Consider the following 121,896-nt stretch of genomic DNA (forward strand, 5'->3'; position numbering starts at 1 on the left):
AGCCTGCATGGGCTGCCTGATCTCAAATAATATCTTCCAAAAGAGAAAAAAGGAAGGTGCGAAGGAAAATGCCTACATTTTCATGCCAATTGCACATTCCACTGCCTTTTTAGTTTCTGTGTCCTGAAAACACTGATTAAACACAACTTCCTACTTATTCGTAAAGTGGTTATTTCATATGGAATATCACTGGCTCAGAAATACACATCCTGTCAAACATAAAGCAACACAGACTGATTTATTCAGCAATACAGGGGCAGTTTCTAGCCTAGGATGAACTGAAAAGCTACATGTAGATTTATTAACCCCAGGAACTAAATATCTTCCTGATATTAATCTTTTTTGTCTATTTTCATCTAAAAGCAAGGACACTGGATGTACGCACACGCATGCAACAGCAATCTATAGGAGTACATCTGCATTGATGAATCAGCTCCTTTAATAAGTACATTCAGCACCACTATGCACAGGGAGGTTTCAGGTAGGTAAAAGCTCCTAAAGAAAATTGCAGTTGCTATCCTCAAATCTTGGCATTTATCACTTGTGAAAAATGTTAGGCTGCTAGTATGAGGCAGTAGTACAGTGCTTCATCTACCCACTGAGGATAAGACTGAAAACAAAGAAGCAGTGTTTGCCTAAATGGACAAAGGAGATAGTCTTGTGTTAGCTCCACTCATAGACTGAGCCAGGTAGACCTGCATCAGCTTTGGTATAGAGACACTGCCGGTTAGTGCCATACCTGAGTTAATAAGCATAGCTGTAAGGCTGTACATTTTACCTCAGACCCTTTGCCAAGACATAAGATAGTGTGTACTCGTAGATACAGACACTCAAATTACATTCCAATTTCTGCCTTGGCTTGATGTTTTCAGATAAGTTCCTTTGGTCAAAATTTTCCAAACAGCCTTCAAGTATGGATGCCTTCACAACTGCAGGAAATCAGGCTTATTCTTAGGAAGCAAATAGCTTACATTTGGCTAATACATCTAAGGCGGTTTTGTGGGAACACAAGACTTGCACTAGCTGTTTTTAAAAATGTTACTATCAAAATCTTCATGCCTCTAATTTCCACCCCTACAACTGAATAATATAACTCTCTACAAATATTTGAAGAATATACATGAATACTTCTGTAATAAATGCTGTAACACTGATAATAATTTCTAAACAGAAGATAAGCTTTCCTGGCTTGCTTTGTGCAGGTATATCAGATACTAGGTCTTCACTTACCTTGGCAAAGTTGGCTAAAACCACGTTCAGATACAAAGAGCTTTACCCTATAAACAGTCTTGTATGCAAAACAGCTAAGGTGAAATTCATCAAGTGACGACAAGGTCCTGTACTTGGGAACAAATAAACAAATACAATGTGAAAATTACAGGCCAGACAACAAAAAACATTGACAGGACTTGAGGCCCATATTAAATCACAGGCAGAATACAGATCAATGATATGACAGTGTTGCAAAACTAAAATTAAAGTAAAAAAAAAAAAAAGTAGACCACAATCATGCCAGCATATGTCACCAGGAATAGTCTGTATAAAAGACAGTAATTCTTTTCCTTCACTAAGCCTTATTAAGGCTTTAGCTGGAACATTGCATTGTGTAAGAGTTTTGCTTACCATGCTTTTCAAAAAGCTAAAGAAAAGCTGAGTAAAATCCAAAGTGGAGAAGAAGAGGTTCAGAAAACATAATCTATGAAGAGAGATTGAAGAAATTGGATTTGTTTAGTCTAGAAGATTGAGAGGACAAGATAGCAGGCTTTCATGCATGGAAGATTGCTTGTAAGGGGGTAGTAACAAATCTCTATGTCCACTGAAGGAAGGACAAGAAAAAATCAGAGCAATCTGCAGTAAACTGTATTCTGAAAGCACCTCCACAAGTAGAGAGGTGTAAGCAAACTGCATGGGGAAGCTCTGGAATTTTAGTGAACAAAAGATTTACAGAAACAGTTTGAGCAATTACCGCTTTGGCATGGTCTGCAGTACTTGAGCCTGGTTTATTGTAGAAGACTGGATCTGGCAGTCATCTGAGATCTCAATCCCATATTTTTATTCTTTTCCCTCAGATTGCTGCTATCATTCTAGAATAATGTCTACAATACAGAATTTTTACCAGAAAAAGTAGTAGTTTGGGTTCCTCTGTACTTGTATGCCATGTTGCATATCTTCTCATCTCAGCTAGCCCTCTGCACTCTGAGATGCCATTTGACAGCCCTAGTTCCTTCTTGTACTGACAACCTCACCTATCTACCTCTATGTTCTCAGTTCCCTGATGACTTCATCTGCATATAGTCTGGGTATAAAGAAGCAAACATTGGAGCTGGTTAAGACTGACTGCAAATAAAAAGCATGGATGGAGCAACTGACCAGCCATCTGGCAGCTGACTGGTTCATAGAACTAGCTGACTAACACCTTTATCTGTATAATTTGGGTTGTCTTTCTTTACCTAGCTGCCAATTTTCATACGACTTGTTAGAACTTCCTTCAGATTTCAGCTCCCCTGTCAAATCTGTGTTTCACTGTGTTTGGAAACAGATTTAAAGTTATCAAGTGGGGAGGGAGAGAGAAGTCTGTAACAAAGATACAGCCAAACAGGCATAGAGTGTGATGACATATGCCTCATTTCTTTAAAAAATTAGGTCAAAAGAATCTACCCCCACTAACTCCATTTTGTTCAAAACAAAGACAAAGTAATTTAGATGTCTATGTTCTCAAGCCCTAGCAATTATTTCCACTGCTTTGTTCATTAGACTGAGGTGCTTGCTAACAAAGGGAGGCTACAAAATATGCCAGGCTGTGAATTTAAGGCCCACAAGTCCAACAACTATTTCCTAGAGAACTTTCCTAATATCAAGTGAAAGCATCTCTAGGCAGAGCTGTTGTAGACCAGTTCTCATGCTTTTGTTCTTTTTTGTAGACTTCAGCCTCCAAGGGGTCGTAAGTTTTCCCCACTAAAGATCAAGAGATTTGGGTTCTCTAATGTTACTGGGAGTGGACAGATTGTTCTATTTCAGATATTCTAAGGAAGTTTTTTTTCAGTGAATGTAGAGGTGGCCAGGTAGTGGAAAAGATTAGCTTTATTTTTTTCAGGGCAGAGAGGGAGGTGTGTGCCACACATCACACTATCTCCTGGATGACTCCCTTCAGACCAGCTTACCCTACCCCACGTGCTATGCAACTAGGCAACACTACGGTATCAAACAAACTGCAAAGACAACTTTCTCAAAATGTCCTCCCACTCCCAATAGTAATTAATGTGACACAATTTGGGAGATGACTGTAATTGCTACAGGTACTCTACTATATGAGATTTGAATTTAGAAGGCATGAGTCACAGCAGGCAGCACACCTGTCATGGTTTAACCCAGCAGGCAGCTAAACACCACATACACCCTGCCCCGCGTGGGATGGGGGAGAGAATTGGAAGGAAAAAAAAAAAAGTAAAATTCATAGGTTGAGATAAAGACAGTTTAATAGGCCAAAAAAAGGGAAAGGAAAAAAAAATTATTATGATAAAAGGATTAAACCATACAAGTGATGCACAATGCAATTGCTCACCACCCACCAACTGATGTCCAGCCAGTTCCTGATCACCAGCCCCGGCCAGTTTTCCCCTAGATTACACACTGAGCATGATATCGTATGGTATGGAATATCCCTTCGGCCAGTTTGGGTCAGCTGTCCTGACTCTGCTCTGTCCCGGCTTCTTGTGCCTCCCAGCCTACTCGCTGGCAGGGAGGTATGAGAAGCTGAAAAGTCCTTGCCTTAGTGTATGCACTGTTTAGCAACAACTAAAACATCAGTGTGTTATCAACATTACTCTCATCCTAAATCCAAAACACAGCACTGTACCAGCTACTAGGAAGACAATTAACTCTATCCCAATCAGACACTGGGATAACTTCTAATCAAGCAATGGAAGAACCTGATCCTGAAAAATTGTATTAATGCCAGTAGTCCTTATTCGTGTAAGCAAGTTAACTGGGTTAACGATGTATCTACAAATCGTAGGAATGAAAAAGGCTTTGCAGGATTCAACATTGCTGTTATGATCTCTGGGATAAAGAAAAGGCTAGACGCAATATGAAATTGCAAGAAATGTGCTTATTCCATGCACTATTCACCTTATGTATATATGTTATGCAGCTTTCAGTACCATGAAGTACCAGACTGCATGGGAGTTTTGACTGGGGCGTGTCAAGGATTCTTACTCATAAACTTCATAGATCATTTTATTTGCTCAAAATAATCTCTTGGCAAGACATCTCACTTCCCTGCCTCCAAGGCATTGTTTGTAATAAAAGCCTGCAAATAACTATATCAGACAATTTTGTTATTCAGTCTCCTTCCTCAAATTGAAACGGAATCTCTTCCAGTTTGTGTTCTTCCTAAAGCACCTACTGTTACTCTGTATGTGCACATTGTGCAACAGCTGCCGCATCAAACTGCTGCAGATACTTTTGCAGATTAAGGGAATGACTAAATGCCAGTACTTTTTAATTTACAGCTCAACAGTGAAGTTCAGCATCTGCCTTATCCTGTTAATCTAGACCAAGTTCACAACACTGATAAACTGTAATGTAGGATGCTCTATCAGTTTTCATGAAAGTAGAAAAAAGCAGACAGCTACATACATTGTGATAACATGGAGAGGACTTTGGAAATTACAAAACAGGAGTTTGGGTTTTTTTGTATGTCAGTACCTTCTAGACCCTACATTTTCAGCAACTGGCCTTTAAGAAACTTCCAGGCACATCACTTCCTAGCACAAAGTTAACCTTCCTTCTCAGGAGCACATTATTGTTTATTCATCACTTAAACTATTTTAAAAGCATATCTTTCAAGTTGTGTAATGACAGCACAGTCCTTTTTTAATATACATGTTATTTACTTTCTCTACCACATGACAGCTAGCAACATCCAGCTATGTACTGCACAGATCTTTCAATGCCTTTTTCCCTGATGTTTAAAAGATATTATGCAATATTAAGTAATGGCATTATTAAGAGTGAGCTATTGTACCCATGAATAATTGATTGCTTCTGCCTAATTAAAAGAAGAAAAGAGCAGAGTAAAGTTTTGTATGTGATACAGCATTTTCTTCAAATGTGGTTTCATGTTGTGGTAAAACGTGTATGTTCTGTCTTGTGTATAACCAAGTCTTGCCTGACCGTGTGATAGGAAGTTAATGCTGGAGACAAGAGATGCTCTGTTTGATAGGTGAACAAAAATTTGGTCTCTTTTAATTCATGTATGATCATCTTGAGAGGAATATAAACTGCAGCTGCCTGTTTACAACACAAAAACACACTGGGACACAGACTGCTAATGGATGCAAACGAGCAGCTTTCATTCACTTCATGGCATCAAACGTCCCAGTATATAAATATACAAACATATGTACTTATGGTCACCTTTGCTGAGTAAAACATTTGAAAATGCATGTCCACAAGTATGCCCTGAATTCTAATGAAACCCGAGGAAACTCTACCATGCACTTGAATTTGAATACATGTTCTAATGATTCATTGACTAGAAATACTTTACTGAGGCAGACTAGGTGCCTATATCTAAAGTTACCTTTGATCCACTGCTGACAAAGGAAGTACATGAAAAAGCCTTTTGATAGGAAACACTAGGTTTTTTCCTCTTTATTCCTTCAAAGACAAAGGAAACCTACTTGAAATCTGAAGTACAGTAAACGTTTTTAGTTTCAGGATTGGGGTGGGGGGTTGGGGGTGTATTTTTTGCTTCATACTGCAAATTCTAACTATTTCTTAAAAAGAAAAGCTTTTTCCTCCTAGGGAAAAAAGGCTTACAAATTATTGAATGGTTTAAGTTTTTCTCCATTATTACAGTAGTACAAAACTGTATGCAACTCCTGTAAGAAAAAACTGTCACTACAGTTAATTCCTTTAAAGCATATTCTTCTCATCAAACTGGAGTACCTTTTGCGAACCCCAAAATCTGACTAATAGCAAACAAATGTCCTGCACACTCATCATATTTCAGAAGAAATTCAGTTACAAATATCTCTGCTTTTTAAGGGGTTACATCTCAGCTCAATAAGCCAGCTATCCATTAACCAGACATTGCCATTTCCCACACATTTTTTTATATGGGAACAGGCCTGCATTCAATGCAAGAACTTTGAAGACAAAAAATATCTGATCTGATTTGTGTACGCAGGCATCTTACAGCTACGGTTTGCATAGGGAATGTGCCTGCAAAGAAAGAACACCGATAGGCAGAGTATCCTTGCCAAACATGTGCACCAACATATTTTTAACTGTAATTTATGTAGAGTGACTCTTTCACAGACATGACATAGATTTGCTGAACAACAATATCCTGAATTCCACCCCAGAGGGGAAGGATTATGCCCTGCATTCAAATCTGCACTCCTCCAATAGGTATCTATCTCCTCTGGGAGCTAACCACTGGCTTCCTTACCGACAATACAATAAACACCAGCAGAGGATACACTACAGAGTAAAGTCATGAATGGTAAGAACTTTCTCATCTGACTTTTGCCACTAAAACTAAACCAGTTAGCTGTTTCTTTGGGAAACACAGAGCACCTCTAAGAGGGGATCATATCATCCTAAAATAAATGAATCTGAAGACTATTTAACAGAGGAAGGACCTAAGCAGCAAACCTGGACTAAAAGTCTACCTTTCAGATGGTAGGCAAAATGAATTCCACCAAAACCAAGCCAAAAGAATTTTGTGCATCAGTAAAACTTTTTAGATCTTTGCTAAATTGAATAATGTTAATAATAATAATAATAATAATAGAAATAATACAACAAGGTAACTCTATCTTCAATGCTGTGTGCCATGAAGTTGATATTTTATATATTTATACGTTCATATCTGTATACTTTATACCTTTATAAAAAGGTATATCATATATTTTTAAAGCTTTCCTTCCATGTGACTAAAACATATCGGAGAAAATGGTGTGAATTGTTTTAATACTATGCATTTCAGTAGCATCATTCCAATGTACATTGTCTGTCCTATTACCCCTAAATTACAGTTTCAGTATAGGTTATTAAGATTTCTTTCTCTATTTATGGAACCTTAAATGAAAAGAAATTTCTCTTTCTGTGTGCTAGGGAATAACATTCTAAAGAGATTCCAGGCAGAAGGTCTAGTTATCTAAAGAAAAGTGCAGTTCTATTATAGCAACTCTGTATTTCTTTGTGGTTTGCCCTAGAATCAAACCATACTTGAAACCACGCTGATTGACTTTTTTTTTATCATTTACATATTGATATCATGTCAGATCTGCGATTCTTTTGTATATTGTACCATTATGCTTAGGGACATGAAACCCTCTGTGATATGATATGATGATATGATAGCGCATTAACTTCGATTTTCAGCTTTCTGTTGAGGAGGATACTGACTGTAAGAAGGGAGTACAATAATCTCATCTAGCATAAAATGTGAGATACTACAGAGCTCAGACAGTTGAAGAACCAGCTTTACATTTCCTCAGTTTTTATATCCACATCTGCACTTCAGAAGCTATACTCATCAATATTTCGGTCCCACTCCTCCCACTGAAAACTCATCTGTTTGTTGAAGTCAATAAAGAGTTTATAAAAATCTCTGAATTTTTTCACTGAAGGCTTTATGCAGCAAGCAAAATTATTCTGTGTACACTAACTGCCAGAGTCCAAATTAATTCTGCATATATCACCAATTAAATGAATGGTGCTGCAAGAGAAATTAATTATTCCAGTCCTGAGGCACCCATGAACATACTACGTCTGAGCCAATGACTACAATGTAGTCAGACCACATTTACACTCACAAAAGTGAAACCATTATTAATGTTCTCCCAATTACTTACTGCATATCCATTGCTTTTTTGCAACTACTTTTTTTTTTTTACAGTCCCAAATGAAGCAATACTAAGAAGCTTTGGACTTGTAAATACATTCTGCAATGAATATTCAATGAAAATATAAAAGGATTCTGAACTAAAGCAAAAGCAAGAAAAAGGATGTGACTCCAGGATTCATGGCAAGAGAATGAACAATGGATTAATCAAATAAAACATCCATGCACTCCCAGGACCTGGCTACCAGTTTTAACAGAGCTCATATTCTTGAACACGTCCAAATGACAACAGGTAAATTCCACTGAAAGTGTTTTAACAAGTCAGTTATCTCTTGCCTACTAGAGCAGAGGTAAATGTCAAATTCTGGCTCAGCTGGAAAGATGTAAGTTGGTAATAGCTCTACAGAAGTCAACAAAGCCAGGTTTAAACACTAGTAAGAATTTGAACCTAGAAGTGTAGAATGTGCTGAAATTACGGGTCAGATTTTGACCTCAATCATTGTGGTGTATTTCTGGTGTAATGAGATAGTTCAAAGTCAAATTCATGTTTTAAAGGCATTATTTAAAATTTAAAGATTTGTCCAAATTTAAAATCTCATAATACCTATAAAGCAGGAATATTCTGAAAAAAGATTACAGATTCATCCACACATCTTTGAATGAAACAAGAGATAAATTTTGGACATTATTTCTCATTTTAAAGTGGATAGTTCCTGTTTGCCAGCCCCAAACTCCTCACTTAACATAATCTAACCCCGGCTTGACTTACTTCCACATGAAGAAAAGGTTGATCGTAACACCCTAGGCTCCAAGACACAAGCTCACATGAGCAGCATCCCCTTCGGCTTCCATGAGACAATCCATCAGAAAAACTCACTGGTATGTAAAGGGCTTACTGGGCTGACTGCTAAGAATTAACACTACCTATCAATTAAACTTGTCCAGGTAGGAGCAGTGTCTCTTTCTTGCTCTCTCTCTTGCTGATTTTTTTTTTCCCTGGTGGGGCTCTCCTCATCACCATCATGTCGCTTCTCTCTGTTTTTTATGACACTTAAGGTTTTTCTTCTGTGAATCATGATACAATAAGGTGGCCAACTTCAGATGGTATAGTCGTATCTCAAGTTAAAAGGACGGATGACCATTTTGGCTTTAACCTAATATACACAGTTCTGCAGCTATCTCATTCTTTGGGTCAATAATTTCCCAAGGCATTTCCTGAGATAACGTGTGGAGCAGGAATGCCTCCTCATACACTAGCCAGTCCCACTGCCTGATGCATTTTGCATAGCTCTGTTGAGCGTCCAACTCAGCCACTGCTCAGGGCTGCCAAGCTCACTCCAGTTTTCCCTCACCACACACGCAATCGCCTGATGAGATCCTTCTCCTTCGCTGACACTCGGCTTTCCACAGGAGCACATGCCAAGCATACAAAGACCGGGGAATGCGGAGGAATTAACCATTTTTGGAATGCGATTACTTCAAAGCCGTTTCACACACTGAAGTTACTTTTGGTTATAGGAGAGTAGGACATGACGTAGGGAGCCTGCCTTTTTAACCCTTAAGAGCTTTCCTCTTACCTGAAATCCAGTTTATGGGGGAAATTCTTGGCTGAGGTAATGTTAGTCATTTTGTTCGCTAAAGAAACCCGCTACGGGAGACTCTCAGCTGCGGCAGCACAGCATTAGTCATTTCATTCCTGAAGTGAAGTCGTTAACCGAGGGTCATCCCCAGGCACTCCGCTCCAGTGACAAGGAGGAGTGGGAAGGGGAAGGCGCCGGGCTCCCCCGTTCCTCCGGCCAGCCATCCCCCCCGCCAGCGTTGCCCCCTTCCCCCACAGACGCGGCCCTCCCCGGGTGGGCAGGAGCAGCTGGGGAGAATCGGCCTTGCTCCCCCTCGTGCGCACCCGCCGCCCCGGGCGCTATGTACTGCGACCGGTGGGAGAGGTTTCTCATTAAGTGAATTAATGGCGCTCATTAAGTGACTCAGGACAGCCGGCATCGGCGGCGTTCAGGCACACCTCGCCCCCAGGTCCCGGCCGGGCCGCCGGTAGCCACCTGCGGCCGGGCGCGCCCCCTCAAGCGCTGCCCGGGAGCACGGCTGGCTGGCGGGCACAGCCGGCCCGGGGCACCCCTGCCCCTCGCCGCGGGGCTGAGGCCGGTGCGAGCGGCCGGGAGCCGAGGGGCCCGAGGGCAGGGCAGGGCTGGGACACCGGGCGGGTAGCGGGGCGGGCGCGGAGCGGTGGGGAACGGGTGCCAGCGGCGGTGTGCCGCAGGTCAGGGACGAGGGCGCCGACGGCCTCGCCGCGGCTCCCCGCTGCAGGCGGAGAAGGCGACGGGGGAGCCGGCGGCGTCGCGCCCGGCTCGGGCCCCGCAGCACCGGCCCCGTACAAGCTCGCGGGGCGCCCCCAAGTGGCGCGGCCGGGCGCGGAGCCGCCCAACGGGAGCGCCCGGCGGGGCGGGGCAGGGCGGCGGCGGCAGCCTCGTCCCCGCCCCCGGCCCCTGTGGAAAGTTGTCCCGGCCCCGCCGCCGCCCGGCGCCCGCCTCCCGCTTCCTGCCCCGCCGCCGCTGATTGGCCCGCCGCGCGCCCAGGAATGCGAGCCACCCTTTAAAGGCGCGCGCGGCGCCCAGCGCCCGCAGTGCCTCGGCAGCGCCGCTCACCGGGACCCGCCGCGCCGCCCGCCCTCACCGGCACGGCCGCGGGCTGCCTCGGGACGTTAGTCGCTGGTACGCAGAGGTGCGGGAGGCCGGTGCTGCCCGCCCGGACCGCTCTCCCCGGAGGTAAGTGCTGAAGCGGCCCCCGGAGGCGGGCAGGCTGCGCGGCGAGGAGAGGGCAGGTGCCCCCCGCCGCCCGTCCTCGGAGGCGCAGGGTGCGACGGCAGCGCGGTGACCTTCTTCCTTGTGCCTGTCCCCAGGCTGGCTCAGAGACAGACCTTTGCCATGGGGGCAACGACTGGCTTCCTCCTGCTCCTGCTGCTGCTCGGCGCCTCGGAGGCCAGGCGTGCCGCAGGTAAGGCCGGCTCGGGGCTGGTGCGCGGAGCCGTCGGGGACGGGGGGACGAGAGGGGGTCGCATTCTTGGTGTCTGTGTAAGCAGCTGAAGCTGTGCTCGGTGCTGAAGAGCTCCAGAGCTTTCAATGAACCAGAACTTTTTAACCTGTGCGTTAGCTGGCTGGGACAGGAAACTTTGGCGCAGAATTTGTGTAACCTTCAGGCAGAAGTGCAGAGCTGCCGCGACTGGAGCACGTAGCTCGTCCGTCTCCACGCTGAGTAGGGGCAAGGGGGGACGTGGGGTACGGACCAGCCGACGAAGACCACCGTCATGGTGTGATAGGGAAGCTGCTGCTGTGCTTGCTGTCACCCAGCTGGATGAAGAAAACTCGCTTTGCTGTATTCTAGCATGGGCATGTTGGTGTCTGGGCTTCTGCTGGCTGTTTCTGCTCAGCTACGGTCTAATGAGGTGCCGGAGCGGCCGCTACCTTTGTCAGTGGGTACCTGGCACTCCGGTGCTGACTGGCTCCTGTACGAGAATGTGCGTGTGCTGCTGCACAGCAGCTCCTGGTGGGGCTGCCGTACCACCAGAACTTCTGTCTGTGCTCTGGTGTGAGGTGTGTACCTCGTGTGATGTGCACCAAGAGCCAATATGTAATGGGAGGTACGCACCTACTCGGCATCTTGTCCCTTGCTCATGATGCCTGTTCTGATCTCTCTGCAGAGTCCAGGAGTGATGATAATAGTGTCTTTGATCTCTTTGAACTCATCGGCTTCATTCGGAAGGGAGCTGGGCGTCGGGCACCCGGGGTGTACCTGGTGAAGGGACCAGAATCCTCCAGCCCTGCTTACCGCATTGAAGATGCCAGTCGCATTCCTGCTGTCCCTGACTCCAAGTTCCAAGACTTATTAGATGCCATCCATGCTGAGAAGGGCTTCATCCTCCTGGCTACTCTCCGGCAAGCCAAGAAAAGTAGAGGCACGCTGCTGTCTGTGGAACAGAAAGATGGCTCTGGTCATGTCTTCAGCCTAGTATCAAATGGCAAGGCAGGCACCCTGGACCTGAGCCTTTCTGGTGATGGCAAGCAGCAGTTAGTGTCAGTAGAGGATGCCTTGCTAGCTACAGGACACTGGAAGAATATCACCCTGTTTGTGCAGGAAGACCGAGCTCAGCTCTACGTGGGATGTGAGAAAATGGAGAATGCTGAACTGGATATCCCCATCCAGAACATCTTCACTAGGGACCTGGCCAGCAGTGCCAGGCTCCGCATTGCCAAAGGGGGAGTCAATGACAACTTTCAGGTAAGACTTCCACTTGTGTTTTTTGCTTAGTATTTTCAGTCATCTGCCTTGAAGGTGTGTTAGCTACTCAACCAGCCTAAATAGCTGCAAAGCCACGGGTAACAAATAGGGATAAAGGGTTCTACCACTGACTAGTTTGTGTACACGTAATACGGGCCACTTCTAAATGTACTAAACATTAATAAAGGAGTTTGAAGGACGAAGCATTAGATTTGCAAGGATAGAACTTCCTGCAGCAATAAGAGGGTACTGAAGCTTCCAAGCAGGTAGCCGTAGCTTCATTGCTCAGCTATGTGAGATTAAGATAAATTCATGGGGCTTCTCCTTCTTGCCTGGGGAGTTGCCAGTCCTTGTTGTCAAGGCTGAGAATGTTAGGAAGCGGGGCTTGTTATCATTAAGAAGAAGAAAGCAACGTGTTTCACTTTGCCCATCTGTCTGTCATGAAATTACTCCTAATGATCTCGCATGACCTCAAGTGCCTACAAGCTCTCTTCAGGCAAGTTGTACTTCTTTCCCTTGCAGACACTGCAAGTAGCTGTAATTCTTCCTCTGTCCACAGGGACTGCTGCAGAATGTGCGGTTTGTGTTCGGAACAACTCTGGAAACTATCCTGAGAAACAAAGGCTGCTCCAGCTGTAAGTTTGCAATCTTCTGAATCCAATGGCCTCTGAAAAATAAGATTCCTCGTTACGTTAGAAAGACAAGTTGAAACAGAACTTGGAAGTATGCTGACATGCAAAGCCACGTTGCATAAGAAATAAGATTATATTTCTGCAGGCATCCTAATCTAATGAATCTGGTGGCAGCTGTTTTAGCAGGTGTTACCCTGGAATGATAAATGCACACGGTAAAAAATAAACTTAATTTATGTGTGTTTGTCTCTTAGCCACTAGTGCAATCATTACTTTGGACAACCCCATCAACGGTTCCAGCCCAGCTATCCGCACTAATTACATTGGCCACAAAACAAAGGACATCCAAGCAGTCTGTGGCTTTTCCTGTGATGAACTAACAAATATGTTTGTGGAACTGCAAGGGCTCCGGTCCATGGTAACAACGCTTCAAGACAGAGTTCGAAAAGTGGTGAGTTGGTTAAATTCATGGTACCTTTCATTAACTGGTACTTAGTGAATGAATTATAACCTGTCCTTTGAGAGCCTGAATAAAGGTAATAAAATCAAAATAATAAAATAATCAAAGTAATAACTTCATGACTTTTGTGAAATTGTGACATTGTGAAAAAGGGTGTTTTCTGTATTAACTTCTAGTATTTTTCTGCTTCTGTCACTTGCCTGCCCCTTCCAAGACTGAAGAAAATGAAATCATTGCCAAAGTGGTCCAGATCACTCCTGGAGTGTGCATTCATAATGGAATCTTGCACAAAAATAAAGAAGAGTGGACTATTGACAGCTGCACGGAATGTACCTGTCAGGTAAGATTCCTCATATTCATAAATCCTGTGTATATAAATTCATGAGTTGAAATTAACAGACACTTCTAAATCATGTTCTCTGTGTAGGATTCACTTTTTCTAACAGAACTAGGCATACTACAGTAGCCAGATAAACTGAGTAGTTATTTCATCCTACTAGATCTCTGATATAAATGCAACTTTCACAGTGTTACAACAGCCGTATCTCAGAAAATTATACAAAACATCACTCTGATACAGCTGTTAACACACTTTTAGTTCCTTAATTTGGGGAATACCTGTATTCTTTACATAAGTTCTCGAGTAAACTAAACATTGGTATCTACAGAAAAAATTTATAGTGTTGTCAACTCTGCTCCCTGGAATACTTTAGATCCACCTTCTGTCCTCAGTGAACCTCCTGCTGGCTTAGTAGGAAAAGACATTCTAGTGCTCGGTAAAGGCTCTTAACGTATTTGTGGGGCTTTTCTTTAACAAATGCTTCTAGCTGGGTCCTGTTAGTTGCTGCAGATTATATAGAACAGCAATCCCTTCCAGACTTTAGTTTAGCTGTTCAAATCTCAGGATCACCTAGCAAGATATTTGTGCTTTGTGTTCCACTCCTGTGGAATGTTGTAGAAGTACACCAAAACAGTAAGTTTCAAAGTTTCTTTAAATTTTTTTACTTGCTCCCTTTAAAATATACCTTCAGCAAAACCATCTTGAAGTACCAGTCTACCAAAGAGTGGGTTAATTAGCCTGCCACTGTTTAGAAACCAAAGGCTGAGTACTTGTACATGTGCAATGCAAGGCATCTCACAAAGTTCTGCATCTGGCTCTATAGGTCTCTACTTCTTCTGTCTTGTAGTCAGCAAATTATACTGTGACTTCCACAGTTACCTCTTTCCTACTAACCCTCTTACTCTGTTAGCTGTAATTGCCTTAATATAGTAATTTGCCTGGTGAGATTAAAATAGTAATCGTAAGAGCATTCTTCTGACTGAGCTGCTGTCTTCAAGAAGCAAAAAACTACAGGCTGCCCTTTAGCTCTCATTGAGATCGGAGGTGGGTGTTCTTACCCTGCCTGCTTGGCTTGAAGATCAAAGACCTCTAAGTATAAGTCACAGATTTCATTGCTCTTGAGCAGAGTCCACTAAACTCACTTTATCTTTACCATATAATCAGCTTAAATCCATATTAACTGAAAAGAAAGCTGGTTTTTCATTCTTGTTTCATTCCCTTGAAGTCTGACCTTATACTTTGAGTGATAGTCTGTTACTCTAGCCAGCATCTGGTAGCTACTCTGGATCAGCTTCTGTAAAACCAAAATACTTCTGCTCTTGACTGAAAATTAAGGGGTGAGAATGGGAATGAGATGAAGTTTGACTAAAAATACCTGGGACTACCCTTGGGATGTATATGGCTCTAAATACAGGCGTCTGCTTTAGATGTGCTGCAGAAAAGATCTCTTTATCACTTGACCAGACTCCAGACATGGTTTACATTCCATTTGCTTATTGTAGTTCTCACAATTCTCTATAGAACTCTGCCACTATATGCCGGAAAGTGTCCTGTCCTCTCATGCCTTGTTCCAATGCCACTGTGCCTGATGGAGAGTGCTGCCCCCGATGCTGGCGTAAGTACCTAATACCTTCACACTTCTATAGCAGTTGGCTTCATCTAGTGAGATGTGTGCTGCCCTAAAGTGTGCCACAACTGGATATAGCCTTGCACCGCTGGAGTAAGATTAGCCTGATGCTTCCCTGAGGTTAATCATCTAGGCGATGCACATGAGCATTGAAACATTTGAGTTCATGGCCTTTATCTCGTACAAAAAAGGAAGATGTGTCTGGCTTTTGAGGATAGTTGTCTTTGCGTGTGTGTGTATGGAAAGAGGTGTGGGAGGAAAGACTATGGAAGAACACATTCCTGGAGTCTTATTCAGAGCTGTATCCCCTCTGCAGCTAGCGATTATGCAGATGATGGATGGTCTCCTTGGTCTGAATGGACTTCATGTTCTGTGACCTGTGGAAATGGGATTCAGCAGAGAGGACGATCCTGTGACAGCCTCAATAACCGCTGTGAAGGGTCTTCTGTACAGACTCGGACTTGCCACCTTCAGGAATGTGATAAGAGATGTAAGTACTTAATCTAATCACACCAAGACAGGCTGCTTCTATTGGCTTAACGTTAACAGCAGAGATAGCAATGTAGCTCCGTCACTGGGACGGAGCATTGCCTTCTAGTTCTAAGGGCTTATATTAATTGGGTAAAGGGGAACAGATAGTTAATGCGGTAAATAAGCATGTTTGGGTACTGCTCCCAGGACAGATTGAGGCCAGTTAAGGTATGCGGTGTCTTTAGTGACAAAACAACCATCTGTGATGGTGCTGAGGCCATCCAATATATATGGAGTCTTTGGTACAGTTCTAGTACTGGCTATGTCCTAGGTGCTGCACAGCTGAAGTGTGTTCTTCAGAAACTCATTAATAACAGACATCTCTCCCCTTTAGTTAAACAGGATGGTGGCTGGAGTCACTGGTCACCATGGTCGTCATGTTCTGTCACTTGTGGCACGGGCATCATCACTAGAATTCGTCTCTGCAACTCTCCAGTACCACAGCTGAATGGCAAACCTTGTGAGGGTGAGGCAAGAGAAAACAAATCCTGCCAGAAAGATCCTTGCCCAAGTAAGTATGTCCAGGTGGTAACTACTGTTCAGTAGCTTAAACTGTGAACTTTGTGAGTAGTTGCTATATAATCTAGTTCTAGTAGTAACCTCTCTTTAAACTTAGAGGTGGGCTAGGTAAAACATCACAGGTTAGCTTCAGATGAAACTAAACTGTTTTCTATGGCTCTTCCATGGAGTCCATTAATTCTGTCACTTATGGCTGAACAATGCCTAAAGTGTTATCACTATGAAAGTAATCGTCTATGTTGGGTAGAAACTAGCTGTACCACTGAACTTAAAACTACACATCTTCTAACTTCTGATTTCCTTTAGTTAATGGCAACTGGGGACCGTGGTCTCCATGGGATGCTTGCACAGTGACATGTGGAGGAGGACTTCAAAAACGTAGCCGTCTCTGCAATAATCCTGAGCCTCAGTATGGTGGCAAGACTTGTGTAGGTGAAGCCAGAGGGACTCAGGTCTGCAACAAACAGGACTGTCCAATTGGTGAGTATCCATTTTTTGCATGAACTTCTAAAGGTTGTGGACAATCTTGAAGACACTAGTTAAATTTGACATAACCCTGTGAAACACGAGTACTAGAATTTTAAACCAGCACATTGGCCAAATACAGTAGTGTAGTAGCATGGTGAGCATCCCTCGTCTTAACACTTTCTTGTTTGTTTCTCAGATGGGTGTCTGTCTAATCCCTGCTTTGCGGGCACAACATGTACCAGCTCCCCTGATGGTTCCTGGAAGTGTGGCGCTTGTCCTGCTGGCTACCATGGTGATGGTGTCCACTGCCAAGATATTGATGAGGTAAGAGAACTAGTTTCGCTCTTAAAAGCGAGTGAAAGGAAATGGGAAGGGAGAATAAAACGAGTTTTTTTTATAATGCTAACTGTTGTTCTCCTATATCTCAAACTTGTATTTCAGTGTAAAGAGGTTCCTGATGCCTGCTTTGTCTTCAATGGAGTCCATAGGTGTGAGAATACTGAACCTGGGTACAACTGTCTGCCTTGTCCACCACGTTTCACTGGGACTCAGCCATTTGGTCGCAGTGTTGAGGATGCTATGGCTAACAAACAGGTATCATCAACTTGAGAACTGTTCTGGGTTATGGAATCTCACAAAGTTTCTAAACAACAGAAAGCACCTATGCATTTCAGGGAAGAAAGACTTGGGACAGTTATTAAAACACCATCTTCTCTGGTTAAGAACAGGAGGAGTATTAAGCAGTTTTTATTGGAGTTCAAAAAGAGTTTTAAGAATTGTTGCCTTTCCCAGCCATGGAAGGTTCAGGTGTTATATGTTAATTTTAGGACAGGAACTTAATCAGTATTCACTTACGATACAACAATATGTGCCTTAGATATTTCAGTACTTGGTTCCATTTGAAAATGAATAAGGTTTGAACAAGAAAAATAATTGGTAATAAGACTGCTGCTGGAGTTGGAGAGTGGAAGTAATGTATAGGGCTTTTTTTTCCTGAATGAGGGATCTCTGATCAAAACAAGCATGTATTCCCCATGTTTTACTTGAGTCTGTGGAAAAATGAGGGATAAAAAGATGTTTCTATAGGATTTAACTTCTGTGTGGTCTTCTAGGTCTGCAAACCACGTAATCCATGCACAGATGGAACACATGACTGCAACAAGAATGCCAAATGTAATTACCTTGGCCACTTCAGTGACCCCATGTATCGCTGTGAATGTAAACCAGGCTATGCTGGCAATGGCATAATCTGTGGAGAAGACACTGACTTGGATGGATGGCCAAATGAGAACCTTGTTTGTGTTGCTAATGCTACTTACCACTGTAAAAAAGTAAGCTTATCTTGTTTTCCTATCTACTGTTAAAACAGCCTACGTGAGAAATAAACAAAGTATCTTTAGGTTTGAGGTATAAAGTAAGTCTCTTCAGTTAGAGCTATTAAACTCTGCAAATAAAACCGGTAAAATACCCCTTTGTGTCAGGGTACTATTGTCGAGGTATTGCTAGGTAGCTCGTGCTCTTTCTTTAGATACCCCTACAATAGGGGTCGGGGCAGAAAGCCTCACAATTTATATATGCTCATTACAAATCTTCTCAGAAGACTCTAGTTTAGACTATACCCATATTAGCTTTCCCCTGACAGATGTAAATCTCCAGGGGAAGAAAAGAGGGTAAGTCTCGAAAGCAGCCTAGTCTTTGTTTTAAAAATGACTTCAACTATGGCTTTCTAAGAATTATCCTCACAGCAATGACTAGCTAAAATTGATAGTTACAGTAAGATGACATTTACCTGATCAAGGCATTATGATTTTTGCCTTTAGTTTACTCCTAATTTTACCTGCTAAAATCCCTATTGTAATCGTACCAGGAATAAACACATCTGTGTATTTTCTCCTTTCTAGGATAACTGTCCTAATCTGCCCAACTCTGGGCAGGAAGACTATGATAAGGATGGGATTGGTGATGCCTGTGACAATGATGATGACGATGATGGCATTCCTGATGATCGGGTAAGACCACACAAACAGCTTTCGAGAACGTAGCTCTCCCACTCCCCTTTCTAAGGCTAGGGTCTAGCCTCTGACCTTAATCTTGAGAGGGCCATAGGATAGCTGTTAGTGCCAGCAGTCTCCTAGAAACCATAAATATGCATAACTGTGTGCAGACAAACTTTCTGCAGCTGGTTGAGCTTTGGGAGTGAAGCTTCATCTTTATTCAGCCATTCCTGCACTTGTGCAAGCCACAGGGTGTCTTGAGATGGAAGCATTTCAACTTTAACTGTTTCCCTGCCTTTCATTTCTCCTTTCGTGTAGCAGCACAAGCATAGACAGAGTCCATTAAGCTGTAATTTGACTCTCTTTAAAGCCTGACTTCTTGATTTTGCAGGACAACTGTCCATTCATCTACAACCCACAACAGTATGATTATGACAGGGATGATGTTGGTGACCGCTGTGATAACTGCCCTTACAATCACAACCCTGATCAAACTGACACTGATAACAATGGAGAAGGAGATGCTTGTGCAGTGGATATTGATGGAGATGGTAGGTGACCTCTAATCACTCATTTTAAATGGTTTTCCAACCACAAATTGATCAAATGTACCCAATATACCATTGATTTCCTACCAGAATTTCATCCCTGAACACATAAAAGTTGTCCTCTGGTGGTCTCGGTACATAAACTACTTGAAGTAATAGTTTGAGCTAACGGAAATTTGCTTTGAATTCAACTGTGCCAAAATGTGTGTATTTCTAGCTCTACTCTCACAGGCAGTAGGGACAGAAGTGTGGCATAGCTACTAATGAGTCAAGTTTCAAAGCTTTCAAATGCTGCTCAAAATGCTTTCAAAAACGTATCGGGAAGTATGTGGTAGCTTTATACAGTCCTCTTGCAGCATTTAGATGCCTGACTTTTATTAATCAACTCTCTTTAATTTTGCAGGGGTCCTTAATGAAAGGGACAACTGCCAATATGTCTACAATGTAGACCAGAGGGATACAGACTTAGATGGCATTGGAGATCAGTGTGATAACTGTCCACTGGAACACAACCCTGACCAGGTGGGGGATTTGGTTTTTATAATACTAGTCTTCTATCTATATAAAACATAGTATGTTGTGTATTGTAGAAGATGTTTGAATAACAAGTTACAGCTTAAACTTGACTTGGAAGATCAATAAGAATGATTTGTGACAAACGGTGCCTTTACCAAATAACATGCCCTCAGAGTTCAAAGAGCTGATAGATATTTTATGAAAAGTAACTCTAATGAAGATCTGTGAGACTACTGTGTGTACTTGTCTCCTAAACATTTTTTGGGTTGGTTGGTTGTCAAGATCCTCATAGTGAGGATATGAGATTCCTGGGACCATTGTCTGAAACCTAGGTAGGTACGAACCTACCCTCCTCAGAGCCTATAGTGCTGTGTTTGCTTAAATTAAAGAATGACTTTGTCTTTGTCCGTAAGTTCAAAACAGCTGCATTTCAAAAGATGACTCTTCTAGTAGTTAGCTGAAGGCAGTGCAGGTTGCTTTCCTCTAAGGAAAAGATACATTCTGACACTTTTTATGACTACCCTTTTAATAAAAGTTTAGGGGGGTCCATGCTCTCGCACAACTTGCTAGTTAAAAAACAACAACAAAAAGAAACCGCATTTGAAGGCAGAAGTAGATAAAGCCTGTGCCATCCTGTCAAGTACAAGGCTGTAAGTTTAATAATTCATGGTTATAACTGGAATGTTTGAAGGGTTAGAAAAGCTGTTGCAGATCAGTGGAACCTAGTGTATTATGGTCATGTAGCCTAAAATCAGTGTTACTTAAAGGATTTAAACAAATAGTACAAGATTTCTTGGTCTTCATAATTTGCTTTGCTTCCCCACTTCAGTGGAAACTGCCTGAAGATCCTTTCAGGCAACGTTTCTCCTAACGCTTTGAAATCTTAGTATAGGACTCTAATGTTGGTTTTGAACACTTTGCTTCTAGAGCTTGATTGGAAGAGATACTAGATTTCAAATGGCAGAATTGGTAGCTATTGAAACTGTGTGGTATGCCTTCCGTTTGCACCAACACCAGGGTCATCCACCACTGCGCTGACAAGACTGCTAGACTAAACCTTGAGGCAGCCTCAGGGAAGACTGGATTGTTTTAATTATTTCATAAGCTGACTAAGCAAATGACTGGCTAAAATATGTAATCAGCAAGGACAGCAGTTCATGCAGTCTTTGACCACTAAGGGAATAATTGTCTTGTGTGATCAGTCACAGGCATGAAGAGCATTGTAGGCTTTTTTGATGAAGAAAATTATATGGTGTGGAAGCTGTAAAAACCGAGACTTGGTAGTCTATATTTTAATGTTATAGTTTCTACTGGCTAGATATGCAGTAGTCCTTGCCTTATCTGGCCCTTGGAACCAGGGAGCTGCTAGAGGAGGTGGAAGGTAGAGTACCCTGTGTCTAGTATGGTAGACTAGTGACAGAAGAATCATGTGGCAGAAGGGAGGAGAAGCTACTGACCACACTGCTTTCGTGTATTCACACTAAAACCAGGGCAATGCTAAAGCAGCCCAAAAGCAATTGGCACAGGCAGCTTTAAGTAAGCATGTGTTAATCCTAATACCTCACTACATCCACCTCTGCTCTTGCTAAAGCAAGCAGAAAGCCCAATTAATTCTAGCAATTAAGAATGTCTTCAAAAGCCACTTAAAAAGCTAAAATAGGATTTTTTTTTTTCCACCTTCCTTAGGAAGACACTGATTCTGACCGCATAGGTGATCAGTGTGACAACAACCAGGACATAGATGAAGATGGCCATCAAAATAATCTTGATAACTGCCCCTATGTGCCCAATGCCAACCAAGCTGACCATGACAAGGATGGAAAAGGTGACGCCTGTGACCATGATGATGACAACGATGGTATCCCTGATGACAAAGATAACTGCAGATTGGTTGCCAACCCAGATCAAGCTGATTCTGATGGTAAGATGGCCAGTATCATAGTGACATTTTAAGAGCAACTTCTAATAGTTTGATACTGTCTTCCACACTGTTTAGGATTGGACAAAACTTTGAAGTAACAAAGATAGAATGTCTGTACTGTTGTTATAGTGCACCTCAAGAGTAGCAAGCAGTGGAAAACGACCGTGTATCCAACTTAGGAATAAGTTGCTATCAGGCTGGAGTGAAAGGGCATTTATACAGTAGCAGCTGTGGCTTCTGTAGTGGGTCTGCTAGCAGTACCTGAGCAGTTAGAGATCTGCAATTAAGATTTAAACTCAAAGTTGTAAGACTCAGAAGCAAACAACAATGATGATGTAATGGTGAAATTACGTGTGTCCTTCAGGTGATGGACGTGGAGATGCTTGCAAAGATGACTTTGACCAGGACAGCGTGCCAGACATTGATGATATCTGCCCTGAAAATGTGGACATTAGTGAGACTGATTTCCGAAGATTTCAGATGATTCCCTTGGATCCCAAAGGAACATCCCAAAACGATCCAAACTGGGTTGTTCGTCACCAGGGTAAAGAACTGGTTCAGACAGTCAACTGTGACCCTGGCCTTGCAGTCGGTAAGGTGAAAATCACACTGTTTGGGGGGTTTTCGGTTGGGGGCAGGGGGACAAAGAGAACATGGGAAACCATTAAGAAGCTGTTTAAGAACTGTAAAAGAGCAGCGCCTAAAACTTTCTCCTCTAATGCCCCTGTAGGTTTTGATGAATTCAATGCTGTGGACTTCAGTGGCACCTTCTTCATCAATACAGAAAGGGATGACGACTATGCTGGCTTTGTATTTGGCTACCAATCTAGCAGTCGTTTCTACGTTGTCATGTGGAAGCAGATCACCCAATCTTACTGGGACTCCACACCAACCAAAGCTCAAGGTTACTCGGGTCTCTCCATCAAAGTTGTGAATTCCACCACCGGTCCAGGAGAACACCTTCGTAATGCTCTGTGGCACACAGGAAACACACCTGGCCAGGTAAGAGTGGCGCTTTGATAACCTGCTCTTCTGCGTTGTGAGGCAGGCTGTTCTTTCAGCAAGTTAGATGCTTACAAGGGGGTCTGTACATACTGATCAGAATGGTGTAGTCTTGACAAAGTTTTATACAATATTTTGCATGACTGCGAATAATTACAAAGTTATTGTTCTAACAGGACTGCATGCTTCAGACAGGCTTTCCAGCAGCAGCGAGTCAATTCTTTCTGGAATTGTGGAGTAGTGTCCTACTTACTTATTTAAAAGTAAATTTAAATGCAGTTGATTTCAAGACCCTATTACAGAGCCTAATGAGTTATTTAAGCCTTTACTAATCATGATGATGACCACCAAGACACTTCCATGTCAAAATAATGGCTATGTTGTCTCAGGCCTTCAGTTGATGGGGGGAAAAAAAAATATTCTTTCACAGGTGAGAACCTTGTGGCATGACCCTCGTCACATAGGCTGGAAAGACTTCACTGCATACAGATGGCGTCTTAGCCATAGACCAAAGACTGGTTACATCAGGTGAGCATCATCCTCTTATCTTCAGTAATTATAACAAGAAAAGTAGGTGTCTGTAAAGATGAACCGAAGACAAAGCTTGCTGAAGATGGCTGACCTGTTGTTTCTTTGTAGGGTTGTAATGTATGAAGGGAAGAAAATCATGGCAGACTCGGGACCAATCTATGATAAAACCTATGCTGGCGGTCGGCTAGGATTATTTGTCTTCTCCCAAGAAATGGTGTTTTTCTCAGATCTTAAATATGAATGCAGAGGTAAGGAAAGTCTCGGTTTAAGAGATGCTACCTAAGTTAGTTGGTTTAAGAAAGCTGTTCTCAAGAAAAATAGTACAGATCAAGAAACATGAGCTAAGAGGGAAAGTGAGTCATGAAAGACCATGGGTAAATCTCAAGTTCTGAAGGCAGAAACAGGACATCTTGATACAATCTTCACAGTTAAAATCTTAAATATATGAAATCTAAGCATATTTCTATCCTGTTACTTCAAAGTATCAGAAATACCTGTTAAGGTCCAGATACGAAATGATCTTGATTCTCCTCTAAAATGCCGACTAGAATAAATCAATAGAGCTGACTGTCCAGTGTGAAAATATAAAAAACTGACTTCAGCAAGCAAGAGGGTAGTGTCTGACATGCAAAAAACCCTGATTTGCTCAAAAGCAAAGTCATAAATATCTCTAGGGATTACTGTCTTTAAGATAATCGTGCATAACACACAAATACTTCAATATCTTATTTTTTTTCTTTTCACAGATCCATAATCACAAGATTATTGGATCCAGAGACTATTTAAAAATGCTGGTATTGCACCTTCTGAAACGTTTAGCCTTACAAATCCTGGGACCATTGTATTATTCCTTCCTTTCTTCTTTCTGCATAAAAGTGGACTCGAAACACATGACCTGCCTCAAGAGAATGCTTTTGAGAGAATGAAAGTGAGAACGTGCTTGGTATCTGACCTCTGCTGAAGTGGAAGGAAACAAATGTGTCTTGCAAATGAGAATTGTCTTCACTGAACAAGCACACTTCTTTCAGTAGGAAAGACACTTGTTTGCTGTTTATCACAGTGCAGTGTCACTGCCTCTCTAACTGGAGGTCCCATGGAGTAGCATTTTGTAAAAAGAACATCTTTGGATGTGCTGTGGACTACTTAAACTGAAGACCTTTCATTGTGTGGGGAAAAGGGGTTTTGGGTGGGAGGGTGAACTCTTTAAGTCTTGTCTTTATGGGGAGAGGAATTTATTAATGAGGGCTGTGCTACCTTGGTTTACATCAGTTGGAGAAATTATTGTTTTATATGACTTATCTTTCACGTGAAAACGCAGCCTTTTATTCTATTTGTGGTGAGCTAGATCAGTTGCTCTATTACACAGGACAAAACAGATATCCTAAAACTGACTTCCGTGGTGGGAGGGAGAAAGAGGATAAAAACTGGCACACTGGATCACATCAGCTTTGCGAAAACCATGAGTTACAATTAGATACTGTTTTTTCCTGATTAGATGCAGATCTTTCTTACCTTTTAAATGTTTTCTTTCAGACATGATGCCAGAAAGCACTGCCATCTCAGCTAGCACTATGCTGTCCTTCAGGAAACCAGCATGTGCATCACTTTTTATGGTTAAAAAGGCACAAAAATAATAGTAATGAAAAACATTCCTTTTCTACATGCCACAGATGCTTTAAACCCCTTCCTTCTTTGGAGGGGATGGAAAGGGGCCTGTAGATAAAATACTGAAATTGTAAAATATTTATTTTTTGCCTATCCTTGATGTTATAATGACTGAGGGATTATTGATTAAAACAATAAGAAATGCGTCAAGACTATCCACCTAATCATTGTTACAAGTCTTAATGACTGTAAGATTGTAAATATAGATTATTTATTAAGTCTGTTCTATATAGAAACTAGAGGGGGTTTAGTTGAGAAAAAAATCTTGTCTGGAGCAGATAGTGGTGATGTGTTGGTTACAAAGAGCAATTTTCCCATAAAGGCTTTGAGGTGCAGGGAGAAGCGGCGGGGTGGGGAATGGGATGTTTGTTTTTCTCAGTCTGAGCTCGGTGTTGGCTTTTCCTTTCTTTGTGCAAGGCAGTTGGTAGCCTGGCAGGCAGCTGTCCTGCAGTGCTAAAATTGCATCCCTTTAGACCATAGAAGTTCCCATCTCATCCATAGTGCTAGAGATGAGGGAATGCCATTTACCATCTTGGCGGTTATTTAGTGCTGTGAAATGTCTGCAGTGCTTGACCGCTGGTCAGTGGGCCTGACACAAAACCAGGAGATTGCAGAGAGGCACAATGACCACAATCTGTAACCATTCAAACCAGCTATTTGTGCCACTGCACACTAATTATTGTTAACTAGTGATGCGCAGCTACAGAAGAAGGAATTCTTCATGGACTAGAGAGAATTTCAGGAGCTCCTTGCAAAAAGAGAGAGAGGGCTTGCTGTACAAGAAAAGACTGTTTTCCCCAACAGAAGGGGCAGCATCCTTATACCTATAATATTTCCTTGTCCTTTCAAAAAAGGAAAAGAAATGAACACAGTGAAAGTTTTACGTACAAATATTACCTCATTGTTGTGTGACTGAGAAAAACCTTTGGATTAAGCAGAGTTCAAATGTCTAACACTTTAAAGCTACTGTAGTACTAAAAAGTTAATGCTGTACATAGTCAAAACTTCTTTGCAGATGTATTCCCAGTAAGGAAATGGCATTGGAAAAAAGAAAAAATGTCAAATACAATTTCTAATGTTGTGTTATATGTTTTCTTGTCATCTTGTATACCATTGCTTGTATTTTTATAAATTATTTTTCTCATTGCCATTGTAATAGTTAATCACATAATGGTGTAGATATGCTATTTAAATAATTTATCATGAAATGCTACCTGTAGAGTTAGTATTTCTATTTTTATAAAATGTTTGCACACTGAACTGAAGATTTTTTTTTGCTTCCCTCCTCCTGATGTTTTTGCTAGCATCATTTTCTAAGAACATGCTTTTTTGTAAACATTTTTAACCATTTTTCCATTTTAAAGTTGTGTAAGTTGTACAATAAAGCTCCTTTTACATACAAAGAACAATAAACCAACAAGAACACTTATATTTACACATTTGTGCTCTAGTTTTATTCATGTGGTGTAACACTTTGGTATTGCTGATATAATCTTCATTTCAAATTTGCTTTGAAGCAAAACATGTCTGTACTCTTTACATTAAAACTAAGCTAAGGAGCTGTACCTCAGCTTTCACCCTGGCTGCTAACAGGCTGCAGCTGGATGGCACGGACAGCTGGTAAATTCAATACTGGAGGCCCAGCCATGCTGCCCTTAATACAGCCACGGGCAAAATACTCTTGAGGGATTTCAGTTATTCCCCAGCCAGGCTCAGCCCCTATTTCTTTCTTTCACCTGAGTGGAGGCAGGGTGATGGCTATCTGCAGGGGTACATGAGTATCTGTTCGCATCTCCTCTAGGCTGAGGCTGCTCCTGTGCTCAAAAAGCTGATGATGTGGCACTATACCAACTGCTGAAACATGCTGCTAAAAATAAAAGCAGTTAAGACTAGTTATTCAGTCTCTACTTACAGAAGCAGTTTGTCCCATGAGCCCTTTAGCAAAGCTAGGTGCAGTACTAGGAGTGCTAGATGTCCATAAGTAGCACATTTAGGGGAATCTGCAGATATTCAAAATTAATTTTTACATCTCCTTTACCTAAGGATGAAAAAGTCTTGTTATATGAAGGAGGGGGGTCTATTTTTTCTGTCCCTGAACTTTTAAGGCCAGTCCTGTCCATTTTATTTTATTCCACTGAGAACAAGGAGAAAAAAAGAAAAAGAACTCCTGACCTGTCATTTCCAAAACATGAGCAGCTGCTGAATTTCTGCCCTTGTCTGCTTCACTTCTCTGCAGACAGACATTCTCCTGTGGGAATGCACCGCCGGCATGACCCTGCGAGCTCTCCCGGGTCCCGCCTTGCTGCTGCGGCCTCGGACTCTCCGCCTGCCTCCCAGGGGCACCACGAAGAATGAGAACCACAAAAAAACCCAAAGTTGCCACCTGGAGAAAGCTCTTGGGACTTGTAGGTAAAATGAGATACTCAGGATTTAGAAAGCCAATCAATTACATGGACAGACGTATCTATCTCTGGAGATACATATCGGTCTGATCAGCAATTTCGAAAAGAGAACTGCTGCTGGTGGGAGCAGGCAGCCTTGGCAGCCCATCCCAAAGGCCCCGTCTGAGCCCAGGCCAGACTCTCAGGCTAATTTACATTTATGTAGCTTATATCAGTGCAGAACCTGAATTGCGAATGATAGATACATAACTTAGAATTATAAAGGCAAGACGTATGCCTTGTGTTAACTCATAGGTTAAGTCCACCCGCCTGTTGCTTGGGGAGCGTGCGTACAGTGGGACACAGCTATAGTTGAGGTAAGTTAGGCCTGTGCTTGCCCAAAGACATCCCTGTCAAAGAAAAACTAAACAGGGAAAGCATGGAAGGTGGCCACGTTTCACAGGGCAAAACCTCCACAGGTGAAGCCTGGCGGGAGTATGCTGTTCCCAGCCCCCTGGGGACTCACCGGCAGGACACGTAAGCATACCAGCTGATGCATGCCACTTCCAGTGTTAGCGGGTACTTGGCCAACCTTTTTCCATAAATAACCTTTGAGTTTCATGCTATTGCAGAGAGTATAATGCTTTCTTACCATAGCACGCTCTTCTCGGAGCCCATGCAAATGCAGTAGCTTAAGTTTTCAAGTGGTCACCTGCATCAAACCTACGTTCAGGAGGTGCAGTAGTTTAACCTGCAGATATTAATAACTTACGGGGATAAAGACTGAGATAACCATAGCAAGATCTGCATCTTAATGACAACAGTGCACTTTTTACTGATACTGCCATGAATTTGTAGTAAATAAAAAAAGTCCATAGCGTGGTAATTGGCTGATTTTCAACATAAATTCATTTTGGAAAGGATTTCTGAAATCATAGAAGAAAGCATCTTAATATATTCACAGGGGGAGTTCTAGCTCTTATTTCTTTTCCAAGACAGAAAGAACAGGTGCACAAGTTGTGTGAATATTTAAGTGGATTTATAACCAGAAGAAGAGAATTCATTAGAGAAAAGTGTTTGGCAAGCAAAAGTCTTAAATCTTCCACAGGAAATCCATAACATTAGTCAAGTTATCCCAGAGAAACTTGGATTTTCAAATTTAGACGAATCCCAGGAAGCCCAGCTATCATTTGTCTTTAATTTCAACTGCTTTCAGATTCAGGGACTGCTAGCCTAGGCAACACATACAAGAGCTAAACCGAGAGCTGCTTAGATACTGCGCCAGTCTCCCTTGATGACTCCACTCAGAAAGTGCTTACAGACAGACCATTACATTATTATTGTAAAATTAGGGTAGAATGCCTCTGGCAATACCCTTCCCACCAAAACTATGCATACCAAATACACAAAGCAAACAACAGGAAAATAATAGCATAGAACAGTACTTCCACAAGAAGACAGCAAATTTTTAAGTGGGAAAAGAAGTTCTAAATACAGAATACCTGCCTATAAATCTCAATTATTCATGCACTTCAGCACTCTATAAAATTAATACACACTTGTGAATATTCCAGTTTGCTGGGGTTTTTTAAAGCTTAATAGATAAGGTACTGCAGATTCAATTCCAAGCAGTGAACTATTTCACATAGACTTAAATGACAGGGAGCCTTTTATTCTAACTACTGCACCTGGATTCCAGCCAATCCCTCAATGAAACGTGTAATTGGATAACTGTAGGTTATAGCATTAGTAGTATTCAAGCATCTCTATTCTATTTAAAAAGGAAACCATTTTCCTGACCTTTAAATCTTGCTACAAATAAGAGAGCAATTATTTCTCAATAAATACATCTGCTGAAACTTTTTTAAAAAAGAAAAAAAATGAGTTGTTATTTTTCCTAGATTACAAAACCCTTCATAATTTAGAAACTTCCCAAGCATCTGCCAAACCACCTTGTCCTTCTGCGTCTAGCCTTCAAACTGTGAGACTCCCAGAGGTAAGGGTCTTTTTTTTTTTTTTGTAACTGGGGGAGGTAGTAATCTTGGAAGTGTAAACATCGTAGCAGATTTTGCACCTAAAAAGCCAGAAAGAGAGATGTAATTTAAAGCTGTGGTTAGAAAGTCCTTCTAAGAAGTGTAACAAAGAGAAGAGGTGCATTGTCATAATTTGCTGAAATTTTGTCTAGAAAATGGGGGGGGGGGGTTTAATAAAATGTCAAAATTCTTATCATTATTGAAATTACAGAAATTGAGCTGCAAACCACAGCCTCTCACCAGCCCTCCCTGATTTGGAGGTAAAATCCCACCCTTTCTAGCACATGAATTACTGGCATACTTTTTTGCACTTCTAGACCAGCCCTCACTACTCTGATGACATGTTTAAGCAGCCCTTTCCTCTCTGATCTATGCAGCAGATAATTTTTCCACAGCCTGTTTTCACTCTGTGCGCAGCATGTCCACTGGCGCTGCAGGAGTTCTGCTCGGGAAGTGAGAGGGAAAGCATGCACTACAGATGCACAAAGTAGAGATCGCCTGGCTGGGAAAAAAGCATTTGGCTGAGAATTTTTATGGGACATTTTCCTCTTTTTTTTTTTTTTTTATGATGAAGCTGGAAGTTTTTTCACGCCTTGATAGAATTACTTTAATTTAAACTGGAAATCAGGACGTACAAGAACAACTTCACTCTTTTTATCACTGCTGTCTATAGTCAACAAACTTTTTTTTAATCAGGATATTTAGTCTGTCACTTCTCTTTGAAATGGAAAAGACCCTCAACAGCTCTAAATCTGCATAATAACTGTAAAACTGGACTGAACTTCTAGTACCATTGCAGTAAATCAAAACTATAGCTCTTTAAATCATCCTACTCAAACATACGTATATATAGTACATATTGTATATAATATATATTAATACATATAATTTATATACATTTATATTTATACACATATGATTCATTAAAATGGTTGACTCAGCCTTATTTTCTTCTTTCAGATGAAAACATGGTTTGTAATTTAAAATACAAACATGCAGGATCAAAATATACACACTGAACTAAATCAGTACTAACAGCTGAGCACTGACCGCTATGAACACCAGCACTGTATGTATATCTCTGAGGAGTCTCAGTGACAATGACAGACTAGTTTGGTCACATATTGCTCAGCAAACAGATGCAAGCACACCTCAATCTTCACTTCATAGGTATGTTACTTTCACCAATCTGAAGTTTTTGGAACAAAATTATCTACCTTGTACTGTAAAATCATAGTGGGAAATACCGAGCACAAAACTACCGTGCATACACAACCTTTCTTATTCCTCAATTTAAAACGTCCCAAAGCCCAAAAGTGAGAACGATAACTTTAAAAAATCAGTCTGCCACGCTCTGCTGTTTCGGGACAAACAGAGCTAGGGAAGACTTGTAAAGAAGCTAGTTATCAGAATCTTTTACCAAATACAACTGACGCTGAATGAAGGCATGTATTTAGGAAAAGCTGTTTCCAACTCCTGAGTTAAGCTGCAAATGAAAATTCATTTGAATATCCTAATCATCACTGCTGCATCACACCCCGAGAAGCCGCCACATTCCAGTGCAGCTGGAATTCCAGTGGCAAGCCCGACAGAGGGGTTATTGCAGGTCACAATAGAGAGACACTGGAAAAACAAAGAAAAACCCATGAATCCTCCCGGGCTCAACTTTCCTTTTACCCTGATATTGGTGATGTTTCAGCAAATGACCTTGTCACTGTGTTTTAGATAGTACCTCCATTATTCTGTACCTCATACCAGTGACCGACCGTGTTTTCCTAAATAATTTTTTTTCCTACAGTTTTACTTAAAACTGAAAATAAAGGAGGGCTTGAAACTGATATTTCATCTGTAACATCAAGCAACAAATAAAATCTTCCCAGAGAACCTGCCATTTAATATAATGCAGTAGAAACCAAGCACAACAAATATTAGGTCACTAATTTTTGACAGTGTCCGAGTTTGGGTATCAGTCCTATGCACCCTTGGAACAGCTTTTCATGAGCACTGGGTCCCTGTGGTTTGCAGTGACTACAAACACTGCAGGGTGCTCGGCACTTCCCAAGTCCCGAAGTGAAGTAACAGAGTCCCTGTTGGAATATACACTTCAAGTCAATAGTCATTCAAAATTACTTGCTTGTCCCTGAAATGCCAGATGTGAATAAAAAGTTGGCTTCATGGCTTCAGGACTTAGTCAGCGACAGGCTCTTCCTTGAGGGTGCTGGGAAAAGCTTCTTTGCAACAGTGAGAGATTTAAGGTAACAAATACACCAGAAAAGTAAGAATTAAGTAGTATTTCCCTTCATATACATTGTAGATATTCTACATAAAACCTTGAAATAGAATTTAGTTTTCTTCAAAAACTATCCAAGCACTTTAACACTGTTTTTGAGGAGGACTCTATAAAACACAAGTTCCATGTGAAAATAACTGGACTGTGGAAAGATTACAGCCAGCGGACAGTCCTGCATGAATATCACACAGGCACAGAAAATACTCTTCAAAAAATACTTGTTGGTACTGCTTTGATTACATATATGGTAAAGAAATTATGACCCAGGCTTAAAATTTTTAAGGAAGACAAGAAATACATCTAGGTGAGATTTGCAGAGCTCCATGAAACATGCTTACAGAAATCCTCTGCAGAGCAATGGGACTAGGCAGAACATCCAGTATCAATGGGTTTGTTATTGCTGTTGCAGAACAGGTAAAAATATCAGAAAATGAAACAATAAATAGCACTTGCTTGTCACAAGTATAATGTCCCATTGATGTTTTTATTTAAAAGAAAGTAGGCTAGATTCTGATCACTGACATATCCAGAGAATTACCACTTCCTCAGGAGTGTACATCCACTCAGACTGGCAACTCTAAATGAGATTAAAATCTGTGCCAATATGTGCATTAATTTAAACATTCAGATTAGTTCAAGTAAGCCCTATGCATAACACAGCCATTGTGTAGTTAACATTCTATTCATACATCATTTCTTGTTGAAAGTTAAATGGCTAGTACAGTATCTGAGAAATAATTTGTCCTTTTAGTTTGTGTCAAATGAGAGTTTGTCAATAGGAAAATCTGTTGAGTTTTCTCTGCTAGGATATCTCTGTCCCCTCAAAAAAAACCCCAACCTTTTAAAGAGAACCATGGTTGTGGGTTTTTTCATGTCTTCTTATTCTGACACTACAGTGCATCAAATAAAAAACTAACCATCAGCTCAGTAAATAAGTAGAAAATTCAGGAGAAACATTAGGTAAAGAGTATACAATTTTTTATTATTATCTCAAACACAAAACAGCTGTATTACCACCCCCACCCCCCCGACCCCCACCCCCAGCTAGGCATCACTGTAAGGTTTCACAATCCAGTAACTGCTAGGGCAAACTCCTTCACTTTTAACCACACCAAGCCTTCACGAGGGACTGCAATCTTTCATCATTCAGCTCCATTTCTTAACTAGAGGATAAGACTGCTATATGGTCACCATCTTCACAGGGTCTAGAATGAGACACAGCTGAGCAAATGGGTGCTGATATTCCGATCCAGCAGAGGACCTGTGCAAGTCTCCTTCAATCAAACAAGTGGTCCAGCAGACAGCCCTGGGGCAGGAAACTGGGTACACGTTGGGTCCTTCACTGAGCCAGGGCTCAGCAGTCAGACAGGCTGCAAGCTCCAGCAAACCACTGCGATATCAGAGGCCAGGTTTTAGCTAACTTCATGAAAAAAGTAGATTGTGTGTAAGGGAAGAAAAATAATTATGTTCATTTCACATCCACTCTAGTAAAGTCTCATCAGAAGAAACTGAACTTTGCAAGTTTTATTTTACACTTTTCATGAAGAAAGACATACACATCTATCAGCTGCACAGCTACACAAATGTGTATGTACATTAATTTGTTAGATAGAACTCTCCCAGGACATTTAAGGAAATGCAAGAGTTCATTTTGAAATCAAACTCCAATAACAAATGATAATGACAATAATAATTATCTCTCAAGAATAAATCAGCTAATGGAACAGTTTTCAATGACAATAATTCATTCCCTTCAGGCTGTCAGAAATGATACTGCATCAGCATAATATCACCGATGGAGGTTTAACCACACTTTCAGAAAAACATTGGTGTAAAGAAGTATATAATCACTCTCCCCTCAACTTTCAATCTTCATATCATCTGTAAAAAAGACAAGAATCGTATGGTGAACTGCTGTAAGCACAATACTTATTTGCAAGATGAAACAGCAACAACAGTTTGTGATACAACTACTACTTAAAACTTACGAGAGGAAAAAAAAAAAACCCCTTGAAATAATTACCAATTGGTTCATATAACTGAGAAATAGCAGCCTTTTCGTATCTGTATGTAGGTAAGTCTGTCTTCTGTTTATCTCAGTAAACATCGCTTACATTTACATGCATATGACCCTGATGTAGATTACTGCTTCTGTGAAGAAACAGGAATTACTTATATCTGAAGGCACATGAGAGTTTCCTTCAGAAATATACATACACAAGAGTGTGTGTGTGTGTGTATGAGTTATGTTAATAATTATGCTTTCCTTAAAATACATACAATGTATTACAGTAAATCTGTATCATAGAGTACAGTACCATAATGACTAAATTCTGCTAAACCAGTTTCACAGTTTTGTTTGCTTACGCAGCACTACACAGCTTAAACCACATGTAGCAGGCCAGAAAATCCAGCTATTTACAGAAGATTGTGCATACATATTTAAATGCCCTTTAGAATTAAGACCATAACAAAGTTCAACTATGTACATGTCTCTTAAAAATAAAAATAACACCTGACACTTCTCACACCTTCATCTGCAGATGTGTTTGCCTTAAACTGGACTCCACTGGGATCTCCTTCCTCAATGCAACTGGCACATCTAATCATGTCTGAACTAACAACAAGGTTACCTATAGAATACATTAGGCAGCTTTATAAATTTGATAAACATCACAACCTTTTGCTTATGGCCAGGAATAATTGCTTAAGACAGAACTGAGTCACCTTTGCAGGAAACAATTTTATGGAAAGGTATTGGGGTTTTACGTTTTACGCTGTACACTTGCTCATGAGCAATATATTGACAAAAATAATAAGAATGGACTGCTATCTAATTAAATGCCAATATTGGATGTATGTTTTAGCATGAGAGTTATTAATGGAATAGAATAAATCTGACTATAATTAATTTAAGCAAGTTTATGGATAACTGCAAAATATTTAGCACTAATGTAAAAACAATTACAAACCTCTGAAGTGGGTTTTATTTACCACTTACTTTTTCTGTGCCTAAAGATTACCTGTTTACACCATTTTAAAAATCAGACACTGATGCAAAGACCCAAAGCCTGATGAGGCTACATACCTGTAATTATATCCTTGGTTTCTTTTCAGGTTTTTAGTGAAAAGGATGTAAAGACTGAAAATTCAGAACACTTCCCCACCACCACCCAAATAAAATAAAAAAAAGGTAAGCAAAATGAACCCAAGATGTTTATCAGCCATACAGATCTGAGGTCTATATGCTTGAACATTACTCAGCCACTAGTGAATACAGAGTATCAAAACACCCTATTGCATTGCTATGACACAATGCATGATGATGGCTCAAAGATTATTATGCAACAAATATTAACGCATTCACTTTAAAGACTTTTACCATGAGATGTCCTATACAGAAATTTACTTAATAGCTGAAATCTCCTTTCTCTCTTGTGCAATAAAATTACCTCATAGTGACTATGTCTACCCCAACAGGTATAAACAGTTACCTGCTCACTTCACTGCATAGTGGCTACAGTGCATGATGTTCTCCTCAATTTAACACATCACATCTTAAAATACACTAAGAAAGAGAGATGGTAGCTGGGGCTCAGTCACACTTGACTCTGACTGTACTACATCTCTTCAGACTAAAGGAAAACTTTAATTCATGTGAAGGCAGCAAGTTAAACCTGAGTTTTTCTCACTGTTGATTGCTGCAGTACGTTGTCATGTTACTCCTGCATAAGATCAGGTCGCCCCAGCACAGCTCATTCTCTGTGCTGCTCGTTACCACCACTGCCACCTTACTCTCCTCTAGGACAGACCAATTCTTGCTTCCCTTGCTCCACTCTCCTGATGCTTGTGTCTTCATGAAGTACAAAGCTGCCGTGTGGAGTTAGATGAAAACTAACTTACCAAAAAAAAAACCCAAACGCAACCTTCTCTAGAGGTATCGTATTCTTATTTTCTTCCTATTGCAACTATGGCCTAAATCTCATAATGGGCAAATATGGCAGGTGAGTCTGGATACCAAGTTTGTCTAGCAGTGTAAAAAGAGCAATAACAGGCCTTCTTGTTTTTGGTTAGGTGGAATCACTCTGAAAAAAATATTAACATTGCCTTCACTGTAGAAAGGTTAAGTGTGAACAATCAAAAAAGCATTTGTGATCATAATTAAGAAATTACAACGTGGTAAAGAGGTATTAGGATGTTCTTTTAAATTACCAATGAATGTGAACAAGCGTTTCTCCAAATTCAGAATAGATTACCAGTACAACAAAGGTCTACCTTGACAAACCTAGCAAAATTTATTGATTTTTAATACAATTAAACTATAGCACTTTAATCACAAACTTCATACTGTCAGAAATTTTATGAAACAAATGGAAGATGTCAATGTACCTGCCTAAAATCTGGCTTATATGAACAGTTGCTTTCTAGAAAGAGAAGTGATCTTATGCTGAAAATATAAATGTAGATTTAGATTACAGTATCACTATAGAATTTAAAAAATCACTATTAAAAATTGCACTTAAGTAAAGGACATAAAAACTAGAGACACTTCCAAAATACTTTTATAGTACCAGACAGAGTAAATTTAATCTTTTGTTGGTTAAAGTCTATTCTTTCTTTCATTGAACTAAAAGTAACTTAAAGAAACTATGCAGTATTTATTCATTTTGGTATCTTCTATGTGTAAATTTGAACTCCCTGAAAGAAATTCATTATTTTTAATGTAGGTAGGTCATGTTTGTTTCTATATTACCAAGTCTACCTTATTAAAAAAATTCAAGAAACACCTGGATGTTTGTGTGCATCATTACACCAACTACTGGGAGAATATTTGCTCTCCACATAACAGTGAACATGACTTTCGACTACCAAAAAGGTAATCCGTATGTGTTGTCAACACTGTTTTCCGGTTGACAGAATTAATCAACATCAATATTATATTTCATAAGAGTCCTAGTCTTATAGTCAGCTATGTCAGGGCAAGAATTTTAATAAACATTCTGTTATTTTGTGTGTATTATTTTTGGGCCAGTTTTATGTTTTATAAAATTACATCCTTGCCTCACCATAACAACCAGTGTGTATTGGTGCATACCTTTGGTGAGAACCTGCTTGCTTTTTTTCATCATAATCAAAAGCCTTTTCTAAAGGGTTGTTAAGAGTCTCACCTCCTTTGGTTTGCAGTGGTATGCTGAGAATGTCAGCCTCCGTGGATGGCTCATTGTTCATGCTGATGCAATATAATGGTTCACCCAAGAAAGAAGGTTTCTTCAACCTTTTTGTGTTGAGTGCTCTTGACATAAAGTAACCTTCAGTAACACTCTTATCACCCATCTTCTGTAAACCTTCTAGGTCATCAGGTTCCTCTGTTTGGGCCAGTGAATCCTTTGATAAGTGACTATCAGCCAGTGCTTTGCTGATATAGTAGCCAGGGATTTCACTCTCTGCATTAACACATAAGCTTTTGTCTCCAAGTCCAGCCTTTTCCTGAGCCATTAACATCCCTACAATATGGTCTTCAACTAACATTTTGGAAAGAGTAGATGTGGAGTGAAGAGTGGAGTCTTGACTTGTGTAACAAGGGGGACTTAATCCAAAAGAAAGAGATTCCTGAGACTTTGGCATGGTAACGTTGCTTATTGTTCTCTGAGGCTGCATACATTCTTCCAGAAGGGTCTTAAGCTGCTCTTCAGAGAGGCCCGTTTGTTCTTCAGTCTGAAAAAAAAGGGCAAGAATTTCTTCTGTCAAAATATAATTAATGAAAAGCAGCGCCATAAAACACTTTGAGAGATACAAAAGCACTGGCAGAACTCTTAAACTGATATCAATGTTTTTCAATTCAAACTGAATTTACATACACATTTACACAATTACATTATTTATGTAACATCTTCACTAGGTTCTAGACAGATTAGATGCTGAAAGTTAGGAAAGAAGTCTGATGCCCACAAGACACTGAGAGGCCTTTGATTTTGGTCAGTCTTCCGCTAGATATCACTGCTTTTTAATTACCAAAACACATACTTTTTCACATAGCTCGGTGTGTTGCGTATACATACAGACACACACTCACACTTTAGTTACCGAAAGCAAAACAGCACATTGCTAAAAGACTTTCAGCTGTTGGGGCAACACATCTGGGGTCAAAAATGGTTTTAGACAGCACCAGCCCACAAAGACCATCAAATATTAACTGAAGTATTCCCAGCCACTCGCTGTAGAAATGCAACACAGCCTCTGTCAACCATATCACAAAAAGCATATCAGTTACTCATCTACAGGACCTACCTCGTCGAGTATGTCCCATGGCATGTGACAGAAGAAAGCCTCATCTTCTGTACAAGAGGTTTAGTGCTTTCTACAAGCTGTCACTGCTTGGATAGCTCACAGATTTATCTTTTCAGTCAGTTTCTTATTCAGACAGTGGCACACTCTCATCATTTTTATCATGCAGATTTTCTTTACTGGACATTTCTTAAAATTTGATATTAAAGATAATGACTGATATTAGGTGGTAATGGTGAAGAATATCAAATGACATTTTGCTTAAGGAAGTCTGCAATGGGGAGTTATTTCTAGCCTTTATAATCTTTAATGCTCCTTGGTAATACAGACGCACAATACCCCCTGACAACTGAAAGATTATAATGGAATGTACCAGAAATATTTTAGATATGCATAACACATTTGCCCATGAAATATGAGATATAGAAGATATAATAATATATATTATAAATATTATAGATACTGTGCAACATTTAGATTATAATGGAATGTACCAGAAATATTTTAGATATGCACAACACATTTGCCCATGAAATATGAGATATAGAAGATATAATAATATATATTATAAATATTATAGATACTGTGCAACATTTAATGTAACAAGATGCTTTCTACTATCAAAACCTTGGTTTTACCCAGCCTCCAAGAGACAAAGGATCAGATCACTTCAGTGATTTATGTCAAACAATTGTATTCACTGTGCAATGACTATTAGAATTTACCTCACATTGTGTAAAGCATGGAGCTACTGTAATTTCAGAGGAAAGATCAGTATCAGATGTCTGGCTGATTTTTTTTCTCCCTAAAGGTCTCTTATCCAGCTACAGAATATGACCTGGAGTGTATAGGTCATATCCTGTAGTTGGACAAGAGTGACATCACAGGAATGATATGACCATGTTGGACGTATATGACATGCAGAGATCACAGCCTAAGTAGCACAGGATGTATGGATTACACCTGAAAACTGTTCATGAATGGGGACAGTTTTCAGTCAAGAAGGAAATAGTATTTTTTCATAAAACTTGTTGTGGCTATTAAAAATTACAAGGCGACACTACACAATGAACAAGAAAGCCATTTTAGGCTACTTTCAGTCATCATTCTGTATTTACATGTTCAAACATTAATAACAGCTAATTACCACTACCATAGATTACAGTTCAGGCACTAGCTTATGCACTTAAACTCAGTTTTATAGATTCATTTAACCCATTAGTCTTTTCCTCCAAAGACCAACTTCCTTCCCAAAGATACTTGGAGCTCACTTTCTACACATACAAAAAAAGACAACTGCATTAAAGAAATTGATATGTTAAGGGCTTTTAAAAAAACAAACCAAACCAAAAAAAGAGCACTGACAGACTATCATTACATATAGAGAGCTTTATTTAGATGAACATAATTATGTAGAGATTCAGCTAATCTTGGTATCAATCAAAGTACTTCTGATAATATAACTGAAATCAAACCACAACCTTATGCACTTATTTAGGTAATAACGAAAAAAATTATGACCTCTTCAAATTTTTCTCAGGCTTTTAAATTTTAATCCTAGTGCAGAAAGTACTCACTGATGAAAAATAAGTCAGACAGGGAAAAACAATTAGGAGCAAAACTCATGACAAATCAAAAATGAAACATGGAATTTTTCAAATTTTCACTCTCAGTCTAATCTACTAGCCCATGCTGAATTCCTTACATTCCTTGAAGGAGTATTTTAACTTGCAGGACAACATCTTTTTACAAGTAGTCATTATTAGAATGGATTTGCTGTAAAGAAACAGGATGCATTCACTCAGGCAGAGCTTCACAGTAACATAGTTATACCACTACTGGAAGCACAGCTGCATCTAGAGTAATCCACAGAGCAGAACATTATGCTATGTAAACATAACTATATTTGTATCACAGAAGATTCTCACATCTGGAAACCCACATGGATTCCTAACTTGTTTTTGAGTGTGTGGTTCTATAGTAACATATTTCAAACTCTTGGCCAAGATCATTTGGTGCCAATTTTCTAATTTTCTGTTAATGACAGGGCAATTCACTCACTGCAGAAAGGAATTCTGCATCTGGAGCAAATGAATGAGTACAAAATGAGCACAGGGAGGAAGATCATCTGGTCCTGCTTTTCTTTTGTCTTTTTATTCCCCTCATCCCCACCCCATTTATCTGCAGTCTATTTTTCCTTGTCCAAATTTATTTTTTTATTTTTTTCCTTTCAGGAAAATCATAGGGCTTGTATTGACAACTAGTTCATAGATTACTGTGATTATTACCAGAGGGCTATGGGGGAAGATTTAGAGCCTAAGGCGCATGGGGAGGGAAATGAGTATAACAGCTATAGAGTGAAAAAGTTTGGTAACTTGTGGGCTTGTTTTCCTCCAGAGTGGCAGGCCTGCAGGCAAAGCAGACAGTGTAGAGCATTACTTATTTTTGTTCTTTCTTTATCTCTTCCTCCCTTTGGATTGTTTTTTAAGTCATGCTTGCAAGAATGCAAAGATAAGGAAAGAGAAAGTATTTAACACACCTCTCCAGAAATTACATTTTAAAGTATCAAAGGCTCACTGTTCACAATTTTCTTGTGCCAAAGTCGTTTCAGGGTTAAGGGAAAAATATACAGCAGAGGAGAAGATAGCTTGCAAATAGCCATCAGTCATCCACTCAGCAGCAAGAAATTTACATTGCAATAGAAGCAGAAAGGCTGCTGTTGAAATCAGAAAAGTTAGTTTAGGGAAACATGTAATACCCTAAGGAGAGACATCTCACACCAAGAAAGGCTGTGCATTTGCAAGCAAATGAGCATTTTAGCTCACGGGTCACATAATACAGCAACTGTATTAGGATTTTGTAAAGTATACGTTTGCACACACCAGAAGAAATCCTGTCACAGCTAATTGTACTACTTTAGAGTCACAAGACTTGGAATGAGTAACACAGTCTCAGGGAGACACTAGATTCTACTTCTCCCAAGCTTTTACTGCCCCAAACTGTAAATAATTTATAACTCCTATACAGAAAAAATACTTCAAGTTATTTATTTAAAAATACAAGGATATAAATTAATGGAATTCAAAATGCAGAAACAGCCCACTAGACAAGGGAAAATGAGCTATCAGGTCTGGTTCCCATCAGAAATTGGAAATCCTGTTAATTATTCTGGCTAATTTTTAATAGGACATGGAGCCCTATTCATTTCCTAGGCTTTTTACCGTTAATGATCCAAAAAACTAAGGAGTTTAGGAGCTTGCTAATGACCTTTACTGTTTATGTGTGGCTAGTTTTTCCACACACTTGTAGCCCTTCTCTGACTGAAGATTTCTTGTTCCTTGGTGACATGGGTCTATAGAGAAAATCTTACCGCATGTGGTAGGAATGCAAACTTATAGACTGCTGCGGACAGACCTGCTGTGACTACCAGCTCCAAGTTCAAGCTTTGGGCCTGTTTTCCACATCTACACATAACAGAAACAGACTAACATGGAAAGGCCTTATCAGATTTTAGCATGGGGAGAAAGTTAATATGTCAGGATTATTTCTAATTATAGTAAATAATCATTAAATGATACACAGTAAATGAACAGGCACTAGAAAGCCAGGACTATTTAAGGACTCACGTCTACAAACGTATATTTTGTTGCTTAATCAGAAAGTATTACAATCAACGGCTCTCACGATACTTTTTTTGCTTGAAACAATTTACTTTGATGCTCTAATTTACATTTTTACTGATGTGTAGGACTGCAACAGTCAATTCTAAAGTAACTGCTCTCTTCTCCTGATAAAAAGACTCAGTTTCAAGAGTATACTGATGTATTGAGACAACCTTCACATTTTTGACATATCAGGACAGGAAGGTTTTGTAAGTCTTAGTTATTTCATGACTTCTCAAACAGCTTTGAAATGGCAACCCTTGCCTTGTATCTCCACGCTACTCAACTCAGCATGTACCATCACCTTTAAGCATCACACTGAAGCACTTGCCTAGGAACAGTACTGGTCAGTGTTATTGTAGGATGTTATCGTGCTGCATACAAAACCAGACAAATCATGTCATTGTGGAAGAGCTTCTTACATTCCAGAAATGTTAAAGGCCCAAAGTTCTTTGGCACCATGAAAGTCAGGATTGCTGTTCATAACTTGTAAACTAATTTCAGTTATGGGAATATGTCCTCATGGGACTGTTGTGGGTTAACCCCAGCAGGCAGCTAAGCACCACACAGTTGCTTGCTCACTTCTCACCCCCCTGCCACAGTGGGACAGGGAAAGAGGAAAGGAAAAGACCAGTGTTCAGCCACTTCCTGAGAAAAAGATGGGTAAGTTTCTAGAACCCTCTCTTTTCCCTTTTTATTGCTGTGCATGAATTTATATGGCAGGGAATATCTGTTTGGTTAGTCTGGGTCATCTGCCATAGTACGTCCCCTCCCAGGGTACTGCACATCCCCAGTCTATTCACTGGGAGGGCAGAACCAGAAACAGAAGGCCCTGTCTAGCAACAGCTAAAACAGGGGTGTCTTACCAGTATTGTTTTGGTCACAAATCCAAAACACAGCACCATACTAACTGCTATGAAGAAAATTAACTCCATCACAGCCAGACGCAGTATATCCACTTTTACAAAAATTTGGAAGTATCCATCATGTCATGTTATGGCTTTTAGTGCTTGTTTGTTTGTTTTAAAACCACTGCCTCATGAGAAAGAGCTTAACAAATGCAAAAGAAAAGTTAACCTTTCCTCTGTAAGGCTATTTCAGGAGGTTTATTTCAGAATGTAATGAGAGAAAATGTAACTAGAGTAGATTGAAAACATGCTTACAACTCAGTAGAGCATATTTCTGGAGAGGACAGTAATGTGTATTGATTTGATGGTGTCAAAAATTAAGACTGGAAGCTGAATAATGGATTCAGAAATTAAGAGCTCCTTGTGCTATGATCATGATTCACCATCTGGTGGCCCTGTGCTTATGTCTGGTTTGGGGACTTCTATAACGTTTCAGGAAAGACATAAATCTTTCAGAATGAACAGGATTCCTGAGCCAACGGAGAAATTCTCCTGCTTTTGCTCTTTTCCTTCTGCTACCTTTCCTTCTGTTAGTTACAATTTTCCCTTATTTTTTTCCACTGTTTCTGTTTGTGTAAAGGCAGAATAAAAAGGTCTGGTAGTCAATTTTCTGTCACTGCTGCTGCTAAGAGCCAGAAAGCAGAAAGGACAGAAGTAACTAGGCAAGAAAACAAAAGCACCAGAAAAAAAAGAGATTAGTGAGCATCTGGTAACATCACTGTCTGAAAAGAAAATTCAACTTGTAACAATCATGAGCCATCAGAACCACAACATCAAAGCCATTATCAGCCTCACGGAATCATAAAAAATCTCTATTACAAAAGTAATTTTAAAAGCGTATAAAATTTCAGAAAATAAAATGAACTTCATAATACATTGGAAATAAAAACCCTAAAGGATTTTTTTCCCCTTTTCTGGCAAAGAGACATCTTAACAGAAATCAAAAGGAAACATGAGTTTATACAATTTTGCTCTTATTTACAGTAGCAAAGTAGGTGAAAATTGTGAAGAAGAGACACAGTAAGTGCAGCAGTTCATTTCTTTTTGATTTTTTAAGATAGCCCACAGGTTATACAAGTAAAAATAATTATGACAAGTTCTTGCAGGCAGAACTAATTTAAACATGCATATTTTAGTCATTACATAGAGGCATAATACTTGCTTTTATTTGATCTTTCTTAAAAATATCCAGTCAATGCTTGTGGTTTTAATGTGCAAATAATGAAAAATTATGCTTCATCAGCTATGCCACACCCTGTAGACATTAGGAGGAGAAACCAACTGGTTACCAGAGGTGACAGAAGTAGAAAAAAAGAGGAAGCTAAAATATCTTTTACAAGATATTTTTCTTCTCATTTGATACCATAGACAATAAGCTACATTACTCACAGGTGCAGAGTTTGCATGGTACTGCACCAGGATATAATGAAGAGGGTTTAATGAAGGTGGCTCTAAGTATGAATTTCTTCCTGGAAGCACATGGAAATAATTTTGTGACTTTTAAAGACCCAAAAAGCTTTATTTCTGAATTGCTACAAGTTGTACTTTTTACACTTAATTTTCTGATGTTTACTTCCAATTTTAGCTTCATTTCAAGGTAGCTTTTGATCTACAAGTTGTATAACATTTTCTAGGTGCCTGCATATTATTAGCAAGGAAGTTTTCACCTATGGATACCAAAATCTAAATTTGTGTGTCCTCACCAAAGTTTCAAGAACTTTGAAAATGTCTGTGAAATGTCACACAGGTTTAAAGTTTCTAATATTCCTATCAGACATGTATTTATTAGTAAAAAAATTATTTTTATAGTAATTTAAATTTCTTAATTGCATATACATGCATTAGAGGAATATTATGATTTTGAAGCTCTGCTTTCATCAACTGAACCATATATGGTGTTTGTAACCTTCAGACGTTTACCAGTATTGGATTCAAACCTAAACAGTTAAAATACGAAAACACAACTCATTAATATCTGTATTGCCATCAGCATGCTGGCTTTTTCTGTCATTTTAGGAGCTAATATAACATAAAACTTAGGCATCATGTTATAAAAGAAAGCTAAGTGAGTTCTGATTTACTGTTACAAAACAGTAAATTATTACAAAAACTCCTATATTTTATTACCCAATTAACTTATGAATAGTAGGTTTTACACAACAAAGCAAATGATTCACAAAGCAATATCAAAGGAAATTCTGAATATATTGTATATAATACCTAAATACAAAAGCAAATAAAGGTTAATAGAAATTATTTAGAATTATATTAGACATATTCTTCCTATTTACCTAATCTTTCAAAAAATACTGGTGAGTATGAAACTATCGCTAAATCTGGTAAAGTCTGACCTTCTTAAAACATAAACTATTATACATTAAATAAAAAACTATATGCAAGCAAAAGCAAGTCATACATAATGTTTTATTAGTGGCTGGGAATTGCTACTACCTAAGCAGCTGAGTCTGCTGAGTTAAATGAATTGATAAGTCAAATTTTTATAATTATCTTCTCTTTCAGAGGTACTAAGAGGTACTTTATGCATTTGAATTTACTCTGTTTTCTTTAATTCAATCCTGATTCATCTGAATTTGAGAAACCAAACAGGACAAGCAACTAGTTTTGATCTTCTGACGATGAATAAAAACAAATGCAAAAAGTGATTCGGTACTGTAAAACCACGGACTTTCCTGGCAATAGGATCAATACACTAACTGCAGTACTTTTAACGAGAAAGTAAGTAGTTTTAAACAGTTTTGTTTGTTTGCTTTTAACATTTCCAAGATCATAATGATATCAGGTTCTGCCCAAGAGATATCCTAAGAAGTTATAATGTTATTCTATTCTCCCCCCTAACTGCAACCAGTGTTTGTAGTGTTCTTGTACTCTTGCCATAAGTTCCAAACCCTAGCTGTAATTGTATAGCATATTTGAGTTGTGTATATATTGTATTATTCAAAAAAATCATTAGTTAAATTTCAATAGTTTTTAAACACTGTTGTCTTGCTGCTGAATTATACTCCAGCTTCCATCATAAGCAGCAGAGCACAAATTTCTAGTAGAGTGGGAATCATGAAAGGAAGAAGTTTTTATTCAGTACCTTTAATAGAACAAAAGGTAAGAACTACAGTTCTAAGTAAACATACATTAAAGTGTGTAATTAAGCGTCCATAGAGTATATTTTCCTAGCTAGGGCAAAGATGTACTAACTTAATATAATGGGCATATTTAACTGAAAATCAACATATCCTGGTAGTAACTAAACAATAACAGAAAATTCTAAAAAAAAATATTATTTAGAAAAATAATTTAAAAGGTTAAGAATTTTAAAAGCTGCATAAATAATGATGTAAAACCCCCCTTGATTTAAATACTAGACTATGATAGAAGTCTCTGATTTAGATCACTTTGAATTTAAAATCCATTTACTCCAAGGTTGTCAACAGATGTTTTGCAAGAACTCAGCTCTTCTAGCTTCAGATGAGTTCAATGTTTAGCTCATCTAATCTATGCATTTGTACTTTATATGAGTCACTGTATAACTTTTTCTCTCATTTCTAAAATCTTTCTCAACAAATGGATAGCTCCCTGGGTTTAGAGCACTTCATTTCATACACTTGCAAGTATTCTTAGGTTAGAAAGCAAGCTGCTTTTAAATGAACACACTGAATGTGTGAAAAAATGTAAGACAGATTCCTGAAATGGTATTTATAATCCATCATTCTGAATAAGACTTTCATTTTCTAGCCTCTACTGAAGAAGAAGAATTTCTGCAGCCTAGGCGATTTAGCATTCAAAATTACTTTCCTAAACATCCCATTTTGTGTTTTTAACTGTTTATTATTAAGCATTTAACAGATTTCATTCCATAGAAATATCTTCCTTGAATATTATTAAGTTGTGGCTTTAATTTTCAGCAAAGCCAGTAGAGTAGACAAAAATGCCTTGATGTGGTTGCAGCTGTTTTCTGTTACAAAACTCCATTTATTTTTCTTTTTTTGGTCACGTTGGCTTTCATTTTTCCAAGAAATGGATACAGTGTAGCATAATGGTACTACAGTATGTTATTATAGCGACTTTAAAATTTTGCAACAAAGTATCTTGAGATGTTAAGAATACTGACAGGTCTATAATTACTGGGGGAACAGAAAATACAAATAGTAATAAAACTAAGGGCATGGAGATCTGTTTGTCCATAACCTAAGAAACTTCACTGCAAGTGCTAAAACACCAATAAAATTAACAAAATGCCTCCATCCAATAAGAAGGAAAAGAAGGAAGCCACAAGCACATGATCTAGAAGACCTGTGTAGTGACCTTTATCAGGTGTAGTTCAGTCTCACTGAAAACAAGGACTGGCCCAAGAAGCAGTAAGCATGAAGACTCATCAAAAGTAACTATAGTCAGAAGCTTAAAAAAACAACAAAATAATAGTTTATGTATTTCAGGAGTTCAGGCCATATTTTCTGATAATTCTTTAGGGATATCTTTTAAAGTGACCCTCCTTAATTGGCCCTGTGTATCAATAGCAACAGGCACCTCTGAATACCGACTTTTTCTATGTTAACATATATATGTATATGGTAAACCTGACCTGTGATATATATTCTGGAGACAGAAATGTTCTCTCCCAATAGCTGAAGTATATGATATGAAGGAAGTTCTGCTATATGTGGAATAACAAGATACAGAAACCCACAGCGTTTCCTAGTGAAGGAGTAGTAGTATACAATCTCAGTTATCCAAGTCAAGGAACAAAGCATGCAGTTTCTTTCATAAATGTGGTTTTCTTACAGAGTTTTTGACTCTGTATGAAATACAGATGATAGTATTCCTTTCTTTGATTCACGTTCATGCCACCTAAATAGAGAGCCTCAGCCAAGTGTGAATGTCAGCTGTAGTTCCCCAAGGTCCTCACAGGCAGCAGAGAGACACCGACACCTCAGATTGTAATTCAACCCAACTAACATCTAAAGACAGAATGCTTAGAATTCTGCTTACAAATTACTGTTTTAAAACTGAAGCCTTTCTGACAATATGATTCAAATGATTCTAAGCAAAAAGACAAGAAAAGGGAAGAAGTAGAGATCAGTATTACACCATTTGGCAAAATGACAGAGGATTAGAAAAAGGTATATAAGACTACTTTTCAGAAACTTGTTTCTGAGAAATATGTTGAAGTACAGAATTGTAAAAACACCTAGTTTTAAATAGCAAGGCCCATAATGTATCACACAAGCTTAGCTTTCATTGTCTTGCTGCGGTAGTCCACCCCACAAGCTCAATAAAAGAGCATGTACAGTATTGCCATGTACTGGCAAATGCAAGCACTTGAACACTGCGAGCCAGGACACCTTTCCAAAAATACCAGGTCTAGTACATCTGAAACTGCAATTTTTTTCTTCTTTTGATCTTTTAATTGTTACAGTTTTAAAGAAAGGCTTGGTTTTGTCTCTTTTTTAATAGAAGCAAAGATTTTAGTGCAATTATGGCACTGCAAAAATCAGGAGGTTTAACATACCAAAAATTACACAACTTGTGGGAAAGAGAAGTTGACAATATTTGTAGTTATGTGAATTGCAAATATGTAATCCTACCTCACAATGGCAGAACTATTAAGTATCTTAACCAAAGAAAAAAATCAAGTTCCCATTTACTGCTCATGAAACGTTTTTGACCCTTTCAATTCATGGCATGAATAATCACACTCACTTAGGAACATCCCATCTAAAATCTATGAAACTGTCATTGCCTTTTAGAGGAGAATCACTGTTCATGAGTATAGATAAATGAGTAAGGGTAGGGATAGTTTTGCTACATCTCAGTCTCTGCTTATGAGAGGTCAAAGAAAGAACTGATAAAGAATTTGATTTTTCCTTTTGTGTTTGGTGGGCCTTGTTGCCACACGGCAAGTGCAAAGTTTCAATAGGGAATGTCAGGTTGCAGCTGTGCTTGTCGGTGTGGGCATATATTTTACACAGAGCTGGAAAAACATTTTTTTAGAAGAAAGAGAATAATGTAGAATCTATTCTAAAGAACAGAAGGGTATTTTGAAATGAGATACCCTGCATCTGGCTCTTCTATTTCCATTCAAAACGAAAACCCAAAAGCCTTTAGGAAGAATGTGATGAACAATACTGCCCCAGGGAAAACATTTTATTTGGAGTTTCAAGTCTGCCTGCACCCGTTCTTGATTTTGAGGAAGCAAGGGGGAAAATCCCTTCTGTAAGTACAAGAACAGGAGTTAAACCTTGAAACATCCAGCTATACATTACCAGAAAATTTAAATTTACCACATAACAATAAAAAAGCTAAGACTGAGATAAAACAAGTGTTGATCTATTATTATTACTTGATGCTTGACAAATGTCTTTAAAAAATTAGAAATGTAAAATGATAATATTATTAATATTTTTGTCTAAGTACAAAGGCCCCTCTTCAGAAAGTCTAGCTGTTAATGTAAACCTTAGTTTTGATAGTTTATTAAAACCCTGATTGTTTTTCCTCAGGTTTGTCTAACATATAGTAAATGAGCAACAGCTCCAAAGACCATACTCCCTTGCCAAACTAGAAACAGAATAAACATTATAAGAGCAGGTAGGAGAGCCAACCTCCTCCTCCTCCTCCTTCTTCTGAGGTGACGAGGAAAAACCTCACAGTTACTTTCTGCCACTAAGTTTATAATACTTCTAAATTCTCTAGGCCTTAGAAATAAAAACCCCTTTCGGCATCTTCTGTTGTTCTTTTTCTCAACCACAGCTCCTTTCTCATGTCCCAGAACAAACATCTAGAAAAGTACACGCATTCCAAGTGTTGCAGTTCCTTATAGCTATTATCCTGGTTCATGTAAGCAGAAGCACAGGTATCTCCATACAGATAAAAAGCAAGAAAGCCTTTACTTGCTTTACAGAGACAGTGCGTTGATTTGACTATGGAAGCTATAGGCCAATAGGTACATAACTTAATGCTGTAGTACACGGGTTTCCTTCCTTCCACTTATTTCCTGATAAACCCATGCCTGGTAAGTAAGAGATGGCTACATGTTTGTAACTAGAAGCAATGATGGCATTCAACAGGTCACACAACCACACTGGGCAGGCTCCTGTACTTACTCCTCATCACCAAAGAGAATGTCACAAGCCAAGTGACAGATGTACAGGAAACCAGACAGCTCAAATAGCATACACTAATCATAAGTATACCAGCTTTCCTGCACCAGGGGCAAAATACTAATTATGATCATGTAGAAATCTAAAGGCATTATAGTAAAAAGACACAGTTTAAAAAAATAATGTCTTGATATAGGAATATTTTAGTGTTTGAATGAAAAAATCATCTTCTGCAGAACATGCTAATATATAAAATGTAATTCAGAACAGCTGCATAAACACTGATTCTAAGAAATATTGCTTTTAGGAAAATTAATACAATCCTAGAAACAACAAACTAATTATCAAAATGTAAAATGGTACAGCTTCATGTAGCTTACAGAAGAGTTAATGTTTTGCAGTTTGAAACACATAATTGCTATAGGAATAGCTAAAATATATTTTTAAATGAAGCCTGGGAAAATCTCCTTTATACTCAATGATGTCCACCACTGCACAAAAAGCAAAAAAAATCTAGTATTTCCCCTAATAAAAGACATGAAAGCACCAAAAGACTTATGTTTTTCAAAAGAAATTTATGTAAATTTATCATGCATTTGGGATACAGGTGACTCCTCTGGAGCTGGAGTCTGTCTTCTTTTGCCCATGAAGTCAAAGTTCATATGTCACTCATAAGATCTGAAAGATTAATTTACAAAAAGTCTGTGTGATCACATTACAAGGTCAATGGCTTAAACACAAAGCTCTGTGCACCCCAGTTGTGCGTGGAACTTTCTTTACTGCACTTTGGAATGTTTTTGCCCAGTTGCTTTGGTTAAAAAAAAAAAAAAAACCCAAAGTTCACAGCTGTGTTTCTGATGAATTAATGATGACATTGTTGTTTTTAGAAGACACTACACTACTCTCAGTTATGTGGAATCACAGCTACTGAATCAGTAGACAACGACAGAATCAAGTGTTTTGTGTGCTTCTCCCAGGCAGTTAGCAGAAAGCTACTTGTTCATGTAGGCTAATCCAGATAGAGAGTTCATGTCGAAATACATTAAGAAAAAGACTAGATCATAACAGAAACAAAAAGTAGAAGCTTAGGGTGGATGATAAATATTTAAAAGTCATAACTTCTTCAATGAAGGACACTCACTGCTTAGGTTAACATGCTTTTCCATTAAGCTTTTAAATATTTCAAACTTTTAAAGGAGTTTCAGGATAGACAGGCAAATTATTCAAGTTAAAGGTACTAAGATTCTGATTGAAACACAGTTCATATATCAAGCTAAGACAAATACAACAGACGTTCATAGAAAGATATACACCTCTGAAAACACATAGTTCAGTGGCAGTTTCTGGCATTACTATACACGTAAGATGCAGTAAGAAAACACTAGAAGAGATGGAAGTTCTAAGTATCTGGGGGTTTTTATGTTAATAAAAATAATAAAAATATACATAATTTTCTAACCTCTTGTTGTTAGACACATAAAAATCTATATAAATACCAAGACAGGATACAACTGCAATCTGGAAGGATGATGCTGTGTAGTGGTAATAGCCTCTGCAATGGGATTACAAGTGTGTATACCAGTTTGGCTGGCACAAACTGAGAGCTATATCTAATTGCCAAAATGAGTGAGTTTTAATTGAGAAAGACACATCATGGTTCTGAGCCACACAATGATATACTATCCTTTTCAGAGACATCAGAAATCCATTCCTTTTGGAATTTTAAGAATTAATTGTTGTGAATTCAACTGTAACTGGTCTGCCTGGCAGGAGATGCAACCAACTTGTTCTTGCCTTGTGAAATTTGTTCACACATGCATCCCCGAACGGTGCTAAGCACAACTTGATATGGGAATTCTTTTAATGCACCTGATGTATTTGATGTAGTCTATGTTTTACTTTATGCATTATTGGAAGTAAATTCCTTACGTGGGTCATTCATTTGTAGTTTCACATGAGCCAGTTTAATATTGCCTAGCAGGAGCAAAAGGCTGTAGGTCCCCATACTAAAAAGCCATAAAATGGAGTACAGAGAGAATAACAAGGTGAGGGACATAGGTATTTTTGTATTTTATCCTCAAACCACTCTTGGGAAAAGGGATTAAAGTGCTTCAGTCTCCCTACTCAGAGCTGGATGCACTGAGCACTAGGTCATAACATCTTTCACCTTTTCAGGCATGCTGTCTTTGGTTTGGCTTTCCTCACATAGTAGAGCCCAGTTTCAACAACAGCCATGAATAGTACCGCACTGAATCTATTCTATAGTTTATTAAGGATGGATTGTTTTCTCTTACATTTGGAACATTAAATTTAGTTCTACCAGTGCTAGGTAAATGTTTGAACCCTGGTTTATATGAAGTAATTAGAAGATCTCTTCCCTGTTTGAAATAAAAATGTTTTAAATGTGCCTAGCTTTACAAAGTTGCTTTACAAAGTTCCTCTAGATTTTAGATCTTAAGATGACAAAGGCACCTGACTGGAACCCACGTAATATACCTAAGCTCCAGAAAGGTTGACATCAGTCCAGGCAGGTTTGGGGTTTTTTTTTGCTTTTACAAGTTAGCCTCAGGCTGTTCCCAGCTCAGTAAACTGGCTGCTCTGAATTATTATTCTAAACCCACATAATCCTCACCCTGAACTGCAGAGAAAGCTCAGGAATTAACATGCATTCACTCAGTACAGCTTTAACTGACTTGCCCAAGGTGGGAGGGCAGAGAGATAGCTCAGCCACTGTACCCACCTTTCTCTCATGATGTTTCTAGGGCCTATTTGGTAGAAATTAACATCTTGTTAAAAAAACCCAACAACAACAAAACAAAAACAAACAAAAAAACCTGCCACAAAACAAAAGCCTCACTAGTGACAAGAAACCAGTGATTTAAGTCTCCCTTACTCACTTGATTTGTATTTATATACGTGGAGTGGGGAAGAGGGTGTGAAGTATGTATGCATATACCCACTAGCACCCTAATGAATTAATTTAATCATTTACTGACTTATTCACAAAACCAGAAATACCAGGACAGGCACAGGAAGAGGCTGCAAATGAAAACAGTTCAAAATAATAAAGTATTAAGAATAAATTAGTAAGTGCAGCGGATGCATATAATGCAAATAACTATTCTGCAGGTTTAGGTAGTCAATTATATAATTAAATTTAAAAATCCCAATATTTGACTCTAGAATATGCAGAGAAAATCTGGATCATAGCATTTCTTAAAATCACAAAACAGACCCTATGTTCATTAAACGAACCATACGGAAAAAATCCATCTTTTAAAACATATCCTGGAATAACAATGACAGTCATCAAAGAATTCTAGTAATTTCTATAATGAGGAACTTCAGATTTATTTTCTCATGAAACAGGAAAAAAGTTCATGCTGAAAACTTTACAAGGTTACTCGGGGGGGGGGGGGGGGGGGGGCGGGGAGGGGGAAAGGAGCGGTGGATATTTGCTCATACAACAAATAGAATGAGATAAGAACTAAAAGGACAGCTTTGCTTCTCCAAATGAAGCCTCTTTTATTTCTGATGAGCAGTACTTGGTTGAAAGCTCTACCAGGAGGGATTCTTGAGGCTTTTGGATAGCCTCGAGGGCCAAGTGCCTATGCAACAAGAGGCATACTGTAACAACGAGGGGAGAGAAAGCCTTGCCCTGCTCGGATGGTTTACATCTGGTCATAGCTACAGTATAAAGCCATGCCCGTCCAAAGCCACAGCACTGCATAAAAGGTGACAACAGATCTGGGGACAAGAACAGTTTGACAGTCAGGGAATTAACAGCCTATTTTACTCAATCTCTTATCCTAACACAAAAGTGAACCTGATCTTAAACTTAAAACACATCTGTGGCTATTCTGAAGCTGCTGAAAATTAGACAAGAGGAGTTTAACCTGCTAAACTTCAATTGCTGCTAGAAGTTCTATAGTTTCTATCATGCATGAAACAAAGACCAAAGATACTGTAATCACAAAAGGGTAAATTATATTTACCATCCAATTTCTACTCCTGGCTTTTCTATTGAAGATCTTTTGTTCAATCGTTTATTGTATCTCAGTTTACCTATCTAAAAAAAAAATGCTATTTAAGGGACAAAATGGTTCAGTCAAAAAGCCTGAAGTTCTGGAGAGCTCTGAGTTCCTTGAATAAAAAATAATATAAGATGGCAAGAAAGAATACTAATATGGGCAAGCTATGAAAAATTGTATATGCTCAGAATGAGAACTCAGACCTACAAATCACTTCACACAATGCTGTTTTTATTCATACAAGTGATTGCAACACTAAGATTACAGAAAAAAGCATATATTAGAGTTTGATAAAGGTGAGCGCAGAAAAAGTCAAACAATGAAGAGAAAACTGCATTCTGTATTTCTTCTGAAACCAGAAATTAGAAACAGCAGGACACAAGTAATTAAATGGCAAATTATTTGAAAGTTAAATTATTATATTGAGAACCATATAATGATAAGATTACTAAAAAATAATGGAAAGAGAAAAACGATGAACAGAGCAAAAAATGAGAGGTGACATACATCATAAAAATGAAGGAATGTTTAATCCAACCTCAGTTATTATTGCCTTCAAAAAATATTTCATGTAATTTAGGACCATATACTTAGGCTATCATTTTCTCTTCACTTACCTCACACAAAGAAAAATAACATAAGCAAACGGACCACAGCCTATTCATCAGCACACATCTTCTAATCTCTGCATTTGCATTGACATAGACTGTAATCACGTCTGATTTGTTAGTGCAGTTCAGTGAATCCTTTATTGCTATTTAATCCTGACTGCTATATATCCTACTATTGCCAACTATCTACACAGCTGCTATTGCACAGTATGTCTGACCCCATAAAAGTACAGAACTGTAATTAAAATTACAGCATTACTAAGCATATTACAACCATTCCTAAAGATGACTGCCAAAGGTAGCTTTCTGAATGCAATAAGCCTGCATGTTTTACAGTACTATCTGAAGAGAACATTACATTTTGAACATATGAACAATTCAGATGATAGAAAATACTATGAGGTAATGCAATGGCATATTGATATGTTCTTTGCACCTGTGTATTTCAGTATTCTTGTCATATAACTGCAAGAAGCTTGAGTAGAGCCACAGAAAACATCCAGATGTGACATTGTATCATGGTCATCTAATAGTATCAAGGAACTCACTGCCTATGGAAGGTAAAGGGCAAAAGGTTCTAAAAAACTTATTTTCCTTTCTAATTTTGGCTTGTTCCAGGGTTTGCTGGGGGGATGGGTCCTTCAGAACCATTACAGAATGACCCACTGTAGTTTGCCCCTCCTGCTCATCACCTCCCTTGACATCCACATACAAAAGAAATTATTGTAAAGCAGTACTAAATACCTACTTGTATTTCCCTGCTTGAGAGGATTTTCTTCCTGTAAAACACAAGGCCTGTATATCCTCTGGCAGTTTTACTGGGTATTTTCCCCAGAAAAATGTATCTAGACAAAATACCACCTTCAGTTTTCAGACATGCATCCTATCCAAAATTTGCCAAAAGTCAAGGATCACTATTATTATACACTACCGTGATGAAATTTGTAGAAGGAAGACGTGAAGTATGCTGTTCATACACATGGTAAACAAAAGCCTCACATTCATGCTTTTAAAGTGTTTCCTCCTTTCTTGATAATCATTAAGAATACTGGTCTTGTCTGGTTTTATTCATCATGAAACAGTTGACTAATATAGTATGTCCAATAAAAAAAAATTAAAAAAGTATAAAGAAGATACAGAAAAACAAAAATAATTTGTTTCAAAGAAACTAATGTAAGTAGATATCAAATATTTAGTCAGATTTCTTCAAAGATATGAACACATTTGATCAGATATAGAATCACAGAATCATAGCATAGTTGAGGTTGGAAGAGACTTCTGAAGATTACCTAGTCCAAACACCCTGCTCAACGTGAGTCAACTGAAGTTGTGCTCAGGGCTGTGTCCAGTCAGGTTCTGAACTTTCTTTGAGGATAGAGACTCCACAGCCTCTTAACCACCTGTTCCAGTGTTCAATCACTCTTACAGGGTTGGGGGTTTTTTCCCCTTATGTTTAAAAGGAATGTTTTGTATTTCAATTTGCACACATCTCTCTTTTTCTGCAGGAAAAGATACGAAAATGATGCTTGTGAAGCATGACTTGTGAGCTCGTTTCCACCAATTGCATTCTGATTCTAGTTAAACTACAATAAACTTGAATACTTACAAAGGAGCATCTGAAAAAAATTCACACAATGCCAGGAATTCAATAATCTTAACCAACATAAGATTTGAAAGTACTTTCTTAAAAAACTAAAACAATATGTGTCACAATCAATAAGCACAAGGAAAATTACCTTTCTCACATTTTATCTTCTAACATCAAGTTAATTTTCCTTTAAGAGTCTCAGTAAATCATCATAACAGTTTAACAATGCATTGTTAACAAAATTAACATCTTTTTCTGGGCTTGCTAAAGTTACTATTTTCCTGACTACTCTAAAAACCAAAAGTATCAGCCAATTGCTGTGTTACACAAGATGGCTAGCAAAACAAAGCTTAAAAAAACCCCAGACTTCCTAAATTCTAAGTACATGAAAGAATAGATGAAATTCATCTGAGTTTTACACTGCAGTTTGCTGTCAAGTTAAACATTTACCAAGAACTTTTTAGCACAAAACTGCTCTGTGTCAAATATATCAAATGCATGTGCAAGTCTAAAGTTGTGTCTGGATTGCCATCCAATGGAATGGGTGCTGTTTGTCAAGCCATACATAAACTATCTTCAAAACCGCTGTTAGCAGGAAAACTGTGGGAACAGAGAACTCAGCCTGGGCCAGATATTGTGGACCTACTCAGGATCTCCTGAACAGCATTTGCAGTCCCTGCTGAACACATTCTAACAACAGCTCCATTACCAGCGCTAGTACCACTGCTGCAGCCATGCTTCTGGACCCTCTAGAGTGAGAGATGGCACAGAGTGATACAACACAACACTTACATTCTCAGTGTTGCATTAATCCATACAGAAATTGCATACTTCTACTTTACCTCCCAAACCTCTTGGGACAGAGTCCTGTCTGCCAATCTTGCTAATCACTACCCTCAAATACACTTTTTTTTTTCCTCCAGATATTTTTAGGGCCAGCTAATTTACCAGACACTTACTGGATTTGTGCTAAATATCATGTCTGTTCCCATAGCGTACAGGCAAGTGCCTTAACAGCTGCAGTCTCCTCCAGTTCACAGTGTTTCTTTCTTCAACCAAAGAACAAGCCCCAGATTGCAAGTTAGGAAAAACTCCAGAGATTTCTAGTATAAGAGTCTAGACATATGACATCTGTGCAATAAAAATAAATTGATGCTTGCTATATCCCATCATGAAATCCAAGTGAATCATACAGCTCAAAGATTATTTTAAACCTCTCAGGCTTGGCTGGAAGCTCTTACTTTATTCACAAAACCATAAATTAATACTAACACTCAATTAATTTGCGCAAAGTCATCATCCCTGTTGCTTTTCTCCCTGTCTCCTTTTTTAAGTATTAGTGGAAGAACTTTGTCTCACTGATTACTAATTCTATGAGTTTTCTTTGACGATGAGAAATTTACCAGATGTGCCTTAGTAGACCAATAATTCTATTTAATGAACCAGGAAATACTGTTCTGTACCAGGGTGGGGAAATACTGTTCTGTACCAGGGTTACATTTTTTCCTAAGTGATTCATTATATAACAATAAGGTATTCACATTATGAAACCAGTTCCAGGTCTCAGGTTAAGTTAATACTACATATCCTGAAATGCAAAGCTTTTACTGAGGCTTCATGACTGCACAAAGAGTCAAATCCATACTTAATGCTTTCAAATGGAACAGAATTAGAAATGGAATAAAAGATAAAATACATCAAAGAAAACATCTACTTGACAATGTTATCCAGACTGTTAACATGCCATAATAAAATAAATTACATTACAGAGTACATGTTGATCTGTCTTCTTTTAGTGAAAGAATGCTTATCTTAATTCTCTCCTTTACTACCTGAGGATATTTTACATGCACTTCACAGATGACTGTTACTGGATTGCCTTCAGATGTACAACAGTTCATTTCCAGCATTTTACAGTTAGAGCTGTACTGACAATCTGAGGAAACCATAGCTTCCCCACAACATCTTACACAGCATATCCACTCCAGGTCTTGTAGTAACTAATTCTTTGGAGGATTGCAGTTTCCCTTTTACTACTGTCTGCCATGTTGTGAGTGCATGTAGCTCTAGCTTGTAAGAAATTCTGTCACATCTCCTTTTGCCCATATAGAATATTACACATTTTGAAAACAGACATGAAAAATCAACTAGAAGATGCTACAGAAGATCACCTATTTCAAGCCCTCCAGAAGTATTTAACCTATCCTCATGCCATTTCCAATACAACTGTTGTTGAATCTCTTTTCAGGCCTCTAGAGGATGAAGGTTACATAAAACCACTAACTATTGTTTTCTTAATATCTAGCCTGGATTTTTTTCTTCTTCAAATCAAGCACAATTGCTCTTTTGCCTTATCACTATGAAAACAATTTCTTTCCTTCCACTTCACAGAAGTGCATACTTGAAGACTGCTACCGCATCCTCCCAGGAGTTCTCTCATTCATTCCAACTCACTCCAATTCTTTCCATATTACTTTAGGTATTTTCTAGGACTGTGAGCTAGGCATCTCGACATTGTTTGATGCTCTCCTCTGCACTCTCGCCAGAATGTCCACGGGTCTTTTACAAAGGTTCACATAACAAAATGTGGGATTCTAACTGAGACCTAACAAAGCCGCACAGAGCAGAAATATATCTTAATTTTTATACACCACAGTATGTTGTTCACATTTTTTGCAATATGATGACTCATGCAGTTCATGATCTGCTATAAACCTGAGAATCTTTCCACCTAAACAGTTATTCTGCTTTGTATTTGTGCTGTTATTTCTAATCATAGCACCTTGCTGAATTGCATCCTAACCTTTTTTAGACCATTTCTATACAACCCTAATTTTTCATGATATTGACACATCTGTCAACTTCGTGCTACCAAAATTAATAAGCATACTGCTCATTTCAATGTCCAGGTCATAAATGAAAATTTGGAATAAAACTGAGCCAAGGACAAATCCTCCGAGCCACATTGCACTGACATTTTGACAGCAAACCAATAATATTTCTAGCCTGCTTGTGTAGACAGATTTGAACCCAACTTCAATGTATTATTTCTATTTAAATGGTCTCTGTCAGCTACCCTGTCATAGGAAGAAGTCCTTTGTCTGGATACTATTTTTCTTGACAAACTTGTTTGCTGATGCATCTTGTTATTTTTTCCTTATTTTGTAAAAATAAGCACTACTTTTGCTATTTCCAGTCTTTCAGTAACCACTCTTATGGCCATCTTTCATTTTGGTTATTGATATTTCTGAGACTTCTTCATGCAGTAATTTAAGTTTGATGAGGTCCATCAAACAGCTCATTTGAAAACACTCAGTCTATGCACAGCATATGCAGATCTGCACAGCTCTTTTTACATGCTATTTTAGCGTGTTTGAAATCAACAAGCGAGTCCCAATCCTTCCTTTGGAATTGGATTACCTTCACTTGTGACCTTTACATTTTCAAATGAGTTCAAAAGTTGGGGGAGGGGGGGGTGGGGGAGGGTTGTTTTTTAAAAACCTTTCCTTTCAATCATTATTCCTCTGAGATCTTTAGTTCTGTTAGTTCTCAGAGTCTGCTTCTTGACATCCAGTGTTTCTATTTTGTTTTCTTTACTAAACAATGTAAGTACCATCATTTCACTGTCATATCAATCAAACTGCCTTTCACTTACCCATTCCTAGCTGGTTTCTCACTATTTAAAATTATGTCTATAGAAACTTTCCAGCAAGTTCTTTTTTCCTTATTAAAAAAAAAAAAAAAAAAAAAAGGGTGTGGGGAAGGGAGGGAGAGGACTATGACAATAAAAGAAAAATATAGTCACCAGTGAATGCTTGTTAAATTTACTCTATTACGCCTTTCTCAAAGGATATCTGGGTAATTAAAAATTTCTTCATACCACCAAATTCTACATTGTTTTGCTAACTTCTCACAAAATGCTACATCCATTTATTGCTCTTCTGTGCTGGTCTGCTCATTTTGACTTTATGATATTTTCCCTTCAGGCTTTACCAGATCTTCAATAATTCTATGTTCCTCTAAATTTTTTATATATATGTTTTTTCCTGCTGATTCTTTGCCCTATCTTTGAAAAGGCTGTATCTCATTATAGTAATATTCCACTCATATGAGTTCTCGCTAAATCACATCAATTGTATCACATACCTTAATCATATATATTGACTTCCAACTATATTATTTATTCAGCATAATTCTTACAACAGTACTCTTATCTAACATCCACCTACCTATCCATGTACTGCTCCTGGGCACACACACCCCTGACAGTTGTCAAAATACATATCCACTCTGGACTAATCCCCATGTTGCCATTTCTGCTTACCTACAGACTTCCATTGCTTGCTCTACCCCTCATTACTTTTTTTTATGCATAGCTTGTGAAACATCATCCTAAGGTCAAAAACTAAAAGCACTAACAGCAACCTATACAGATAAGCACAGAGCAAGGATCACCTGATGGCTCTCAACAGCCTTTCAGGATTACCTCACCTTAAGTATCCCAGAAAGAAGCAGTTCACCTGCCAGGTGAGTACTTTAGGCTGGTGGGTCTCCTCTCAGGATAAAAACATCAATCACCATTATCTTTTGGTGCATCTACAATGCAGATCTAAGATGATGATATCAGAAATTGCAGTAGCTAGTTTCTCCTGTTAATACTGATATTACAAACTTTTCTAACCGGCTGGAATCTTTCTTCTTTGAATATGCTATGCCTGTGGATATACTCATGAATATATTGTTACCTAATTCCCCTTGTGACTCTCTTACTAATTAGTAGGAATATAGAAGAATAAATCAGAATTAATATTTTAATAAAAGTACCACTTTGCCATATGCAAGATATCTTAAAATTTGGCAGTTTATTAAACTTCTTTGTAAAACATCAACCATACCTTGGCTTTTTCTGCACTAATGCATCACCTATTACTAATGAGAAAGATGCCAAAATAGTTAGAAAGACTAAATGGTTAAAGTGATAGTAAATTATACTGGAATCTTTCTTCCTAAAGGAAGCTAAAGATGGATATCACAAACCTGAGGATGCCATCAGAGAGAATATTCAAATTCAAAGATTTCACATTATTTGACACAAATACATCAGAAAAGAAACGCCCATCTGTGTTATCTTGCATGCTATAAGAAGAATCAGCTTCAGCTCAGAATTCATACAAGAGAGATGCTATTAATTCCTTGTTCGTGACTGAGCTGGATTTTTGAATAAATAATGGATCTTTGTCCTGTGGAGACATATGGAGGTTCTGTAATATGACCAGCGTTATTTGGAATGATACCTAAAATTGCGGGGTTTAACAACTGTGCTAGAGGATCCCTTGGCAATTTAAGCACACAGGTTTTAGGTTTACCACCTACAAAATCAAATTCTAGTTTGGGTGATATTCTTTCTATTTAAATTCTTCCCATAGTTTCCACTTGAAAAGATATTTGCCCTCATTTCCTGCAATAAAGCTGTTGCTGTGCTCTATTAAAACAACTGTGATATAACCCTGCTAACATCTGTGAAGGGTTACATTTAGTGGTTGGTTTGAGTTTTTTGTTAAATGTGGTAAAAGACAGTAAAAGTGATTTAAAAGTGCCAGGCATTAAGCCTAACCAAAATAGAGGTCAGTAGGGCTTAGAAGTGTTATAAATTGGAGGGAGGGGGTAAATCTTTGTATATAAAACACATCAATAAACATATGAATGCAGTAATGTGGGGAAAGCTGTTCCTATCCAGCTTGGTTCTCATTTGCTAGGTATGTTTTCACCCTCGTAATGCCCTAGGCTGACAGTCACTAGCAGGGCAACTACTAAGTTTGATTTGAGTTTAAGTAAGTTCAGAGTCGATTACTATTGAAGAATACCCAATACATGTTTTACATACCTGTACAGTCTTTTACTTTTTTAAAAAGCACCTGAAGAGCCTTGCAGCATTTCTCAGCAACTACTTACTGGGAGTTAAATGGGCAAGCATTCAAACAAAGCTTTTTCTTTGCAAAACACAAAATGAAGTACCATGGTGGACTGACACTTTGCAAATACGTCTTCCCTCAATTTAAGATGTAGAAATTTAGAATAACAGGAATTATTTCTGGGAGAGAGGCAATAATTTCATGTGAAGTATTCCCAACTTCCAGTGAATATGCTGCAATGCAGCAATACTTTTTATACATACAAATGTTTGCCCTCAAAAAGGAAGGAAATTTGCCCAAAGTTGGAGAAGCAAAAATCTGTAAAGTGGACAGTAACATAAATGGTAGTAGACAATGTTCTCATTGTGTATGTATACAAAAGCAAGACAGACAAATAATTTTAAACGAGAAAATATTAAGAATCATATGAAGAAAATCTATCAATTATTGTAAACTAACCTGATGTTAAAATTACTTCCATATCAAATTAAACCTCCAAACAAACAGGTAAAGAAATGAACTTGCATTTCAGAAATAAGTTAAAGAACATCATACGTTTAGCTATTCAATAGATTTTAAGACTACCCTTTCAATCATATTCAGATGATGTGAACACATGAAGAACTGAATACTCCAAAAGGCAAATTCAAGACAATTATGGAAGTGGTTGTTCAAGTTCCTCAGCTGCCATTTAATATATACTCAGAGCCCCAACCTCTTGCTTCTGATTTTAGCTTTATATATGAGAGGAGCTCTCAATTTTGCTTGATCCTCACCTAGCTAGCAGAGGTGGTATGTTAGTCCTCAGTATTCAGAATAATCTTTCTTTTTTGCTCTTGCTGAAATGAAACTTATGCCCAGGTTACTCAGTGGTTTATCCAGTTGGGTCTTGAAAACCTCCAAGGATGGAGGTGGAAGAACCTCTCTGTGCAACCTGTTTCAGCGCATGACTGATCTCATTATGAAAAAGCTTTCTTTCATCCAGTCTGAATCTCTTGTTCCACATTATGCCCACAGTCTCTTGTCCTACCACCATGAAGAAAGAGTCTGAATTCTCATAGGTGCTGAAAGGTTACTATCAGCAGCCACCTCTTTTCCAGGCTGAACAAGATCAGTTACCCCGGCCGCTCCTCACAGGGCAAGTACTCCAGCCCCCAGACTTCTGTCTGTGCAGTTTAGTGATGTCTTTCCTGAACTGAAGCATCCAGAACTGTATAGAAAGTCTAGATGTGGTCTAACAAGTGTTGAGCTGAGGTGTTAATCACTTCTCTCACTCTCCCAGTGATATAATACAGTCCAGGATGCTGTTGGCTGCCTTTGCTGCCAAGTCACACTGCTGGCCCGCATGCAGCCTGACAGCCCCCCTCCACCAGGACCCCCAGGTCTGTTCAGTGCAGCTGCTTCCCAACCTGTATGGCTGTTGGCAGTTCCTCTTTCCCAGGTGAAGGACTGCTTTTACCCTTGCTGAATTTCATAACGTTTCTGTTGGCCCGTTCCTTCAGCTTGCTGAAGTTTCTCTGGATGGCAGCAGTGCCTTCAAGTGTATTGACTGGTGTCATGCCCCTCTGCCTCCCCCCTCCAATTTGGTATCACTTTCAAACTTGCCAAGAACACTTTTTATACTGTGATTTATAATCACTATGAACAAAAGTAGGTCACCTATGTAAATAATGCTTCCCAGTTTCACCTTATTCTCTGGAAATACATTATCCAAGCTAAGCAGCCCACAACTAAGTAAACTCTAGACTCTCATATCCACTCCTATCTCTAATTAGTAGCTAAATCATATTTAATTTTCAAAAGTCATGTAATCTTATGCACTAACCAAAGCTTTACATCCAGCTTAAACCAACTCTTAACTATTACAAAAGAAGCTGAAGTTAAATGCCTTCTCTGACTGGCTGAATTTCTGCTCTTCGTGCTTACTGTACAACACAATACCATTAATTGATGTCACAGTAGAGGAATTTTCCTCCCCTGGAGTCACATATTCTAGAGAGGCGAGCATTCAGGACAAATACCAAATTCAGCACCCAGTTGCAGGTTCATATCAATAAAGACTGAAAAGAAGCAAGAAAAAATACAGCTATATTAATAATCACAGTAGTACTCCACATAAAAAAAATATCTCTGTAGTTCATAGTCACACTTCCTCACAATGTGAAGTTAGAAGTGACAACGGACCAAGCCTTCCTCACTGAAGGGAACTTGGGCAGAAATACCAATGTGTGGTGCATTGAGAGCAGCAATGCAAGAAACAACAGGGGTTGAAGGATTAAAAACAGTTTGAATTTAGACAACAAAGAAACAGACAAAGATACCAAAAGAATAACTTCACATATTTTTTTTTTTTAATATTTCTTAAACCATTATTCAGTGATCCACTGTGTGCTACTTAATTCTTATTTTAGTATGAAGAAAAGAATCTCATCAGGGTAGGTATTGTGATGTGGAATTCAACAAAGTATTGTCCACAGACATTGTCTATTCATCTCTGCCACCTGGTTTTGAATCCAGTCTCACTAATGGCAACTAAAAGCTTCTTGAATTTAAAAGCTTTACAGACTACAAGTGGAATAAATGTATACAGCCTCAATGGAGCTTTAACCAAACAGGGATTTGTGCTGTATTTTAAAGAAGCACGGGAAGTGGCATGCTTGGATTGACCTGAAGAGAGGATTTTAAATTTCAAGAACTGCAGAATAATTATTCTACTATTCTTAGAAATCTAGTAGCAAAACAATTATATAAAGTACAGTTGTAATAGATAATGTCTCTGATTTATGAGATAGAATGCTTTTATACCTTGTTGAAGGATACAGTAATCATAACTTCTATTTTTAAACAGTTTTCATTTCAAGACTTCAGTTAACTCTCTTCCTCTTTTTACCACACCCACAAATATGTTGACATTTATAATTTCAAATAAATATTAAGAATTCCAGTGTCAATGGCAATGAAAAAATCATCCAGTTGAATGGCAATAAGAAATTGTGAGAGCAATATTTATAATAGTCATTGCACAAAGCAAATTTTTTACAAAATAGATTACGATTTTTTATTCCTAACTTAGTAATCTGGTTTGGTTTTGGTGGATTTTTTTGGCTTTTTTGGCTGATTTGAAGATCCAAACCTTTGAAACAGAATTCGAACTTTTTTTTTTAATGACTTGGAAAAGGGAATCAGGCCTCCTTATTTGGTCTGGGTACAGATTGTCAAGCTGTTTCTGTTTCTCTACTAGGGAAAGAAGTGCTTCTAAGAAGGTAAGAGCAGGGAAAGAATTTCCTATTCTGATTCTGCTGCCTCCTCTGCCACAAGGAGAGAAAAAGCTTGAAGGACAATATATGCTTTGCTCATCTATTTGTACACTCCCTCTCTATCTTCTCTACAAAGACTAGTTTCTACAGTGATTAAAAATCAGAAATTTTTTGCAGGTGACATGGAAGAGAAGGAACACACAGGGATCAAGTAAAAGAGACACAACATGCATGAGCCAGTGCTAATGACGGAAAGATATTGTAAGAAATGAAGGGATGAGTGGGCTGCAACCATCCTAACGGGTTGATAACAACACAAAAAAGACTCTCACTATTGCGAGGAAAACAGAGAAAGAGGGGAAGAGGATGATAATATGACATCAGAATGGTCAATCAGAAGTTGATGTAGGAAACACTAAGAAATAGAACAACTCAGATTTGAGAAGCAAGGAGGGAGGGGGGGTAACACAAATAAAACCTATTTTCAACTTCATCAAAACAGTTGGTTTATCTCAAAATTTTGTCAAAAGGCACGAACCAGAAGCCACAGCTCTGCTTACCTTGATTGCCCTGCTACTTTACCACATGAGGTCACACCTAGGAAAAAAAGACAAAGCGCAAGAGGCAACCCTGCACTAAAAAAAAATGTGGTGGGTGCTTGGGTGTTTTTTTCTCCTAATATGACAGCATTCTCTCCAAAAGTTTCGTTCTTTATTTAAGTGCACCTACACAGAACTCCTCCTTCTGGACTTAACCATATCAATTTATTGAGCATGATTTACCGTCCTGGTAATACACTCACGGTTTCAAGTCACAAATAAAGGAGTAAAATAAACTTATTTCCCTGAAATAATCTAAAAAGCAAAACCCAAAATCTATGGAAGCAGTCCAAAAATGACAAATCAAACTATAAAAAGAAGGCAAACTGGTAACCAGTTAAGTATTCATGTTCTAACCTTCTGACCTAAGTATAGGGTCTAGATGACTCAGTAAGTCAGTCTTAATAGAATGATTATTCTCAATTACACAAAGAAACGTGTCTATAAACCAAGTATTTTAACCCTATACAATAAGACTTATAAAAACTAGTTAGGCAACCAAATTCCAAATACTTCAGTGTGAGCTGTGTGTTTTAATTACTCCAAAAAATCTCCAGCCCCAGAAATCATATTTCCCCTTTTAAAACAGTGCACGCATACATCTCATTGCTACTTCTTCAGAGACATGAAGTGTTTGACTTTAGACCTATATAACTGGCGCCGATTTTGTTCTCACACACTTTTATTTCTAACGTTTATAAAAGTTCCAGATGTTATTAAAAGGATTCCTAAAAATACAGACAATAATAGAAGAAAGATGATTTATGTACTTGTTTTATTAGAAACTTGACACAATATGCATTGCAGTGTATCATGATCCTGTACTAGCACTTTATAACCAGAGTTTACAGTAATACTGTGAATTTGAAAGTTCTCCCAACATGCAAAAGATGTGTTTCCTAACTCTATTTCCTAGAGACCTGGGATTTTTCCAACTGCTAGATGTCCTTAACAGATATTACTGCGATTTCTACAACCACAGGGTTGTAGACAAAAGATCAGCTGTTCCTGTGCTTATCCAAAACCTAAACTACTTCTGAAGATTTCCATCTAAATTCAAAAAAGATCTTTATCGACTGTGTATTTATATGGAGTATTTCTGAACAGTAGTCAACAACTCGTCTGTTTTATTTTTTGTCTCTATTTGTCATTAATATTAAGAAAAAAAAACCAAACAGGTGCTCAAAACTTTTTATATAGAACTTCAAATTTTAAATTGGGTATCTGCTAACATAAAAATGGTGTTCAATTAAATATTTTTAATGCCAGTAACATAAAACCTGGTCATATTTCCTCACTTGCCAACTCAAGTATTGTATTAAAGAAGAAGAGTTAAATTAATTATAAAAACACTAATAATTTGCTAAAATTTTCAAATCCAGGGGATGCAGTCACAGAGTTCATATTAATTTTATGCAAAATCCACATGACTTTGAAAACATGAGCAGGTTTTAACTACAGGATAACTGCTGTTTCAGCACAGTACATCCGCTTCTCACTGAGTAATGGTTTCAAGTTCTTTTAATCTATTATTTCCAACATCTATCAATAAAAACAATGTCAGGGATTTTGCTGGCTAAATATAAACTACCATCTCCTTAAAGTAATGCCACATGTCTAGCTCATAAGAAGAGGTTATAGATGTGCTGCTTATTTATATTTCAGTTAGTGATGCAAGTGGACCTACATTTTGGCTCATTGCTGTTTTCATAAGTACCTGATATTTAAGTGTTAAGAATAATTTATTTAAATTCCTTCAGAATATGATAAGCCAACATCTTCTCAACAAGTTTCTGAGCATCTCCAGTTTCCGCTGTCATCAACATAAGCAAAACACATTCAGTAATGTGGTGCAATTTTATTTGCACTACATACCTAAACTTGTTTAAGTCATAGGAAGTACACATGCATGTAATGAATGCTTATAAACAGCAACAAGTACACAAAATCTAAAATGCTAATAATATGAGCGATTGAAAGATTTAAATTTATTACTTTTATTTCTACCTTTTCAAAATATATTTGAGCAACAAAAGATTATGCCATGTCTCTTGAAATTAATCCTGCAGCCACATATACTCCTTATAGCTATGTAATTTCAGAAACAATAGTAAATCTTAGCAGTAAATCACCTTCAATATTTTGCATGCCTTTGGTATTGAATTTTACATCTGCAGTTAGGAAAAAAAAAGACAACCATTTTGCTATTACTCAGCAGGATACAGATTCCTTTTTGTAAGTGGAATTCCAGACATTCCGTCTGTTTCCCATAAAAGTAGAAAATAGTTGGTATTAAAGTAGATCAGTAATAGTCCATCTAAAAAGTGTAGGTAGAAACCACATCCAGCCAAACAATACACCTATAGCAAAAATGTTTCTTATTCTTTTATATGAAATTCATGCATTTGAACAATTATTTAAGCAAAGATATTATTTACATATCATAACCCTGATATTTCTTGACCAGTAAAGAGATAAAACAAACTTTTTAAAGTCAGATGTACAAAATGACTGAATATAATAGACAACTACCAAAATAGAAACAAAGGAATATCTATCCTGCTTTCACTCTCTTTTTCACTGTTTTCACTGGTTGTTTTCATAGCCAGCCATCTCAAGGGGCTATAGCTACCTTGCAATGTCTCATTTGGTCATGTAAAAACTCTTTTCACATTATTAGAGTTATGCATCTAATTTATACAGAATGGCCACTTTCCTATTGTGAAAGCAAATCTCCATGTTACTACGTTAAAAGCAGTAACAACATATGCAAACATTAATTTGCATGAGAATATGACTCTGCACACAGCATATGTGCACTATGCACAGTTTAGTGATAGGATGTTTTCAAAATTTAGCCTCGGTTTCTTTCGCCTGACTAGGCATTCTAAGCAAGCATACACACCTAAATACACACATATGTGTACAAATCTCATCTGATGATAATTTAAAACTACAAACACCTCAGACTTGACACATAGAACCATCATGATATTTCTGTCCAGTTTTTAGTGTAACAGGAGCAAGCTCATAATTAAGTTACTGTCATAAAGAAAATGTAAAATCAAACTATTGCACTTACTATATGCAACAAGAAAATTACACTTTTCTCCTAGAATTATGCATTTTTACCATGTTAGGAAATCTCTGAAAAGGTCTAAGCCTTTTGTTGAATTATATAAAAATATTTTCTCCTGGGCATAAGCCACAGTAATGAATTATGTTATTTTTCTGTCACTTCCATAATTTCCAGTAATGCAAATTACAGAACTAATGCTAAATACACACAGAACAAAATTCAATCATAAATATTTCTTTGAATTCATATTACAAGCATGAACCTGCAGGATCAGGCTTTATAATATCAATTTAAGTAGTGAAGAAAGAGTGACAAACCCTAAAAATATGGAATAAGTAAAGCTTTCTTTGTGTACTCGAACAACCTTAAGCATGTGCACATAATTACGACAAACAAAACACCCATTTTATCACTTCACAGTAAATGCCAGTACATCATGGAAACATCTATAAAACAACATGTACAACAGAAGCATTCAAATACACAAATACTGACCACATATTTTAAACAGAGCTGTTCCATTTATTGTGGTGAAGAAAAATAACTGAAGAGGTAATAGCTTATAAGATGAAAGAAGTAAGATTTAGATTAGCTATTAGGAAGAAAGTCTTCTCTGTGAGGGTGGTGAGGCACTGGCACAGGTTGCCCAGAGAAGCTGTGGATGCCCCATCCCTGGCAGTGTTCAAGGCCAGGCTGGATGGGGCTGTGAGCAACCTGGTCTAGTGGAAGGTGTCCCTGCCCGTGGCAAAGGGGATGGAACTACACAATTATTGACAGTCCTGGCTAACTGGAGAGGTCCCAGCAGCCTGGAGGTCAGCCAGCATGACACCCATCTACAAGAAGGGCAGAAAGGAGGATCTGGGGAACTACAGGCCTGTCAGCCTGACCTCAATGTAGTCAAGTGGATGAAGGAAAGGCTGTGCATGTTGTTTACCTGGACTTTATTATTTGACACAGTCTCCCACAGCATTCTCTGGGGAAACTGGCTGCTCACGGCTTGGACGGGTGCACTCTGTGCTGGGTAAAAAGCTGCTGGACGGCCGGGCCCAAGGAGTGGTGGTGGATGGAGTTACACCCAGCTGGTGCCCGGTCACAAGTGGTGTTCCCCAGGGCTCAGTGCTGGTGCCAGCTCTGCTTAGTATCTTTATCGACGATCTGGACGAGGGGATCGAGTGCACCCTCAGCCAGTTTGCAGGCGACACCGAGCTGGGGGGAGTGTTGACCTGCTGGAGGGCAGGCAGGCTCTGCAGGGGCATCCGGGCAGGCTGGACCCGTGGGCCGAGGCCGGTTGTACCAGGTTCAACAAGGAGAAGTGCCGGGTCCTGCACGTGGGTCACACCAGCCCCACACAGCGCTACGGGCTGGGGGCAGAGCGGCTGGAAAGTGCCTGGGGGAAAAGGGCCTGGGGGTGCTGGCTGACAGCTGGATGAACGTGGGCCAGCAGCGTGCCCAGGTGGCCAAGAACCCAACAGCATCCTGGCTTGTGTCCATGTGGCCAGCATGACTTTGTCCCCCTATACCGGGCACCAGTGAGGCCGCACCTCAAATACTGTGTTCAGTTTTGGGCCCCTTACTTCAAGAGGGACATTGAGTGGCTGGAGCATGTCCAGAGAAGAACACTGAAGGTGGTAAAGGGTCTAGAGAACAAGTCTTATGAGGAGCATCTGAGGCAACGGGTTGTCTAGCCTGGAGAGGAGGAGGCTCAGGGGAGACTTTACTGCTCTCTACAGCTGCCTGAAAGGGGGTTGGGTTGCAGGCAGTTGGGTGTCAGTCTCTTTTTCCCAGATAACAAGCAACAGGACAAGAGGGAATGGCCTCAAGTTGCACCAGGGGAGGTTTAGCCTGGATATTAGGAAAAATTCCTCCACTGAAAGGGTGGTTAAGCAATGGAACAGGCTCCCCAGGGAAGTGGTGGAATCACCATCCCTGGGGGTGTTTAAAAGACACATAGATGTGGTGCTTAGGGACATGGTTTAGTGATGAACGTGGCAGGCTTAAGTTTAAAGTTGGACAATATGATCTTAAAGGTCCTTCCCAATGTGAATGATTCTATGAAAACATTCTTAGCAAAAACATACTACATGGAAGAAGAACCAATCGTATTTTTTTTTTATTTGATACTTTCTATGTTGAACCAAAATATTTGTGATGTTTCATGTTTGAACAACTCATATGTTAGCAGCTCACTAGAGAAGGCCAAGATACGATACCACTGTTTCTGTTGTCACTAGATTCGTGTTGCAGAATTCATTGTAAATACTACTGTGCTCAAACAAACTACCTACAAAGAGGAAGAAGATAAAAGTTCTCAAGAAAATTTATTCAGTTTGGAATCTCCTTTTTCACATAGATATTATGCTCTTTATCACAACAAAAACATAACAAAGAACAAGGCTTTTGAAACTCCAGCTTGAGTATTTATGATGAACTCTGTCCCAAAACCCACAAAGATTACAGCCCATCAAATAATTAGCTAGTTTACCTGTAAAGATTATTTGCCTGTATAAGTAAATAAAATTGTTGGCTTTCAAAAGAAGTAGTAATTCTGAATGACTAATCTACAAAGCTTTAAGAAAGCATAAGAATCAGCAGAGTATCACTGGCTACCCTCCCCGCTCCCCCTCTCCCCGCCCCCTGCAAGATATTCAAGATGATCTTATTTTAAAATCTGTGCCACAGGTAATGTATTCCATTTGATTCATTCAAGATTTAGACAGGCAATAAATGTTGAAGGAAATTACCACATAAATGACATTCCTTGAAACTAGATGGGCCCGAGAATGAAAGAGTTGTTTTATCCAAGCAATAATACTCATCCTGTACTCAAAACATAGAATAACAGTATTCTGCTTAAAATGAAAGGGCAGCTCTCTACTTTCTAGTTCTTCAGAAGCTAAGTTGGTAAAAATCAGTCTAACAGACTTTTTAATGTTACTAATGGCAGTCATGAGCATAGATTATGACTAGCTTTAGCTTAGAACTGTAAACTGACTTAGACTTTAGCAGGCGCCTTAAACATATCAAGTACAAACTATGAAACTGCATGAGGCTGGGGGTTTTTTTGCATACCTTTTAGGCAACCTGATGCCCAAGCACAAAGAGCATTCACAGACAGCATATGAATGCACATGCAGGACTATGGCTACGTTAAACTAAATGAATTCCACTTTCTTGCATTGTGAGCTTGCTTATATATCAAGATTTTCTATAGCGATCATTCCCATTATGATTTAAGCATTTATATGTATATAAACTGAAACAGATTTAGTGTTTTAATAGAATATGAATTACCAGATCATTCCGGGGAAAAAAAATCTTAATAATCTATGGGAACAAAATAATATACAGACTTACAAATTAAGGGATCTCCCTCTCTGAACTTACCTGACACTGACACCTGCCTAACTCTCTACATCTACACTTAAAACTTTCCAAATAGAGCAATATGCATAAGCCGCTTCGCTTTCTGTACATAGTTGTTCTGTGAAGGATCTGGCAGTACAGAGAAGTTTGGGCAGAATTCCACTTTCTTGACAAAAACAAACTCAAAAGGCTGAAAGAACATCAGCTTTCATAAGTATGATCTTAGTACTAAAAGAAATCTAGTTTATTCTTGTTTTAATTCTTGTTTAATTATTTGCAGACTGCATTTTTTCGTGCCAATGTAATACTAGTTTACCACACTGAAATATGCATGTTAACTACTTTAAAGCATTTTACACTAGACTGCTATGCAAGAATGATTCAAAGAATTTTCCTGCCATTTTAGTCCAAATTAATATTTAAGTGTGATTTTAGGAAGCTTTTTCTCTTTTTTCCTAAAATAACACATAATAAGAATTGAGTGTTTTGCTTCAAAGTAAAATACCTACAATTTTCCACGGTGGCTGACAACAGGCTGTTGTGTAGATGAAGCAAACTCATTGCAGGGGGCATTCATTTCACAAAGTTGTGTTAATGATTAATTAGACTGCACTTGAAATGCTGTCCTATAGATAATGTTTAACTAGTTCAGTCAGACCAATTGTTAAAATCACTAAACTCAAAATTTAGCTTGCTATACCACAAAACCCACAAGAATGGACATTTTTCAATCTTGCGTAATATATTATACAATGCTGTTTTACTTGCTTCTACCCTCTTTTAGAGCTTCTATTAAAGACATGAGTGGTTTCATTGTACTAAAGAGCTCAAAGTCATTCCCATCTTTCCTTTGCACAGTTTGTTTCCTTTTGTCTACATCACATTTGGCCCCATTTAGAAGAGGAGTGTAGACTTTAGGCAACAATTTTTCTTTTTTTGTGAAAAATGGCATAGTAAGGCCTAAATATGCATGGAGATGAATCAACACAAAACTTGACTGTTCTCTCTAGCTTTCATCAAAATATAAATAAGTTCACTGTATTCTGCATGAGATTCTGGTATCCTGTATCAAAAGTGTATATCAACAATACTCAATTTAACCTAACCTTAAAGTTTACATAGTAAATTTACACATCACCTGGCAGTTTACAGTTTCAAATAATTTATTACTAGGTAAACTACAGAAATGCTTTAAAATGCAGAAGATTTTTTAAAAAATTGAATTAGAAAGTGTTTGCTGCATGCTATCTTCTAGAAATAACATGAGGAAAAATTATACATTGAGATTAAAATGGTACATTAAAACCTGTTGTCCTCACAGTGAAATTTATTTTCAGGTTTTTGCATGCTCCATGGAATTTATAAAAGTAAAAAAATATTACTCCATGCTAACTCCAGATATTGTTTGCCAATACTTAAACACATTTTCCCCCAATAAACATTATTTCCCATGTTTTTTAAGTTTTCCTGGGTTTTGGGTTTTGTTGGGGGTTTTTTTTTCCCTCCTCCATGGGATTACAGGGAGGTCAACTGTGAAAGTACAAGATTTAGCCTAATCATTTTCTCTCTGGCAAAAATCCAGACAGTAAGTCAAGTAGTATAATATAATTAGTAGCTCGCTGTTGTTTTTGTTGTATATATTTGCTTGTGAAGCAAGCTCAACAGCATATCAAACTAAGTGTAACACATCTCTAATGGTTAACTAAGGTATCCCCTTTCTATATTCTCAGCATCAGTTCATTGTTTTTATCCACTATTAGCTGCGTTCTCAGGTGATTTCTGTCAAGCACAGAAAATACTTCTGTGAAGGTCTTACCAAACCAGACATTCCAAGCATGGCTGTTAAACTAACCATTTACTGAAAGGTCTGAGAATCAAAACCAAGTAGCATCTTCAGCATTAAATTTTAAAATTATTCTGCGCAGGCAGATCTCTGTGACGACTCATACTCCTCCATGAATTCCCAAAAGATTCCGTGGGATTACAGCATGCCTTCATTGATTTAATCATTAAGAAAATGTAAATAAAGAGCTCTAATGAAGGTAAGAATTAATAACAATGCACAGAGCAGACACACATACAGAAGCTATTTAAAGAGTTTCTCTAATTTTCTCTTTTCCTCAGAAAGGGTTTACAAAAATGAGAAAAAGATAGGATTCTCTAAAACAGGAAGTGTCATTTAATGTCATGTACCATCTGTCTGGTAGATTGGAGGTGCCTCTTCTCCTTGTTTACGTATATCAAAATGTGTTCAATATGCTCACACACAGAGGTGACCCTAATATTTAAGAATTCAAATATTCAACAATTCAAAATCAAGCTATTCAAATAACAGCTTAATTTTACATAGCACCTTTATTCCTATAGGCTATTGAAGTGCTGCATGAAACTACCTAAACTGTCAGTTCAAAGCATATGTCGATCAACTGTTGAGCAACACATATCATTAGAAAGAAAGAAAAGAAAAAAATCCAAACAAAACAACATACAACTGGCAGAAAAAAAAACCCTGACACCAAAGAGGTTAAATTGGAATAATAAAATTCACTGAGCTGCAATTGGTTCTGGCATTGGTGTTTATTTCTACTACAGTTAAATAGAATTCTGATATTTAAAGATTAAAAATCCTATTATTTCAGTTCTGTTTCACTGTTCACACTGCCATGTCAAGAATGTTAAAGGAAATCCAAATGTTTTACTTGAAAAAAAGTCACCAAACCAGGGAAAACAGGTTTTATTCCAAAAGTACCTTGAAAAGATAGGAACTGTAATTTTATTCTGTTTTGACTATAATAAAGATATTTTTTTATAAACGCAATAACTGCAACTAATATCTTGTAACTTATCCCTCAGAGGTGAACAGTAAGCATAACAATCAAAATCCTTCATTTTACTTTCCATCTTTTTAAAAGATCAGAAGTTATCTCTGAAGCAGCAGCTTTGCAGATTCACATTTTTCTATAGAGAAAATAGTCTAGCAAAGCAAAAGATAATAAATTGTAGCCTGACACTGATGGCATGAACTTCTGCTCTAGTTCTTTCCATGACACCAAATTTAAAAGAAGAATTTAAATCAAAAGATTGCAGTGACATCATCAGCTTTGCCACCAGCTCAGCAAGACCCTGGCCATGTCTCTTTGTGTCCATTCATAACATACCCAGTTCTCTAAAATGCTTTGACTTCTGTAATAATATACCGGGGGGGGGGGGGGGGGGGGGGGGGGAATAAAATATATAATACACTATTTTTCTTTTGAGGTTTTTAAATTCCAACACAATTTTTCTGATTTTAAAAAGCATCAGTCATTCACATCATCTTTATTTTCTTTGCCCACTCTTGACACATGCAGTTAACTTATTGCATGGAGAAATATGTCTTGTTTATCACTATCACCAGAGGAATTTGCATTTGGACTCGATTTTATAACTTCCAAGGCTTCACAAATGAGCAAAATTCACTGAATTAGGAAAAAAACCACAAAGCAAAAGAAACCAAATCCAGTCATTTTAGCTCACTTTCCTAGACTTTCCATAGTAGTTTAATCCCATGAAATCCCAAGTAAAGCCTGTTGGATATAAAAGAAAAGTGCAAAGCTCCTAATTTAAGGACTAGTTATAACTCATTAAAGTAAGGACACATATAATTTGAAGCATTAGAATGTATGCTGCAATATAATTAGTGGCTATGAATCAAACCTGGATGGATTAAACTAATTCCTGAAATGCTATTATGGCGAGTACCTTGTGGAGAAAGAATGATCCTTCTGTTTGCACAGCAACTAAACAGCTTCAATTTACTTTTAAAATTGACTTGAATAGAGATAAAGGGCCAGCATTTCAAAATGTGGCCTTCTAAATATAATCAGCCTGAATTATGCCTGTTTCACACTGCAGTACTTGCAACCTGGTTACAGGCAGCAGGGATAAGGCTGCACTCAGCTTATTTCACTGCTTAATTTATATGGTAATTACCACACCACAGCCAGAATGGAGAGCATCTGCCAAAACTGAAGGCCCCAGAATAATAAAACTGACATGTGCTGTGATATTGTTGAAGTGCTGACTAAGAAGCTTCTTTTATCTCCTCTTGAAGCTATAAAATGGTATTCGTGTTATTACTAGCAGGGAATTTTAACAGCCTTGCATTGACAGCAATTATGTAACACATGCACAAAACAATAGAGTTTCACATCACTTAATAAATCCTTGAGCTCTCTTAGCTCCAGATCTCTCGCTGGCTGGATTTTATGGTCTGGTAGTTCTATCCGACCTTCAGAACACTGAAGTATACAAACCACAAAAGCACTAGAAAATTATTAGAAACAACTGGCTTTTCTCCCTGATAGATCTATTTAATGAAGAGGGCATGATGCATAATCATGGAGGTTAATTAAAAGATTTGCTCACTCACTCTTCTCTGTAGCTAAATGCTGTTGCAAGCCACTGGTATTACAACAAGGAAGATACAGATACTACTTTTCCTTTTAAGAACATCCTCTTATTAACACTCGCATTAAAAAAAAAAAGCAATTCTTGTAGTATGTAACAATAGAACAAATTGAATCTAATTTATCTTCTGTTAATTTTTATGAGATTAAAAACATGCCATTAATGTAAGGAATCTAAATGTGCAGCTGATTTTCCTGCTGATACTATCAATTCAGTTTCCAATACTATGCTTTGTTTGTTTGTTTTTAGCTTTAATATATTGCACCTGCAACTCTGGCTTCAGTACCAAACCTAGAAACATCTAAACAAATTAGAAACATTCTATTATAAAAGTTTAAAAACCAAATTGTCAGATAAGGAAATATGGGTAATAGAAAAATAAAGAATACAAAGAAAAGGTAAAAGGCCACTTCTGTATCACAGCTTATACTAAAAGATTAATTCACATGGCACAACTCTTCCTCCTCCAAATTATTTGCTAGGTGTATCCATTCAAAAGCAAGCAACACTTTCGCCTTCAGAAACAAGACAGTTACAGAAAGTCACCTGGTAATAAGGCAGAATAAACCAGCTATCAAATTATTCATACAATAATTTCTAACACTGATAATTCAGTTTTCCTACTATTTACAACTGTAAAGGCATTTTTTTGCATAATGATTGTCTGCACAAATTCATTACACACCACTTCTCACTTCATATCAATGCTCCTGATCTATCTACAGGTTACATTCTGTGTATCACTTATAAAGAGTTTGATTAATATATACATAATTTTTAATTTATATTTTTTCTCCACAAACCAGTCCATAATCTCTACATTCTAAAGACTTCTGTCATTTTTTGAATTCACATAATTCAGGTTTATTATTATTGTGATGTAAGTTCAAGTTAAAGACATGCCTTTCTGAGAAAGTACCCTGAACCCATTATCACAATGTACTTGAAATTACTCTTACAAACAAGGCCATAATGCCTTCCTTTGTACACAATACCAAAAAGGTCACTGTTCTTTTGATGCTTTATTACACTAAAAACTCTATCTGCATGTTGCTACCACTTTAAAGTCACTTTCCTCATTATTGCTTTCCAGCTTTGTCCCTATAAATACTAGTAATAAAACCACTTGTATTTACACTGGATTTTATATCCCAAATCAATTATCTTAAACAAAAAATTAGTATAAGATATTGCATGAGTGACAATTCTAGCAATAAACAACTCTAATTACTTTCCCAATTACACAGGTATATCTGTTAAATATATGATAAATCAAAAAACTTTTTAAATGTGCTACATTTGTATGGAAACCTTATCCTAATATGTGAATCTTCAGATTATTATTTTTTAATAGAAATAGTACTAACTACGAAAGTCTGCATTGACAAGAGATCCTTCAATAAGATTCTGTGAAATTGAGAAAGTAATACATGTGGCTCCAACAAAACGGGTGAAGTCCTGTGGACTGCTCCTCACAAACCAGGGGCTTCCAGCACTCTCTTAATAAGCTTCTATTACAGTTAAGCCAATAGCTGAGGACAGGCACAAAATGTTTATTTCCTGTAGAATGAAGACTCCCTGCTGAGAGACACCACTTTTCCTTGAGTTTTCTTTGAGGGAAAGCTTTGATTTACAGAAAGAAAAGCAGCTAGGACAAAAAAGGTCTGCTACAACCAAACGTTCATGTTTGTATAAGCAGTTATCCAGTTTTAATCTTTTTTTCTATGAACATCCCAGAAACTGAAACCATTCAGAACATTTAGAGTTGAATACTCAGCAACAAATATTGTTTAGTGTTCAATACATACATATATATACACACACCCCACAGTATAATTACACTGTTTTTCAATAAGGCATTACAGAAGATAAATTCACACAGAATAAAAATACATACCCTCTAACCAAAGACTATCAATAGTCCAGGCAGAAAAGACCACATGACCAAGATATGAACAAAGACTAGATCCCACCAGAAAGGGATGGGGAGCCCCCTGCATGTCAGAAAATTAAGACAACACATGAAGAATGCGGACGTGCTCTAAAAAGAGGGCAGTCGCAGGGGGCATACAAAGGGAGAGTCTTAGTACAGAGATGTGTTTAATTTTGACTGCTCTTTGCATTTGGGAAAAGGAATTGACTACACTATTTGATTTAATCTTTAAATGATAACAAAAAATAAAGAAAAAAAAGAGCCTGTGAAGATAGTGCAAGTACTCTTAAATGAAGAATTTAAAAGCGTGGCACTTCTATGGAAGGAATTAAAATAAACCTATTCTCTCCTAAAATACAATTGGCAGAGTAGTAAAATAAAAATGGGTCATATCAAGAACTTGAGGAAAACATTTCTTACAAATCCCAGTCAATATCTTGAGCCTTCCAATGTCAACTTATTATAATGGGCTTCTTTTTTTAGGTACTACCCAAACAGGTGAAAATAAAGGTAACACACCATTTAATAAGCATATCTCCATGAATAAGTACTCTAGAAATGAAAAATTGTAAAGAACGGTTGCTATCATGCAATATTATATACCAAAGTACATTTCTCAATAATTGTAAGCAGGACAGTGCCAACATGAAGAGATAATGGGGAGAAGGGAAATCAAACCCGAAACTAATCAGACAACAGAAAAAACAGCCAAAGAAAAGAGCCTACAACCCTGCTTCTTCCAGAATCAGAGGACTGTGTTAAAAGATTAGGATTAATCACAAAGTATGCAGCCATGCCTCTTAGGTACACACATTCAGTTGTGTGATGGCAATTACACTTGCCCTTCGTAGTTATAAAAGTACATGCCCAGAAAGTGATTTCGAAGTCTCAATATACGTCCACTTTTTTATGAGGGGACACCTCAATGACAAGGATATAGGCAAGTCTGGAAAAAAAACTCTCTACCACAGCCCTGAAACAAACCACTAGGAAAAACAAAATTCATGGTGTTAGAAACCATTCATCTAGATGAAAAATGAGATGGTCGCCTGCAAAAAGTTCCTACTCCCCACACAATAATCTGTTTATGTATTTTGCACAACACAATGTTCTCAGAATGTTATCTTTTCTTCCAGAGGAGCTTCCTGCCCATCACTGGCTAGAGAAATATTGTCCCTCAAATCTGTGCTGGTTTGGCCCTGAATTTTGTGTTCCTAGATGAATATCTTAACTTTATCACTGGAGAGATTACATGCTTCCTCATCTCAAAGTTACAAAAAATATATGTGAAGGTTAGGTCACTCTCTTGCATGAAGAAAAATGGAGACCAAGCTACTTAGATGAAATTGTTGACATTGAAGGAAGTGGCGGAATACTGTAAGGCAGATGCTAACTTCCTAGGTTATGTTTCTGAAAGAACACGGGCATAATCGTGATCATGACTGGTAACATGCTTTGTACTTATGGCTGCTTGGGCGTATTGGCATGCTCTGAGCCCGTCTAGTAAACGGAGCCTGTGGACAAAGGAATGCTCGATCTGGGAATAAAAAAATATAAACTTAGGCATGAGACAGGCCACGAGATGCTCAACTCTGCCAAACTGGCAACCAGTATGAACACTCAGCAGCAAAGTGTTAGGTATCTACGTATTTCTCCCATCAAAAGTTTATATGCCCTTAGCTCTTCAGATTCCTAATGAGAGGAATATTTTAAGTAAAGATCTGGAAAAGTGACATCCCAACTTCCTAAGTACTTTTTCATACTGGCCTGCGCTGTGCAGCATAACTAAAAAATATGCTGTGTAATTAGACTATTTAGATCAATGAGACAAAACTTTCAAAGCATTTCTCAAACCTACTTTGTTTGACTCTGTAAACAGGATTACAGTGTTTCTGAAAAGAAAATTATTGCATTCATGCTAGAAATACTGCTGTTGTCACCTCAGGAATCTGTTTTGTAGGAGCCAAAAATCCATCAGAAATACTTCTAGTTTTCAACTAAGCTTTGTTGTAAAACTCTGATTATTGGATTTATCACAGTATGCCATCAGTTTGTGTTAATATATTAATTGCAATATCCATCTTATCTATAGATTTAATAGAATTTGTATATTCTTAGGAATCATACCAAAAATAACTTTTTTCTTTAGTATTACTGTCTTTTAAGGTGAACATGCATAAATTATTATATAGCTTAAACTGAAATATGAGAGTCAACACTAAAATATTACAAGTATTTATTATAAAAGTCACATTGTGCTATGACATTTAAGATGTTTTTTGGCTTAGAAGTCCCATGTGGCTGTCAAATAGTTTGATGTAATTTACAAGAATATCAGCACCCTGTCATTTGCTATGTGCTTTACATCCTTCACTTTTAGAGATGCTGTTTGATTACACATCCATCCTGGCCTAACAAGTTAAAGTGTCTCAAGAAAAGATTAAACCTCCACTACACAGTTTGTACATGCAGACACACATGTATAAGAGAGACTCACAGCCAAAAAATGCCTATGTTTACATTTATTGCAGACTACGTTACACAAACACCAACCCTGAGATGGAAAGATGCACTTGTATGCTACTTATCAAAAGATCAAGACATTAATACTCACCCACAAAGTACAAACTACACCTGCATACATGTTGCAGAAGGTTTCCTCCACCACTGTCCTGTTGTTTTTCTTCTCTCATTTTGAATGGGACATCTTAGGGCAAAGAAGAAACATAGCCTTCCCCTACAACACTTGCAGAGAAAAAGAGGCTTTTTCCTGACTATTTCTCTTTAGTACACAGATTGCAAGCAGGCCAACAAAACCAAGGCTTCTTTCCTACAGAGATTAAAGAACACTGCTAACTAGCAGCAAGGAATGAGGAACTCCTAAGTTTGCCAGTTGAGATGTGTAACAAGTAAACACCTTCTCCTTGCCTCAGAAGGACATGCAAACTTCAGTGATAAAAATCTTACGCTGTGGACACCTGTACTAACCAGAGAAATTGTTCATTATTATTTTAATACCAGTGCAGCTAGAAGCCATAGTCATTGCATTGCACTGTGATGCTAGATGTACAGACACAGGAAGAGAAAGGAGAAAAAAATCCCAAACAAACCTGTAAGTATATTCATACAAAAGCTACGTATACACAGATAGTCAAGTACTAGGAAAACACTGAAACGCCACTGAATATGCTTGACCGTCTTAAACAGAAATACAGTCCTCATCAATTCACTGAAAAGTATTTTGAAAAGACTTTAGGCATGAGGGAAGTGGAGCAATATGCAATTGCTTAAAAATATAACAACTGAGTGATGAAGAGCACTGTACTGCTTTGAAGCCATGTATTTATCTCAACCATGAACTGAAAATGACAGTTTGGGAGAAAGGAGAGTTAAGAAGAAATGAAAAAGGGTCTTGCTAGTGGATACACATAACCTCATTTAGACATAATTGTGGGAGAGGTTGGGGGCAGATAAATGGATGGCACAGTAAAAACAGTAATATGCAAATACAAGAACACCGTTATGTCATATTTGCTGAGGTCAGAGAGTGTGACAAAAGGATATACTGAAGGAATAATATAAAAGCATAGAAGCAAATCGGTTTTCATGAACTCTCTCATTGTCTAAGACAAAACAGATTTCTACTAAGAATCTGGTGGTGTTGAATACCATTTATAAAAGACAATTAAGAAAGTAGTGCTGTTACAGTTAAATTTAAATCATGTTAGACAAAATGGAAGATCAAACAATCACTATAAATAGCAGTACATAAATTTAGAGATAGTGGGTAGTCAAAGATGGTTTGTTATTTCAAGATGGCAAACATCATAATATAGAGGAGAAAAAAAAAGGATGGGAAAGCTCAACTCTACAGAGATCATATGCAAGATATGGGGCAACAGAAGAGGAACAAATATAGAGGTTGAGGGGGGAAGAAAAAAAGGCTTCCTTTGTTCAAAATTAGCTGAGAGAAGTACAAGAAGGGAAATGCTTCTCAGTTTTCTTCTACATATTCTGGGGCAAGTAGATTGACAGTCATCATCTTAACTGGAAACTCTCTACATTTTCAGAGGAGGATCAGTACATTGAATGGACAAAGAATTTGATCATTCTTATCTAGAAACCCAGGATGTTTTAAAGAGGTCTCATTTCAGGTATCAAATTCCAGCAATGATTTCTTATACAGAGTATCAATGCATAAGTAATACTTACGATGCAAGTTGGCAATATTACTTACCATCATATGGATGTAGTTCAATTTAACAGGCTCCAGCATGTATATAAATATTATTTTAATAATTTCCCATATAAACTAGAAGCATCATTAAGATTGTAACCGATGAATAAAACTTTAACATTCATTTAAAAATTATTGGATTCTATTAAGTCTTAATGCAATATATAGTTTTCAAATTATTTATCATAAATACTTTCAGAAGCTGCTTCATTCTTGTTCACAGTACTGTGAAAAACAATCAGATAGGAAATTTATTTTAATCGTAAGTGAAATATTTGAATTTTAAGCAATCTGCTATTAATCTTATTGCTCTTTTCATGCATGTAGTAGCTGTTAAATTAAGAAAATAAGGTGTTCACACTAACATTCTCTCCCAGATGGAAATGCTACCACATTTTATTCTGAAACAACTTTGGATAATCACATAATGAGAATGAATTCCTGTAAAACTTGAAGATCTGTATGAAGCTTGTGAAAAACTTGGCAAGTGACTTTAGAACCTGGTAGATAATTTCTGAAGGAATAACGTAGAAATTGGTACATCTCAGCCTTCCTTTGGTAAGTTGTCCTTTTCCCCTTTATTTGGTGCAATGAAATATGTTATGAAAATGTTTTATTAAACAAGTTCTGCTTGTATGGACAAACGTATGCTTATTCAGAAATGAGCCACCACATGATATTATGTGAATTCAAATAAAGTTGTTTGCTATTTGTATGTTGCGGCACAGCATCCCAGAAGAACCTAGAGGACTACCAATGCACAACGTGGTCAAAAAATACAGCTATATTCCTGTGTTCAAAAGTATTAGCAATTAATTTCTGCAGACACTGTGACTGAAAACTATATTATAGGATTGTCTAGCTGACAAATTACTCCCCAAATACATGGTAGGACTTCACCTTGCGCTCTTCTTCCCTTTAAAGGGGAAGATAGGAATTATGGTAGAAGTCAGAAACAAATTATTCTCCTTTTCTCAAAGATGCCTAATACAGAGTCAGGATCAGGTGCACTGAATTCAATCAGTTTCAGGGAAAACGCTGGAATAAAATCATGTACAACAGCAAACCCGCTCATCATCTTGATGCAAGTAAATGATGAAAAGGTTTGTGAGAATTTCTCCAGCACTAAACATTAATTAATTTTATCCTAAGGTTTCCTTCCCCACAGATCAATAAGATAAGAATCATGCCTTTCAGAGTAAGCTCCTGCGGGTGATCAAGGCTCTTGACACCATCAATATATTTACTAATTTTTTTCCTGCATCATCCACACCAATTGTTCACCTTCCTGCAAAGTTCAGCTATTCAGGTAACAGAATATGTTTATTTTCATATTATCAGATATATTAAAAAAAAGACCTCAATAACTGACAATCACATACTGTATTTGGCCACTAGATTGCATAAATTTATGAAAAAATAATTTCCAGAGATGCATGGACATCTGATGATAAATTTAAATTTAAGACTAGGCAAACCAGATTTAGCTTGTGTATTAAAATTACTTACCACAAATAAGCAGACTAATTTTTTTAAAGTAGGTATCAGTATCTCAGTCATGCTAAGAGGTAACAGTGTTTATACATATGTGTGTATATACATACAACTACATGCATATATATTTAATATGCATTTGAAATATTTTTAAATTTATATATTTAACCAAAACCACAAAACAGGCATCTGTGGCTAGATTTTGGCAGGGAAGAATCAGCTTCCACTTGAAGACATTTGAAATAAAACACATATATTAGCCAACAAAGGTGAAACTATCTTACTGAAAAGCTCGCTTGGATGGGTATCTAAACCTACTGTGTGCCATGAAGAAATTCAACACATCATCAAACACGCTACTGGATTATCACAAATGGCCAACTACTAGAAGCCACAATTGAAAAATAACTACCTTTATTATTCTTTCTATATAAAATTCTTTTCTTTAATGCTCAGCAACAGGCATTTGGCAGCTGAACATTTTTTTTTGAAGCAGCAGTTAACAATGCAATTCACAAAACAAAGATAAGCTCAATGGTTTCCAGGAAACTGAAAGATGAAAGAATGTGGAGAGAGTCAGCCATGGTTTCAAATGAAGAAGTAGTGAACTAAGGTCAAACTAAAACCTAAAAGAAATTCAGCAAGGGCCCAGAAACCACGGTACAGATACATTTGAGTTGGATTGAAATTTCAATGCATACAATACATTCTTTGGTATATTAATTCACTGGGGACAGGTTTTTTCAAAATAAAGGAGGAACTCAGAGTCCAAAGCCCTTAGTCTCATTACTTCAAGCATAATACTTAGCAGACTTTCTGTGTTTTTATATCAATTGTAAAGTATGTTAAGGTCTTATCTTACAGCTTTGTTTTGTGTGCTCAGTCCCAGACTTCCCTGAAACAATGAAGTCCCACAGCATACATGAGGTAAAGTGTAATGGAGGAATTCATAAATGTAATTTCAGATGCCAGCACCTACTAAAAAGACTGCTCAAGAAATATGATGAATGTGTTCCCCTTGAAGGGGTCAGATTAAAGCTACCATTATACAAATACATTTGAATAATTAATTTTGCAGTAGTGGAGGAAATACAGCATTCTACCATACACAAAAAAATATATTAATAAAGTTATCTTTATATCTACTGTAACTTACTCCCTAACACACAGAGCTAAATTCTGCTCTAGTTAAACTAGCCATAATTTCTACCTAGGAAACAAAAATAAACAAACAAAAGAAACAACAACAAGAAAAGCTTCTATCTGAGGGATTTTTTTTGAAGTACATTTTAAAATAAGTCGTCTCACAGACATTAAAATTGTAAAATACTATATTTTAAAATTATAAAGCCCAGTATAACCACGTATTCAGAAATAACGTTCCTAACTGGTGACAAATCACCTCCTCTACTCAGAGCAGAGAATTTATTTCCAGTTTTACACAGCAAATTACAGTGGTTTAGGAAAGAGTAAAGGAGAAATTGAAATGCAATGTGAATTTTAAATAGACAATTGAATTGTTTAATTAGCTAAGCTAGAAAAATAGCAATGTTAAAAGCTGCATACCTGGAGTCTGGTCAAAAGTGAGAGGCAATCTCTCACAACCTGTATTTCATACCACAGAAATTACAATGTTTTCACCAGTAATAATATCTCCTAGAACCATGCCCAGGCATTCTTCCTCTGACCTACAGCAAAGAGTGCCACCTATTGAATAACAAACAGTATTTCCAGATATCATTAAATTATTCTGGAAACATGCCACCTACATATTCCCACACACACACGTCCTTAACCCAAGCATTCTATTTAGCCTTTCATCCTGCAGTTTCCTGGCAGAGAGCAGTTTTGCTGCTAACATTGTTACAGAATTGATGGCCAAAATATTACTTTAGTATAGAAACAAGGTGCCCAATCCACACTGCATAAGTCACCTGATTTTTAGACGTTCCCACACCAAATAACAAAAACATTATTCAATTATGTATGTTGCAACAGAAGGAGATACCTTCTACTCTTATTTCTGGAAAATACAGTTATTTCTAAAGAAGATTGGACAAAACAGCATGGTATCAAGGACACGAAACTAAAAAAAAACAACAGTATTTTCTGGTGGCTCTTTGTTGTTCACACAAAAAAAAGTGTACATTTTCTATATGTTTTACTCTGCTGTTAGCAGGAAAAACCTACCTACATTTAGAGTTGAATACTTCTTAATTTAAACTGGCAATCAAAGTATCTCACGGAGGACCTAATACAACATATGAATATGAAATATTTGTGTGATCTTAGAGTCATGCTACAGAGCAGCAGCTGATTAAGATGACACAGTATGTCCCCCTGAAGAAGCCTTACCCGATGCTGCATAGCACACAGCAACGCTAGTCTGGCCATGAGTTACGCTTTGGTACAGACAACATACCCTATGTTTATAAGCACTGTAAATTAGCATTGCATTCTATCAATTCAGAGTTTTAAATACACACAATCTAGCCAAGGAAAAACGTGTGGTATGTTGCAAGACTCTTTGTGTAATGTGAAACCAAACAATACTGCTATAATCCAACCAAGACTTGGAACTGACCCATTTATATACAAAATATTTGAATGAGTCAGCAGCCCACTGCATTTCCCAGGCCTGCCGTAGACTATCGTACAGTCCCAGACACACTTCCTCAGATTGTGTTTGCCTCATGAACAAGGTCAGCAGTGACAAAAAGTGATATAAAGGTCAATGACTAGGAAAAGATGACAATGAGCCAACTTGATTTACCTCTTTGCCTATTAACATATAAAATATACTGAAGTTACACAGAACTCCTCTATTTATTTGCCCCCTCATCTTTTACCTGTTTAATGTATTAAAGCAGTGTATTAATAAAAGTTTTACTATTATTTTGGAACTGTGAAAAAATAAGAGTTAAAAACGCTCCCTAACTTTAGTGACACACACACCCCCAAGTGAACAGCCTCTAAAGGAATCACTGCCTCCTTGTCATAGAATCAGAGAATCATTCAGGTTGGAAAAAAAACTCTAAGATCAGAGTCCAACTGTTAACACAGGACTGACAAGTCCATCACTAAACCATGACCCTAAGCACCACATCTATGCATTTTTTAAATACCCCCAGGGATGGTGATTTGGTGATTCCACCACTTCCCTGGGCAGCCTGTTGCAATGCTTAACCACCCTTTCAATGAAGAAATTTTTCCTAATATCCAGGCTAAACCTCCCTCGGTGCAACTTGAGGCCATTTCCTCTTGTCCTGTTGCTTGTTATCTGGGAGAAGCGACTGACACCCAGCTGCCTGCAACCCCCTTTCAGTTGCTCTCAGGTAGAGGGCAGTAAGGTCTCCCCTGAGCCTGCTCCTCTCCAGGCTGGAATACCCCAGTTCCCTCAGATGCTCCTCATAAGACTTGTGCTCCAGACCCTTCACCAGCTCTGCTGCCCTTCTCTGGACACACTTCAAGAAGGGTGTTGAGGTGCTGAAGTGAGGGGCCCAAAACCGAACACAGTATTCAAGCTGCAGCCTCATCAGTGCCAAGTATAGGGGGACAATCACTGCCCTTGTCCTGCAGGACGTGCTATTTTGGATACAGGCCAGGATGCTGTTGGCCTTCTTGGCCACCTAGGCACACTGCTGGCTCATGTTCATCCAGCTGTCAGCCAGCACCCCCAGGCCCTTTTCCCCCAGGCACTTTCCAGCCGCTCTGCCCCCAGCCCGTAGCGCTGTGTGGGGCTGCTGTGACCCATGTGCGGGACCCGGCATTGAGCCTTGTTGAACCTGGTACAACCGGCCTCGGCCCACGGGTCCAGCCTGCCCGGATGCCCCTGCAGAGCCTGCCTGCCCTCCAGCAGGTCAACACTCCCCCACAACTTGGTGTCATCTGCAAACTGGCTGAGGGTGCACTCGATCCCCTTATGCAGATCGTCGATAAAGATACTAAGCAGAGCTGGCCCCAGCACTGAGCCCTGGGGAACACCACTTGTGACCGGGCACCAGCTGGGTGTAACTCCATCCACCACCACTCCTTGGGCCCGGCCATCCAGCAGCTTTTTACACAGCGCAGAGTGCACCCGTCCAAGCCGTGAGCAGCCAGTTTCCCCAGAGAATGCTGTGGGAGACTGTCAAAGGCTTTAATAAAGTCCAGGTAAACAACATGCACAGCCTTTCCTTCATCCACTAGGCAGGTCATCTTGTAGAAGGAGATCAGGTTCATCAAGCAGGACCTGCCCCTCATAAACCCACACATGCTGGGCCCAGTCCCTCTGTTCTCCTGCACATGCCGTGTGATGGCGCTCAGGCTGATCTGCTCCATAACTTTCCCCGGCACTGAGGTCAGGCTGACAGGCCTGTAGTTCCCCAGATCCTCCTTCCTGCCCTTCTTGTAGATGGGTGTCACGCTGGCTGACCTCCAGGCTGCTGGGACCTGCCCACTTAGCCAGGACTGCTGATAAATGATGGAGAGTGGCTTGGTGAGCTCCTCTGCCAGCTCCCTCAGTACCTCCAGGTGGATCCCAACTGGCCTCATAGACTTCTGTGTGTCTAAGCGGAGCAGCAGGTCCCCAGCTGTTTCCTCCTGGGCTGTGGAGACTTCATTCTGCTCCTCGCCCCTGGCTTCCAGCTCAGGGGGCCAAGTACCCAGAAGGAAGCTGGGCTTGCTGTTAAAGACTGAGGCAAAGAAAGCATTAAGTACGTCAGGTTTTTCCTCATGCTTTGTGGCAATGTTCCCCCACACATTCAATAAAGGATGCAAATTCTCCTTGGCCCTCCTTTTGTTTCTAATGGATTTGTAAAAGCATTTTTTTTATCTTTTAGAGCAGTGGGCAGCCTGAGTTCTAGCTGGGCTTTTGTCTTTCAAATCTTCCCCCTGCATAACCTCGTGACATCCTTACAGTCCTCCAGAGTTGCCTGCCCCTTCCCCAGAGGTGGTAAACTCTCCTTTTTTCCCCGAGTTCCGGCCAAAGCTCTCTGTTCAGCCAGGCTGGTCTTCCCCACTAGCTCATCATTTGGCACATGGGGACAGCCCCGTCCTGCACCTTTAAAATAACCTTCTTGAAGAACGTCCAGCCAACCTGGACCCTGTGGCCTTTCAGGACTGCCTGCCAAGGGACTCTGTCGACGAGGCTCCTAAATAGGAAAAAGTTTGCCCTCTGGAAGTCCAAGGTAGCAGTTCTGCTGACCCCTCTTCTTACTTCTCCAAAAATCAAAAACTATCATCTCGTGATCACTAAGCCCAAGACATCTGAAGTCTGTTCCTATACTCCATAAGTACTCCATATTGGCTGTGCAGTTCAAGCACTGCCAGCATAAACCCTGCATATGTAGATAGTGGCTGAAGTTTTTGCAGCTGTAGCAACAGTTGTATGAGGAATTCAGATTATACCACTGTGGTTATGGCACTGTCTGAATTACAAAGCTTCTGATCTGCACTGGAGATCACTTTGAGAGCAATAAAAGACAACTAGAACAGTATTTGTCCTAACTCTGATTACTGCAGAAGGTAGCCCTACTGCTGAATAAAGACCTCCACAAGCCAAGGGTAGCCTACACAGATTTTTTTGGTCTGACGCAACAAACGTAGTCATAAAACCATAAATACACAAGAAAAACACTAAACATCAGTTACACACAAAAAACACATTCCTAAAATGCACAGTCTTACTATTTTTCCTTCAGTGTAGTTATACTAAAGAAAGATAACCACCTGAGAAATGCATAAAATATCTTGATCTTTTTCCTTGTAGAATAAAAAAAATCATCAGACTGGGAAGGGTGAGTATCAAGAGGTCTCTAGTCCTACCTCTTGCTCAAAGCAGGGTCAGCTATGAGATCAGATCAAATACCTTATGGCTTTGACCAGCCAGGTCCGCAAAATTTTAAGGACGGATATTTCACAGTCTCTCCATGCAACCTGCTTCCCATTCTCAGTTACCCTCAGAGGTATTTTCTTGTTCTTTAAATTCAGTTGGAACTTCCCCATTTCAATTTATTAATATTGCCTCTTGTTCTCCCACCATGTAACTCAGTAAAGATACTGCTGCTCTGTCTTCTCTGTAACACCCTCTTTATTAATAGGAAGCTACTGTTACGTCTGCCTGAGCCATCTCTTCTCCAGGTTTAGCAAACCAAGTCTCCTTAGCCTCACAGGTGAAGTGCTTTAGCCCCAGATCATCTCAGTGGCCCTCTGCTGAACTTGCTAAGGTAAGTCAACACCTTTCTTTACTGGGGAGCCCAAAACTGGATGCAATACTCTAGACCAGTCTAATGAGTACCCGGCAAAGGGGAGTAATTAATTCCTTTCATCTGTTGGCTAAGTTCATGTAGGTACGTACAGCCAAGTCCACTGTTAATCTTAACTGTTAAGCCACTGCTGGTGGCTCATGTGTAGTCTGCTGCCCACAACAATGCCAGGTCCTTTTCAGCAGGGCTGCTCCCCGGCCAGGCAGGCTCCACCTTGCACTGTCAGAGGGAGTTATTTCACTCTAATGCAAAACTCCGCATTTGTCCTTGAATTTCACACTGTTCCTGTCAGCTCCCTCCTCCAGCCTAACTCCCAGTGAGTGGCAGCCCTGCCCTCCAGCTTACAGAGCAGATCTAGTCATTTTATCAAAGACAGCAATCAGGCTGGTCAAGCATGACTTACTCTCGGTAAATCCATGCTCATTATTTCCAGTCACCACCACCTCCATTTGCACACCTCTTTTATGTCAATTACCTATACTGATGCCTCTTGCTAATGTACCAAAATTCTTGGGGTTTCCTAGTAAAAATGCAGCTTCATCAGGTCACCCATACCAGCTGTCATCTCACCTGCCTCTTGTACACAACTATACTAGTTTGTCTTCCCCACATAGCACATTCCATAGAGAAACAAAAGCTTTCTCATCCCAAAGCAGAAAAATAACACTAAACAAAGATGTTAAAATCTTAAAAATACATATATATATCCAGGTTTTAATGACTACTGCCAAGCTACACTAATGCAGTGATGTTCTTTTAAGTATTCAGCAGTTTCGTTCCTGACTTCACCTAAGCAAGGGAAACCTTCAAAGATTTATTAAAAAAAAGCAAACAAAAAATTAAAAATTGAAAGAGATTTTCTTCCTGTGCTCTTAAGATCTATGTGAGATCCAACATAAAAAAACAAATACCAGCATTGCCTTTCATGCCAAACAAAGGACAACTCTATCATCTTAGGACTCTCCTTTTGAATTCATCTGTTTTTAATGTATACATTTTCTCCCTAATTCTCTTCTGTACGGGTTGCTTTGTAGCTCTTTCAGCGCAGATCAAACAGCATGTTTACAATGTATATTTAAAAATTAATAAAAAGATTCCTGAAGGCCTTCAGGTTCCCCAGCGCTACTTTTTAGTTAGATTTTGTTATTGTAACTTGAGAGTAATTTAATAAATTATACTCGCTGAAAGAGAAAAGAATAGTAGTATATTACCTGAGAAAGGCCCATAAGTTTTGGTTTGTGAGTCCTGGCTCTATGACTTAGAAATAACTTAGGAGGCAAAAATTATGTTTAACGATCCTCTTAGATTTTAAATTGCCTTTCCTTACCTGCTCTTACTCAAAGTAGTAAGAAGAATGAGATGCGATGTACTTATTCTAAAACAGTAATGATTTTTTACTACCATTTTACTTACGTGATCCTATTTATAGGCCCTTGCACCTATGAAATCCAGGTATTAAATGAAAATTAAGTTACAAAAATACACTAAATGAATTCAGCAAAGCTAAATCACCCAATAACTTAGTGTATACAACATTCCCACCAGACCTGGTTCTTCAAAGAACACAATTATATGAGCCATAAAAAAAAAAAAAAATCCTTTTAGGATGTATTTATATATGATTGTTTATGCTATCTCCCTCTGGGGAGGAAGAGAGGAAAATAACTTCTTTCACTCTGAAAAACACTAAAACACTATGTTCATGGGAAACAGGCATTACAACTGAAAAATATGTTTCCCGGACTAAGAAAAATTATTTGAGACTTTTGCTTGTATATTTCTTTGGGTATTCCTTCAGGAATTTACACAAGGTTGCAGAATTAGATTTTATTTTAAGACACATGGAATGGTAAACTCCAAAGTTCTCAAACCAAGAGGAGAAAAATATGACAAAAATAGGAGACTTACAAGATTTCTCTCTAGGGATTTCAGCTGATGATCTATTTCTTTCAGACGATTTTGTTGATCCCGTTGTTCCTTATTGTCTCGCAGAACCTTTTCACCTGGAACTGCTTCTAAGCTTCTGTTTGCATAAACCAGAGGCTCCTAACAAAAGGAAGACCAGGCAGAAGTTAAACATATGACTTTATACTGCTTCAAAACCAGACAAATGTTCTTTTTATTTCTATTAGGAAAAAATTTAAATGTTTAGAATAATGTGTCAATTTCAAATTTCACAGATGTTAAATTTTCATTATGCACATTTTCAAATACAATAACTAAACACCACGCTGGACTTATTTCAATAAAAAACTTCTTTCTCTTCGCATTTTAAGAGGAATTTCTTAGTCTCCAGAGCTAAGATTTTTACGCTTAAATTTTACTACAATAAAAACATGAGGAGACTGAATGAGGGGTTCAAAGCCTTCTCCTATTAACCACACTGGGATCACAATTAGGCCAGAAGGGAAAGGAAGAACTGAACTGAAATGACTCTGTGTTTTGGTTACTAGAGACCATGGTAAATGAGAAATAACCCTCTCTAAGTTGGAGCTGGATGCACAACTATTAGTAAAGATTTGGGTTACATATTCTTACATCCTTCAGTAGCTTTGGATCAGATCCTGAAGTTTGTATCAGTCCTGAATCACAGAATGGTTTGAGTTGGAAGGGACCTTAAAGATTATCTAGTTCCAACTCCCCTGCCATGGGCAGGGACACCTTTCACCAGACCAGGTTGCTCAAAGTCCCATGCAGCCTGGCCTTCAACACTGCCAGGGATGGGGCATCCACAGCTTCTCTGGGCAACCTGTTCCAGTGTCTCACCACCTTCACAGTAAAGACTTTCTTCTTAATATTTAGTCTACCCTCTTGCAGTTTAAAACCCTACTAAAAAGTATGTCCCCACCTTTCTTATAAGCCCCTTTTAGGAACTGGAAGCCTGCTATAAGGTGTCCCTAGAGCCTTCTCTCCTCCAGGCTGAATAACCTCAACTCTCAGCCTGTCTTCACAGCAGAGGTGCTCCAGCCCTCTGACCATCTTCATGGCCCTTCTCTGGACTTGTTCCAACAGGTCCATGACCTTTCTATGTTGGGGGCTCCAGCAGTACTGCAGGTGGGGTCTCACAAAAGGGGAGTAGAGGGAAGAATCACCTCCCTCGACCACGCTTCTTTGGATGCAGCCCAGGATATGGTTGGCTTTGTGGGCTGTAAGTGCACACTACTGAGCCACGTTGAGCTTTTTGTGCACCAGCACACCCAAGTCCTTCTCCTCATACAGGGAGGAGAGCCTCCAATACATTCAAGGTTTAATATTACACATATTTAGATCATTAAGAAAACAAGGACTGGCCAAACAGCAAAGTTATGTTCTAATTGGAAAAAAAACCAGGGCTTTCTCTTGCAAACCAAAGATCCTATAAAAGAACCCAAGGAATCCAAATAATGGTAGAGGAGAAAAAACAAAAAATACCCATGCCTTTTAGTCAATTCAACCCAAAGGAACATGAGCAACCATCTAATAATAATATACTCTATTTATTCTTATTTTTAGGAGCAGCTCAAGCAATCCTAATAAAAACACACAGGAAAAGATTTTTATATAGTGTGTCTAACTGGAAAGAAAAACAACCTTTGCAATTTAACATTGAACAGAAATTCCCAACTACAATATAGAAAAAAACCGTCAGCATCTGTAAACAATTTTTTCTAAACATCAAACAAATCTATGGGTTCTGATATTTAAACATATTAGTTGCCTGAAAATAAACTTACTTTTAACACAGTACAAATCTTTGAATATATATTTACAATCAGCAATAGCTGGCAGTACCACAGTGTCAGTAAATTTTCCTATGAAAGACAGATATCAACAGCACCATCTATTAATGACTAGAATCTCTCCAAACTGGATTGACATTTAATGTGGGCCACCTAAGGCCAAATTCTTAATATTGAATATCTAAAGATAGGCTTCTAAATACACAGTTTTTTACATTAAATATGATGCCCAATGGCAAGAAATCTGCATGACTGACATCTATACAGAACATAAAAACCCAAAGGATTTATTTAAACTTGTGTTTACTAATACATGAAACAAGGATATGACCTTTATATCTGCAATATAAATATAGAGTTCGCAAAAAAGCTCAAAATATAGCAACTGAAGGACCCGCTAATGAGAATTGCTTTTACATGGCATTGTTCTTCCAGTAATTTTACATCTTTAATTGTTTAACTGTTCATGGAAGGGCAAGGAGGAAGATGATGGCCTATTTCTTTTTCTTTAAAAACAGTTATCACTGTTTCTGCAATGATATCTCTAAATCCAATCTTTTGATCATCTGGGCATATATAGACACATTACCATGTGAGCAGTTAGTGCTCTGCATGGACTAGAACTGCAGTTATGATTTGTTTTAAAGAGTAATGTTATGAATACACCTATAAGAATATGCAACTAGTGGTACTGAGAAGTCACTATATACTATATTACACTTCTCAGTGTTTATTTTGGGATTCGTATGCATGGACTACTGTTTGATATTTTTATATGAACTCAGCCTTCAATGAAGAACAGAGCTCAAACTGCACACAGCATCTCTGAAAAATATTATGCTGCAGTACCAGCTAGATTAAAAAAAGGTGATAGTGAGAGGAGTCACAAAATCAAAAAAGTTATTAACTTCAAATTTTTTACTTTCTTTCCCACACATTTCTGAAGCAAAGCTTTATGCAAATCTCTGTCCTAGTCTTTCAAATAGTTTCAGGCATACATGTTTCATTTTACAGACAGCTCAGCCGCTGCAAGCACTTATGAGTAACCTCTTCAAACTTTAGGAAAACTAGGTATCACAGGTTATTTTACCTTTTATCACACTCAGTATGATTTTAAGCCGGTTGCTTCTCTAGCAAGACAATATAAAACTAAATTCTTAAATGGGATTAAACATGACAACTTTATTCTCCATAAACTTTTCTTGAATATTGAGCTCTGCCATGATACCTAACCAATTCTTATCAGAGAGTGCTGGCTAGAACTTGAATGACGAACATTTACCAGAAACAGAAGTACTTGGTTCAACGTTTCTCCAACATCAACATCCACTACTGATACAATTTATTTAGATGAGATGGTAAAAAAAATAAATCTTACTATTTACTCTCTATCAGCATGGTTTTGCACACTTGAGTCACATTCTTTCTTACTCATTTTTTCCAAACTCTCCATAATCACTCATTGCATAGGAGCCATTATACACATCTGAGCATTCTGGTAATCAGTCTTCCATTTTTTCTGTATTGGTTATGACATCTGGGGATCACAACTGGACAATAGTCAAGCTATATGGTATACTACAGATGTGTAGGAAAGCACAGTGATACTTTCTGATTCATTTTGTATTCCCTTTCATAATTGTTCCTAATAATCTATTTGATATCTGACCAGTATGGAGCATTGAGCTGTTGCTTTAATGGAAGACTACTACTTCTCTCATTCCTGAATAGTAACTGACCAGAACCACATAAGCAGAGTTAAGACTTTTTCCCAGTTAAATAATTTTTTAAATATTTTTCTTAAGATAGCATTACATAAACGTAGTTAGTATTGTATAATGGAGAACATTTTATTGTCAATGTTTCAAATACTGCAAACATTTAATTTTCCATTATATAGCATGTGTACATAGTAGGAGTCCATCTGAGATTAAAGATCTAAAAATCTTAAAGATAAAGTAGAAAATAAAGATGTGAACTTCAATATGTTACACAAGCAAAGATATAAGCAACAGCGAAAGCCATAACAATCATAATGCAAAACAGAAATATCCAGTATGTGAAATGGCTGAAGTTATTTGTTGCACTCCCTTTTCTCCAAAATTCTATAAATAAAAACAAAATCCCACCTAATCAAAGATATGAGTGTCATTACAATCTTTTTGAGCCACAAAACTGGCTGATCAGCTTATTAATCTGCTTCTAACCATGTCCTGAAATAGACGTAATCATTAAAATCATCTGTTTTGGTGAAGTGCAGGCAGAAGAGTACACACTATCAGAGAGCTCGTTAACTGAAATGTTAGTGTATCTTCAGAATTTTTTATCATTTGAGTATTTATTTAGTCTTAAACTGTTAACTACAGTCTATTGCTATAACTGAAAAATGGAGTATTTTTCTGATAAACGAAACCCAGTTAGTTATGAAAGAAATCATCAAGGTAATACACAACATTAAAGTAATTACCTTTATAAGACAATCAAGCAGAGAGATATTAATGTTTCTTTAAATACCATCTCCGTTTTCTTTTATTTTCAGGTAGTTTCCCTGTTTTTCAAGCTGGTAACTGTACTCCACACACAGTCTTACACTTCATATTCTTCATCCTACCATTTTCATGTCTCTTTCAGGATTACATTCAACTCAATTTGTTCTTCCCCAGAAATATTAAATAAGACAGAAGCATTTTTAAATATTTAATTAAGTTGGCATCAGAACAAAGAAATGTTTCAGAGAGAAATACAGTTCTGATGAGAAACATTTCCATGTAAAAGAGAACATTAGTCATGGAAAAGCATTCTGAATCCAGCTGGACTCATTGCACAAAAAGATGAATCTGTAACAGCTCAGTTATGGTACTGTAGGATAATTAAAGTCAGTTGTTAAAGATTTCGAAGTCAGAGCATAGTTCCTATACCCTGCCAAAGCATCTATCTGTGGCAGAAGGCAGCTCTCCCATTGAGCCAGTGGTGATCAAGTATTCGCATTTTGAAAGTTATACCTAATGCAATTCTTAGAGGAAAAGAGTGCATAGCTTTATGATACACAACACTAAGCTAATTTTAATTACTTCTAAATTATAAAGGAAAATACAAGCAGATGATTTACACACTAACAATTTTTCCCAATGCTCACCATCACTAATGCATTATATCCTTCTCCACCACAACAGATGAAATCCATATCTGGATTCAGGGAAATCAGAATGAATTTCAGCACAAATTTTTAAAAGAAAGATTAATGTCACTTACATCAGCCTCATCTCCAAAGGAAAGGACATCCATGTTCCAAATCAGACTTGTGTCCCATAACAACTAGACTCATTCAAAATAAATTCTGTGCATTCAGGATTTTTTTCAGCCCTCTCCTGGCACCTTAATTTAAAAAGCCAAACTTTAAAAAAAACAAATTCCTAAGAAACCAGTATTGCAGTGCATTCAAATTTGCACCCCAATTGCATCTGTGCAAACATCTTTATCTAGCAATTAGGTTCATGGAATTTACCTCAGTTAGAGGAAAAGCAGTGATACAATCTAAGCTGAAACTCTGAATAAAAGAAATCAATAGAAATTTATCTTAGACTTCAACAATACTAGACTAGCACTATCAGTTTTGAATACTACAAATTCCCAGTCTCACCAACAAATATTTTGTCTTTCACAGTGTTCACAGAATATGTGTGAGGGTGAATAACTAAGGATAATTGCCACTTATTTAATTCATTCTATTAGTAAGTTAAATGTGTCCCACTTCTAACTGCTTTTACAGAGTGTAACAGCCTTCTAGTGCTGACAGCTCATTTACTTCCTCCTTTAGTTGCTGTGGTCAATTGAAGAAAATTGAAAGTCTTGCCATTAAACGCTGGAAATTAAACCCAACAAAGTGCAGACGACCAGAACTCTTAGTGCCTTTGTCTTGCATGAGGCATTCATGCTAACATATCACAATACAATACCTTCTTTTAGCAAAAGCCATCATTCAATTTATTTCCTCAGACCCTTTCTGGTAGGGTATCAGTTGCCTTTGTTCAGGTAACTCAAAAGACATTGATTACAAAGAATTCTAGTATCTTTTTGTGACCTACCTATTTTCTGATACCAGAACTGATGTTTCAAGAACAAGTTTTTTAAAAAGCAAATTAATTAAAACTTCCATTTTATAACAATATTAGGGGATATTGATCATGATAAACAAGCCTGTTTTAAAATAGCCATGAGCTGCAATGAACTTAGAACAATTTCTTGAAAAAAAAAAAAAAAGTCATTTTTCCTGTCTTTTGACAAGCTCTCTAAACTCAAAATAGTCATTAATTTCTCAGCTACCACTGCACATTACTTCCTGTTTTTTTGAAAAAGCAACTGTTAAAGGAATTTGAAAGCAAAAGGTGTTGAGATTTAACTCACATAACCAAATTCAGAACTTGACCTGTTTTTATTGCTATGTATGAAAAGTGATTTTTTTACCTACCAAAACAAAAAAAAAACATAACCTAGAACACAGGACTAAAGGCTAGACCCGGTATGAAGTTTCCACAGTAGGCTGTCAAGATCAGAAGATCAGACAACTATTTAATCCTCCACTTACCACCCAAAAAAAAAAAAAAAAAGTTAACAGCTGAAATTCTATGTAAATATGAACAGTGCTAGATACAAGCAGATTGCACCTATCGAATCAGACTTCATGAAGAACTTAACACTGGCTTGCCTAAAATCTGGACCACAATGAAACTAAGACAAGCACTAGACACCCTGTCCTCTGCTGAGAGGAGCAGCTCTGGACAAGCAAAGAAACAGGAATGAAGGCACCTCCGGGATTTTGGAGTCAACTGGGAAGGCACCTGGAACTCAAGACACTTCTGGAATTAGAGAGCTGCAGAGTGGGAGGGTCTGCTTTTATTGTTTATTTTGTCGGGTTTTTTTACATTAGTTTTGCATTTATGCAATTAGTGTCTTTATAAATCCAGTTTTAAACAAGTAAAGCCTCCTACTCAATTCAATTTATATTTCTTCTGCTTAGCTCTTTCTCTAAATTTATAAAACCACCTTTAAATAGTCCTATTCTTTGGCAGCCTTTATTAAAATGACTCACATGCTTAAGCTTATCTGAACAACAACAACAAAAAACTAAAAAATTAAAAAAAAAAAGACAAATGGAATCCTGTGTTTCCTGGAACTACAGTGTCTGAAAACCCTTCACATGCTGCAAAGCAAAAGTTGAAGGGCAACTGCTTTTCACTAATGAAGGGCAAATTACAGAATTAATGATCTCTTTTTGGTTGTTAAGTTTAACACTATTCAAAAAGATAACGCATTACTCTTTAATAAGCATACACATAAATGCCAAGTTTCTATTCAAATACGTCTCAGCTTTTACCCGAAAAGGAAGCAACAACCACCACTTGGACAAATGTGCCCAAAGAGAGCTCATTATCATAGGCAGTCGCATTAACTTCAAGCTGATGTCTCACAACCGCGAACACAAATCCAGCAGCAATCATCGGCAAGCTCAGGTCCCTGAACCTGGTTACCGGGTAACTGCACTTCCCTAAGCCATTAACCACTAGAGGGGGTCACGTCTCACACATGCATCCCACTTGGTTAGTTATCAACATCAAGATGCGACTCCTCGGGAACTGTCAAGAGCAACAGCAAATACTACTATAAGTAAAACAAAACCTGAAGTTCAGAAAGAAGTCAATACAAAAAAATGACATTAAAGTGTCTTTAGAAAAAGAAAAAAAACGCACAGGTATTTTAGCCATTCAAAGAGATGTTTTTCATACAAAAAAGTGTGTTTCTCATACACCAGCAACTAAAAACACAGTTTTGCCAATGTACACTCTTACACTATGATATACCTGTTTTGGCTATAAACTTTAAATTTTACAGAAGTAAACAAGTCTTTTGCAAATTAGTGCAAAATAAGAATGGTGGTATTTCATCTTTATTTCCCCCATTATAGCAGGGGCAACATTACTGCGGCAGGGGATAAACTGGAGTCATCTATGCACAAAATTAAAACAATCATTTCTCAGGGCTGTGACCTCACAGGTTCTTAATACTGCTAGCAAGGGGGAAAGACAAAGGCCATACAATTTCAATCTATTTTCTACAGTCTTCAACATTGCTTATTCATCACTTCTTTATCTTTCAGACCATAAGAGGCATTTTTGGAATCCAGAGATTAAAAAAAACTAATTCTAATTCCCAAAGCTGAATTATCATGGGCAATGTCTTGCTATACTCACTAAACCACTGAGGCCCTCATGCAGTTAAAAAAACATCTGAGTTACCAATTCCTGCATATTAAATTTCTTATTGAAAGTGTGGAATCAACAAATGTTAAAAACAAGACAGTCCTTGAATTATATACCACTTAAAATAGCAACATATTATTTTTCCATATGATTTCCGTAGCCAAAGATTTCACTTTTAACACATACATTTGAGAACAAACAGACGATACTAAAGAAAAACACAAAAAGAATTACAAATATAGAGGCATGCTGTATTTTCATTTACATCAGATCTCAACACACACTTCAAACAAGAAATCTGCAACATAAAATCTGTTCTGTACTATACCTGATATATCTGGCTTGAAGGTTTTGAGCAAGAGCTGGAAATTGCAGAAAAATCCCCATCCGATAGCAGTACTTGAAGCTTTATGTCTATCTCATTTAGGTGAAAATCCATCAGTTCAGGTGTATACCCTTCTCCTGGTGCTAGCCAGCCAGACAAATCCTCCTATTGAAAGATACAGAAAATATTTAATCCTCATTCCCACAGGAAACAGATTGTAAAGGCAATTACACATCAAGTGTATTTTTCAAATAAACTGTACTTAAGAACAAAATTATAGTTTTCATCTACCTCAGTGTATAGCTGAAATCTGCCAAATATTCATGCACCTAGCAGACTCAAAAGCAGATGTGGACAGAAAAATTAGAGACATAAATTTTTCATTTTTAAATATAACCAATCAGCAACTTAAATATACATATTTAAAATCCATTTATCTACATCTACATGCATTATTAAAATGTCACAGCAAAAAAGGTGTTGTGTTGACCTAAACAGACTTCTGCTATTATTTTATTTATTTCTATAAAAGTCCAAAGCCTGTATCCTCAATGACTAGCCACTCGGAAGCCCCAAAATGAAATGGCTTAAAGCCAGATGCTTTGCCTCCATGCCAAAGAGCAGATAGGTCCCAAGTTCCCCATCCGTTCTTCTGAAGGTATGCAACTCTCCTGATCAAGTTCTCTTATGCCCAAGAGAGACACTTTGGATAGCTAACCTCTTTTTTTTTTTTAAGTCAAACCTTTAGAACAGCCTCAGGCCATGTATATCGTAACTCCCTTCCATGGATGCCAATTCTTCCCTTGTTGCAATTTCTGTGTATGTTCAGCATGGCAGTCCCAGCTCCCTTTTGAACGGCTAATTGCTTGTCATGGTCTAACCTGCATATAGACCTTGCTGTTCAGTGCTGCACAGAAAGCATCATTTTTAGATGCCACTGACATGAAAATCAATTTAGGAGTGTTGTGCTCTTCTGCAAGACGGAGGAGAAGATAGAGATGAGGAGGAAAGTGTATGGCAGACATAGATCCACCAGTCCTAAGACACAATATACAAAGAATATGCTATACACTCACATCTTCAATGCTAATATGGAAGTGGAAAAGCACAGCCCTCAAACTGCACTGTCCTCAACATCATCCTAAATCACTTCTGTTATGCCTTGTGTCTCAGCACTCCTTGTTTGTACCTGGAGGCACCATATTACAGCTTAAGTCCAAGGAACTGTACAGAGAGTTGACCATATACTGAACTTGAGATAACAAGATATTTTTTGCTTTTTTAAAAGACAAATGCAAGTCAACAGGCATAAAAATGAGACATTCTCAATCACGCTGAACACATCTTGTTAGAATCCCCCAACGAACCTGCATCTCACAGTCTGGCAGCAAATGCAGAGACTCACCTATTGCGGTACACACCCAATCACACCTGTACACTACTCCCTCCTGTCCTCTGAAAGAAGTGGAAGCAACAGACTCCCATGCAAGTCAAAGAAGGAAATAAAACCAGCAGCTATATCTAATAGGACAACTGCTTTCCATCTGATAAGGAGTCAAAAAGAGAGAAAGCCTGATCAAAACCAGACTTGGAATGAAACTGCAGAGGTTCATGCTATGGAAGAAACCACCTGGAGCCAAATCTCAAAATGAGGATACAAGACATAATGTGACACTTGCAACGTATCACCAAAGAAGAAAACATGGCATCCATAGGAAAGTGAAGGAACTGCTCTGAGAGAAGTAGCTGCCGCCCTTCTCCACCCTCAGTGTGCTATCACAGAAACACTGGGAGAGACAGAGCACAGAGTTCTTTTCCTGGTTGTGCTTTACATGACTTTTTCCTCTTGATAGCAGTAACATCTGACTAACCAACATGAATATGTGCTCCTAGCACAGACAGTTGCATGTTATGAGTAAGCTTGGCCCACTTAAACAAATGAGCTTGTATTCACAAACAGCTGCAGGTTCTCCACAGCAACCTGGCACTACTGTCTCACACTCAGGGAAGCAAGTCTGCACAACCACCATTCACCAGGAATGACACTAGAAGATTACATCTCTGTCCTGACTGCAAAGAAACACCAAGTAAGACCTCAGAAGGGCAGCGCAGGGGTGTGGGGAGAGGACATGAGTGTATTGCTGGTTTTCTTTCTTTTTCCTAACAGAAGGAGGCCAGCACCTTGCCCTGAGACTTCAACATCTGTCTTGCAAGGGATTCATGTCCACCACTCCTTTACAGCTTCCAGATTAGTCCTCTGGCTACTCAAGCAGCCACATCCACACAAGAGCAGGAAATATCAGCTTCTAATCACAATACCACTGCTATGAGGTCATTCCTGGTTCATTCTCACTACCCTAAAGCACACTGGCTGCAAAAAGAAAAAAGCATACCCCAAACACCTGTCATAAATTACCTCCATACTAAATAAAATTTTAAAAAAAAAAAGAAAAGGGAGTCATCTCTTTTGTGGGGAAAAAAAATAATCAGTTCTTCTAATGCTGTCTCATACAAGTATGATGATGACACAACTAGTAAGCCTGACTGGACATGACCCGACTCAAGAAGAGCCACTCAGAAATGTCTCTAGAAGCTTGCCAGCTTTGTGGAAGCATCTGTTTAGATGGGACAATGACCATCATAACACAAGTATCCAGTGTGGTACTACACTTGTGCCATGTTAACTACTTTCTCTTAACGAAGAGCACAGTGCAAACACACAAAAATGACTGTACGGGAGTCAGTTAAACTGCAGCTGGGCTCATTAGTTACAGCTCAGTGTCCATATCCCATGCTTTCATATCCCATGCTCCAAGTAACCAAATTACTCCAGTAGCCACTTCACTCCATGGTTAAATGGACTCACACATTCCCTTTTGTATTTTCAAGATGACTTTGCTTGGAAAATAAGCTTCTGTCCTGTCAATGTTTCCCGTGTGTTAACTCAGAACAATACTTTTATAATAGCACAGTCAGTGCTTATTACTGTGGAACATCTGAAACAAATTATACCCCTACAGCTTTGATGGTCAGCATCATTATGTACTTCTAAAATATTTTAAATACTCGTAAAACACTTCTTTAAAAAAAGTGAGAATTGCTGTTTGGATATTTGACATATTTAGTAGTACAAGTCAAATGAAGTTATCTAATCCATGTTCCACTATACAGAGGAATTCATACAACACAGCCAGCTCTGCCTTGATTGATAACCTCCAAAACATTGCTTTAGCCAATGTGGTTGCACCAGCTTTTTAAAAGGCAGAATGAAATCAGAGAAAGGGGCCATCAGCCGGACAGTTACCTGGGCCAGCTTGAAGCAGTCTAGATTACTCATTAGCTGATAATTTCCTTATGATCTTTGTTATAAAGCAGCCACAGGAAATGCCTCACCCATAATATAATTCAAATATGGGAGAGGAAGAAACCATCTCCAGACTAGACAGGTTTAAGTAACTATTATCCTTTCTTTTATTCTCCTTTGGCAGTAGACTTAAGAGCTGTTTTCTTTAAAGAGATGATCTAGTACAGACTAGACTAATCCACAAACTACCATTCCCATTCTTGTCCACTGTATGAAGAACATACAGCAACATACATATCCTGTGTAGTGATCTATTTAATACTTGATATAAACAGTAAAATCTCTATAGATACATGCCCACAGGATAGTGACATGAATCAAATAAAACATTTAGATAAGTGTTATACTTTTCCGTTGCCTTGATGCCTTGAGAATTAGTGGGGAAAAAAAGGCATACATTGCTAGTCAGAATTTGCATTACCTGTTCTGGTTAAGTACCTCTAAATTTTGTCAAGGACACTAGCTTAAAGAAAAAGAAAACCTAAAAACTATGTATTGTGAGAGAAGTCTTTTGCAATCAGTAAAATAATAAATTATTTTAAAAAAGACACTCCTCTCTAGGTCAGAATGCTATGATGTTTACTAACAGAAGGCTGTTTAAAACATCTTCAGATCTTTAAATGTTGATATTTATCAAATGAAGGACCATCTCCTCAAATCGAAACACATCCTTGATCAGGAAAGAAGAACAGAAGAGACAGTATAATTAATCAAACACCAACCTTTCCAACAAGAGGAGGAAAACAAAATAAATAAACAAAAAACATCACAAACCCAACACCACAACCCTCTCCCTACACTTCATTCTTATTCAAAGGCTGAAGTACAATTTCAGCTGAATATTTTTTCACCCTTACATGGGATCATAATGCCAAACTTGTTGCAAGCAGATCTAATAGAATACCTTGAATCTTCTCCTAAATGCGCAGACAAAAGATTAATTAAATAATTAAATAATGATCCAGTGAGCTTTAACTTTGTTCTTCTAATACGCAACAAATTAAAAGTACAATAAAAATCAACTCTCCTAACCAGTAGGTCTACATTAGACCAAAGAGATTTCCACTGCATTTTCTTAAACACTAAACCACACCTGCCAAGCCAAACATCTCTGTGCAATGTCATTAACTGCTGAGCATTTTACAGATAAATAAGTCAACCTGCAAGCTTACTGTTCATGCCCACAAATATTAAATAAGCTATGCAAAGCAAGGGAATAAACATCAGGACAACAGGAAAACTGGTGCAATCTTACAGAAGTTGAAGTTTTTAATCTCATGAACACAAGTACTCATTGTGACTGATAGTTTAAACCTTTGCATACCAATGATCAGCAGAGGTTATGTCTTCTGTGCTTCTACTTTATGTTACTAACTGTGAAAGAACAGTTACTTTTAAAATACTGCACATTTATATAATCTTAGTAATTTGTCCATTAGGTTTTCCTGACTGATATGGACAGACTCCACTTTTATCTGCCCTACAAAGCTCCGAAAATACCAAAACATAGTGTACATTTACTAGTTTCCCTAGATTAAAGTTTTGGACCACAGACCAAATGAGTTTCAATCTAGAAATCACACTGAAGTTGGGTAAATTGCACATTTGTTTAAGGTCACAAACCATGGGTTGGTTAGTTCTCTGTTTCCATAACCAGTTTGGATTCAGATAATGATAATCTTGAGCTCACCTCCCTACCCCATATCCTGAAATGGTAATTTATAAGGACAGATTTTAGACTCATTTTAGAAAAGAGTAATGAAGAGAATCACCTCTTGGATGTCTTTACCTCCTTATTAGAAAATAACCCAAAATAAAATAGGGGAAGAGATAATTTTAAAAAATAATACATTGTATTTGCTTTTGTTTCTTTCTCTCACGCCTAAGTTCTTATTTAACATACTGAAAAATAATTTAGTCCAGATCATTTTTAGCTATATACATTAAACATAAACAGGACCTTGGATATATTTTGTTCATTCTACACAGAGTTCACATCTTTCTTCTTAGGCACTGTGATTCAGTGTATACTTACAAATGCTGTGAAAAAATTTGTAACATTAACTATAGATGTCACAATGTACACTTTATGTAAAACAATTTAGAATGATTATCTAATTTCTTGACACAAAGCAAGCATTTTCCCAATATTTCTTCTTGTTTATTAAAATGCAGGTTTCTTGAAGCATTATATCAAGTTTACATGTTTGAGGATGTTCATTCTGTGAAAACATGTATCTTTAGCATGTTTAATAACATATATAGTTAAAAAGTACTGTAAGTTCCTAGCAGAATTCATTTTTCAAACTAAATTTTATCTTCCCATCCTGGCAGCCTTATGATCACTTCTGAAAAACAGAGGCCCCAAGAACACCTTCACTATAATAGTCCCCTCAAAGCAGTAAGAAATAAAGACCATCTGCTAGTAACTGGGAGATCAAAAGACCGTTTGATGTCTTTATGTTACTGGGAATCATTTTGTGGCACAGACTCTCCTAGAAGCTGTGACTGGTGGGACAACCAAGCATTTTTTTACTCTCTATGGGGAAAGGTATTTCTATCTACTTCAGCTCTTGCTATCCACTGCAGTATGCAGACTGTATGCTGTTTAACAACTTTACGTTAAAGCATAAATGCCTAATACTTAAGCAGACTTTGGCTCTTCTGTATACTTTTAAGACTGAGTTGGAAGCTCCACAAAGATATGTTATCTTTCTAAATGGACACATAAGCTCCATATTTCCCCAACTGTTACATTCTGAAGTTCATGTCCTCACAAAACTCTTGGAGTTTTTTATAAGTAGTTGCTGGCCCTTCTACCTGAGGCTAGCTACTCAGATTGATAGGCCCCAACTTCACTTTTTATGTAAAGAAAACAGGTCATTGTCTTCTAAGTGTGCTTCTAAGGCTCCTTCCACTGTGTCTAACTTTTAAGTTCTGCTATTTTTCTGAGGCCAAGTGTGTCCAAGTGTTGGTAAAATGAACAAAGCCACCAATGAAAATTCATTCTTGGAAACAATGCCAATTGGATTTGTTCAGCTATTCTCTCGCATCTCAGCAGATTAGTTCATGGTAGGACTAAAATCAAATCAAATTTAGATTTACGACAAAAATAAGCCAAATACAACAGGACCGGACAAATTAAAGTTGCCATACCTCAAGACCTTGAAATTCAATTCCATCTTCTGTATCCTTCAATAGTTCAACTAGCCTTTTCCTTTCTCTCTCAAGCATAACAACCTGGTTTCCTGGATCTTTTGCTAGCTGAAATATTTAGAAAAATAAAAAACAGACTTTAGAACTCCATTAGCTCAAACAGCACCAGAACAAAGATTTTTAAAGCTTGTCAAATTAACATCCAAATCTTGCTTATTGGCATAATAGAAATTATCCCTCTGACAGAAAAATCTAGCAGCCTACATATAATAAATTGATAATCTTGTAACAGTCTTTGACATAGCAGGAAGGCAGATATTTTTCATTGGATGAAAAATCATTATAGCTACTAGGTCTTACAGAAAAAAAAAAGGGGGGGGGCATGAAAATCAAGACATCTATTTTCTGTCATACAGAAGTCCTCTGTAAATAAGGGTCCCACACCTACTATACATGAACAATCTGCATACCTATGCATAAGAACACCTGCCTTTAACTTCATGGGAAATACATTTAAGGAAAGTCTTAGGAGATATTTGCCTTCAAAACAAGCTATACCTAGGCACAAACAGAATAATTTTATTTCCAGTACTCTAGCAAATTCATAGAAGCAGTATTATCCCCACCAATATGAACATTCAGGATGAGAACTATCTTATACAATACTCCACTATGAACAACACTTTTTACAGCAAGATTTTTTTTCATTTATGCCTAATTAGCTTTTAAGTTCCTGGTTTAAAAAAAAGTCTTCAGAAATACTTATATACTATTTTTTAGTTAACATTTACCAAAATGTTTATGAAGTTATGCTTTAATGCTTACCTCAACGTTCTTTTTAATGAAATCCTGATTGCCTTTATTTTTGCTATGCATGTTTTCTGCTTGATTAAGAAATTCATTTCTTTCTAATTCACTTGGGTAATCTGAAGTTTGAGGAAGAAAAGTTGCTAAGTTATGATCATTCCTTTTCTGATTCAATGAGCACTATAATAACAGCAATCCCATTTAAATCTTTAATAAACATATAAAGTGGATAGATAAACCTTTTATATGCTGTTTTCATTATTTATATAACCTATATTGCTATATTTAAAACATAACTATTGTCAAAATCTAATCTCACTTTTAAGCTTTTATTATATGAGATCACTCAGTGTTGCAAAGGCTAAAATACTTTTGGATTCCCGACCTCAAAAATGTTAAACATGGTGGCTTTAAAAGCCACAGCATTCCTTTGAACCCTATCATTGTTTCAGTTTTATCATCAGTACAAAATCAGACAATAGTTTTTTTGAAAACCACAGAACTATTTGGAGACATATCAAGTACATTTTTTAAAATAAAACAGCTGAAGAACAGATGATATAGTTGATATTATTATAACACAGCTTATAAAACATTTTTTTAAAAAAATAAAATTCATCATAGAGCTGTAAAGCTACTAAACTGCCACATGATATTCTGACAACATCACATGTATGGGTTTTTTTCAACAATGGGTTTCTATCCATCATACAAAAATGCGTACAAGTTCTGTTTTTCAGAGACTTTTACCAGTTTTAAAACAGCAATTCCCTTTACAAACAACAAATATATATCATATTAAATAAAAATTCTAAGCAAATACAACCAACTTCTAAGTCTCAAAAACTACTTCAAAAGTAGGCATGGTACATTTTACTTTTATGGAAAGTAGAGAATTGAAAAATAGGTGGGGTATTTGCCTACAAAACCCCCAATTCAACATGTTAGATAACAGAAGATAGACTACGGAAGTTTACATGGAAGTAACTACTTCTCAGAGTGAGGAGATTGAAAGCAGACTCCCAAAGCTGTTAAATAAATTTCATGTATCCTTTTACACGCTATGGATAAAAAAATCTGTGTAACATTCTTACCAACCAGACTTACTCTCAAATTGCAAATAAACCCTAAAGGACTGAGGTGTTGGATCTGACCAAGAACACCCTGCCACAGTTCAAATGCACAACTGTTTACTGAGAGCATTCCAAACTATCTATAACATTACCAGGTAACATCCCGAATCTATCAAGGAACTGGATCATTTAAGAATTTACCAGTCAATATAAATATGGCAACTTCTATCCTGAAATGAGCAAAACACCACACCAAACACCAACACAACATGCAACATACATGTAACGTTACTTCTAAGCTACTCTAATGTAGAATAAGCTTTTTTTTTAGAGGGATGTATCACACAGAACAACTCAGAACATTCAATAAAGAAGGGACATACAGGGATCACTGGGACAAGGAATACTCTGAAGATCGCCATGGGTAAGTAAAAGAGAGGCTGCAGCTCAACAAATTTTGCATATGAGTTTTGGTAGCTTTGGTACAAATTTCAAAGATTTGGTACAAATCTTGATGAGGCTGCTAAAGTAATATTATAAAACTAATAAATACATGCTTCTTCACAAGTTAAGCTCCTCTTGTTCAGGGTCTGTCTTTATGACAACTGTTAGACATCCAAAAGCCACCAAAAACATGTCTTAGCTATTCAGAAACTATATCAAAAGTGTCCAGAAGAAATAGTAAAAGTCAGTTCAATAATTTATTGTTCTAAGTTCTCTCCATTACATGTGTTCCCACACCAGGAGAATGTAGAACATCTCAAAATGGTGCAAACAACAGCAACTCCCAACCATGCCTCTACCAGGAACTTCAGAAGTCATCGCTGTCCTGCATACTAGCAATGAAACCTGCCATTGCTATTCAAGTACACTCCAGCACAACTCAGAAATTGTGAAGGTGGAAGCTGAGAGTTGAGCTTCGTTTTAAGGGAGGAATGAAGACACATGGCAGGAAGACAAAGAAATCAAAGCACAGTGTTGCTCTGACCCAGTGTGAAGAACATTTAATAACACAGAGGTAACATACTGATGAACTAAGACAACTGATAAAACGATAAGGGAGCTGAGGTCCAGGTTTAAGAATTAAAACATACAGTCACATTCTAAAAAGTGCAGAGTTTCTGCTGCCATCAATGGCTCAACCTTAAGGAATGCCTGTGTATTATGTCCTTGTCATGTTAGCCAGTCACCAGGAAGATAGAGTCATTCTGTTTACATAGAATGGTAGATGACAAAGAAATAAACAATTGCAGCTGATAGCAATGGCAGCTGAAGCTATTCTTCTTATGTCACAACACATGCGAGAAGTTACTCAACCATACAAATTTGAATTTCAAATAGGGAAAGAACAGAGGCACAAAAGCACAATTCCATTTATTTTAAAATGTTGGACACACTACACTAGTACCAGCATCTGAAACCTCTATACGGTGCACATAAACAAGTGATGTCTAAAAGAATCAGTACAGATGTTTCATTTTTGCCAGAAAGTACTTAATCCATAAAAGCAATGCAGCCTTTACAATAATCACCATAACAAAACATAAAGTTGTACAAAGATCTAGGTTTCTCACAATGTCCATACAAATTTCCCCTAAAAACAGAAGTTACAGAACAGTTGAAACTGTACACAGCACCACTCTTCATTTTTAGATGGTTTCTTGAATATAAGCCTATTAATGAAAGTTGCAGTACCTTAGAATAACAGCAATTACAAGTTTTTAAAGAATTTCTGTGAAGAACCAATGATTCATTTTACAATGAATCGGTTACACACCTCATCATTTTACAATGGAAGATTTTTATAAACAGAAAAGTAAGTTTTCTTAGCATATCAAATAAAACATTTTATAAGTCACAAAAAATTATTCTCCTTTATCATTTGTAAAATAAAAACTGTTGCCATTCCACTAAGCAGTCTTGCTTTTTCTGATTTCATTGGCCTAGCCACAAAGGCCAAGTCATCTTTATCAACCCTTGTACATGTTGTTTTGCCATATCTCGAAATATAAACTACACAATTAATAAAGCTTACCATGATTATGGTGGGTTTCATGGCAATCATAATCTTCTGGATTAATTTCTGTGTGAAATACTGAAGTACATATTTCATCTTCATTAGCATGGGAGGGATCTGCAAAGAATTTTTTCAGTAAAATTTAATTAAAATTTATTTCAAGAAGATCTAGTTTCATGTGTATCATACTATAAGGTCTCACATGTGAAAGTTAAAAGGAATTTACCTGGGTAAGTTACATAACCACCACATTTCTCAAGAAATAAAGACAGGGTGAAAGTATAAGGTGTCTCATGAATAGTTATGCTGTTTCACATGGCTGTGTTTTGTTTTTAGCAACTAGTCCCCATACAGAATAAATGATTGCATTCTAGAAGATACAGCCCAAGGCCCTAAAGTTCAAAAGCCTCTACAGACACCATGTGGTAAGTCATCTAGAACTTTGAATGAGAATAAAGTATCCACGTTTTCACAGCTGGTGTCTGCCTGTGCATGAATTATTAGACTTCCAGTGGCTTATGTCAAGGTTATAATCTAGGGGGGAAAAAAAGTGTTCAAACATCCTAGCATGCAAGAGTTATTTCAGTTACTCAAATAAAATATCATGACTGATTTTGACACATATCAACTGAAAAGTATAAGTTAGACCATTAACTTGCAGTCTATACACTTAACCACTTATAGAAAAGGACTTCTTTGCAAAGAACCATATATATCACATATGAAAAATGTGTTTTTCACAATGAAAAAAACAACCAACATCCTGTAATAATGAAGTTTAGTCGATTCAACTGAAAGTGTGGTTTTGTTACACAGAATACGGAGGAATGAATTTAAGGCCCTTTAACTCCTAATTTACATTTTTGCCATGAGTATGTCAGCAGGTTTTTTTATGCCTGAAAGGCTGGGACACAAATTATGAATTGCATTCCATTTCAGTATCAACCAGGGTAGCTGTCAGGGCAGTCATTTAAATAAATAATTCCTGAAAAGTAAGGCACCGGCATGTCACAGAAAACTCAAGATAAAGATCAAGCTGGAGGAAAAATATAAATCGAAACTATGCAGTTTTGCCTGTACGGTACACCAGAACCCATCTGATGTGCATTATCTCTACAGCAAGGAGTTACCTTTGAAATAAAACAGGAATTGAAGCACGAATTCATTAACCAGTCTTGCTTGCTTACTGGTTTTTTACTATACCCTGACACCTACTGGAGACTTCTTAAATATCACACATGTCAAGTTCTGTGTTCTTCCTTTAATAACCCAAACTTTAGCACAGAAATAAAAGGTTACCTTGTAATAATTTTTGTTTAAATGTTTTAACCACACATTGCTGCCATTATTATGCACATATTTCCAACATTCAAGTTGAGATTGTTGCTCAACAATAACCATGCAGATCTCAAATCCTTGTTCTCTTCCAAACAAGAAAAAACAAGATGCACCACAATTTGGTTTCCTTTCAACTGAAGTAAGTATACTGATGAAGGACAGGATGCAAAATGTGTATATGACTGACACATCTCTGAGAACTCCAGCACCAGAGCATTCAAACAGCAGATTTTTTTTAAAAACACACTTGAGCAGGTATGACACGGCCTGGTTTTGTTCCCCCTGCCCCTCCCCATAAAGACACTGTGATCAGAATGTCTACAGTTTGTTCCAGTGTCTCCCGCAGCAGGATCCTAGGCACAGAAAGAAAAAGGACATTTAAAAATACCCACTGTTTTCCTTTTCCAGGTCTCTATGAGCATGCACATCCTCTGTGCGTTCCTGAAGAAAGTTATCAATACTTCAGTCAGAACACGCTTCAATGGCTTTAGAACTCCAACAGAATTGGGTCCTTCCGACTCAGTAGAGAAAACATTTCTAAGTAGTTTTTTAACTTTTCTTTCGCAATTCTATCTATAGTTTTACATTATTGGTATTCACTGTAACTTTGATCATAGTCTTTTTTTGTTATGTATCACATTTCACATTTCTCTGTGTCATTATATGTTTACTTTTCCTATTAAAGAACTCAATCCTTCATTAGTTATTTATCTGCTTTTAATACAGCTATAGAATTTGCTGGTTTAAATGCTATTTAAGATGGAATTTATTTTTATTAAAAGAGTAAAATGAAAAAAAATATTTTTATTGGTGTGTTCATTTCTACTTTGAATATTTTTGTCTTTATTGTCATATCATGGTAAAACTCATAAACTATCTTATCAGACTTCCTGGTCTTTTCTTCCTAGGAATAGTCTGCTAGCATGTCTTTAACATTTGCTTTAAAATAACTGCCATCTATCCTAAACTTCTTCTCCTAGAATTCTCAGGAAAAAAGCTGATAAAAAAAAACTAAGTTCATGTTTCATATTCACACCTTTTCCTTAGAATCACACTTTATATGATTTGATGATCCCTTTTACTCAAATTCTCTCTCACATTTTGAATCTTAAGATTCTTTTAGAAGTGAATTAAATGCAACATAATCAGTATCAAATTTAACGTAAATGACACATACTCCTTTTTGGACCATTTTCCAAGACTTGGGCTGTGCACGCATCTTCCTGTATTACTTTCCAACATATAACTCAGTAGTTTGTATCATAATTTGGTCCCATTCTTTTGGTTCTTCTGTTAACAATTCCTAAAAAAGCTTGGGGTCTCCCCTCCCTCTGGACCTGTCATATTATGAGATCCTTACCATGATATTGACATTGCATCCTTCTCACTCTCTCACCCATCTCCATATGAAAATGTTCTCCAAGATACATGTGTGGCAGGGCCCACATCCTTAGAACTTCTAAGTAACATTTTTAGGCCTAATACTTTTTAATTGCCTGACCTTCCTACACCAAGTACTCCAGCCTGACAAACCCTCTATGACCACCAGCAATCACACATCAGTAACTTCATAATTTTGTTTGTTTACCACAGCAATTTTGAATTCCTCACTTAATGCCAAATATTCAAAAATGGTAAAGACGTCAAGTTTTTCAGCAGGTTTCCACTCTTAACTTTCCCTATACCTGCTATCATTAATTTATCGATGTTATCAGTCATGAGCCCTTCCTGAAATATCTGTTTGCCATCAACTTTCAAAATGCAAGCTTTATTTATCTGGATTTGTACCCTTCTAGAGTCACCAGTTCTTTGGAAAAAATGCAGTTTCTATAAACAAAATTAAAAGTACAACTTCTACATTTGTGATAACGCAAACATTATTTCAGTTAATGTTTCAAATATTTCCTTGATGTACTTTTACATGTGAAGACTATTTTATTGTAAGGGTCTGAAAGCTTTATTTCTATAATATCCAACAAAAATATGAGTTTTAATCAAAATTATATCAATAATTATATCAAAATTAAATCAAAATTATAACAATAATTATATCAGGGACTTACTTCTCTTTCTTACTTACTAGCTGTATCCTGCCATGATGAGTTCAAAGCTAAAAAAAGTTTTGTGTTTTCTACCTCCATCTGGCTTCCAGTGGTTCTGATAGACTATTCAAAAGAAATAAAGCATAAATATACAGATACATACATATATTCACTTCAAATACTGTAAAGCAAAATATGTTGTCTGCTTATCAGGTCTAATGAACTCAGACCCTATTAAAATTCCTTGTTCAGTGGCAACATTTACTTAACACTTTATTTTCTTCTCAAGACTATCTGAACAATCAATACTAAAGTTATGATAAAGACATGGTGGAGCCTCTGTTATATATTGTCTCTTACATGAAAACACATTTCACAGGACAAAGTTCTGTGATGTATATATGGTTCTGAATCCAAATCCACAGAAACTACAAGATGCAGTCCAATCAACTGCAGTCATGTCTTCACAACAGACATTTGTACTCACGTAAATTGTACAATGCCTAATCTCAGAAGAAATACTAACTCTCATGTTTCAAGGCTTAAACTGATATTTAACTGCCAGAGACCAGGATAGGAATAATGTGAAGAAATTTGTGCTGTAGTATTTTTACAGCTTCTTCAGGCAGCATCTCTAATTTCTTCAATAACAGACAGTACTGAAATAGATGGGCCTAAGAATGGTCACACTAGAGCAGAATAAAAAGTCCTGAGTTCATAAGCATTACCTCTTGTCATGCCTTATCATACCTGCAAGTAGCAAGCTCAAGCATTAACACTAGTTATGCTAGTAAACCACATCTAGACAGCCGTGTATTTGGCTGTTGGTCATCTCAGTTTTTAAGGACCACAGCCTTCTTTCAAAGCCAGCCAAGCCAATATATTAAAACCTATTCAAAGGTACTTTTTAAGATCCATTTATTCACTTTGATCAGCCAACTGAGTTATTTAATAAAACAATGTGCCTGTGAAATATGATAATCCTGGAAGACAGTACTCTGAGGTATACTATTTACAAAATAGGCAGAACACTTCTAACCTGAAGTTCTTCCCAGAGCTTTGCCCTCATTTCTTTGCCTTTGTTTTTAATTGCTCTCTCTTTAAAATGTATTTTTGCCAGTATTTTGTCAAGTTCATTCATTTTCTTCCTAGATGCTTGAATCTGAGGATCTACATCTGTTTCTTCAGAATATTCCAGGTTGGAAGAGTTTGCTGTAGAATATGCTTAAAATTAATGCTAGCTTGAAGCATTTCAAAATTTTTAAAAAAGCAAAAGTAAAAAGCAGTACAAGTAATTTGATAAAAACCATAAACAAGAGTACAATTATTCTCAAGCATATATATCATGTTCAGTTCTAAACCAGTTCGTAGCAGGGAAAAACACAGAAACCTTTATAACAGAATGCTGAATCAAACCGAGCTGCAACAGTTGGTTATGGTGTGGGGGAGGAAGAGACCCTGAATTTTGGGCAAGTTATTAAATTCAAATTTATAATGGAAAAGTTTCAACATCTCTGCAGTATCATCAAAAATTACAGACAAAATAAGCTTTAAAGTCAGAAATAATTTCTTTAGCCTGACCAGTAGAATACCTGTTGAAATGTCATTTATTAAAACTAATAATTCTGGAGTTGAGAGAGACTCAGTAATATCTCTACTTTCAAATCTTACAGAAGTTTCAGTCTTGACTTACATCTCAGCCAAACAGATTCTGATATCGGTTCTAGAAAAATGTTGTTTTGAGAAATACAAGCAGTGATAAATTATGGAAAGTTCCATTATTTAATTAAAATAGATTTCTCTATTGCCTCTTTTTTTTCCTGAACATGCAGATCACAATTTTGATTACTTTTGGCTTTTCCCCTTCCTATAGCATCCTCATGCTCTGCCCTCTCTTCTGGTCAAAGTTAGCTTTCATAGCAAGAGCAAACACTTGTAGTGCTGTCCAGTTCCCAGAGACTTCCAAGTTTTGGAGTCCAGCAATACATTTCCATTTTCTTGTCTTTTGATGTCAAATGCCTTACAAACCCATGGATCTCAGGCATTTACTATGATGCATTGGTCTACTTCATACCAATGAAAGAGATGAGTAATACAACAAGGGGAGAGCTATAAAAATCTAACTGAGCTCCAGGGAAGCCCCAAGGACAGAAGTTAAAAAAAAAAAAAAAAGAGTACTTATTCCAACTGGCCTGAGCCCAGCAGTTGATTCAAACCTAAAACTACTGAGTGAAGCTTTGAAGTTGAGTTATGTCCAATTTCTGTTCTGAAACAATGAGTATTACCTCAGATGACCAGCACAGATGCACTAGATAGAATCACCACTGGATTCTGCCTTTTGGCTGAATCTATCCAAAACTCAAATACTACCATATCATTAGAGAAAGTGAATATCCTTTAATAAAATAACCTTTAAATAAAAAATTCATCCAACACTTCTTGAATATCATAATGCATATACATTTTTAGTTTGTAATTTTTTTTATAACTATATAATATACACTCAAATACACTATGCTCCCAAACTCTCCTAGAAGGATTAATGAAAGGTGGGTGGGGTGGAGACAGGGAAGGTTTTATTGCACTGTTCATTTTATACACCTGAAAAGTAATACCTGCTTTTGCACTACTTAGTTTTCCTTGGGAAGGTTCACAGAATTCCAAAGTCTGTGTTCCCATGCTATCATCTCCAGAATCCAAATCAAAGATACATCCTGAAAGAACACAGGAAAAAGCTTTTCACAATAAAATAGACATAAGATAAACTTTTAAATATACTGTTTGAAATGTTAACAATTAAGAAACAAAAATACATTTTTGTCAGTTAGGGATCACCACAGAGCCTTTGCAGTGGGTTACTGTTTAAAAAACTGTATGTGCTAGTACACCAGGACTCATGTTCAACACAGAAGCAGGAATCAAGGGATTTCTTTTGACGCCAATTCTGTCATGAAATTTTATCTAAACTTGAAGAAGGTATCCAAACTTTCTGCTTCACATACCGGCCTTTGCTCCTCTGATTTTAAATAGCCAGAAGTTCTAGAAAGTTAATTTATTACCATTTATAGAATTCCACAAGAATGCCATTTGAAGCACTTCTAAAAATGCTTTCATTAAAACGAGATACTGCATATTTATATTAAATTATATTCTTAGTATTAGCATTGTTCAGTTAAATGCAATAACTTACAACCATAATCTCCAAATTTTTGGACTGGTGGACCATTAATAGGATACAAAGTCTCTAACAAATGATCATGATCTCTGTGAAGTCTGATAAAAACACCTTACTGAAAACACTTTCTAAGACAGTTCCATGGAACACATGCACATGGTTTGTCCTGATCCTTGAGGTAATCACCAAGGTGCGGGTCACAGCTTAGATGCCACAAGACATATGCTGTAGTGGCAACAGTAGTAATAACACATTTAGAATTATAGAATCGTTCAGGTTGGAAAAGACCTCTAAGATCATAGAGCCCAACTGTTAACACAGGACTGACAAGTCCATCACTAAACCATGACCCTAAGCACCACATCTATGCATTTTTTAAATATCCCCAGGAATTCTTATTCTACCACTTCCCTGGGCAGCCTGTTCCAACACTTAACCACCCTTTCAGTGAAGAATTTTTTCCTAATATCCAGGCTAAACCTCCCCCAGGAGCCACTTGGGGCCATTTCTTCTTGTCTTGTTGCCTGTTATCTGGGAGAAGAGACTGACACCCAGCTGCCTGCAACCCCCTTTCAGGTAGTTGCAGAGAGCAATAAGGTCCCCTCTGAGCCTCCTACTCTCCAGGCTGGAACACCCCAGTTCCCTCAGCCACTCCTTATAAGACTTGTGCTCCAGACCCTTCACCAGCTTCAATGTCCTCTGGACACACTCCAGCACCTCAAAGTCCCTCTTGCAGTGAGGGGCCCAAAACAACACAGGATTCGAGATGTGGCCTCACCAGTGCTGAGTACAGGGGGACAATCACTGCCCTGGTCCTGCTGGCCACACTCTTTTAGACACAAGCCAGGATGCTGCTGGGGCCACCTGGGCACGCTGCTGGCACATGTTCAGCCGGTCATCAACCGGCACCCCCAGGTCCTTTTCCATCAGGCATCTTCTCTTCACTATCCTGAATCCCATCTTTGAAAGAAGTCAAGGTATAGATTTTGACACTTCCTTCTCTTCTAGAATTTTACCTATTTGCATCCTCTTTTGCCTCCATCAACAAAATTTTACTGAAACTATACAGACATCATGTTTGGTCTAGCCACAACACAAGAAAGCATTAGCCATTCCCACACCTGATAACTCATTGGGTTTCAGTATACACATGTGAAGAAAGACGGTTGTACTCTCCACTATGGTTTGCTGATCTGTTCTTACTTTCCTGACATCAGATTTCTCTCTGTCATCACCTTTGTTTTCTTCTGGACAGCAGTCTTCTAGACTGCCTCTTTGATGACTAGCAGCCAAAGTGACAGGTGAATCAACCTATGAAATGCAAATTAATTACTACCATAAAAATAGAAATCTTCCAGGGGAAAAAAAGATAATCGGAATTTATTATATACCATCACAAAGGCTAACAACAATTCTATACAATACTGCAGAGTACTTAAATAAAAGAACCATTTTCAGATTTGATACAGAGTTCTGTTTCTTAGATATCACATTGATTCTCAAGCTCGTCATTCCACAGACTGCCAGATTTGGAATTGCCAAGGTAAGGAATGATTCCAAAGGTGTACGTCATTTCTGCTGCAGCAGACGGCACAGCCAACTAGTTCAGAGTCTGTGTGTACAACAGCACCATCCATTTCCTGACACCGTAAGTGCTCTGCACCAGGTAGCATCCCAATCTCTTGCTCATACTATATTTATAGTCTAATTTAAAGGGCTGAAAAGCTTCTGCTTCACTCAATCTCAAGAGATAAAATTTTCATGTAATAGCCTATGATGCTTAGGTCAGAACTTGGATTCAGAGTTATCTGATGCTAACCTTAATACCTGACTGTGAACCTATAAAAAAAATACTTCTGTGAAGCATCTAGGTATGAGCCCATTCTACAGACAGGTGAACAGAGGTTCAATACAATTGGACTAATCCAAGAAAATCAATCTAAATCTCAAATTCCCAAGTCCCAGTTCCTACAACCCAACAACCATATCATACATCCCATTCCCAAAATTAAGTTAATACCCAATATTAATTTGCTCAGAGGATGGATGAACATCTACTCCCAATGGACTTCGTTGAATCTCTGGAGCTGACATATTTCTTGGAATACTATGAAATATTTTTTTTAAACTTGATTCAAACACAACCTGAGACCACCTTACAGTCAAAAATTCAACTTGTGAGGATTGCTCAAATGCTTTCTTTTAATAAGCAAAATATTTTTTATTCCAACTTAAATTTAAAAGCACAAATGGGATGGAAGTGGAATTATATACATACTGGCTTATGCATCAACAGCCTATAGCTGTGTATCTACACATTGTTACCAGAATGTCAAAAGTTTTTTTCTTAAAATTGAGTTTATTTAATAATCTGGTTAACTGTAAAGACAACCATGTTTTCTAGGTTGTAGTACTGAATAACCCTTTTTGTGGCAAATAAAAGTAGCACAGGTTCAGAAAAATGAAATTAAACATCATTCCACGCATGCATAGGGAGCACCCCACATTCATGAACTTTCCCATAACCCCTTACAGCACACCTGCAGAGCCAGAACTCTACATGAAGCTAAAAAGCAGAATCTTACTTCTTTGGCATTCTACTAAGAAGAATTAGGCATAGAGTTTCTAACCCAATGAAAAGAATTACCTTTGGCACACATGGCTCTGGTGTTAATAATTCCAGGGATGTATGTAAAGATCTACAGATAGGACAGGCTCTTGAGCTACATGCAGGCCTCCTTGAAATTTTATCCAAGCTCACCCTTGTAACATCCATTATGACCTAAAATTGGGAAAAAAAACCAAACACAACCTTCCAATCTGTCGGTTTCATAATAAAGCAACACAAGCACAGTAATGTTTCAGATACAGATTAAAAAAGTTTCAAATCCTTTCTAGCAATTTGAGAGGTTCTTCTAGAATAGCCTAGCTTGCCACTCAAGTATAATTTTTTTAATGTTTGTACAAAAACATATTCGTATCATCAAGCCAATCAGAGTATTCAAATTTGCTTAGTGTCAAAGAAACTTCAAATGGCTTAAATATTAAAAGTAATCTCACAACAAAGGAAACTGCATAGCTCTGGTTGTTTTTTTAAAAAAAAAGCATGGGACTGGCAAAGTTGGCATCAACAAAAGAGTGAGGGTATGTTATAGACATTGTAAACATCTCAGATAAAGCAGCCGAAAGCTTTTTATAGTCGGTAGTTGTAAGCGGAGGGAGCTCCTGAATCCAAAGAGTCACTTTCCCAGTCCCAATTCAGTTTTGAGTTTTAACAACAGAAACGCATGGCTTTCTGCAAAAAACGGCGTGAATTCACGTGAACTAGACACGCGAGTATGTGACAGGCACTGGTAATTTTCAGAAGGCCCAAATGAATACAAACGTTTATTTCAGTCCAAGAAACCGGGACAAGCCGCCTCCCGTCTGCGGGTCCGTAACGCGACACAGCGCGGAGCGGCGGGAGCGCAGAGCGGGCAGCGACACCCCAGCGCTCCCGGCTCCCGCAGCGGCGCCCCCGCCCCCCCCCGCGGGGGCAGCCCCGAACCCACCGACCCTCGGGCGAGCCGGGGCCGCCCCCAGGCCTCTGCCAACGGCGGCGCCCGAGGGCTGTTACGGGCTTCTTTCACTTTCGCGGGGCGGGGGGAAAAGTGAGTGCAAAAGACCCAAAGTAACATAAACGAAGAAGCCAGCGATAAGCAACAGGTGGGCCCCAAAGGAACAATAAACCAAACGCACACACGAACAATAATCTCACAAGAGGTTTCAACCGGCAGCCGGGCAGCCCGCCCTTTCCCGTGCCCGCAGGAGGAACCCCGAGCGCTGCCCCGACGGGGCTGCTGTCCGGCAGAGCCGCAGCTCCCACAGCCCCACGTGGCGGGAGTGCGGGCGGCGCCCCTCCCCGCTCGGGAGGGCCTGTGGCCGGTACCCCCGGCAGGGCCCGGCACCCCCGTGGCCGCCCCGTCCTTACCACGGGAGGGCGGCAACGCGGAGGCCAGCGGTGGCAACAGGGCCGCCGCCGCTGCCGTTCCCATGACGACCAACTCACTGAACTCTCGCGGTAGCTGCATGGCTCCGCCTTCAATTGAGGCGGTACCATCGGGAGGTGGGGGAAGAAGAGGGATAATGCGGGAGTTCTTCTTAGCTTTTTTACAGGGATGCAACTGTCATCCAGCTTTCCCTTGCTTAGGAAGTCTGAGCCATTCTGTAACCCCACAGAAGCCTGTCTTCTGCGTCATGAGAGAGACAAATGCTCCGT

The 121,896-nt window shown here is 38.0% G+C and overlaps 2 protein-coding genes across 8 annotated transcripts; one reads left to right on the forward strand and one right to left on the reverse strand.

Moving 5' to 3' along the window:
* Positions 1-10,450: 10,450 nt before the first annotated feature.
* On the forward strand, positions 10,451-26,334 carry THBS1 (thrombospondin 1). The gene is made up of 22 exons (XM_056346960.1): positions 10,451-10,635; positions 10,770-10,864; positions 11,568-12,145; positions 12,705-12,780; positions 13,032-13,228; positions 13,452-13,577; positions 15,099-15,192; positions 15,521-15,694; positions 16,070-16,246; positions 16,561-16,734; positions 16,919-17,046; positions 17,164-17,316; positions 17,835-18,053; positions 18,624-18,731; positions 19,108-19,267; positions 19,668-19,786; positions 21,467-21,701; positions 22,066-22,293; positions 22,432-22,703; positions 23,134-23,231; positions 23,343-23,482; positions 23,981-26,334. The coding sequence occupies exons 2-22, from the start codon at positions 10,795-10,797 to the stop codon at positions 23,986-23,988; spliced, it is 3,534 nt and encodes a 1,177-aa protein (XP_056202935.1). The 5' UTR covers positions 10,451-10,635; positions 10,770-10,794; the 3' UTR covers positions 23,989-26,334.
* A 5,551-nt stretch (positions 26,335-31,885) lies between these two features.
* FSIP1 (fibrous sheath interacting protein 1) lies at positions 31,886-121,688 on the reverse strand. Of its 7 annotated transcripts, none has more exons than XM_056347028.1 (13): positions 121,396-121,602; positions 120,286-120,420; positions 118,760-118,949; positions 117,079-117,177; positions 115,503-115,675; positions 114,502-114,586; positions 111,102-111,200; positions 108,012-108,112; positions 107,187-107,294; positions 100,670-100,831; positions 92,274-92,411; positions 36,772-37,318; positions 31,886-32,993 (listed from the first exon to the last, which is right to left on the reverse strand). In XM_056347028.1, the coding sequence occupies exons 2-13, from the start codon at positions 120,412-120,414 to the stop codon at positions 32,965-32,967; spliced, it is 1,860 nt and encodes a 619-aa protein (XP_056203003.1). In that variant the 5' UTR covers positions 120,415-120,420; positions 121,396-121,602; the 3' UTR covers positions 31,886-32,964. The 7 variants fall into 7 exon arrangements, with proteins under 7 accessions (XP_056203003.1, XP_056203004.1, XP_056203001.1 ...); XM_056347029.1 differs by lacking the exon at positions 31,886-32,993 and adding an exon at positions 33,190-33,484; XM_056347026.1 differs by lacking the exons at positions 31,886-32,993; positions 121,396-121,602 and adding an exon at positions 121,609-121,682 and having other exon boundaries at positions 35,784-37,318.
* Between the last annotated feature and the right edge of the window lie 208 nt (positions 121,689-121,896).

The sequence above is a fragment of the Falco biarmicus genome, chromosome 7 (genome assembly GCF_023638135.1).
Source record: "Falco biarmicus isolate bFalBia1 chromosome 7, bFalBia1.pri, whole genome shotgun sequence".
Lineage (NCBI taxonomy): Eukaryota > Metazoa > Chordata > Aves > Falconiformes > Falconidae > Falco > Falco biarmicus.

Bases quoted from the DNA above. Each gene is read 5' to 3' on its own strand.
- FSIP1 (XM_056347026.1), bottom strand. From the start codon at position 120,414: ATGGATGTTACAAGGGTGAGCTTGGATAAAATTTCAAGGAGGCCTGCA. The intron at 115,676-117,078 runs GTATTACTTTTC...CATATTCTACAG, and splicing joins ACTAAGTAGTGCAAAAGCAG to CAAACTCTTCCAACCTGGAA. The intron at 111,201-114,501 runs GTAAGTAAGAAA...AATTCTTTGCAG, and splicing joins ATCATGGCAGGATACAGCTA to ATCCCTCCCATGCTAATGAA.
- THBS1 (XM_056346960.1), top strand. From the start codon at position 10,795: ATGGGGGCAACGACTGGCTTCCTCCTGCTCCTGCTGCTGCTCGGCGCC. The intron at 12,781-13,031 runs GTAAGTTTGCAA...TTTGTCTCTTAG, and splicing joins AAACAAAGGCTGCTCCAGCT to CCACTAGTGCAATCATTACT. The intron at 21,702-22,065 runs GTAAGATGGCCA...TGTGTCCTTCAG, and splicing joins AGATCAAGCTGATTCTGATG to GTGATGGACGTGGAGATGCT.